This window comes from Felis catus, chromosome A2 (assembly GCF_018350175.1).
Source record: "Felis catus isolate Fca126 chromosome A2, F.catus_Fca126_mat1.0, whole genome shotgun sequence".
Classification (NCBI taxonomy): Eukaryota; Metazoa; Chordata; class Mammalia; order Carnivora; family Felidae; genus Felis; species Felis catus.
The window spans coordinates 115,862,249-115,988,512 of record NC_058369.1 but is presented as its reverse complement, the minus strand read 5'-3'; the positions used below and the strand labels follow the sequence as shown (position 1 = coordinate 115,988,512).

Below are 126,264 nucleotides of genomic sequence, written 5' to 3'. Positions count from 1 at the left end.
TTCTGTGGGCATGCAGCTATGACAGAAAGGCTAACTACAGATGGCTATGCTGACTGTTAACCTCACCTACGAATGAGCCTGTAGCAGCTTTCACCAAACCATTCAACAATACAGAGATCAAACGATGCCCGATGCACCTACAGCAGGCAAAGCAGGTCACTGAAGCAAGCTGGGCTAAAAACAATCATGGCTTAGATACAACAGGAGGGTGTAAAGAGCCCACACAGGGGACATCCAGTTCTGGTGACTGGCAGGTGTTGCACTATAGGGTTCCACAAGACCTCTTCTACATAAGACCACTACTTTCAAGACCAGGAAATGTAGCTTACGTACCTAATACATAAAACAAACAGAGAGTTAGATAAACCAAGGAGACAAATATGTCCTAAATGAAAGAACAAGACAAAATCAACAGTAAAAGAGCTAAATGAAATGGAGATACATATGCATGATATAAAATTCACAGTAATGGTCATAGAGATACACACTGGATTTAAGACTGGATGAACTCGATGAGAACTTCAACAAGGAGACAGAAAATTAAAAAGAAAAATAGAAATAGTCAGAACTGAAGAAGTCAATAACTGCAAAGAAAAATACACTAGAGGGGCGTGTGGGTGGCTCATTCAGTTAAGTGTCGACTTCAGCTCAGGTCATGATCTCTCAGTCTGTGAGTTTGAGCCCTGCATCCGGCTCTGTACTGACAGCTCAGAGCCTGGAGCTGCTTCGGATTCTGCATCTCCCTCTCTCTCTGCCCCTCCCCTACTCACAGTCTCTCAAAAAAAAATGAATAAATGTTAAAAAATGTAAAAGAAAAAACACTAGAGGGATTCAAAAGCAGGGTGGAGGATGCAGAACAGATCAATGATGTGGAAGAGAGGATAATGGAAAGCAAGAAAGCTGAGCAGCAAAAAGAAAAATAATAAAAGATGAGAAGGGTTTGAGAGAAATCTGTAGCATCATTGAGAATAATAACATTCACATTATAGGGATCTCAGAAGGAGAAGAGAAAAGGGAAGAAATAATAGCTGAAGACTTCTCTAGCTGGAGGGGGGGTTGGGGGTTGCCAGGGAGCACAGAGAATGCCAAACAAGATGAACTCAAAGAAATCCATATCAAGACACATAATAATTAAAATGGCAAAGATTAAAGATAAAGAAAGAATTGTAAAAGTAGCAAGAGAAAAACAACTAGTTACATACAAAGGAAACCCCATAAGGCTATAACCTGATTTTTCAGCAGAAACTTTGCAGGCCAGAAGGGAGTGGCTTAATATATTCAAAGTGCTGAAAGAAAAGAACCTACAACGAAGAATACTCTATCCAGCAAGATTATCATTCAAATTAGGAAAGATAAAGAGTTTCTCAAATAAACAAGTGTTAAAGGAATTAATCACCACTGAAACAGCCTTATAAAAATGTTAAAGAGAATATTTTTCTTTTTTTTTTTAACTTGTACTGATAATGCTTTATTTTATTTTTTCAGTTGAGAGGTAAGTATACACATAATCATTATGTTTGGTTTTAGGGGGTTTTTTTGCATCTTTGCATACTTGAAAAACAATTTTTTAACTGAAAACATTAAAAACCCAGCTGAACATCTATAATACAAAATATTCTTATAATAATTTTTTTAACATTTATTTAATTTTTAGGGAGACAGAGACAGAGCATGAGCAAGGGAGGGGCAGAGGGAGAGGGACAGAGCCTGATGTAGGGCTCGACTCACAGACCACAAGATCATGATCTGAGCTGAAGTCAGATGCTTAACCAACTGAGCCACTCAGGAACCCCCAGATAGATAATATTCTTAAGCTCTTTCTCTCCAGGAAGCACCCCCAGAGGCAGATAAGCTCCCTCCTTTGGACTGTGGTCCTTCTCCATATTATATGTTTAAAGTCACAAGAAGTCCTTCTCATGTTGCCATCTGGAACATATAAGGTTAAGTACCATATGTCACATTATTTTTCCTCATGTCATGAGGCACACTGCAGAACACAGATTCCTTTGATGTTTTGTTGGCTTGCACCCTGAAGCTTTCTTCACAACCCATGTAATCCAGGAGTACAGTGAAGATTCTACTATTTATTTGTCCCATGTTTTATTTCTCCTGGACCTCCCGTGAGATACCTCAGCAGTAGAGCAGACAATCAAACATTTAATCTATGAAGCAGGAAAACTAATAGTGTTTATCCCTCAAGTCAAATGACCAACTAAGCTACTGGGACTAAACAGAATTCTTTAAATTAAAAGAAAAGGGTATAACTAGAAAAAATTATAAAAGGAATAAATGTCATGCATAAAAGCAAACATGGTAAAGGTACGAGATCAATCACTTATAAAGCTACTATGAAGGTTAAAAGAAGTAGTAAAATCAATTATATTTATGAATTCACAAAATTTAAAAATGTAAAATATAACAATATATATAAAACATGGAAGGAAAATTAAAAATATAGTGCTTTTAGAATGTGTTCAAACTTAAGCAACCATCAATTTAATATAGACTGCTATAGGATGTTACATATGAACCTCACAGTAATCACAAAACCTATAATAGATACATAAAAAATAAAGAGTTAAAAAGCTAAGCATAACACTCAAGAAAGCCATCAAACTTTGGGGAAGAGAATAAGATAAGAAAGGAAGAAAGAACTACAAAACAACCAGAAAACAATTAACAAAATGGCAATAAGTACATACCTGTGCATAATCACTTTAAATGTAAATGGACTAAATGCTCTAATAAAAAAACCACAGGGTGGTAGAATGCTTTAAAAAACAAGACCCATCTATATGCTGCCTGCAAGAATCTTACTTCAGACCTAGGGACACATACAGACTGAAAGTGAAAGAATGAAAAAACATAAAACAGGATAGCAATACTTATCAGAGAAAATAGACTTTTTTTTTTAAAAAGTGGGCTCCATGCCCAACATGGGGCCTGAACTCACAACCCTGAGATCAAGAGTCACATGCTCCAATGACTGGGCCAGCCAGGCACCCTGACAAAATAGACTTCAAAACAAAGACTGTAGCAAGAGACAAAGGATATTACATAATGATAAAGGGATCAATCCAATAAGAGGAGATAACAATTGTCAAGATTTACATACCCAACATAGAAGCACCTAAATACTTAAAAGTGAATATTAATAGACATAAAAGGAGAAATTGACAGTAATACAATAGTAGGAAATTTTAACACTCCACATACATCAATGGATAGATCACCCACACAGAAAATCAATAAGGAAAGAGTGTTTTTAAACAACACATTAGACCAAATAGACTAACAGATAAATAAAGAACATTCTATCCAAAAAAAGAATACATATTTGTTTCAAATGCACATGAAACATTCTCCAAGATAGGTCATGTTAGGTTGCAAAACAACCCTCAATAAATTTAAGAAAATTGAAATCATATCAAGCATCTTTCCAACCACAACACGATGAAACTGGAAATCAATTACAAGGAAAAAACTGAAACCTCTTCTTTAAATGTTTGGTCAATTCACCATGAAGTGATCTTAGCCTGACGTTTCCTTTGTAAGAATTTTATAATTACTAATTCTCTCTCTTTCCTCATTACCTATTCAGATTTTCTGCTTCTTCTAGTGTCAGTTTCACAGGTCTAGGAATTTGTCCATTTCAGTTATGTTATCTAATTTGTTGGCATACAGTTGTTAATAGTACTCCCTTATAATCCTTTTTAATTCTGTAAGGTCTATAGTGAAATTTTTTTCACTTCTGATTTTAATAACTGGAGTCTTCTTTTTCTCGGTCAGTTTAGCTGAAGTTTTGTCAATTTTGTTGACGTTTACTAAGTACCAACTTTTGGTTTCACGAATTTTCTTTATTGTTTTTCTATTCTTTATTTTGGTTCTCATTTCCTTTCTTCGGCTTGTTTTGGCTTTATTTTGCTCATCTCCTTCTAGTTGTTAACTAGATAGAAACTAAGATTAGATTAGGTTAGTTTTTGATTGACCTCTTACTTCTTTTTTAAGTAACCTGCTGTCCATTAGGTCTCAGGCCTCCACGGTGTTGCTCAGCAAGCAGATATCCCACTACACTCTGGTCACATTGCCTCCTGGCATCAAGGCTGGATGGTTGTTGAAACTAGCTGGAAACCAATCTACAAACTGAACAGAGTTCCTTGACTTCATGGCTGTAATTGCAGCATTCACATCCTTAGGGACCATATCCCCTCTGTATAGTAAGCAGCAGGCCATATACTTGCCAAGTTGAAAATCACACTTGACTGGTTGGCTAGAGAACTTAAAGAAAATAGTGGTATGACTGACACAGAGATCTACTTGCAGTAGGTTTTGTCAGCAGAGATGATGAGGGCAAAGGCTGTCATGGGGAAATGTATTCTCAGATAAGGTACAGTGTTAGTCTGGAACTCAATTAGGTCTACATTCAAGGACCCTTCAAACCAGAGGGAAACAGTAATGGAAGATCTATCAGCCTATTTATGCAGTAATAAGACAGGTGTTCTACCCCAACTACATGATGGCACATGTCATAGATGGTCATGGGTGGTGAGGATAGAGCTGTAAGGCTCTACTGCAGCAGTGGGGATCCTGAGGGCTGGATACACAAAGAACTCCCAACTTAATCTTCCTGCTATGTTCTATCAAAAGCCACACTATTAAGAGAGATGTGAATCCTAATTCAACACCTCCTCCAAAGCTTAAGAAAATTAAAAATCCCTTTCCCCTAAGTCCTCTAGTGTTCTGCCAGCTTTTGGATCATCTCTAGTTCAAGACTGACAATCTCTGACCCCACAGAGTTGTGAACCCAGGCGTGGCTGTTTGTAGCATCTTCCCTCCGTTATGCTAAGAAGCTGCCCTAGGTGGAAGAGTGAATGGTACTTCCCTGTAAGAATTCCATCTACAACAGTTGGTTCTTGATCTGGGAGGGGTTCCTTGGGCACACACTTCCCAGCTCTTGCCTCACAAAAAAAGGTATCAAAAGGCACTCATAGTATCCATTTTAATTTTTCCAACTGATGCTTTTTATTGTCAAGAATGATGTCGCCTCATCCGGATGGCCAACAGGCACATGAAAAGATGTTCAGCGTCGCTCCTTATCAGGGAAATACAAATCAAAACCACACTCAGGTATCACCTCACGCCAGTCAGAGTGGCCAAAATGAACAAATCAGGAGACTCTAGATGCTGGAGAGGATGTGGAGAAACGGGAACCCTCTTGCACTGTTGGTGGGAATGCAAATTGGTGCAGCCGCTCTGGAAAGCAGTGTGGAGGTTCCTCAGAAAATTAAAAATAGACCTACCCTATGACCCAGCAATAGCACTGCTAGGAATTTATCCAAGGGATACAGGAGTACTGATGCATAGGGGCACTTGTACCCCAATGTTCATAGCAGCACTCTCAATAATAGCCAAATTATGGAAAGAGCCTAAATGTCCATCAACTGATGAATGGATAAAGAAATTGTGGTTTATATACACAATGGAATATTACGTGGCAATGAGAAAAAATGAAATATGGCCTTTTGTAGCAACGTGGATGGAACTGGAGAGTGTGATGCTAAGTGAAATAAGCCATACAGAGAAAGACAGATACCATATGGTTTCACTCTTATGTGGACCCTGAGAAATTAACAGGAACCCATGGGGGAGGGGAAGGAAAAAAAAAAAAAACAGGTTAGAGTGGGAGAGAGCCAAAGCATAAGAGACTCTTAAAAACTGAGAACAAACTGAGGGTTGATGGGGGGTGGGAGGGAGGAGAGGGTGGGTGATGGGTATTGAGGAGGGCACCTTTTGGGATGAGCACTGGGTGTTGTATGGAAACTAATTTGTCAATAAATTTCATATAAAAATAAATAAATAAAATAAAATAAAATATTTAAAATAAAAAAAAAAAAAAAAAAAAGAATGATGTCGCCTGGCTGGATTCCATATTCCAGGTAACTGTGTTCCCAGAAAGTGCCCCCAATCTGAATACCAACTTCGCCAATGTTAACAGAAGGGCATTTCCTCTTCTTGATCTGAAGGTGTCAACACTGCCCTGTGATAGTGATTCTAAATTGTCTCCTAAAGACAGCACATAATCTGATATTTTTACATATACTTTTCCAGTTTGTATCTTTTGATTAGAAAGCTTAATATACTTTATATACCATAAAATACATTTTATGTATCATTTTATGTACAATAAAATGTATTAAGCTTTCTCTTAATTTTTCTATTGTCTTCTTTAGTGTTCGATATTTCTAATATACCATTCCCTTGTTTCCCCTTTACATTTTTTATTTACTTAATGGTTTCCCCAGTAATTACAATTAAAACTTTACTTAAAACAATCTAGTTTGCTAGCTTTAATTTCAATAGAAAACAGAAACTTTACCCCAATATATTTCCATTTGCTCCCCTCTCCTTTGTGCTATAATTGTCATGCAATTTGTATCTTTACACATTTTAAGCCCCTTCAGTTTTATAATTAATGCTTTATGTAGTTGTCTTTTAAATCAGACAGAAGAATTACAAACAAAAATATTGTCATTTGTATTTACCTATGTAGTTACCTTTACCAGTGTCTGTATTTTTGCGTATGGATTGAAGTTACTATCTAGTGTGCCTTTACTTTGGCCTGTATTTTTTTTGTAGGGCAGGTATTCTCTCAATTTTTGTGTATGTAACAATGTCTTAATGTTATAATGTCTTAATAACACCTTCATTTTTGCTAGATATAAAATTTTGGTTGAGAGGGTTCTCTTCTAACACTTTGAATATGTCATCCAAATGAATTCTAGCCTCTATTTTTTTTAAGGTTATTTGTTTTGAGTGAGTGAGAGAGAGAGAGTGCACATGTGTGCACACACAAGAGTGGGGCAGGGGCAGACAGAGAGGGAGAGAGAGAGAATCCCAAGCAGGCTCCACACTGTCAGCACAGAGTATGATGTGGGGCTCAAACCCACGAACCATGAGATCATGACCTGAGCTGAAATCAAGAGTGGGAGGTTTAACTGACTGAGCCACCCAGGCAGCCCTAGCCTCTGTTATTTCTGATGAAAAATCAGCTGTTACTCTTATTGAGGATACCTTGTACTCAATTAGTCATTTCTCTTGCAACTTTCAAGATTCCCACTTTAGCTTAGCTTTTAATAGCTTATGATATGTTTGGTGGTAGATCTCTTCAAGTTTATCTTACGTGGAGTTTTCTAAACTTGAATATGCAGATTCATAATTTTCATGAAATTTGGAAAATTTTCAGCCATTTCTTCAAATATTCTTTCCATCTCTTTCCCTCCTTTCTGGGACTCCCATTGTGCTGTTGGTATCCTTGAAGGTGGTCCCAAGCCTCAGTCTTTTTTTTTTTTTTTTTTTTTGGTGTCTGTTTTATTTTTTTATTTTTTCTTTTTTCAATATATGAAGTTTATTGTCAAACTGGTTTCCATACAACACCCAATGCTCATCCCAAAAGGTGCCCTCCTCAATACCCATCACCCACCCCCCCCTCCCTCCCACCCCCCATCAACCCTCAGTTTGTTCTCAGTTTTTAAGAGTCTCTTATGCTTTGGCTCTCTCCCACTCTAACCTCTTTTTTTTTTTCCTTCCCCTCCCCCATGGGTTTCTGTTAAGTTTCTCAGGATCCACATAAGAGTGAAAACATATGGTATCTGTCTTTCTCTGTATGGCTTATTTCACTTAGCATCACACTCTCCAGTTCCATCCACGTTGCTACAAAGGGCCATATTTCATTCTTTCTCATTGCCACGTAGTACTCCATTGTGTATATAAACCACAATTTCTTTATCCATTCATCAGTTGATGGACATTTAGGCTCTTTCCATAATTTGGCTATTGTTGAGAGTGCTGCTCTAAACATTGGGGTACAAGTGCCCCTATGCATCAGTACTCCTGTATTCCTTGGGTAAATTCCTAGCAGTGCTATTGAATCCTCAGTCTTTTCAGTTTTCTTCTTTTTCTTTCTGTTCCTCATTCAAGATAATCTCAACTGACTCATCTTTAAATTCACTGATCTTTTGTCAATCCAAATGTGCTCTTGAGCTTCTCTAATGAATTTTTCATTCCAGTTATTATACTTATCAGCTCCCTAATTTCTATTTGATTCTTTCTTATAATTTCTCTTTATTGATATTATTTGGGGAGATATTATTCTCATACGTTCCTTTAATTCTTTATATATGGTTTCCTGTAGTTCTTTGAACATATTTATAATAGATGATCTAAACTCTTTGTGTACTAAGTTCAACATCCAGGCTTGCTTTGGACAGTGTTTCTTGATTGCTTATTCTTTCTTGCACACAGACCATTCTTTCCTGTTTCTTTGTATCGCTCACTTTTGTTGTTTTCAAAACTGGACATTTTAAATATAGCAATTTCCAACTGTGGAATCAGATTTTTTCCCCTCTCAACCCAGAGTTTATTGTCACTACCAGTTTTTATTAACAATGATGATGATGTTTACTTAGTGACTTTCCTGGGCTAATTCTATGAAATGTGTACTCTTTTCATGTTGAGCTTTGTTTAGTGGTCAGTTAATAATTGGACAGACATTTCCTTAAAATGCCTGAAACCAATAAACCTCTGAACCTTTGCTTAGAGGCTATATTTTAGAGCACATTTTCAACACCCTGGCAGTTTACAACTCTGCCTTAGCCTTCACATCCTGTTTTCCAGAACCTCAAGATCAGCCAGTGTGAAAGATCAAAGTCTTTGCAGGACATACACACAGCTTTGAACATGTCCACAGCCTTTAGAAATCCAGGAATTCATTACAGTTTTTCAAAGCAGCCTATTAACATCATTCCCAGATTTTCCTATTAAACTGTTTTCCCTCAACAGGTGTTGAGGTGTTACCACCTCAGGCAGCTGTGATGTTCAACAAATGCCATGACTTTTTTTTCAACAAATGCCCTGGGAAAAGAGTTTTTCCACTGAGCAAACTCTGACTCAGGTCAATAAAGACAAGCCCTGTGCATGGAGCTTTCCAAGAGAGCTGCCATATAGGTCAAATAGTGACAATTCCTGGCAATGGTGCTTTTTGAGAATATTGGTTATTAAGCCATTGGTTTTCACAGCTAACATGACTGTAAGGCTGCTGGTTTAGGAGGCTACTGCAGAGCTGGGGGCAGGGGCATGGGAACAGGACAAGTTAAAACATGACAAAGCTTGTAATTCTTACCAAGATTCAGCTGTTTCTCCTTGAATAAATGTTCTTCAAATTGATGCAAGTCCTTGGTTAATTCCCAGAGTTCTGAAAAAGTTGATTTTGACAATATTCTGCCAGTGTTCTTATTGCTTTTATGGAGGATATTTTCAGAAGTCCTTACTCTGACCAATCCAGAACTGCTTCCACATGTAGTTTTAATAACAGAAGATATGTTATACCAACAACTAAGAAATGATAAAGCATGTCACTTGCTGAGTTAACAGATGTTGACATTTAAATACACCCTGAAATGACTTAGCATTGATACTATGAAATGAACCAGAAGCTTCCCATAAATTTCTTTTCAGAAAAAGTTCATATTCTTAATTCTCTCCTTTTCAGTGCCTTGATCTAATACAGGACATTTTATTTGCCTCAATTACTTTAGTGAAATGTGCCATCCTTGACTCTTTCCTCACATCCATTATTTCCCTGCCCAAATCATCCTGATTAGCTACTTTATTCTAACATAAACTGGACTGTGCAATTCAGCTGCTCACAAGTTTCTAATAGTTTCATCACTTATAGAACTCACAATCCTCTATGATCTATGTGCAAAATACTTTTCCAAGCCCATTCTCAGCTCCCCCATTAATGTCCTATACTCCAGCCAAATTCTTGCCTTTTCCCAAATCTACTCTTTGAGCTCTTTTAATTCCCTTGGCCTGAAATACCATCTCCATTTACAAACAAGTGAAATTCCATTGTTCCTCTAAAATGGTTCAAATGTCTATTCCTCAACCTTATCATTCTTCTCTTGCCTTTCTTTCTTGTAGTGACATACATTATTGCTTTTCTTATAGCTCATTATACTGCATCATTCTCAAACTGCCCACAGGACAGTGAACATATCTACTTGCCTTTGCATTGCCGTTAAACATATATACACATATTTCAAGAAACATATGTAGCATTTGGGGTGCCTGGGTAGCTCAGCTGATTAGGCGTCTGACTTCAGCTCAGGTCATGACCTCGCGGTTTGTGAGTTTGAGCCCCGCGTCAGGCTCTGTGCTGACAGCTCAGAGCCTGGATCCTGCTTCGGATTCTGTCTCTCCTTTCTCTAACTGCCCCTCCCCTATTCTGCCTCTCTCAAAAATGAATAAACTTTTAAAAAAATTTTTTAAATAAACATGTGGCATTAAAGAGATACTTAAGAATTTGTCTCTTTTCATCACACATCATTATTTGCCATTTTAAAACAATAAATAAAAATAAATACTACCTTAGTATGCCACAAAATCTGATTGCCACCCCAGTTTCACAAGAGAAAAGTTGCTAGGCATTATGTGGAAAAAAAAAGGATCTCACCAATTTTGGCATACACTGGGTTAAACAAAACTAAACAGTTTCTTTTCTAGAGATTTTAGAAATGTTACCATCTAATGTGTATAATCAATCTCCAATTTAGCATTCATTATTTTCCAAACAACTAATCACAGAACTCTTTTTGTGCTGAACATCCCAAGGGACTAGTGTTCAGCAAAACACATTTGGAAAATGCCGGTCTAATTCTTTAAACACTGAGTATAAACAAAGTGATCTATTCTTTGTTCTTTTTAATTATCCAAGTTTACTTTAAACCTAACTACTGCATCTTTATAACTGAATCAGCTAAAATTAAGCTCTACTATAAAACAGGAAACCCAAAAAGTAGCAATGGCTTGAATGTGTGGCAATGGTTCTCTTTACTATGCATTAGAATATGACTTAAAGTGCTTGTTAAAACACAGATTTTCAGGCTCTACCCCTGGATTCTCATTTAGTAAGTCTAGAATGGAGCCAAGAATCTGCATTTCTAATAAGTTCTCAGGTGATGCTGAAGCTGCTAGTACAGGGACCACACTTTGACGTAAGGATTTATTCTCTCAAGTAATATGAAAGGTTGAGGCTGGTACAGACGCTCCAGAATATTAAGGACATTAGCCCCTTCTAACTTGCTACTCCATCACTCCAGTCAGGGTTTCATCCTGACTTTCATCAAAGTCACTTCATGATCCAAGGAGGCTGCCTAAATTCTAACCACCATGTTCACTTCTAAGCAATAAAAAAGGGGTAAAGGCAAAAGAGCACATCTCCCAGCTAAGTCAGCTCCTTTTAAGGAGCCTTATTTGCAAGAACTTATGCAAAAGACCTCAACTAATGGTTAGGAAATGGTAAATGTAGTCTTTTAGGCAAATACATTACCATCCCAAATGAAACTGGGACCTATTATTAACAAAGAAAGGAAGGCTGGGTTTTAAATAGGCAACTAGATACTCTACCATACTACTTTAGTCCATATACACTTCAATCACCAAGTTCAACTGGTCTGCCTTCTAATTATTTCATAAATTTGTCCCATGAGTTTCATCACTATCTCTATTTCTCTAGACCTTCTTTTCATCATTTCTCACCTACTTTATTTTAACAGCCTTCTAACCAGTCTCCCTACCTCCTATCCTGGTAGTAAGCAGAAGACGGATTTTGAAGAAGGTAAAGCTATTTAAAATTCTTCAACGACTCCACATTTTCTATAAAATGATTAGGTCTGAGTATTTTACTATTTTTACAAAGCCTTCACCCACCTACTATAGGACTATTCCCTGCCTATACTATTAAACACAACAAACTGTTTCTCCCTTCAGTGCTTTTATAATGTTTTCTCTGCCAATTAAGATACTCTTGCCCCTCCTTCAACTTTATTACTCATTCTTTAACATTTCACTAAGGTACTACCTCTTCCAGAATGCCTTCCATGACATCCCTCTTCCACAGTGTAAGTATCCCTCCTGCGCATTCCCATAAAGCTCTGTACAGAGCTATCACTGGATATTCCACATTGTATGATGAAGATTCATTTGTATCTCTGACTTTCTCAATAGACTGTGTGCTTTATAAGTGTACAGACAATGTTTTAATCACCTTTATATCTCCAGAACTGAGTACAAAACCAATTATCATTTGTTGAATGTATCACCTTTCACCATTAGCTGGCTCATATAACTGAAAATCTGCATATGATTTGTCCAAAAATCTAATAACTTTTCTACTGTAAGTATCATAGTCTAATTATGCAATTTCAAAAAGTAACCACAGACAAAAAATCCTTCCATAACAACTCCAGTTAAATGAAATTTCAAAGTATACAATTTTTTGTATAGCCAAATATCTTTTATTTTTCACAACTGGAATACTAGACACAACCTAACTAGCTCCAGAACACTTCCAGATTTTTTCTGTTTATTTAACTAAACAGTTTTAAAAGGAACATCTGCAACAACAAAAAAATACTAATCTATCAATCAAAGTTGGCTTCACCATTTCTTGTCTTTTCCTTATATTTATTCAAGTTCTCCGTCTTTAATTCTTCTTCCTCTTTATATTGGGTATATTCAGTATCTTTTTCTGGGTTTGGAGGTGATTTCCCCTTTGGCACCAAGAAACATTCAGCATTCCAAACCTGCTCAGCAGTCATTGAACTTCTACAATAGATCAAGCTATAGAGGAGGGATTTGACATTACCATCCTGCAAGGAAAAAGACAGGTTACAAAACAAAAGTAAAATCAAAACAAAAAGACAAACCTCTATAAGGAAGGAGGATCCAATTCAAAAATACTTTTAATCAATAACACAAAGCTAAAATCAATTTTTCCTATTTAGATTTTTTACGATTTCTACAAAATTCAATTAATTTTTATTGGAAAGGAATTATTATTCCTATAATAAAACAATGGCATTGAATTACAAGGAAAAACTGTAATAGGAAAGAGAATCACAGCTGAAATATCTCAAAAACAAGTGAAATTCCAAAAAAGAGTATTTTAAGACTATTCCTTTTCCTTTTTTAGGGCACTGGTCAGAGTTTGACACTATGAAATTATTACACTGAAGCTCTGTCTGGAAGGGTAATCTCCTTTACTGATCAACTGTCTCTGGTTTCAGTTTTGAGGTTATCACCTCTAGGAACTCTTCAACCACCACCACCATTGTCATCATTCTCATTTTTTTTTCAATTTTTATATCATCATCATCATGGGAGCCAGAATTTATTAGGTATCACTATTTCAAAGTTATTTGTATTATCAATTTAAACAACACTATAAAACTGCTCTTCCATTATTTCCACCTGACAAAGCATCTGGGTATGTCTTTTTTTCCTCTCTATGATGACTCCTAACAGAACATATTTCACACTGAATAAAAATCACCTATTTATTGCTACTGTCCTCATTAGACTCTGAGATCCTCAAGATCAGAAATTTTAGTATATCACTTCATCCCCAACACATCCCCTAGCACAGTGGTAGGGATATAGCAGATATTCAGTGAACACCCGCTAAATTTATGATTGACAATGCCCACATTGCACTCTACAGAATGTTTTTTAAAATATTTAAAGACAGAACCTTCAACAGATATAAACAACTAAAAATTACAAAATCTAAATGAGAAAAAATTAGCACATGCTTGTGAAAACCACAAAAGTAGATTTAAAATAAGTAGAAAATCATATCAGGATTTTGGAAAAAGACTCGCATCACAAATGTGTCAATTTTCCCTAAGTTAATTTATAAACCTTATACGATTCTAAAAAAATATAATCATTTTTTTTGGAACTAGACTTAGTTAACTGTAAAGATCTTTTAGAAAAACAATAAGCAAAAAGGGACACGAAAGCTCTAATAAAAAAATAGCAATGAGGAAGAAATTAGCCCTCCCAAGTATTAAAAGGTAAAAATCTGTTAATTAAAAGAATATAACACTGAAATATGAAAAAAACAAACCAATGAAACAAATTAGAAAAACTAAAAATAAACTCCAGCACAAATGAAATTTTAGTATGCAAAACAATGGTATTTGAAGGGAGGATATAACTTTTTAATAAAAGGCATTGGGACAAAGGGATACCCCATGGAAAAAGATCAGATCTATTCCTCACACCAAAGGATAATTCCAAATGTATCAAAAATCTAAATGTAAAAAACAAAATTATATAAGTACTAGGAAAAAACTACTCAACTCCCGAAAATAATGACAAACAAAAAATTCTTCCTTAAGCTTTTCCCTCTCATAGATTACTAAATTTCACTAAATCTTAAAACACAATTAAAGAACAAATACAAAAACCATCTCTCTAAAACTCAAACTTAGGGGCACCTGAGTAGCTCAGTCAGTTAAGATCCAACTTCAGCTCAGGTCATGATCTCATGGTTTGGTTCACAAATTTGAGCCCTGCATCCGTCTCTCTGCTGTAAGCACAGAGCCCTCTTCAGATCCTCTGTCCCCCCTTCTCTTTGCCCTTCCTCTGCTGGTTCTCTCTCTCCCTCTCAAAAATAAAATTAAATAAATAAATAAACAAACAAACAAATAAATAAATAAATAAATGTTTTAAAAAATCAAAACCAAAATTAATTATGTATCTGATGACATAATCATATAGAAAATAATTCAAGTAACTTTAAGACATGTATTTTGACTTTATGATCTTAGTGGGATAAAATTCTAATGAGATTTATCCTAAGAACAAATAGAAAAACCTACCAAGAAATGTTAAAAACTATATTCAAGAACCTTAAGTATTTCTAATAATATCATTGTTATTACTAAACTATTACATTTGTTGTAGAATAAAGCTATTATGTAACTGCTAATATCATAAATATTAAGATAATTAGTGTAAAAGGAAGAGGAGATTTAAATTTAAGTAAAATGTCTATAATCTTGAATTTGACTTGGAAAAACTTATACAATGTATTCATTTTTACTTTTTTTTTTTTTTTAATTTTTTTGATGTTTATTTACTGGTGGGGAGGACAGAAGTGGATGAGACAGAGGATCCAAAGCAGGCTCTGGGCTGTCAGAGCCCAATGTGGGGCTCGAACTCACAAACTATGAGATCATGACCTGAAGCCAAAGTCAGACACTCAACCGAGTCAGGCACCCTCATTTTTATTTTTCTAAAAAAAAATATGCACTGCCTTTTGAAAAGATCCAATAACAATGAGCAACCTTTAAACCCATATCTTTGTCTCCAAATTTCCAACTAAAAGGATTCAGGATTCCTTGGAAAATTGGCCGATCCAGTTATTAGATAAGGATTGTAGAAGATAATTAGGTACATAGTATCATGCAAAAATCAATTTATAAAAGACAGATCTGTGACAAAAGTCACAGGATGCATCTTAAATAACATTCTCCAAAAAATGGGACGTGAGCAAAAAATTGACTTAAAATTAAATGAGACACATGAAACTATGTTTAAATCTATTACGATTTTAAAATATTTAAAACAAAATTTTGAAATCTGACTGATGTCTTCTGGAGGATACAAAGACACCAACTCACTATTGTTAAAATTGCTTTCCCTGAAATTACTGAATGAAGTAAAATTTAGGGTAACCCAATATCTGGTGAGACAAAGTTTATTTTTACAGAAGGATTCCAATTAATAAACACAGATGCAGTAACAGAACTGAAAAATCACCATTCTTCAATAAAACAAAATATCTATACTACAATCATCAATGCTAAAACTATTAGGCAGTAAATGGAAAAATTAATTAATGCATAGATTAGGCTGAATCCATTGATAACTCTTACTATGACACCTGACACCTTATGACACCCCTCACATGATACAACAGATGTGGAAAGCACCACCTATAATACATACTTGGTGTAAAAACTGAATCTGAGGGGCGCCTGGGTGGCTCAATCAATTAAGCGTCCGAGTTCAGCTCAGGTCATGATCTCGCAGTCCCCCCTGTGTCAGGCCCTGTGCTGACAGCTCAGAGCCTGGAGCCTGCTACAGATTCTATGTCTGCCTCTCTCTCTGCCCCTCCCCCACTCACGCTCTGTCTCCCTTACTCTCAAAAAATGAATAAATGTTAAAAAAAAATTTTTTTAACTGAATCTGAATTAACTATGTCTCCATATCTACAAGTTTTTTTTTTTTTTAACTGGAGAAAGGGGAAATATGAATACCATAAAGATGTAATCAATCAATTCCAAAATGTGAAATTAAAGTTTCTTCACCAAATAAATGGCATGTAGAAAAGGATGTGGGTGTGAGGAAACTTTACAGATCACAGGAAATTTAATAGATATATTAACCAAATACAAGTTGATCTTGCTGAGATCTTGATCAGAAAAAATACATATATATAAATATATTTGAGAAAATTAGGAAACTAAAACATGACCTTGAAGAATTATTTCTGGGTGGGGGGAACCTGGGTGTCTCAGTCGGTTGAGTGTCCAACTTCAGGTCAGGTCCGTGATCTCACGGTTCATGGGTTTGAGTCCCACATCAGGCTCTGTGCTAACGACTCAGAGCCTGGAGCCTGTTTCAGATTCTGTATCTCCCTCTCTCTCTGTCCCTCTCCTACTACCACTCTGACTCTGTCTCTCAAAAATAAATAAACATTAAAAGAAATTTTTCTAATAAAAAAAAATAAAAAAACATTGCTGGGAAGGTAAGCTGGTACAGACACTGTGGAAAACAGTATGGAGGTTCCAAAAAAAATTTTAAATAGAACTACTATATGATCCAGAAATTCCACTTCTGGGTATTTATTTGAAGAAAACAAAAACACTAACCCAAAAAGATATACGCTGCAGTATTATTTTATAATAGCCCAGAACTATAATAGCCCAAAACTAAAAACACTAACCCAAAAAGATGTTCACTGCAGTATTATTTTATAATAGCCAAGATATAGAAACAACCTAAGTGTACATCAACAGATGAAGAAGATGTGGTGTAAATTATGGAAGCAGCCCAAGTGTCTACCCATAGATCAATAGATATAGAAAATGTAGGTACGTACACAGACACACACACACACACACACACACACAATAACAACACGAATATTATTCAGCCATAAAAAAGAATGAAATCCTGCCATTTGCAACAACATGGTTGGACCTAGAGAGTATAATGCTAAGTGAAATAAGAAATGCTCAGTCAGAGAAAGACAAATACCATATGATTTCACCCATGTGTGGAATTTAAGAAACAAAACAAACAAGCAGAAGAAAAAGACAAAACAAGAAACGGCCTCTTAACTGTTATTGTGTAACTGACAGAGGTATTAGAGGATAATTAACTCACTAGTTACCATGTAACTGCATAGTGTTGGCACAAGGATCAATAAACAAGCCAAAGAACAGAATAGAGCCCAGGATTCATGAGTACATGGAAATTTGGCACAGAACAGAGTGGCATCATTCGTCAGTGGGGACAGACTGACACTTGAATAAATGGTGCTGGGTCAATTATCTATCCACATATAAAAAGATACAATTAGAACCTTACTGAATATATACAAAAATGGATTCCAGAGAGATTAAAAATACAGAGGGGAAACAGAGGAAAAAGTGAGTCCAAAAAATGGCAGATGAAGAACATTTACCACAATAGAAAAGATTCATTCATTCAAAAAATATTTAATAAGGTCCTACTATACCTCAAACACTGCTATGGACACTAGGGATACAATGATGCACAACACAAAGTCCCTGCCCTTACTGAGCTACAGATTAAATATAATTTTTTAAAAACTTAATGAAACAATAATCTATTTTTATTTTTTTAATGCTTATTTATCTTGAGAGAAAGTGAGCGAGTACAAACAGGAAAAGGGCAGAGAGACAGGGATAGAGAGAATCCCAAGCGGACTCTGTGCCATCAGCACAGAGCCCAACATGGGTCTCGAACTCACAAACTGTGAGCCAGAATCAACAGTCAGATGCTCAACTGACTGAACCACTGAGGCACCCCACAATAATCTATTTTTAAAAGGACAGATACATACATAGACTTTTCTGGGAAGATTCACAATAACAATGGTGCTTCTGGATGGCTGAGGTACATAATGATAGAGATGTGCTTCTTTTCGTAACTTTTGAATATTTTATCATACATACGATATATTAAGGAACTACCTTGAAATCAACATAAGAGCTGTACAACAGAGAATGAACTGCTCTGAACTTAAGCAGAGGCTGAAGGCCATCTGTTGGATCTATTACTGAAGAAATTCTTCTGAGGGCTAGAAACTAGTGAATTAATTACCCTCTAATACCTCTGTCAGTTACATAATTCCATGATTTCTCTCCACTTGTGATATCGCCCCTATAAGGTCTAGACTACAGTTCCCTCATTTGTTTGATAACTATGTGTGACTGCAAAACATAAATAAAGACAGCCCCATTCCCAGCACTAACAGCTGCCTCAGATCACACAAGCAAATACTACACAAGCCAAGTATTCTTCTAATTTGATTTCCACAAGTATCTACCCACATTAAATAAAGACTTCTATTTATTCACCCTTCTTTATGTATACACCTAGCAGAGTGCCTAGCACACAGCTAATGGATTACAACCTGCGGTAGGCAAACTTCTAAGATGTTCCCCAATGATTTCTCCTTCCTGGTATTCATGTCCTTATACAATCCCTTCCTGCTGAGTGTAGGATTGACCTAGTGAGTTGGTTATGAAAAACTGTGACTTCAGTCTAGCTAACAGACTCTGTCTACTACTTTCTCTGCTCATACACTTTGATGAAACAAGCTGCCATGATGGAAATACGGCAAAAATTGAGGGCAACTGCTGGTCAACTAGAGGGGAACTGAAGTCTATCAACAATCATGTGAGCTTAAAAGTAGATCTTCCTCAGCTGAGCATTAAGATGACTACTACAGGGGTGCCTGGGCGGCTCAGTCGGTTAAGCGACCGACTTCGGCTCAGGTCATGATCTCGCAGTCCGTGAGTTCGAGCCCTGCGTCAGGCTCTGTGCTGACAGCTCAGAGCCTGAAGCCTGTTTCAGATTCTGTGTCTCCCTCTCTCTGACCCTCCCCTGTTCATGCTCTGTCTCTCCCTGTCTCAAAAATAAAACGTTAGAAAAAAATTTTTTTTAAAAAGATGACTACTACAGCCTAGCAGATAACTCGATTGCAGCCTGTGAAAGACCCTGAAGCACAGAACCCAAAGAAGCCATGCTCAGATTCCTGACTCACAAACAATAGGACAGTAAATGTGTGTTAAATCACTAAATTTCAGGATAATTTGTTGCAGTGTAATTTTTATATTAAGCCTAAAAGAGGAGTTTCAAGTGTTCACTTTGGGGGAAGCTGTAACCTCTAACGTAGCAGCACGGGTATTTTTCTAATGGCAAGAAATTTGTATCATAGGTTTTTTAAAAGTGTAAGACATTATCAACTTTGTTATCCCATTTCTATACTATAGCCAGTAAGTGTAATAAAATATTTCATAGTCTCCCAAAAATTGTCTCCAATGTTTTTTACTACTATCCAAGAAGTGTGGAAAGCTCCTTAGTAAGCATTTCTAATGATTGTTTTTTAAATGCTAACTTCATGGGATATTAGATGTTACAAAATACAATATTTCTATGGTCAAATAAGTTAAAGGACTACAGAGTTAAATAAAACTGTATGTGTTCCTTCACTGCAGTCCACACGATCAAAATGGCATGAGATCATGTTATCTGGAAGGAAGAAATAAAACTGTTATTGTTCATAGACAGATAACTGTCTGTATTAGAAAATCTGAAAGCACCAGAACTAGTGACTATAGAAATGTTGTCACATATAAAGTTAACATACAAAGGTCAATCACTTTCCTATATACAGCAATGAATAAGTGGAATTTGAATTTAAAAACACAATGCACACGAAAAAAAATATTTACATATAAATCTAACAAAAAAGGTATAAAATCTATATGAGGAAAAGTACAAAACTCTGATGAAAGAAATTAAAGAACTAAATAAATGGAGAGATATTCCATGTTCATGGATAAGAAGACTCAATACTGTCAAGGTATCAATTCTCTCCAACTTGATCTATAGATTCAATGCAATCTCAATCAAATTCCCAGAAAGTTATTTTGTGGATATGAACAAACTGATTCTGAAGCTTACATGGAGAGGCAATAAGACCCAGAATAGCTAACACAATATTGAAGAACAAAGTTGAAGGACTGACATTACCAACTTCAAGACTTACTATAAAGCTACACTAATCAAGAAGACTTTGTGGTATCAGCTAAAGAATAAACAAATAGATCAATGGATAAAAACAGACCTGTTAATTATAGTCAACTAATCTCTGACAAAATAGAAAAGGCAATATAATGAAGACAGTCTTTTCAACAAATGGCACTAAAACTAGACATCCACATGAATCAAGACACAGACCCTACACTCTTCACAAAAAATTAACCCAAAACGGATTACAGATCTAAATGTGAAAGGCAAAACTAAAAACTCCCAATACATAACATAGGAGAAAACCTTGATGAAGTTGGGCTTGGCGATGACTTCTAGACACAAGGCCAAATGCCATGAAAGAAGAAACTGATATACTGGATTTCGTTAAAATTAAAATTAAAAATTTCTGCTCTGCAAAAGACACTGTCAAGAAAATTAGAAGACAAGCCACAAATTATGAGACAATATTTGCAAAAGACATTTCTGATAAAGGACTGTGTTTTAAAATATACAAAGATTTCTTAAAAGTCAACAATAAGAAAACAACATGACTTAAGATGGGCCAAAAACCTTGCCCGACACCTCACCAAAGAAGATATATACAGATGGCAAATTAGCATATGAAAAAAATGTTCCAGATCATGTCTCAGAAAAATGTAAAATAAAAACAAGATACCACCATATATCTAGAATACTAACAATACCAAATGCTAGCAAGGATGTGGAGCAATAGGAATGGTAACGCAAAATGGTACAGCCACCTTAGAAGACAGTTTGGCACTAACAAAACTAAACATTCTTACCATACAATCCAGCAACTGTGCTCCTTGGTACTGACCCAAGGGAATGAAAATTTATGTCCACACAAAACCTGCACATGGATATTTATTCATAACTGTTAAAACCTACACAAAACCCAAATGATCTTCAGTAGGTAAATAGGTAAATAAACTGTGGTACATTCAGAAAATGGAGTATCATTCAGCACTAACAAGAAATGAGCTATTAAGCCATGAAAAGACCTGGAAGAACCTTAAATGCATATTACTAAGTGGGAAAAAGCCAATCTGGAAAGGCTACATACTGTATGATTCCAACTACATGACATTTTAAAAGAAGCAAAACCCTGGAGACAGTAAAAAGATTGATGGTACCAGGGGTTTAGAGCAGGCAAAACACAGGGAATTTTTAGGGCATTGTAAATACTTTGTAGGACACTATAATGGTGAATACATGTCATTATACACTTGTCCAAACCCACAGGGATACACAGTGCCAGAGGGAACCCTAATGTAAACTACAGACGTTAGGTGATAATGGTTTGTCAATGCAGGTTATCAACTATAACAAATTGACCACTCTGGTGGGGGGATGTTAATGGACTGACTATGTATATGTGGGAGGAGGGGGTATATGGGAAATCTGTGTACCTTCCTCTCAATTTTGCTGTAAACCTAAAACTTCTCTTTAATAAAATAAAGTCATAAAAATAGTTGTAAAATATTTTAAATAAGTATTTTTTTAATGACATGAGAAGTGCACCTGGGTGGCTCAGTCAGTTAAGCGTCCAACTCTTGATTTTTTCAGCTCAGGTCATGATCTCACAGCTCATGAATTTGAGCCCCATATCAGGCTCTGTGCTGAGAGCATGGAGATTGCTTAGGATCCTCTTTCTCCCTTCTCTTTCTGCCCCTCCCCTGCTTGTGCTCATTCTGTTCTCTCTCTCAAAATAAATAAACTGTAAATTTTTTAAAAATGGCATAAGAACTTTTAGAGTTTGATTATCATACCTCCATAAACTCATTTACTGTCATATTTATAACCTATTAATATCTAGTCATACTGGACTATTCCCTTTCAAAAGAATTTAATATTTTAATGTCTTAGTGCAGGTTATTATCTTTACCTAAGCTACCATCATCTCATTCTACCTCTTGTAAATTCCTAATTCAATGTTGAAGATTCTCCTCAAATTACTTGGGTGGCATTTTCTACCTACCCCTTCCCTCTCCCTTTCTCAGCAGAATTAAGAATTATCTTTCTCCAAAGTACTTTCTTAGTACCCTTCTTAGGGATCTTGGTTGTTCACTTCTTCACATTTCTAAATTATCCATTTATTCAAGGCTGCAATCCTGGTAATCTAGCATCTAGTTCAATTCCCAGGGTAAAATAGATACTCAAAATACGTTGGCTGAATACAGCATAAATGGCAAAGCAATATGAATGACAAACATATGACAAAGAAAAGATAAAGTTAGATACTTATAAAAAGTAGTAAAACATTAATTTTAATATAATATGATCTAGGGGCGCCCGGGTGGCTCCGTCGGTTAAGCGTCGGACTTCGGCTCAGGTCACGATCTCACGGTCCGTGAGTTCCAGCCCCACATCAGGCTCTGGGCTGATGGCTCAGAGCCTGGAGCCTGCTTCTGATTCTGTGTCTCCCTCTCTCTCTGACCCTCCCCCGTTCATGCTCTGTCTCTCTCTGTCTCAAAAATAAATAAACGTTAAAAAAAAAATTAAAAAAATATAATATGATCTTGAAAGATACCATAAAGACTATTTTTAATTATTACTTATATTATTTATATAATTTGTGTGGAAAATGGACAATCTAGCAGTATTTTCTAGCAATAATTCTCTGGCAGTGGTGTAAGCAAGGCATTTGAATTTTTTCAGTATTTCTTTATTGTGAATGCCGTTTTGCATTCTTACAAAAAAGTAGAGGGCATTTTCAAATATTTACATTTTACATTACTGCTACACCTACAGCATATGTTTCCAACCAATAAATGACAAAAAGACCACATACCAAATGAAACTGATCCACTTTTGGGATTCCATCTTCATTTGTCTCAAATTTCTGATTTTGAACAAAAAGCTGTTAAAGAAAATGAGAACAAATAAATTCCCAATGTAACAAAACATTAATCCTTACAACCCAGTCAAATCTGGAACTCTTCAGATTCTGCAGAAAAAAGAAGGGCTCACTCAAAGGACACACATTAGCTTTTAAAGAATAAAAACACTTTCATGTTAATAACTACTTGTTCACAGATAACTGAACAGTTCCTGGGGCTCCCCAAGTATCAATCAGATTTGATGAATATACTACATGCAATTTCAATACTTCATCACCTTTTGAGTAAATATATTAAAACTCAGCAGTTTATATCATGTTGGTTGTATACATTAAGTACAAATAAATTAAGCATGTTTCTTTCTTCCCTAATACTTAACCTATATAATTCAAGAAATACGTGTTAAACTTTTAAAACTCTTACATATGGAGAATTTCTTTCATACACAAAGTATTCCAAATCCTATGTATTTCACCCAGCACCAACAACCATCAACCAATGATCACTTTTACCCTATGCACAAACCCATATATATTATTTTTGAGGTAAATCCTGTATGTCTCATAATTTCATCTGTAAATATTTTAGTACATATTTCTAAAAGATAAAGTCTTTTATTGTGACACAATATTATCACATTAAAAATCAGTAAATTTTTTTTAGTAATTCTTTAATACAGGCATACCTCAGAGATATTATGGGTTTGGATCTAGACCACTGCAATAAATCAAATATCACAATAAAGCAAGTCAAATGAATCTTTTGCTTTCCCAGTGCATATAAAAGTTACATTTATATCATACTGTAGTTTATTAAGTGTACAATAGCATTATGCCTAAAAGAAAAACTATATATATATATACATATATATATATATAAATTAAAAAATACCTACTGTTAGAAAATGCTAACCATCATCTAAGCTTCAGTGAGTCATAATCACTGATCACAGATCACCATAATGAATTTAATAATAATCAAAAAGCCTTAAATATTATGAAAGTCACCAAAATGTGACACAGACACTACGGAGACAAATGCTGTTGGAAAAACGGCACCAACAAATGCTTGACACAGGGTTCCCACAAACTTTCAATTTGTAAAAAATGCAGCATCTGCAAAATGCGATAAAGTGAAGCACAATGAAACTAGATATGCCTGTATAAAATATCATTTTCAATTTTTTTTAAGGTTTTATTTTTGAGTAATCTCTATACCCAACATGGGGCTCAAACTTAACAACCCCAATCAAGAGTTACATGTTACACCTAATGAGCCAGCCAGGCACCCCTAGTTTTCAAATTTTTACTCATCTCATAAATATCATAAGTTACTTTACTTATATAAAGTTTATTTAAATCCATACCCAAATAAGTTCCACACACTGTAATTTAAAAATGAGCAAAAAGACAGGGTGCCTGGGTGGCTCAGTCAGTTAAGCATCCAACTTTGGCTCAGGTCATGATTTCACAGTTCACAGTTTGGGCCCCACACTGGGCTCTCTGCTGTAAGCATGGATCCTTTGTCCTCCTCTCTCTCTGCCCCTCCCCTGCTTGTTCTCTCTCTCTCTCTCTCTCTCTCTCTCTCTCTCTCTCTCTCTCCCTCCCTCCCTCCCTCCCTCCCTCCCTCCTCTCTCTCTCTCTCAAAAATAAATAAACATTTTTTTTAATGAGCAAAAGGACTTCTGGTTTATTCCTGCTTCTCACCATTAAGTAAAACTATGTTTCAAATAACATAACAACCAAAGGCGATCTCCAAAAGGTCAAAAGAGGAAAATAAACTGATTAGAGACCCTGGGACGGGAGGAGTGAGAGTGACAGGGTGTCTTAAGGCCCCCACATAAAAAAAACAAAAACAAAAAAAATGTGACTCAAATAGGATAAACTCAAATTAATGAAACTTCTGAAAACTAAAAACAAAACAAAATAATCTTGAAAGCACCCAAAGAAAAACATTACCTACTGAGAAATACCAATTTGAATAACAGAGCATTTCTTATGTGAAACCATGGAAACTAGAAGGAAGTGGCACATCTTTCACCTGATAAAAGAACTTTCAACCACAAATTCTATATCCAGCAAAACTATCCATCAGGAAAAAGGGTGAAATCAAAATGCTCTCCGATGAAGGAAAACTAAAAGAATATGTCACCAGAAGACATACTTTTAAAGACTGGCTAAAGGAAGCACTTCAACCAAAAAGGAAATAAATTTTGAAAAGAGTACAGGGTGCAGCACCTGGGTGGCTCAGTTGGTTGAGCATCCAACTCTTGGTTTTGGCTCAGGTCATGATCTCACAGTTCATGGAACTGAGTCCTGCAACACGCTCTGCGATGCACAGCCTGCTTGGGATTCATTCATTCTCTCTCTCTCTCTCTCTCTCAATAAATTAAACATTTAAAAGAAAAATGAATATTGGAGCATCAGGAAGGAATAACAATGGAAAGAACAGAAATATGAGGGAATACCAAAGACTATCCCTCTCACCATAAGTTTCCTAAATCATATACAATGACTGATTGTATTACACTATCTCACATTCAAGACAATGCTGGTTAAAAGTAGGAGGGCAAAGGAACCTAAACAAAAGGCTTCTACACTTCACTCAAAGTGTTGAAACACTGATACCAGTAGAATGTAATAAGACACATACATATAACATCCATACTAACAACTAAGAAAACTATAGAAGGCAATACACTCAAAAACACCATAATAAATCAAGATCAACTCTTAAAAAATATTCAAGTAACCCAAAGGAAGGCAAGAAAAATCAATAAATAAGAAACAGAAGAAAAAAACAAAACAAATAATAAAATGATAGATTTACCCCCAAAGTATCAATAATCACCTTAAGTGTTACAACAACATAAATTGACCTAGAGAGTATTATACTAAAGGAAAGTCAGACAGAGAAAGATAAATACCATATGATTTCACTTCAATGTGGAATCTAAAAAACAAACAAAATAGACGCATAGATACAGAGAATAATCTGGTGATTGTTAAAGGGGTGGAATTTGGGGGAGATGGACAAAAGATGAGACAGGGATTAAAAGACAGAAACTTTCAGTTATAAAATAAACAAGACATTGGGATGCAATGGAAAACATAGGGCATATGGTTAGTAATAATTCAGCAGATGGTGACAGATGGCAACTAGATTCACTTCATAATGTGTATATATAAATGCTGAATCATTATATTGTACACCTGAAACTAATATAATATTGTAAGTCAACTGCATTTCAATTAAAAAAATAATAAAATTTCCTAGTGTTAACTAGAAAATTCCCATGTTTTAAAAATATTTCTTAAATCACCGTAAGTGTCTACTACCTCCATTAAAAAGCAAAGACTTAGCAAATATAAAACACAATGCAATAGTATGTACAACCATATTTACAAGAAATTGACTTCAAATTCAACACAGTTTTAAAATAAATGGATGGTAAAAAAAAAAATACCACACAAAATTAATTTTAAAAACAAAGAGATGGTCATATTAATTATAAGATAAAGTAGATGTCAGAGTAGAGAAAATTAGTACAAAGAAGGATATTACATAGTGATAAAAGGATCAATACACCAGAAAGACATTACAATCCTAATATGTACACACCAAACAATAAGATCTTAAGATATAGGAAGCAGAAATGGTAAAGTTGAAAGGAGAAATACACAAATTCAAATTAGAGTTGCAGGCTTCAGCAGCTCTCTCAATAACTGATGAAACTACTAGATGGAAAAACAATAAGGATAAAAAGATATGAAGAACATAATTAACCAACAAGATGTAATTCACATGCATATGTATAGTAAATTCCACCCAATAACAGAATACATTTTTTTCAAGATCTCAAGAAATATTCACCAACATAGACCATATCCTAGCAATAAAACAAACCTCAACCAATGTTCAAGGATGGTATCACATAGATTACGCTCTTTGGCCACTATTAAATCAAAGTAGAAATAGAGAAATACAGTAAGAAAATGTCTGAATACACGAAAACTAAATACCACAGTTCTAAATAATTCATGGTCAAGAAGAAATCTCAAAGGAAGTTAAAACATACATAAAACAAAATGAAACGGCAGGTAAGGTTTGCTCACTGATTCCTGAGATTCCCAGCAGCGTCCAGACAAACTCTTAAGAACCATGTGGTTCAAGTGCTACACGCTGAAATAGATTACTATTTCCCTTACCTCTGTTATCCTACACCTTCCAACAAAAGCTTCAATTTCCTGTATTAAAACTCTTTAGAAGTAAAATAAGTGTGGCTTCCGTTTTCCTGACTGAACCCTGAGTCCTCAAAACTACATTCTATCCAGCATCAAAGCAAAGAAAATTGCAGATTATAAGAAGTTAATAAAAAGAAAACCACAGGCCCAAAAATGGTATCACTCAAGTTAAGCTCCCAAGTCAGTAAACCAAGACTTATTAATATCTAACTTAACTTCAGTTGCAACCTCCCCCCAGGAATGTAACCTCTAGCCAATCAACATGGGAATTTCCTGGTCAGCACTAGGAAATTTACTGACAAATCCCCTTTGTTCCCCTTAGGAGAATGATCTTGCCTAAAACAATGGATTTTTTGCAAATGATTTCTTTTATTCTACTTCCACTTTACCTTTAAAAACCTTTCCTTTTCTATAGTCCTTTGGAGCTCACTTCTACTTACTAGATGGGATATTGCCAGATCCATGAATTGATTAATAAAGCTAACAGATCTTTAAAATTTATTCAGTTGACATTTTGTTATTTAACAAAGGATTATCTTCTAACAAGCCTCTTACTAAGAAGCTAATTAGCCTCTTATTAGCATGAACTAGCACACTGATCTAAGAGATAATTAGAAAATTTTGAGAATTCATAACAGGTAAAAATGCCAAGGCATGATTAACTAGAAGGCAAAATGAGGGAGATGGAAGAATCAAAGAAGAACACAAGTTGTTGGCTCAGATGACTGGAAAAGGCTATTGGGGGAAAGTTGGGTGAAATGGGATAGTAGTAAACAGTGCACATTCTGGAGACAGACTGGCTGGGTTTGAATCTTGGTTCCACCTCTTAGCAGCCATGGGATCCTAGACAAATCATCTAATTTCTCTTTGCCTCAGTTTCCTCACTTATAAGGCTGTGGGGAATAAGCTTAGGAATTCCCTGAGCTTGCACCGATGGGTCAACAAGCCATAAAGAAATAGAAAGACACAGGATGTACGCATCCAAAATTAGATAAACAAGATTAGGTAAACAGGACAAAGGCCCCCAATATAGGACAAAGGTATAGGAACAGGAAATCTCAGGATGAAAATACCCAAGACTGGGTAAACAAGATTAGGTATTCAGGGAGGAAGCACCCCCCACTTTAGCACAATAGCAGAAAGCTGCTTTCATAGGAAGGAGGGACCAAAATAGGTAAATAGTTAAACAGGGCTATACACAGCAGCAGGGCAAAGCTGCCCAGAGTGGAGCTAATTAGCAAAAGATAGATGCCTTGTTGACCCTGATGTAGCATGCTCTGTCTTATCCCCTAGGCTAGCTAAGATAAACAGATGGGGTACTTCATGCCTGCTGTAAACAACCATCTGCCTGGCATCAGGACTTTGTTTTTTATTGACCCAAACCCCTAATATGTTTTTATTGACCAAAACCCCTAATACCACATATCTTCAAAACCCCCTTTCCCTCACACCTATGAGTTAATGTTCACAGTTTAATTGTCTCTTTGTGCATTCCCATCATGCTTATAAGTCTTCTGATCCTAGTAAAAATGGAGCAAGGACCCTTACTCAGCCCCTTGTCTCCTCCTGGATATTAGCCTCTCTCTCATTTCAATCCTGCAGCCACTCTCTTGCTGGACAAGAGAGAACTCCAGACCCAGAGTCTACTACATAAGGCCACTGCAAGAATTAGGTTGGATAAATACATGCAAAGTAACTGATATATAGTAAGCACTCAATAAGTGTTACCTATTTTTGTTTTTTAAGTATCACGTAACTCGGGACATAGGGTTAGCAATGTAAAATGTTGTCTTTATAAGGGCCTCTAGTCTTATCCCTAAGAATAGCTTGGTAATTAAATGTTGACAATAGTTGAATCTGGTTGAAGAGTATAGAGTTTCATGATTCTTTGTTTCTGAATAAAAATTTCCACAACAAAACAAAAACTAATAGTTGTGCTTGTCCTAACTGGCCCACTTTGATCTTAGGGATAATGGTTTGTATGACAGACTAGATTTCCTTTCTTATAATTGCTAGAAGAAAGATTAGAGCTATCATAGTGGCTTATCCATAGAAAATGTATTCATCAAGGATAGAAAAAAAGGCTTGTTTTTCAATCAGTACTATTCCTTTTGAGTGCTATTTTCAGGTCATATCTGAGCCCAATGAACATGACCATGATCATTTTGCAGTGTCTGCTATAAGAATGGCAACACATGAATTGTGTATCAGCAGTACTAAACAGGTTTCTGTGGTGGATATTTGGTAGTACTCTCATTCATGGTTTGATTTTATGTTCACACCCTCTTTTTCTTTCTTATCTACTTTCAATTTATCATGTCTTGTTCTATTTTAAAGTACTTCTGTGAATGAATTGCCTTGTGTCCTTTCTGGAACAATATAAGGTATCTAGTAAATTAAGATGAAGTTATGCAGCAGGAATGTACACACTACTGGAAACTCTGGCCAGAGAACTGGGTTACTGTCATAAATGTGGGAGCTCTAACAAATAAACGGTACCAGACACTATGAGAGTAAATAAGAAAACCCAAGGAAAGGCTATACAATGAAAATTTTAGTAGAATGTAAGGAAAAATGGTGGGGGCACTAACACTTAACATGCATTAAAGAAGAGTAAAAGAAATGTCCAGTCACAAAGGTAAAAGGAACTCAGAAGATGTGCCACAGAAAACAATGAGTAAAGAAATTACTGTGGGGGCACCTGGGTGGCTCAGTTGGTTAAGCTGCCGATTTCAGCTCAGGTCATATGATCTCACCATTTGGTAGTTGAAGCCCCATGTTGGGCTCTGTACTGACAGCTCAAAGCCTGGAGCCTGCTTCAGATTCGGTGTCTCCCTCTCTCTCTGCCGCTCCCCCACAAACATACTCCCTCCCTCCTCTCTCTCTCTCTCCCTCTCTCTCAAAAATAAACATTAGAAAAAAAAAGAAAGAATTCACACACCCACACAACATCGAGTCTTCAGTCTATGACCATGATGGCTTCGTATCTGTCTTTCTTTGCCGCTGCCCTGCTTGCTCTCTCCCTCTCTCTCAAAATAAACATTAAAATAAATAAATAAATAAATAAATAACTGTGGATTGTTTGTTTTGAAATTTTTTAATGTTTATTTCTGAGAAAGCGAGAACGAGCCTGGGAGGGGCAGAGAGAGAGGGAGACACAGAATCTGAAGCAGGCTCCAGGCTTTGAGCTGTCAGCACAGAGCCTGACATGGGGCTTCAACTCACAAAGTGCAAGTTCATCACCTGAGCTGAAGTCCAACACTTAACTGACTGAGCCACCCAGGCACCCGTTTTGTTTTTGTGATACACCAGACTTAACCATATTTTTAGGCTGACGGAGAAGTACAGAATAAGAAGAAATACACTGAGGCAGTAATTGACATCCAGGTATAATTTATATAAAATACTTTATAAGTCAGTTAAGCACCACCTTTGGCTCAGGTCATGATCTCATGGTTTGTGAGTTTGAGCGCCAAGCTGGGCTCTTTGCTGACAGCTCAGAGCCTGGAGCCTGCTTCAGATTCTGTGTCTCCCTCTCTCTGCCTCTCCCCTGCTCATACTCTGTCTCTCTTTCTCAAATATAAACATCAAAACAATTTTTCAAAAAAAAAAGGCCTAGAAGCGTTTTTGCTGAAATTGTATTGAATCCATAGACTTATTTAAGAATTCACATCCAGGGGTACCTGGGTGGCTCAGTCAGTTGAGTGTCCGACTTTGGCTCAGGTCATGATCTCACAGTCCATGAGTTCAAGCCCCACGTCAGGCTCTGTGCTGACAGCTCAGCCTGGAGCCTGCTTCAGATTCTGTGTTTCCCTCTCTCTCTGCCCCTCTCCCACACACATACACTCTCTCTCTCTCTCAAAAATAAACATTAAAAAAAAAGAATTCACATCCACACAACATTGAGTCTTCAGTCCATGACCATGATGCAACTCTCCATTTATTTACATCTTATTTAATTTTGCTCAACAATATATCATAGTTTTCAGGGTATAGGTCTTACGTATCTTTTGTCATGTTTATCCCTAAAAACTCTGTATTTTTGATACCTATATAAATGATTTTAATTTCAATTTCCTATTGTTGGTTGCTAGTATAGAGAAATACAGTTAATTATTATGATGACTACATCCTGCAACCTTGCTAAACTTGTTAGTCGTAGTAGCTCTTAAGTACATTCCTCAAGACTGTACATAATCAATGTTATTTTTGAATAAAAACAGCTTTACTTCTTCATTTTTAAACTGTATGCATTTTATTTGTTTTTGTAGTCTTATTATACTGGCTAAAACTAGGATCAGCAAACTCTCACTTGCACACCAAACTTATGCCACTGCTTATTTCTTATACAGCCTACATGCCAAGAATGGTTTTCACATTTTTAAATGTTTAATAGAAAATTAGGAGTGTCTGGGTGGCTCAGTTAGTTAAGCACCCAACTCGATTTCAGTTCAGGTCATGATCTCACAGTCATGAGATAAAAACCCACATTAGGCTCTGCACTGACAACACAGAGCCTGCTTGAGATTCTCTCTCTCCTCTCTCTCTCTCTCTCTCTCTCTGCCCCTCCCCTGCCTTCACGCTCTTTCCCTCTCAAAATAAATATTTATTTTATTTATTTTTTTTAATATGAAATTTATTGTCAAATTGGTTTACATACAACACCCAGTGCTCATCCCAACAGGTGCCCTCCTCAGTGCCCATCATCCACCCTCCCTTCCCTCCCACCCCCATCAACCCTCAGTTTATTCTCAGTTTTTAAATAAACATTTAAAAAGTAAAATAAAGGGGCGCCTGGGTGGCACAGTCAGTTAAGCGTCCGACTTCAGCCATGTCACGATCTCGCGGTCCGGGAGTTCGAGCCCCGCGTCAGGCTCTGGGCTGATGGCTCAGAGCCTGGAGCCTGTTTCCGATTCTGTGTCTCCCTCTCTCTCTGCCCCTCCCCCGTTCATGCTCTGTCTCTCTCTGTCCCAAAAATAAATAAACGTTGAAAAAAAAATTTTTTTAAATAAATAAATAAAAATAAAAAGTAAAATAAAGAAAAGAATACTATTTCGAGGCACCTGGGTGGCTCAGTCAGTTAAGCATCCAACTCTTGATTTCAGCTCAGGTCATGATCTCCCAGTTCGTGAGTTCAAGCCCCATGTCGGGCTCCAGGCTGGCAGTGCAGAGCCTGCTTGGGATTCTCTCTCTCTGTCTCTCTCTCTGCCCCAATCCCTGCTCACTCGCTCTCTCTCTCTCAAAAATGAATAAATAAACTTGAAAAAAAAAAAGAATACTATTTCATGACACATTAAAATTATATGAAATTCAAACTTCAATTCCATATAAGGTTTTACTTATTTACTTACTGCAACAGAGCCATTCATTCATTTACATATTTTATGGCTACCTTATAGAGCAGCAGAGACTGTATGACTCACATAGCCTAAAATATTTACCATCTGGCCCTTTATAGAAAATTTTGCTGACCCCTGGGCTAGAACCTCCAGAACAATGTTAAGCAAAAGAAATAAAAACAGAAAAATATAAAAAAAGAAAAACAAAAAAAAGAAGTAAAAACAGATATTCCTCCCTTGTTAATACCAATCCCTCAAAATTCACAGGAAAGAATAGGTTTAAGCCATGGATTAAAAAACAGCTATTTGGTTTATAATGAAAACAGGAACACTTACGCAAGGCTCATTTAACATTTACTTTCCACATATGCAGGAACTGCTTACAGATTAATATAGGACAAAATTATCTTCACTGTTAATATTGTCTTAAAGAAAGGTAAAACAATAGCATAATATGTAAAATATATATCAAGCAAATTGTAGAAAGTATACAATAGGTGACAGGAAGTATATGAATAGTTTTTGAAAAAACTATAAAAAAAAAAAGAAAAAAACAATTTTCTACTAAATTTTTCTAATTCTTCTTCTAAAAATCTACCACTGCTTTTCATCCAGAGCAATATGTTGAGCAAAACCACTATAAAATTATCACTTTATATACTTAAGTACATACAAATATGTTTGTACATATATATATACATATATATATGAAACTAATCTATTACAATAAAAAATTACATACCCATAATAAAAGGCAGCCATAAGCATACAAGTCAGAACTTGGAGAAGCAGGCTTTCCCATTTTCAGTTCAGGTGATATCAAACTCAAGTCACCAACCATCATGTTCACTGAGGCTCGCTGGTTCTACAAAAACAACAGGTTAAAAATTTTAGAGGCAACACAGATGAGTTAAGTCCTCTGCATTTAATTAACACAAAAAAACAAATTCATTTGAAATATTTCATTCTCTCTTGCTTTAAAATATTTTTATTCAATTTTTGCTATTATAAATTGCTCTTGAAATTAGTCTCATACAATTAATAGTGAGACTTTGGTTACATTTCACATTACAGATTGAAGTAGACTAAAAACCAAAAAACACCAATTATTTAAATATTTGGTACTTCTTGTAAAAATAAAGTTCGTTAGGGCAAGAAGGAGTGCTATTTTCTAATTCTGAAAATTCTAAATAACTTTAAAAACTGGAAGTCAACAAAGTACTTTTCTTCCTTACTGATCATTATTTTTTAATTTTTTTTATGTTTGTTTGTTTGTTTATTTATTTATTTATTTATTTATTTTGAGAGACAGAGTGTGAGCGGGAGAGGGGCAGAGAGAGGGAGAGACACAGAATTCAAAGCAGGCTCCAGGCTCTGAGCTGTCAGCACAGAGCCCGACTCCAAGCTTGAACTCAGAAACCATGAGATCATGACCTGAGCCGAAGCTGGACGCTTAACCGACTGAGCTACCCAGGCGCCTCATTTTTTAAAATTGTTTTAATGTCTATTTTTGAGAGAGAACAGGAGCAAGGGAAGGGCAGAGAGAGAGAGGGAGACATAGAATCCGACGCAGGCTCCAGGCTCTGAGCCTCTGAGCTGTCACCACAGAACAGGAAGTGGGGCTCGAACCCATGAACTTGTGACCTGAGCCGAAGTTGGACACTTAACCAATTGAGTGACCCAGGCGCGGTGATCGTTTTTTTTTTTTAAATGTTTTTTTGTTGTTGTTGTTGTTTTGTTTTGTTTTTTACTCTTGAGAGAAAGAGAGACAGAAAGTGACAGGGGAGGAGCAGAGAGAGAGGGAGACACAGAATCTGAAGCACGTTCCAGGCTCGGAGCTGTCAGCACAGAGCCCAACACGGGTCTCAAACTAACAAACCGTGCAAGATCATGACATGAGCCAAAATCAGATGCTTAACTGAGCCACCCAGGCACCCCTGTTTTTTGGGGTTTTTTTGAGGTACCAAACTATTTTACAAAGTGATTCCTCTATCTTTTCACATTCTCATCAGCAATGTTTGAGGATTTCAATTTCTCTGCATTCTTGCAAACATTTTATTGTCTGACCAGTTTTTTTTTTAAGTTTGTTTATTTAGAAAGAGAGAGAAAATCCCAAGCAGGCACCCTGTCAGAGCCAAACCCAATGTGGGTCTTGAACTCAGGAACAGTGAGATAATGACCTGAGCCAAAATGAAGAATCAGATGCTTAACAGAGTGCAACACCCAGGTGCCCCAGAGCAATTCCCTTTTGACTAGTATAAGTCATAACACTTTATACTTCAGTCATCTGCAAATCACAGGGTAATGCCACCTGTGTATATGCAGTCTTAATGGTTTTCATATGGTAGCTCAAAAAGATGAGAAAATGAAAATGTAAAACTATAAAGAAATGCTGGATTATGAAGGATTTATACAATGTATATTTATTGAAATATTTATCATATTAGTTTATCTGAAAATTAAGATAATGTCCTAAGAAAAACAACTAAGTTAGGAGTTTAAAAAGGTTCTCAACTGGTAAGGGTCCTGGTTAACTCACCTTTTGAGCATGCCATTTGCAATATTATACATATCATGATTACTCCAAGAATTATTCTTCCCCCTTTATACTGATTTGTCAACTGTCGTTATCCCCCAAAACATTGTTTTAATTTTCATTTAAAATTATTGACACTGAAATACTGATTAAACTCACCTTTGCTCAACTTTTTCACACTACTTTCAGATTGAAATATTAATCAGGAAGAAAAATTTGAAAGATAGTCTGTTGTCAAGATCACTGCTTTTCAGACTTTACAGTGCATGTGAATCACCTGGGATCTTGTTAATATGCAAATTTTTATTCAGCATTTTTGGGATGGAGATTGTGCATTTCTTCTTTTTTTTTAAGAGGCTCTTTTTTTTTTTAATGTTTATTTATTTTTGAGATGGAGAGACAGAGCATGAACGGGGGAGGGGCAGAGAAAGAGGGAGACACAGAATCTGAAGCAGGCTCCAGGCTCCGAGCCATCAGCCCAGAGCCTGACGCAGGGCTCGAACTCACGGACCGCGAGATCGTGACCTGAGTTAAAGTCGGACGCTTAACCGACTGAGCCACCCGGGCACCCCGTGCATTTCTTAACAAGCTCTCAGGTAATGCTGTAGCTGCTGGTCTTTTGAAAACACTGTGAGAAGCAAGGATAAACATACTGGGAGGAGAAGACATAATTAACAATTAGTGGTATGTGCTAAGTAATTATCATGCTAATTACCTTTACCTTTACAATCACTCTTTAAGGTAGATATTATTCCCATTTTATAGTTGATTTAGCCTCAAAGAGTTTAAAACCCAAGGTCACACAGCAAGTAAGTGGGAGGGTAAGAATTGCAGCCAAGGTCTGTCTGAATCCAGGGTTCATGTTCTTGTTACTGATCATTCTTTGACATTAGAAATCATTGGAAATGGTATATTTGGAAAATGATGGAGAAGAGGGTAGTGGGAAGAGCCCAGATGGCTCAGTGGGTTAAGCATCTGACTTCAGCTCAGGTCATGATCTTGCGGTTTATGAGTTAGAGCCCCCTATCAGGCTCTGTGCTGACAACTCAGAGCCTGGAGCCTGCTTCAGACTCTGTCTCCCTCTCTCTCTGCCCCTCCCCTGCTTGCTATCTCTCTCTCTCTCTCTCTCTCTCTCTCTCTCTCTCTCTCTCTCTCTCTCTCTCTCTCTCTGTTAAAAATAAACATTAAAAGAAAAAATTTTTTAAAAAGGTGGAAGAGTTACTATAGAGCAAAACAAATATATATAGCAAAAAATTCCACTCCCAAGGGAAATGAAAATATATGTCCACACAAAAATTTGTATACTAATGTCCATAGCAGCATTATTCACAATAATCAAAAAGTGGAAACAACCCAAATGTCTATCAAATGATGACTATAAAACCGAAATATGGTATACCCACAGAATAAAATATTACTTGGGCATTTTAAAAAAGGAATGATGTTCAGATGCATGCTATAAGACACATAAACCTTGAAAACATTACACTAAATGAAATAAGCCAATCACAAAAGGCCACATATTGAATGATTCCATTTATAGGAAATGTCTGGAATAGTACATCCACAGAGATGAAATTGAATTAGCGGTTTCCAAAGGGCTAGGTAAAGGAGGAAATGAGGAGTGACTGCAAATTTGTATGGAGTTTCTTTTGGAGGGAGTGTCCTGAAATTAGAAAGGTGATCAATGCACCACTGTGTCAATATACTGAAAAACAGTACTGACTGTACACATTGTAATATGTGAATTATATCTCAATAAAGCTGTTGTTTTAAAAAAGAAACCTGGGGCGACTGGGACGCTCAGTCAGTTGAGTATCCAACTCTTGACTTCAGATGAGGGCATGATGCCAAGGTCATGGGATCAGGCCCTGCATCAGGCTCCATGCTGCACATGGAACCTGCTTAAGATCCTCTCTCTCTCCCTCTGCCACTCTCCCTTGCTCATGTGCACATGCACTCTATCTCTAAAAAAAATAGAATAAAATTTAAAAAACTGCTCCCTTGTGATCATATATATTTTGAGGCCACCTATTCTGCCAAAAAAAAAAAAAAGACCACAATATGCTCTTTCATTGTCTGATATCTCCTATCTCTACAAACTGCTTGTTCTGAGGTTATAAGACAACAATTTAGCAACTAATGTAGTTGAACCAGCACTTAAACTAAATGGAAAAGTCCAGGGATGCCTGGGTGGCTCAGTCAGTTGAGCACCCAACTCTTGATTTCAACTCAGGTCATGATCTCACGGTTCATGGGATCAAGCCCCAGATTCTCTCTCTCCCTCTCTCTGCCCCTCCCCTGCTCACATGTTCTGTATCTGAAAATAAATAAACTTTAAAATAAATACTTTTACATAAACAAACAAAAAAAACCCAGAAAAGTCCAAGGTTCCCAAGTTTCTAAAAATGCCCATTAATCAAAAAATAGCAAAGTACCTATAACTACATTCAATCTACATGGGGGAGAGCACAAGCAGAAGGGGACACAGGAGTTTTCCTTGTATATATCCAAGGAATTAAATATTTCTTGATGATGAAAAAAATAATTAACAAGTAGTGTCATCAATGCCAATGAATATAATGTTAGTCTGCTCCTAATACTTAGGTTTAAAAAATACAATACACAGACTTAGAAACTCTTGTTCTAGCACCTAGCTGGTAACAGTTAATTGTTTATATTACATGCTACATGTCTTAACCAAGGCAAATATCTTATAATAAATTACCATATTATGTAAATGGCTGAACGAATGTCTAATAATATTAAATATTAACCTATTTGTAAAACCACTATATTTTACCACAGATTTGGTGAAGTCAAAATCTCCGACAATTCCTTGTTCACGATTTAAAGCAAATACATTGTTCTGATGAAGTGATCCATGAATTATGTCAGCCTTGTGCAATGTATGCAGGCCCTGGGCAACACCTCTCATGACCTTTAAAGCTTCCTACAGATAAGCACACAAAAAAGAAGTCACGAAGTAGGCAAATCATTTTAACACTGAATCTTTTCTTTAATTAAAAGACTTTTCCAGGAGAGTGCCTCCAAATGATCCTTTAATAAGAATATAGCATAGAGAAGGAATTAAAGACCTGAAGCCCTGATTATGTAACATCATACACATATAACTTAAGACACTACAGCCCCTAAGATTGAGATTACAAATAATGAACATATAAAGCACCTAGAAAGAGAGACTAAATAGTGTTACCAGATAAGAAGAATCAGGGCATCCTGTATTTTTATTACTAATTCAAATTTACAATACAAATTGAAGCTGTTACTTAAGCACTTATAATATCAAATACACTATACTATGCAATTTACATACAGCACAGCTTACAGGTTATAAGCATGGGCTTTGGTACCAAAAGACCTAATTTCAATTCTCATCTTTGCCTCTTGCTGAGGACCCTGTGCAAGTCACTGAATCTCTGTGACCCTCATTTTTCTCATCTGTATATAACAGCATCACAGGGTTGATGTGACAATGAAATAGCCTGATACCAGGCAAAATTTTACATAATATATAAAGCATATAGTATTCCCTCTAACATTAGGTGTTATTTTCTCATTTATTAGAAATAGTGTTTTTTACTCACTTCTGAAGTTAAAGGCACACTGGCTTGAACAGCACTCAGGTTTGCCCGAGGATAGTACGGGACCATCAGATAAGCCATAGGATCAGACTAAAAGCAAAACAGAATGAAACTCAAAGTGAAAAATTCTTCAATGTATTTTCAGTATACAGTGATTATACAAAATAAATTTCTCTTTATGTTAAAAGGAATGAACTACCTTTTTAAAGCTTGGAGTTAAAACTGTAAATAAAATGTTTTCTGTAAGAGATTAGCATAAAAACTTTACCGGGGTACCTGGATGGCTCAGTTGGTTAAGTGTCTGACTTCAGCTCAGGTCATGATATCGCGGATTGTGAGTTCGAGCCCTGTGTCAGGCTCTGTGCTATCAGCGCAAAGCCTGCTTCAGATCCTCTGCCCCCCCGCCTCTCTCTCTGTCCACCCCCATCATGCTCTCTCTCTCAAAAATAAAATAAACATTAAAAAAAAAAAAACTTTACCTTACACAAAAATAGGAATATCAGTGGTAGCAACCCAGAATCTTCTTTAGTTTCTCTCCAAGCTCTGTGATAGGCAGCTGTTCTCTGAATCACCCTGGCTTCTGTGTCCACATCTACAGAATAGCCCTGATACCAGAAAAAGAGGCAATGATAATCCCAACATTAAAAATCCTACTATAGTTATACATCATTCCAACTTAAACATAGTAATTATAAATTAAATTATATCTAATTTTATTTTTTAATTGTATAAGTACCTTTTCTACCTGCTTTGAATATATAAATTTCCTTTATAATTTAGAAAGAACAATTCTACCTATACCTTAATAAATATTCTATAACACACTGCCACAATGGCCAAATTAATTATCCTATTATGATAAACAGTTTCCCAGATCAGTAAAGTAGCCAAAGAGAAGACTGTGTTGGCAAAATAGCTGAGATTTCTAAGAGAAGCATAAGAAAATAAGAACTTTAAAAGGCTAGAATTGGACAGAAAGTAATAAGTTCACCCAAAAAAGAAAACCAAGTATATCCAATTAAAGACATGTGTTATTTAGGGAAATGAGGGAAACTCTGAATTCAAAATTAGGTCTGGCAGCCAAACTGGAAGCATAATCATCAGGCTAGTCAACTCATATTCAAAAAACAAGCAGTGGATTTTCATTTTCCTGAAAGTAATGCCACCACTCCCCTATAATATGTCTGAATCTCCCATAAATCAAAACTTAAACTTACCTTTAAAAGAATTATCTGTCCATTTACCTCAGAACAAACCAAAGGGCGCTTGCCACTAAGTTCCTTCATGGGCTCAGCATCAAGAAGATCCCGTTCCAAACTCATAGTAAGAAGACCACCAGATTTCTAGGCACAAATTTTTGTTACAGTTGAAGAATCCAAACAATTCCACTACTTTTAAATCATCGACATAATTAACTACATGCTATGAGATGGTTTGAACATCATCAACTCTACTAGAGAAACCAATAAAATAAAAATACTGAAAGCTTCCTAGTTTTTTTAGTTCCTAGCTCTTGAAATCCTCTCACCCAAAGTATAATTAACATACATGTAATGGCTGCTACAGTTCCAGAACAAATTCTAAATATAACTGGGTTAATCAGACATGCATCCAAAAAACCCTGATGTTTACTTGGAAAACTTCATGTGTTTCCTAAAAAATATTAAAATGATGACAAATACAAAGAAGGTTGCATAATGAGAATGAGAACTCTAAAGATTATGACCCCTATGAAGTAATTCTAACACCTCTGCCTCTGAAGTGGAATCCTCAAAAGTGAAAATGGCTTTCAAATATTTTAATTCTATTAGATATTTCTGCCACTTTTTAAAAGGAATAAAATTTTTGCACTAAAACCTGACTACCAACATTTTAGATCAAGGTAAATCTTATCGTGGTGTAGTTTTAGTAAGAAGGGTTGCAAAAGTGTTTTCTGGTTTTTATTTTTATGTGTTGTCAATACATTTAAGTAAACCACAAAATATAATCAACCAACAGGGGTTTCCTAGGCATACATCACAGTCAAACAACTTAAAATCAATAAAAGAGTCCATCAGCTATTATTAAAATGTTTTATAATGTTCCATAATGAAGAGATCAGCACATTTTTAAAAACTAACTTCCAAGTCCTACACAGCACCACATACTCACCCACCATGCATCCTACATGAGAGAGTGTCTAAGCTAGAATTAAATAATTATGAGGAAAACACCACATTATTTTAAAGTCTAGCCTGGAAAAATTTGATAGTAATTGCTGTAACAATTTAAGGAGACTTTAATTTTACATATTTACAGTTCATAAGTCTATGTGTACAACCCTTTCTGTACTACATTTAAGCTATTATCATGAGTTTAATGACAATCTTACAGAATAGATATTTCATCGAGTCCCTTATCCTTAGCAGACAATATAAAACACAGAGCTAATAGACTCTGCCCTAAGAGTCAGAGTTTACCAATCCTGCTCTATACCGCCCTTCTATCTAATACATTGATCTCCCAGGCTTTGAATCCTGCCTACCTAGAAAACTATACCCATGTCAACATCTCTACTTAACCAGTTCTCTAGAATTCTTTACTACCTGCTTTAACTTAAAAAATATATTCTGCTTAAATTCCTCATGAGTGGCACTGTCCTGCTTTTATTCTAACTCCTTTAAGTTTATTTATTTTGAGAGAGAGAGAGTGAGGGAAAGAGAGAGCATGTGAATGGAGGAGGGTCAGAGAGAAAGGGAAAGAGAGAATCCCAAAAAGGCTCCAGTTGTCAGCACAGCTGACAGGGGCTCGATCTCACAAACTGTGACATCATGATCTGGGCTGGAATCAGTCACACACTTAACCGATTCAGCCAACCAGGCACCCCTATTCTAACTCTTGAAGCAATAGCTAAAACTGTTTTATCATTTAAGAAAATAAGCATCTGTCATTCAAACAAGTGCCATGCAATGTACTGAATAGACATGAAGAAAAGAGAAAACAGAAACAAACATGCAAATTAATATAAACATTAAAATACAGTATGCCAATACTAAAGACAATCTTGAGGAAAAGTTCTAACATTACCCAGAAACTATTCATCAGGAACATTTTCATAGTAAGGATAAATTTAACACTAACACACGATTGTACCATCACTTTTAACCCTCTCTGCAGAGTAGCAATTTTCAGGGGCAACAAAGCTTACCATGTACTTAAGTAATCCTATTTCAGGAAAAAGGAGAGGCAGCTCAGGAAACCATGTATGTACCAAACTATTCAGCTTCTCCTAAATTTAAAAAATATTTTCATTAAGGATCTATATGTATGTGTATAGGTCATATATATTCAATTGTGACATGTTGGTCTTCAGGAAAAAAAAACATACCAGTAACTCCCTTATTGTATCTCTAACAAGATACATAATCTATTGTATATAGATAGCCTAATAAGATACGTAATCACTGACTTTGCCTTCTACCACAAGAAATATCATCTTGGATCTCAATTACCGAGTCATCTTGGATCTCAATTACCATCTTACTAATAGAAGAAAAACTTAATTACCAATTTTACTCTTGGTATACATAAATAGGCACAATATCTTGCCTAAAATCAAAGTATATAATCACTTCCCAGCTAAAATGAAAATGTGTGTTGATAACATCAATTTGCATCATAGAATTGTCATCATTTCTCAAAATATTAAGAACACACTTAACATTTTAAAATAATAGCTATTTCATTTAGGAGAGAAAAAATCATAAAAGCCTTGAAAGAAGAAACAAATATGCAGCCCTACAAAAGCTACTGTGAAGCAAATGTGAAAACTGAGGATCCTTAGAAAAGTCACTTGTCACATTTATTAAGTAAAATTTTTGGATACTTGTCAAGTCACTGGGAGACAGCTATTTATCCAAGGTTCATAAGGCAAATAATTAAATACACATAAGGAAAATAATTAAATACACAGTCAGATGAGATTACTATAAACTATAACACTTTAAATGTGTATTATTTTCATTGTATTTTTAATGTTCAAAGCAGTGTCTACCTTACTTGTTCCCCATAACATCCATGAAACATAAAATAGTCTTTCCATTTTAAAATGGAAAAGATCCTTCCATTTTAAAAAGAAAATACACTCACAAACTCTCCTAAATATTAGCATAAGAATAGAGACTTAAAGAGGTAATTTCCCCCCAAAAATCAGGTAGTTGCATTCTGTTATATTCTTCAACTAAATTATGCTGCCCCATTAGTGTTTTCATTGCAGCATTACGTTAAAACAGTGTTCATTTAGATTTTAATAAAGGAAAAAATCTTTAGCTTTGTATGAAACAGAAAACATGCAGTATGCAAAAGTATGTTTGTGTTATAATCTTGATTCTTGCAAAAACAGGCAGAAAGTAGACTAAAAGGAAGTTAAGTAAAAAGTTAACAGTGATTACTACTGTTATAACTGTATGGAAAAGTTACAGGTGATTTTTTTCCTCTTTATAATTTTCTGTGATTTCCACATTTGGTACAATGGTTATGAATTATTTTCTCATCAGAAATTAATTTCTAAAGTCACATAAACATTACTATGCAAACATAACTATGCCAATATAATCTCCAGCCTTGTCATTATAGTCTACTTCATAAAATGGATATATGAATTCAATTTCTAGAGTAAAAACTAATTCAAAACTTCAAAGAATTAAATACTTACATATTCCTCCTGCTCACGATAAACTTCCTGAAAGACACTATTGCGCAAGTCAGTTATTTCTTGTTTTATTTTCTCAATTTCAGATCCATCATGGTCATCAGACTTTAACCAAAAAGAAAAAAGTGACCTTATAGGTTTATTAAAGTAGACTCAAAACAACTCTTCCTAGTATACTAGAATATAACTTCTATAACAAATCGCTCTGATTTCTATGTATCCTTCTGTACCTAGCACATAACAGACCCTCATAACACCCGCTGAATTAATATTTATTACTTTATTCTAACACTGATTTTTCCCAAACCTACAAAAAGGATTAAAAACTAAAGACATAAATGAACACAGATTTTTCTGGTCTCTTAATTTGCTATACATTTTCTCCAAGAAGATGACCAACTGCCATCACAAAGTAAATGTCAAGAATAGGAACAAGAATACAATTACATTCCCTGGAATTGTTTTCTACATGAGATTTGGTTTAAAAAAAAAAATGAGTAAATGTATGGTATGTCTATTAAAGGAAAGACAATGTAGGACTCACAAAGACTCCACAAAACTCCAATAATAAATTAGCCACCTTAAAAAGTACATATGTTTTCAACATTGTATTTCTCCAAAAGTTAAAAAATTTCAACTAAAAAAGCCCCCATTCCCCACAGCCCAGAATAGAATAAGAAGCTAGAAAAATCTTTAAACCATTAAATTAGTTTCACTTCAAGCCCAATTAAGTGCTCCAAAGAGGAAGAGAGACAGTTCAAGTTGGATTAAGATATAATGAGGATTCCTTTTGTCTGTAAATCAAATCCTCAAGGGAACCCAAGGAATTACAAATTTATTCAATTTCAAACCTAAAGCAGAAGGTTAGTCCAGATTAGAGTGTCTTAATTCTTCCAGTTCTATTATCATATGAAAACAACTTAGTATATTCACAAGAAATAGTTTGTCCAGCCATTAAAAACAGAGCTAACAAAAAACATCATGATCTTAAAAATACTTTAGGACAAAATTCTACCTTTAGAGGAGTACCTTGCGTTAATAGGTGTATATTATAACAGGTATTGTAACAGTCTAAACCAAAAGAATTTTTAAATTATTCTCAAGGATTTACAGTTACTAAAAACCAAGGCAGCAATATAAAATGTTTCTAAAGAACATTTAATGACATGGTAAAATGTTTACACTATTAATGTAATAATTTTACTTACATACAAAGAAAAAACATGAAATATATAAAACAAAATGTAAATAATGGTTCTCCTATTTTAAAGAATGTATGTACACATTACTTTGACGAAGCAGAGTAAAATGAGGTACACACAGAATTCAGCAAGAACCAAGAGTTTCCTTACTTCTTCCAAATTATTCTTTTCAACCAATTTCCATCTCAGTCGAGCTTTTAAATTTTTCAGTGTCTTTTTAATGGACAGCAAGTGATCCACATTGGGGCTTTTATTTAAATATTCGATAATCTGCCTCTTAAACTAAGTAAGAAAAAAAGTTATTGTATTTTCAAAACATAGACAACAACATTTATTGAAGTCACTTACTGACCATTTATTATATTTCTATTAAAATTCAACTAGTATTGAACTGAGTTCAGAATGAAATAAGAAATTCTACAATTTTCAACAAGACAATTCTACTAACTGATTTCTTAGTTACAACATTTCTTTTCAGAAGAATATCAGACCCAGCAATCAAAGTAGCAAAGGGCAAAGAAATATTTCACGCTGAGACCCACAATGAGACACATTTTGCTAGAGATGATGCAAACTGGGATTTCTAGTGAGGATGTAAACTGAAATTACCTTTCCCCAAAGTAGTTTGACAATATATATCAAGTTTCGTTTTTTTTTAATTTTTTTTAACGTTTATTTATTTTTGAGACAGAGAAAGACAGAGCATGAACAGGGGAGGGGCAGAGAGAGAGGGAGACACAGAATCTGAAACGGGCTCCAGGCTCTGAGCTGTCAGCACAGAGCCCGACGTGGGGCTTGAACTCACGGATCATGAGATCATGACCTGAGCCCAAGTCAGACACTTGACCGACTGAGCCACCCAGGCGCCCCAGTATGTATCAAGTTTTAAGAGTGTTCATTCCTTTTGGGACACCTGGGTGGCTTAGTAGACTAAGTGTACGCTCTTGATTTCAGCTGAGGTCATGATCTCCGATTTCGTGAGATACAGCCTCACATCAGGCTCCTTGACAGCACAGAGCCTGCTTGAGATTCTTTCTTTTTCCCTCTCTCCGTCCCTCCCTCTCCCTCTCTCTCTCTCTCTCATAATAAGCTCTAAAGACAAATGTTCACTCCTTTTGACTTAGTAATTAACAATTTTTGGGAATCTATCTTAAAAACACACAAAATTATGCAAAAGAGTATGTACAGTGTTATTCATGGTTAAAAAAAATTAGAAGTAACCTGAACATCTAACACAGATGAAAGGTTAAATCATGTTATACATCTATGCAAATGATGATGTTATAGTTGCTCAAAATGACAGTATAGAAGAATCATTAATCACATAGGCAATATTCATAATACACCATTAAATGAAGAAACATCTTCAAAACAACTTACAACACAGTGCAATCAATGCACAAGACATATATACATATTATATATATATATTATATATATATATTATATATATATATAATATATATATATATATCTCAGTGTGTGTGTGTATAAGTCACCATCCAAAAAGAAAATACTCTGAAACTGGCACTGATCATTAGGCAAGGGGATTATAATTGATGTTTTTACTTCTCCTTATCTTTCTGTTTTTAGCAAATTTTCTACTGTAAACTTGTATAGGCATAAAGATAACAATGGTTTTTTTTGTTTCGTCTCCATTACACTTAATTTATTTTTTTATTCTTGATTACTTATTCTACACAGACATTTAGAATAGAGCAAGGACTCATCAAGTTTAGTTGAATATTACATACCACCTCTAATTTAGTCCCACAGATGAAACCACACTAAGTTTAAACATAAGTAACATTACCACAAGTAACATTATCCATGTTCTGGATACCCATCACCAGGGAAATGTTAAACCCCAATGATACAGATTTAAACCTCAAAAGTATCATTCTAACTATAAGGTTTTTTGGTTTTGTTTTTGTTTTTTGATTTACCAAATTGGGATCTTCACAGATCCTGGCTCACAGATTTCTTTCTTTTTTGTTTTTAAAAATTTCAAGTTTTTATTTTAATTCTACTTAGTTAACACGGAGTTGTAATATTAGTTTCAGAAATAGAATTTAGTGATTTATCACTTACATAGAACACTCAGGGCTCATCACATAAGTGCTCTCCCAATACCCATCACCCATTTAGCGCATCACCCATCCACCTCCTCGCCAGCAATCCTCAATTTGCTCTCCATAGTTAAGAGTCTCTTATGGTTTGTCTCCCTCTCTTCTTTTTTCTTCCTTTCCCCTACGTTCATCTGTTTTATTTCTTAAATTCCACATGAGTGAAATCGTATGGTATTTGTCTTTCTCTGACTTATTTCACTTAGCATAATACACTGTAGCTCCATCCACACATCCATGTCATTGCAAATGGCAAAATTTCATTATTTTTGATGACTAATATTCCATTGTGTGTCTATGCATATATACACCCCCCACATCTTTACCCAGCAATTGCACTCCTAGGTATTTATACAAAGGATAGAAAAATAGGGATTCAAAGGGGCACATGTACCCTGATGTTTACAGTGGCATTATCAACAATAGTCAAATTATGGAAAGAACCCAAATGTCCAACAACTAACGAATTAATAAAGAAGATGTGGTAAAGGTTAGGTTTTAAAGAATACAAGGAAATCAAAGATTTATAACAATCAAAAAATTCAACATTTTTTATCAACTAAATTGTTGTTTCCACTGTAGGATGAATTTAATTACAAATCAGCTAACAATGGCTACACTGTTTTCCTAGCAATAATAAATAATTACCTACACACTGGATATTAAACTATTTGAAAAAAAACTTAAGTCCTAAAAAATTCAAAGCATCAATATATAAGACCAAAAAAATAAAGCATAATCCAACCTCAATACTGTCCTTGTACTTGGATTGTACTGTAGCGATAAGCCTTTCCTCTAAACGGATCTTTTGTAGTACTTGACTATATGTATTTAAAATGATCTCCTTGTCTGCATCACCTTGCTCCTAAGTGAAATAAATCATACATATGGAATTAATGACAAAAGAGTATCCAAAATAATTTAAACCTACAATAACAATGAATAAACTTTAAAATGTTGCCTTTAAGAAATTTCTATTTCAAAGTATTTATTAAACATGTATATTTTTCTAAGCAAAAGAGAGACTGATGTCAAAGATGTTCATATAGGAAATTTTGCTCCCATTACACTATTATTCCAATACCTTTCTAGAGTAGTATTAAAGGAAATCAGGGATACCACTCCATTAAATGTAGGAACTAAACAGAACTTCAACATTTTAAATTATTTTTAGAAATCATCTATTAAACACTTCTAAAATCAAGTCTGACAAAGAAGTAAGAACTTCCAGTTATAAAATAAATATGTCATGGAGATGAAAAGTACAGCACAGAAAACATAGTCAATAATACTGCAATAATGTTACAAAATAAACATACAGTGACTAAGCTTATCTTGGTGAGCACTGTGTGATGTACAGAATTGTCAAATTACTATGTTGTACACCTGAAACTAATATAATGCTATATGTTAATCATACTTCAACAATAAAATAATAAAAGTAAAGTTTGACTAAACCTTCTAAATACAGACTATTTGAGAATAGGGAAATACAGTAACATAGATGTATTTTTTAACGCTAATCTGAATAAGGTTGCAAGAGGTAAAAAAGAAATAAGTAAAATGAACAACATAACCAATGAAACTTTTGTAAGCAGCCTGAAAAACTGGGAAGGAGTCCCAGTAAGCAATAATAACATAAGGAGTTATACTAATTTCTAACTTGGCACAGCAATAGAGAACATACACAGTACCTAAAGGAAGATACTAATCAGTCTTGTGTATATACTTCGAAAGCTCTCCCAGATTTTATTTCAATTTTTCACAAATTCTAAAGAGTCTTTCTCTTTGAGTATGATAAACCCAAGAATCAAATGACCCAGAAAGCTGATACACTCAGATTAAGAAGAATTTTCCTAGAATTTTTCCTAGAATTAATTTCCTAGGAGTTTTCCTAGAATTAAACATTAGGCTTTATTTTTAATGTGAAAAGTCCTATTAAATGAAAATATTACTCTGTGGTAGAATAAGAGTTTGCATTGTTCTTGGACTAGAACTTGGATTAGAACTTGACAAGGTTAAAAAAAAAAAAAAAGAACTTGACAGTGTTACTATTTTAAATAGGTCTATAAGAAGAAAACTAAGATCAGTCTTCATACTTTCTAAATAGCAAGAGAAACTATATTGCTTCAAAGGAAGCAATAATAAAGACTAACATTACTCACAATCAGAGAGAGCTCCAGCTCTTTGCAGACACTTGACTCAGTCTTCTCTAGGATTTCATCAATAACACCAATTGTGTCTTCAGAAGTTAGTGGTTCTTCCACAGAGAGATCGAAAGCCTCATTTGCAAAAAATTAAAACATGAAATATCTCATTTAATTATTTCAATTAGTATTCTGTCCTTATACCTAGAACAGAGCATTAGCCTATGCACTGCGCAATATGGCGGAAATAAGGATACACAAGAAAGATAAACTACCCTCACAAAACTTACACATCAAAGAAGAAAAGGTAAGGGGCACCAGGGTGGCTCAGTCAGTTAAGCATCTAACTCTTGATTTTGGGTCAGGTCATGATCTCACAGTTCGTGAGACTGAGCCCCCACGCTGGGCTGTGCAGACTGCTTGGGATTCTCTCTCTCCCTGTGTCTCTGCCCCTCCCCTGCTCACATCCACATTCTCACTCTCAAAATAAATAGACATTAAAAAAAAAAAGTACACACATATTACACACTAAATACAGATTTTTTTTTAACATAATCTGTGGTTAAGAGACAGAAGAGGACAATACAGAGGAAAAGTATGAAAAAAAACAAACAGAAATAAGACCAAGATTTGGGGGGAGGGGGGAAAGTAAAAGAAGCAGTCTGACTAAAAGCTGGTAGGAATCTTGGGGCACCTGGGTGGCTCAGTCAGTTAAGTGACCAACTCTCAATTTCAGCTCAGGTCATGATCTTACAGTCCATCTCATGAGATGGAGCCCATCAGGCTCCATGTTGAGGGTGGAGCCTGCTTAAGATTCTCGCTTCCTCTGCCCCTCCCCCAACTGCATGTACACACACGCATGCACACACATGCTTTCACACTATCTAAAACAAAAAACAAAAAACTGGTAGGAACCTTAAGTGCTCAGGTGAAAAGTTAAAAGCTGATAAACAGTAAGCAGACAATGTCAGGCCTTTCAAATAAAAAAGGCCTTTAATTATACCTACTATTTGGTGGTGACCTGCTAAGTATTTAGCAATCTGGAGATTAAAAATTAAAGATTAAACCCAGATGACTTCCATCTCATTAGGAAAACAAAGGTATTTTCTATCAGGAAATAGACTTTATTAAAATAAAGTGTTAAACAGAATAAAATCAAGGGCCCAAATTATAGAATATAAAGGTCATAACTAGTCACTTTGATTTCAGAGATTCAGATATGTGATTATGGAGATATGGATTTGGGATATGGAAATGAAAGAAAAGGGTAAGTGAGAGTTAACCTAAGCAGAGACACAATGCTCATCGATAATATAAGAAGATAAAGAAATAACTTAGTTATACTAATATATCTACTAAGAAGTGCCAAAAATGAAGAGTTCTGGAAGTAGCTGGAGATTAAAGACTTTTTTTTCCAAAACAAAGCTAGAAATGCATGTTTGTAAATCATTCACACAGATAAATGCCACCACGGATATCCCTGCCCTTGCTGAGAAGGTTGTAAAGCAGACAGAAGAACAGAAAAAACAGAGAATCAGTATCAAAATGAGGCTGAAATTTAATTAGGTTTCTGAGTTCATTATACAAAACCATATGCCCCCATAGCTTTTAGAAAATTACATGGTGTTTTTACAGTAATAAATAAGAACTAAAAAGAATGATACACAAAACACCTTTTGTAATATCTAGTATCAACTAAGACTAGTGTTCTTCACTTATTTCAGATATCTTTAAGATATTTAAGATCTCTAGAACGGAAAAGATTTAAACACTGCCAAACAATTCACATATTTTAAGCATGACTAGTCAGTCAACTAATGTTAAAACACGTCTTGCTAAAAAGGAAACTAAACGAAGAGAAAGCTCTACTACCCTCTAAAACACATGTATATACAGTTACACTACAGCTATAGAATATACACTACAACTTGTAATAAATTCCAATAATACTGTCTTATACCCACAACAGCTTACTGAAGCTGTTTTCATATATACTCCTAGAGAATAGAAATATGTAGGTCCCTCACTCCTTCACCCCAGCCCTGTTCTCCTCAATCCCTTTCCTCCTTTTTCCCTCAGAAAAGTAGTAAATTATATTTGAAAAATTATTCCTAAAAAGCCCACATTCCCTGGTTTATGCTGCAACACCAACACCACCACTGGGCAGGAGCTCTTATTACCTTCACAGTGTTCTGGAACCATCCTACAAGACATTGTAGAGAAACCTCTGTTTCACTTCTAACACTGGTGAACTCCTCTCTTTTACCACACTTCCAGTCATAAAATTTCTTAAGTATTTCTTCAGAGTTCACCCCTTCTTTGGCCTTTCCATATACTGCCTCTAAAGAGGTTGACAAATCCTACAGAAAGATATTTCTGTTTATTAAAGTTTAGTAACTTCATATTAGGATTCAAACACTATATTATAATCTATGAGACATAAAAGTAGTATGTTGAATCCCTATCCTTGAGAATCTTATAAATAAAACTTAGAAAAGTTAGGTATGAAAGCATAAAACTACGTAGAAGGTGATTTACTTGGACTATAATAGTGTAAGTTAGACAATTCTATTAAGGAAGAGACTGAACATATACATGTACTTAAAAAGCATTTTTAAAAGGACTAGATGAGACCTTAGAGCCTAGTTGCTCTCTCTAGGAATCAAACTCTAAAAATGTTGCTGAGGGGCACCTGGGTGACTCAGTTAGTTGAGCATCCAACTCTTGATTTCGGCTCAGGTCATGATCTCAGGATCATGAGACTGAGTCCCACCTTGGGCTCCATGCTCAGTGTGGAGCCTGCTTGGGATTTTCTCTCTCTCTCCCTCTGCCCCTTTCCCCACTCATGCTCTGTCTCTTTCTCTCTCTCTCAATTTTTAAAAAAAAAATTTTTTTTAAATTAGAAATGTCACTGAAGCAAGAGGAAAACTTAAAAGGTCCCAGAAATTTTTATCACAAAACTCTTAAGAAACCTTTGGAAAGACAGAAGACAGTTGGTGCTTAGCAAATAATGAATATAATCACTGCAAAGTGGGAAAAAACCTGCACTGCAACAGAAAATAGCATGTAGGAAAAGAAAACCTTCTTCATATGCCCTTCTCTCTCACACCGGAAAGCAGAAGTACAAAACAAGAAGCAATGGGTTTATACAAGTACAGTATAGGAACCTAGATGAGGCAAAAACTGATAACCAGTACAGAAAAGTTGCCCACTCCTAAACACTTTTCTTCTCTTTTCCCATGAATACCTGGTAGCATTTACACCCAAGGGTAGTAGCCCTGGAAAACAGTAGTTAGTGGCTGAGGCAGAGGGACTGGGAGGTCCACTGAACAGTAAGATCCTCTACAAGAAAAGCCAACAGGAAGTATCTGAACCCAGATTGTAACCCTAGAAGCTCTGACAAACTATCCCATCCTATTCCCTAAACCACCCGAAGTCTTTTAAGTTATGGTCCAAACTTTCACCTCTTCCTAGGACCCCTCTACCACCCTATCCCATACCTACAAAATAGCACAAAACTAAGACAGCTTATAGTTTTCAAAGGGAATATAAGATCTTTGAAGGGAGGTTCAGAGGAGGGTGAAATGTGTGAATAAAACAAGAACTCTGAAAGAAATATAACAAATTAAGTCATCTTATAAAAAGGAAAGTCACAAACTCAAAACAAGCATAACAAATACTCTCAACAAAAAGAAATATTGAAAATACAAAGCGAAACCAATTATTTACAAACAAAAACCAACTGAAGTTATTAAGAATAAAAAAATAATCTTTGAAATAAATAACACAATGGGTTGGCTAAGCTGCAAAAAGGATACAGCTAGAGAACCAATTAATGAGCTAGATGGTTAAGTCAAGGATTCCTCAGATACCTCCAAAAAGACACAGAAAAGGATAAAAAAAAAAAAAACAGAAAAAAATGGATTAACAATTAAAATATGTAGAGAACATTCTGTTAGATCTCCATTTAACAGAAGTCTCAGAATGAGAAAAAGTAAATGGGGGGAAAGGAGGAATAGTTATCAAATATTTATCAAATATTTCCTAGAGTTAAAGAAAGATATAAAACCCCAGACTAAATTGACTCAGATTAAATCTAAACTTAAATATGTTTAGTGCAATTTAAGGAACAAAGTCAAGGGCAAATGTTAAAGTTTCCAGTGAGGGAAAAGGTCACAGAACAAAAGGCAGACTGATACCAACAACAATGGAAATAAGAAAACAACGGATTACTGTTGTCAAAAGCTTGAAGGAAAAATGGGCGTTGGACCTAATATTTTATAGCCAACTAAACAAATGTTTAAAGTGCCTAAATGTAAGCAATTATTTTAGTGTTTAAATAAGATATCCTGAGACATTTAATACCTCACAAAAATCAACCACACAAAGACATCTTTGAAAGCACTCTTAGAGAAAATACTTTCATACACAGAGAAAAATCAAAAGATACCAACAATTTATAAAACAAGAATGAGGCGATAACTCTAAAGTTTTTTTATCTGAGTTATCCTATACAATACCCATAACACTCTGTGCCTAAAATCCTAAACAACTGTGGTTGTTCGGTTACCCGATCTGGGAAAGGGAAATTCAGAGGAGGAAGACACACCACAGGCAAGTGAGAATGTTCTAAGATATAGGGGGAGAAGGTAGAAAAGGAGGGAAAAAAAAGAATCCATGATAAAAATACAAAATAATTACAGAAATAAGTTCTATTAAAACAGTAATTACAAATACATAAATCAAGTTACCCATCAAAAGATAATTTTATACATTAGATTCTTTTAAAAAATGATCCATTAGTTGGGGCACCTACATGGCTTAGTCAGTTAAGCCTCCGACCTTTGATTTCAGCTCAGGTCATGACACAGCTCATGCGTTTGAGCCCCACATCAGGTTCTGCACTAACAGTGTGCAGCCTGCTTGGGATTCTCTCTCTCTCCCTCTTTCTCTGCCCCTCCCCGGCTCAAGCGCTCGCGCGCGCGCGCGCGCGCGCTCTCTCTCTCTCTCTCTCTCTCTCTCTCAAAATCAGTAAACTTCAAAAAAAAAAAATGAGCCATTAGCATGTTGTCTAAGAAAGACATTTAATTTAAAACAAAGGATGGGAAAAAGGAAAGATCTACAAAGCAATTATTAACCAAAAAAACAGGTGGAATAGGAATTTTTAAAGGAAACAATATTTTAACACCACAAGGGAAAAACAAAGTTATATAGTGGTTAAAAAGAAAACCAAGTTTAAGGGCATCTGGGTGGCTCAGTTGGCTAAGCATTTGAGTCTGGCTCAGGTCACAATTTCATGGTTTGTGGGTTTGAGCCCAGTGTCAGGCTCTGTGCTGACAGCTTGGAGCCTGGAGCCTGCTTCAGATTCTGTGTCTCCCTCTCTCTCTCTGCCTCTCTCTCTCTCTCTCAAAAACGAATAAGCATTAAAAAAAATTTTTTTAATAAATAAATAAACATCCTGGAGTTAAATGAAGAAATGCTGAGGACTTTCAGAGAAAAATTTTAAACATCATTAAAGGAGACAATAAAAAAAAAAAAAGATCTGAATAAGTGAGGAGAAAAATTATGTTAATAGGTAGAATGATAATACTGTCATGCCCGTTCACTCCAAATTAAAGTCATTGCTAGGATGGAGGGAAAGGGCTGAAGACAAAGTTCCATAACATCCTATAGCTATTATACTCTAGCTCCTAATCCTGGATCTTAAAAGCCCTAAAACTCAAGGATCAGGACTCTTGTAACTCTTGACGTGACCCTACCAGATTTTCTGCTAAAAACAGGGATTCACATGCCTGCTACTGCTTCTGTCTCTATGAGCTTTCCCAGTGAATGCTGCTCTAGCAAGCATGATGTGTCTGACCATTTTACCTTATTTGCAAGATAGACACACGCACATATATATAAATATTAAATAAATAAATGTAAAATTTTAATTCTATTAAAAAAATCAGAATTCATCAAAGAAGACAAGAGAAAATTTAGCAGCCATCAGTACTATCTGAGGTCTCTCGGCTCATTTCACCTCTCAAATGATAAACGTATTTTAATGTATATATAATGTATTTTTGAATTCTAACCTGCAATGTTTTCAAGCGTTTATTAAGAGGTAACTCATCTACTTCCAGAATAAAAACTTCTACTGCCATGTTCAGCTTCTGTTGCACTTCATTTCTTTTGGCAATCAAAATACTCACTTCATTCTGGAAAAAGAAAACAAAGAATAACCGTCATTAATACATCAGGTTTTTTTTTTTTTTTTACATACTGACCTATATTAAAAAAAATGATCTCTTAAAGTGAATAAAATTTAACATTATAGGAGCGCCTGGATGGCTCAGTTGATTAAGCATCCCACTCTTGGTTTTGGCTCAGATCATGATCTCACAGTTTCATGAGTTCAAGCCCCAGGTTGCACTCTGCACTGACAATGCAGAGCCTGCTTGGGATTCTGTCTCCCTCTCTCTCTGCCCATCCTTACTTGCACTGTCTCTGTCTCTCTCAAAATAAATTAATTTTAAGAAATTTAACATTACATTCTTCAAACACAGTAGCCTTTAAGACAAATCTCTCAAAAACAAACAAAAAAAGACAAATATATCTCTCCTGAGATCGCCAAACTCACAGAGTTCTTTCCCTTAATTAGAAATAAGATATTTAACAATCCTAATTTTTCCTGTTATTTGTGCAACAATGAAATTTTTGTTTTTCTTAAGAAAATTATACAAGTTCTATTATTACATACTACCTCCCTCCTACTCCCATTCCACCCTCAATTCCTTCATCTACTTATCCTTCAAGATTCAGTTAATCACCATAGTAAAACCTCCAATTTGCCTAGGTATATAGAGATATCCAAGAACCCCATACATGATTTCTATTATAGTACTTATCAAACTATATTGAAACTATTTGTATATCTATCCCATACCCAAGAAGGATAGAGAAGATCATGTCTTAAACAAATCTGTATCTTTGCTACCTGTAACAATATCTGGCATGAACACTTAAAAGCTTTAGTTTTAGGGGTGCCTGGGTGGTTCAGTCAGTTAAGCATCTGACTTTGGCTCAGGTCATGATCTCATGGTTCATGGGTTCAAACCCCATATTGGTCTCTGTGCTGACAGCTCAGAACCTGGAGCCTGCTTCAGATCTGTGTCTCCCTCTCTCTCTGCCCCTCCCCCACTCGTGCTGTGTTCTCTTTCTCTCTCTCAAAAATAAATAAACATTAAAAAAAAAAATTTTTAAGCTTGAATTTTAGAATATTTTTTGTGTCCACCCAATCAGACCATTTTATAGCTTTATAGACTAAAGAAAAGAATCTCTTCATCAAAAATACAAATACATAAATGAAAATAATGCTAAGACCCAAATTAAGTTCAATAAGGGAAATAAAATGGCAACTTTGAGTGGCAGTTATGACTGTATTTATCCAATAATCCACTCTTCGGCCTATCAAATGAGCTTTAGGGCAATGAAGCCTAAAAGTAAGTCCTGAAAATATTAGCAATAAGTAGAAACAAATATCACTTTTAAAAAAAAATCACATTTGTTCTACTAAAATACTAAGTCCTGGAGCTACATTAGGCCCTCTTCCTTTCTGTCTTGAATCACTCTCCTATGCTCAAACCAGAAAAACAAAAGTTAAAAAACAGTTCTTATTCATCTTATTACATGAAAATACATTATGAAATATTTTAATATTGACGGTACAGTTTAAATGGGGAGAGAATAAATATACTCTGCAGTCAGACATACCTGGGTTGAAATTCTATATTAACACTTAGAGCTAAGTAATCTTCAGCAATTTCCTTAAGCTACGTGGGCCTCAATTTCCTCATTTATAAATAAGAGCAAAAATGTCCTTTCAAAAGTAAGTGTAAGAAAAAGTTTATAAAGTACCTATTAACATTACCTGTGTTTCATAGAGATTCAAAACTTCTTGCTTCTGTCACTTTTTTTTCTTCTATCATCAGAATTAATCAGTTAGGGTCAAATATGTAAAATGACACAAATATAATCGCTTCTCCAAATTAAACATCCCCGACATTTCCAAAGGCCTAGTGATTCTGTTCACTTCTCAACTGAGAGCCAGCTAGGCTGCCAACTGGGAAGACGACTTTCAGAGTACAATCCCCAGAGGCAGAAATCACCAATACTTACAACAGGGCAACTCCAGACACAAGTATAGAGCTTACAGGTACTTTGGAAAGCTATGACTGTGGTGAATTATCTTTACATGAAAAACAAGGGGTTCTGTTCAGCTCAATATGATAAACTAAAGAAAACTGTGAGAGGAAATTAATATACTTGTACCTATGCTAATGAAGAATTCATAGGAAATAATCCATTCTCCATACCCCTCCCCTACCCACAAATAATCACCTCTAAACAAGGGGTGCTTTAATAGCATTTAATAGTAAGGCAGAGTTGAATACTGAAGCTTAAAACACACCAATCAGACCCAAAAACAAGATACGTTAGCAAGTGTCAAAGTCACCCTGGCTTACAAGCTTCACTCCCCTCAAAAGCCACCATCTTTTATAGGCATAGCTTCCAAGATCCCTCAAGGATGGTATGCCCAGTTGCAAAAGCCTCCACCAATTCTTTGTACTTTATAGCTCCTCAAGTCCAGATATAAATTACCAACTAGGAAGTTTTATTTATCTAAACTAGTAACATGACTGAATTATCATTTTATCAAATTACCAAGGGAACAGAAAGAGAATTATCCGCAGTCACCATTATCTATCCTATTTTTTTTTTAATTTTTTTTTTTTTAACATTTATTTATTTTTGAGACAGAGAGAGACAGAGCATGAATGGGGGAGGGGCAGAGAGAGAAGGAGACACAGAATCCGAAGCAGGCTCCAGGCTCTGAGCCATCAGCCCAGAGCCTGACGCGGGGCTCGAACTCACAGACCGCGAGATCGTGACCTGGCTGAAGTCGTACGCTTAACCGACTGCGCCACCCAGGTGCCCCTATCCTATTTTTTTAATAAGGCAATAAAAGATATCAAATTAACATGAAGATGCTATAAAAATTAAAGATTTCATACAAAGTAGCACTACAGTATCTACAATCCTTCTTCTTTTTCAAAAGATATCTCCTTATGTTCAACAAATAAAACCATAACAGAAAAAAATTCTTGACCTACCACATTTTCACAAATTTGTATGTTCTCCTGAGCAAGACTGTATTCTGCCCAAATTCTCTCTAATTCAGTCAAAGAAGCTGGGTTAGTAAAGCACTCTTCCTCTAACACTTGCAAAGCATCTGAAAGGTCATTTCCAAAACGAACATTGATGTTGACACGTCTATTCAAAAACAAAAGTAAAAAGGAAAAGATCAAAACATTTTTAAGTTCGGGACACCTGGGCGGCTCAATCAGTTAAGCATCTGACTTCAGGTTAGGTAATGATCTCGCCATTGGTTGAGTTCGAGCCCCAGGTGAGGCTCCAAGCCTAGAGTCTGCTTCAGATTCTGTGTCTCCCTCTTTCTCCTCCCCTCCCCTGCTCATGCTCTGTCTCTCTCTCAAAAATAAACATTAAAAAAAAAATTTTTTTTAATGGATGTGGGAAGAAGTTACACTTAAATAGTAATGGTCTAAAGTAACTACGTACAACATTAACGTGAAGAGGTACTTTTTAAAACCTTACGTAAAATCATAAATAATTGGTATAACTTATAATTAAACATACATTTGATTGAGGGGCATGTGGGTAGTTCAGTCAGTTAAGCATATGACTCTTGATTCTGGCTCAGGTCATGACATCACTGTTCAGTTCATGAGATCAAGCCCCACATCAGGCTCTGTGCTGACAGTGTGGAGCCTGCTTGGGATTCTCTCTCTCTCCCTCTCTCTCCCCTCCTCCTCTGTTCACATGCATGTGCTCTCTCTCTCAAAATAACCATTAAAAACTTAAAAATATTTGATTGAGAAAAAGAGCAAATAAAACTTGTTAAAAAACCTTTACATAAAGGACAACTTTGGAAGTCTGCAGAACTTTAAATGATATCAAACAGACCTTAAATTTTGGTCTACAATTAGATTTCTGAATACTTCCTTAAAAATGTTAGACTTGGCCAATCTTGCTTACCAAGACTACAGCCACATAGTCCTTGTACCTTAATAAGCAGATTAGCATTTGTGGAATTGAAAAAAGAAAAAACAAAAAAACATTTGGAGAAGCAGGCCAGTTAGCAAAACCAATGAGGACCATCCATATTCTTTTCTCTAGTTTCCAACTAGACTGCCACCATTCTAACAGTACATTATTTCCTCAAAGATGGATTAAAATTATTGGGTTATTTTGGTCCTAAGTCTGACTCACAGCTGTGCCAGTGTAGCCACTTAATTTTTGGTAGTGCATCAAAAGTTGATTAGGTTCTAGAAGGACAAAATTACTCAAACTACCTAAAGGCTTATAAACCAGATGACAACTGATGGATTTATACTGGAGTATATAAATTTCTACTGGACAAAACACCCACACACAGTATTAATTCAGGTCACCAACTTCTTAGTGTTTGAAAGTACGAGAAAATGAATTACTGATTTAAGTTCTTTGTGTAGATTGGAAAGGGAACTAAGTTGTCTTGAGAACTATTTTTTTCCACATTCCAGAACAGGGTGACAAATTATCACTAACCAACAATAAAGCTATTCTCTATTAATATAAAATACCTACATAAATCATATATGGAGTCTAAGAAAAGCCAAATAAACTGTGTACAAGACTTGCTTACCAATTTCTTCTTCTTCTGACTCTAGGAAGACTACTTTTCTGACTGTATGAAAACCACTTTTTTCTTTCTTTAGATAGAGTACTATTAAGTATTTAAATTACCAAAATCTATGGGGTACCTGGGTGGCTCAGTCAGGTAAGTGCCCAACTTCAGCTTGGGTAATGATCTCGTAGTCCATGAGTTCAAGCCCCACATCAGGCTCTGAGCTGTCAGCACCTGGTGAGTCTGGACCCTGGTTCAGATTCTATGTTTCCCTCTCTCTGTGCCCCGCCCCCACTTGCAGTCTGTCTGTCTGTCTGTCTGTCTGTCTCTCTCTCTCTCTCTCTCGAAAATAAATAAAACATTAAAAAATAAAATGAAATAAATTACTGAAATCTTTAGTTTCAGTATAAGCCTGAAAATAACACTAAGAACTCCAACTGGACTTCGTAGTTTCCCTTCAAACTACCACTTAGAATTTGTGTTAATTTTTACATTTCACTCTCATAGATGACTTTAGAATATAACTACATGTGGGGGCGCCAAGGTGGCTCAGTTGGTTAAGGGTCTGACTTCGGCTCAGGTCATGATCTCATGGTTGGTGATTTCGAGATCCGCGTCGAACTCTGTGCTCACAGCTCCAAGCCTGGAGCCTCCTTCGGATTCTCTCTGGCTCTCTCTGCCCCTTCCCTGCTCGTGCTCTGTCTCTCTCTCTCTCTCCCTCTCAAAAAATATATAATAAACATTCAAAAAAAAATTTTTTTAAGAATATAACTACATGTAATGACAAAGGAATGCTGACAAAAATACTATAAAATTTATCTCAGGAGTTTTAGTTTTTCTCTTTGAGGCATAAAAATATAAAGATTAAGTCTCAAAGCAAAAACGTGGGCATACAATTTAAATAAAGTACTAACAAATTAGCAATTATTTTAAATTGTCCTTCTTAAAAAACCTACCTAATTTCTTTCAGTATTTCAACCTTAGCTGCCAGATTTTTCATTCTGGTACCTACACGAGTCTTCAGAGTGCTTTCTAAATGTTTAGTCAAATCCATGGTAGTTGCTTTCTCTTGCTGCAACAAAAAATAAGCACATCTTAGTGAGTCTCAAACAGGAAACTGTATTTCTACTGTCACTTACATGATTTTAAGGCATAACAAAATTTTAAAGGTTAAAAAATTTGGGGGCACCTGGCTGGCTCAGTCAGTGGAGCATGCAACTCTTCATCTTGGGGTCATGGGTTTGAGCCCCACTTTGGGCACTGAAATTACTTTTAAAAAAATTTTTTAATGGTAAGCCAGAGGACAACTGACTTCCCTATAAATTGGGATCTGAAAAAGATAATATATTCCAGGCTTCTGCCTTCACACAGATTAGGGACTCATTCATTGAGTCAGATTAGGATTCATCCTAATAAGCCAAACAGAAACAAATTTCATATAATACATGTCTTAATACTTAAATTTTAAAAAGATAAGTAAAAGATCCCCATAGAAACCCAATGATTCTCAATGACAATTTATTTTCTGACAAAGTCTTATGTCATTCTACATTACAAAAGAATCAAAAACATTATTTACTTGACCCAAACTAGATTAAACTCCCTGATTCTGAGTGGTATCTCAAATACATGTCTACCATAATCATCCAAAATAACATACAGAGCAATAATATAAAGATCTGGCAGTTTTATTCCAGGTATACTACAAACCAGATATTATACAGTTAAACATAGAAATACTACTCAGTATTTGAACAACATGCTCTTCAGTTAAATAAAAAGAGAGAGGGGGCGCCTGGGTGGCTCTGTCAGTAAAGCGACCAACTTCAGCTCAGGCCATGATCTCACAGCTTGTGGGTTCAAGCCCCACGTCGAGCTCTGTACTGACAGCTCAGAGCCAGGAGCCTGCTTCAAATTCTGTGTCTCCCTCTCTCTCTGCCCCTCCCCTACTCACACTGTGTCTCTCTTCCTCAAGAATAAAATAAAACATTTAAAAAACTGAAGAAAAAAAAAGAGAGAGAGAACCAGCATATACTGAATGTTTATTACTAATATGCTACACTCAGGTATGCTCATGCCCTTCTGCTCTCATTTGTTGAGCAGGAGACCATGAAGAATCAGTTATGTTTGTTCTTAACTCTGTTTACAACTACTGGAATTGTTCTTATAATTACTCCAAAATTGCATAAACATAAGAAATAGAAGTGGGAAAATAAAAAGTTGTTAAATCTTTGAAAAAGTGCTTACTGATTTACAAAGACTACATTAAAACAAATCTTTAACACAAGCTGCTAATGAATTATATGTGGAAGAGAACTATAAAATATGAGGGAAAGAATCATTCAGATCTAAAAAAACTGTGAAATTAAACTCAAATATCTTGAATTTATTATTAATCCACTTATAAAAAATAGAACTCAGATAAAAACAGTATGGTTTTTAAGACAAAGAACAAGTAAGACAAACAGAAAATATGTCAAATTTAAACCCAACCACATCAATAATCACATTAAATGAAAATTAGCTAAACATTCCAATTAAAAGATAGGAGATTATCAATCTGGATAAAAAAGCTTACATTCCACAATATGCTAAGACACACTAATCAGACACAAAAAGATAAAAATTAAAGGATGGAAAAGATATACCATGCAAACATGGCTATATTAATATCAGGCAATGTGGACTTTAACACAGGAAACATTCCCAGGGATACTGCATAAAGAAGAGTCAATTCATCAGGAGGACACAGTAATCCTAAATGTGTATGCAATTAATAACAAAGTTTCAAATTCACACAGTAAAACTTAACAAAAAAGGAGAAAACAGACAAAACCACAATAATATTTGGAGATTTCAACACTCCTCCCTGGATATGGATCAGACAAATAGACAGAAAATCAGTCAGGATACAAAAGACTTCAACAACACTATCAACTGATTCGAACTACCTAACATTTATAAAACACTCTACCCAACAACTATAGAATACACACAACTTTTTAAAGTACAAGGAGCATTTCCAAAGACAAACCATATGCTGGGTAATAAAGCAAATACAATAAATTTTAAAGAACTGAAATCATAGAGTATGCTCTCTGATACCAAATAATTAACTATTTCCCCCAAATTAATTGGGGGGAAATCTCCAAATATGTTAAAATTAGGCAGCATAATTCATAATTCAAAAAAATCACAAAATAATTTTAAAAACATGTTTAGGGGAACCTGGGTGGCTCAGTTGGTTGAGTGTCAAACTTCAGCTCACGTCATGATCTTACAGCTTGTGAGTTCAAACACTGGGTCAGGCTCTGTGCTGACAGTTCAGAGTATGGAGCCTGCTTTGGATTCTGTGTCTCCCTCTCTCTCTGCCCCTCCCCTGCTCAGACACTGTCTCTCTGTCTCTCAAATAAATAAACATTAAAAAAAAATTTTTTTAATCACACAGCTAGTAAAATAAATTAAATAAATTAAAAAATAAAAATGTTTAATTAATAAAACACAAAATATCAAAATCTGTGGGCTACAAATAAAGTGATGATTAAAAGGAAGTATCTTTCGGGGCACCTGGGTGGCTCAGTCAATTAAATGTCCGACTTTGGTTCAGGTCATGATCTCGCTCAGGTCGTGATCTCGCAGTTCACAAGTTCAAGCCCAGCATCAGACTCTGTGCTGACAGCTCAGAGCCTGGAGCCTGCTTCGGATTCTGTGTCTCCCTCTCTCTCTGTTCCTCCCCTACTTGCACTCTGTCTATGTATCTCAAAAATAAAGATGAAAAAAATTTTTTTAAATTTTTTTAAAAGTACTTTAAATGTTATAAAAGAACAAAAGATTTTAAAAAATGATATCAATTTCCATCTAAAGAAACTAGAGGGGGAAATTAAAGAGGAAGAAAGGCAATCATAAAGCAAAGAAATCAATACAAAAGAAACAATAAATTAAAAAACCAAGAGATCTAGGATGCCTGGGTAGCTCAGTCAGTTAAGTGTCCAACTTCAGCTCAGGTCATGATCTCGTGATCTCGTCGTTCATGGGTTCAAGCCCCACATAGGACTCTGTACTGACAGCTCAGAGCCTGGAGCCTGCTTCAGATTCTATGTCTCCCTCTCTCTGTCTGCCCCTCCTCTGCTTCCACTATCTCTCTCTCAAAAATAAAAATAAACATTAAAAAAATGTTTTTAACCAAAAGATCCAAAAATCAGTTCTTTGAAAACATTAAAAACTTCACATTTCTGGTCCAGCATGTAAAAAGCCTAGAAATCACCACACCATCTTAACAAGTAAAAAAACTAAATAAACAGAAACAGCAACAAGTCTTGAAACTTTACATGAGGTGAGGTCACAGGGCAAAACTGCTACCCCCAAAACTAGAGAGACAGGCAAATAAAAGCCATCCACAACTTAACTAGAGCAGAAACTTCTGAGGGAAGCAGTCTGGTATAGGTACACCTCAACTTTAACTGACAAATGCTGAAGGCTCAAGGTGAACAACTTGGAGTTAGAAACTCCAGGCAGACTGTCATCAGGATGTCCATCTGTTTTGTGAATCTCTACCAGGTTCTCATAATATAAATATAAAAAAGTCCCCTCAAGCTCCCAGGGAAAGGGGAAAAGGAACCATTTTGAAATATGCCAGAGTATTCTATTCTTAACAAGATCTGCCCTCATGGAAACTATGTAAACCAAGCCTAACTTGCTGGGGTTTTATCAGAGACTAACCTGAGGGAAGGAAAATACCCAACTCTAGCCCACTCTAGCCACCCTGTCCTACCTAAAAGGGGTGAGTGGTGGGGGGAAGCTTGTGTGAAATTCAAAGTCCAGAGACAGAGGACTATAAAATGATCCTTCCTCCCCCACACCTTATCACCACATTACTAAAGGCTTGATTACAGCAAATCCCTTTACCCAGGACATTATGCCCAACTACCAATAAAAAATTACAATATATAGTAAAAGACAAAAAAACACAGTTGGAAAAAATAAAGCAAGAATCAGAATCAGACTCAGACATGGCATGGGTAGATACTCAAACTGTCAGGCCAGAAATTTTAAACATGGTATTATTAATATGCTATGGGCTCTAACATATAAAGTAGACAGCATGCAAGAACAGACAGCCACTATAAACAGAGAGATGGAAATTCTAAGAAACATACAAAAAGAAATGCTAGAGATCAAAAACACTATAGCAGAAATGAACCATTTTGATGCACTTATCAGTAGACTGGACACGGCTGAGGAAAGAATCTTTGTAATCCAAAATATGTGAATTCATATGTCCACAAAAAGAGGTGTACAAAAGTAAGTACACAGTGGTTTCATTCATAACAACTAAAACCAGAAACAAACAACCTAAATACAAACTGTGGTATATTGCTACAATGGAATACTACTCTGCAATAAAAAATGAACAAACTTCTAATACACACGACATAGATAAATCTCACAAACAATATGTTGAGTTAATGAAACCAGACACAACAGAGTATGTATCAGAAGATTCCATTTATATAAAGTACAAGACTAAAACTAAACTATGGTGATATAAATCAGAATAGTGGTTGCCTTGGGTAGGAGGAAGAGAACAGACTATAAGGAGGCACCAAGGAACTTTATGAAGTTGAACTAAACATTTTTAATGTTGAGTAGGTAAAGTAAATGGCCTTTAATCCATTTACAGTCTTCATGGAAAAGGACAGAGGAACACACTCAGAGAAAAGAAAAGGCAGGTGATTAATCTCCTTGTCAATTAGACTTCTAAAGAAAACAGACTATTTTCTAAGAGAAAGAGTTCTTATCTCTGAAATGCCCTTAGGAGGATGTCCCTAGATAAATGAATAGTATTTATAATAGTTAGAACCCAAGATTTATGGATTTATGAGGCAGAGCTCCCTATGGATATGGGTTTATGGATTTAACGGCTGAAAATTCAGTTCAGTTACCAATCTTGACCATTGATTTATTGAGCCTAACGAAACCCTGATTAAAACAAAAAACAAACAAAAAAAAATCCAGGGATGCCTGGTGGCTCACTCGGTTAAGCGTCTGACTCTTGGTTTCAGCTCAGGTCACAATCTCACGGTTCATGGGATCAAGCCCCACTCTGTTCAGAATCCCAAGGATTCTCTTTCCCACTCTCTCTCTGCCCGTCTCCCCTCAATAAATAAACTTTAAAATAATAATAATTAGATTTTAGGGAACTTCCAGATTAGTGAACAAACCAACGTACTGGGAGAGTGGCAAGCTAAAATAAAATACCCTTGCTCCCCTACCCCACCTCCACCCTCATCATAACATCCTCAGTGCATCTCTTCCTTTTATTTGGTTGTTCCTGCATTATATTCTTTATAATAAAACTGTAATCATAAGTATAGCACCTTCCTGAATTCTGTGAGTTTCAGTGAATTATTGAACAAAGAGAGTAGGGATCATAGGAACCCTCAATTTATAGGCAGAAGTGGGGTAGCTGGGGGACATGATTATGGCTGGTATCTGAAACAGAAGTCTTATGGGACTGAGTCCTTAACTTGTGGGTCTGTGCCAACTCCTGGTATTTAGTGTCACAAACGAAATGCAGGACATCCAGGTGGTGATATGAACTGTAGAAACAGTGTTGGAATAGTACATTTAGTGTACATTTATTCTAATGTACATTAGAAAAAATGTACACATTTAAAAAATACACAGTATTCTTAGGGGAAAAAATGCCCTGAATCTAAGCAAACCTTGAGACCCAACTACCATAAAAGGAAATAGATGGAGATAAAGGAGCCTCTTAAGCAACGCAAGGATACAGATTAAGCAATTTAAAGAGACTTATCATCCAAAATGCAATGCATAGGCCTGACTGAGATCCTGAGTGGAAGAAACTAAAGAGCATTCATAGAAATCCAAGAAATCTGAACATTGGATATTAAAAGATATTACAGAATGACAGTTAATTTGTAAGTGTGAACAGTATAATGGTTGTCTTTTTTGAAATTATTTTCAACTAGAGATACACACTAAAACATATACAGTAGAATATTATGAATGGGATTTGTTTTAAAATAACTCAGGAGGAAGTAACTAGGTGGCTCAGGCCCAACAGTGCAGAGCCTGCTTGGGATTTTCTCTCTCCCCCTCTATCTCTGCTCGTTCCTTGCTTGTGCTTTCTCTCTCTCTCTCAAAGGAAATAAACTTAAATAAAATAACTCAGGAAGTACAGATTTTTTTTTAAAAGATTGCCCATGTGTTTAATAATTGTAAAATTAAGTGATGAGTACACAGGATCAATTATTCAATTCTCTCTCTCCTTCTGGAATGTTTGCAATATCTCATAGTTAAGTTTTTTTTTTAAAAAACATAAAAGGAAATGTAAATGAGAAATTATTAATTAGTCCTTCAAACATTCAATGAAATCCAAAGATGATTAGTTTGGAGTATAAGACAAAATTTCATCTGTAAACAAATATAAAGAAAGGACAGAGTGAGAGAAGGGAGAGAGAAAAGGAAGACAACACAAAGTAACAGAAAATTAAACAAAGAAGAGCAGAGGAGTACACAGATTTCCTAGCTGGTCATTCTTTACCTTATACCAGTGAACATACCATACCTGCAGCTCCTGGATGGTCTGTTCTACTTTGGATTCTAAAGTTTTATAACTTTCAAGAAGAACCTCTTTTTCTGCTTTAAGCCTTTCATTTTCTTCAATCAGTTTCTGGTCCTGCTTAATTTTTGCCAGGCTGACATTAGACCCTAGATTCAAGTCTCCAACAGCCAAACTGTCCCTATTAAAAGCAAATTCACTCATTTTAAAAACCAAGTTGTGTAAGGCTGACAGAGATCACAAACTAAATCATCCTAGACTTTTTATACCACACTATACCTTAATTTTGAAAACTAATTTAAAACCTTTATCTAGTTTGGGGCACATAAGTGGCTCAGTCAGTCAAGCATCTGACTTCAGCCCAGGTCATGATCCTCTGCTTTGTGGGTTCAAACCCTGCGTGGGGCTCAGTGCTGACAGCTTGGAGCCTGGAGCCTGCTTCAGATTCTGTGTCTCCCTCTCTCTCTGCCCCTCCCCTGCTTGCACTCTGTCTCTCTGTCTTCCCAAAATAAATAAACATTAAAAAAAAATTTTTTAACCTTTATCTAGTTCAACATTATAAAATATTTTAATGCAAACTAGGTTTTATAACTAAGGTCACACTTCAAAAACAATGCTACCAACACTCAAATATATTCCAACTGTCTTGTAGCAATATCAACTCAGGCAAATACAGTAAAGTGCATTCTATATCAGATTCTTCCAATTCCTCCTCCCCATCAACCCCACTCCAGTTGTTGGATCATTACACAGAAGTATACAAATGGTGTGATACTTACAAACATTAAACCTGGCTTTCTGCTTCAAGTTTATAATTCAAAAAGTTTAAAATTCACTAAAAAGTGAATTCCCTTTATAATAATCAAATTTTACCACAGTAAGTTATCACAGGAAGAACAAAGAGTTTCTCTTTTGTTAAAAAGGAAAGGCAATTCCCTGAAATCCATTAAAATATTCTTAAAGCCATAGGAAAACTTCAAAGTTTAACTGAAATTCTGGCCCTGCCCAAATAATTCAGATTTAGGGACAGATTTTTATTTTTGATAAACATATTCAAAAGAATTAGTATGAGGAGTTGGTATGTGAACTTTAAACAACTGAGAAATGACTTTTCTTTCAAAGTGGCTTTTAATGAAAATATTCCTGCTAAAACAGAGAGGAATACATGTTTGAGAAAAATAGAAATGAGTATCATCCCTCAAAATCACTGACATGTAGATGAGGACTCCAAAACATAAGCCTTCCTTCTACTATGACAAGAGCTTCTTCCATGAATTAGAAACTAGGTTAAGACTAAAATCCCCACAACAGTCTTACTTTGGAAACGTCACATGATTTCCTGCATCATTTTCATTCTTCGAGTCCAGAATCATCCTCCCACTTAAACGCCCCTTTGGTCGGCTAAAGGCTGACTGGTTTGATCTGTGTCCCCATGTAGGAATGGGGCTTTTGAGGTTCCTGAGGACAAGCTGACCAGGATCTGATTTTTTTTCCTCACAGATGTTAGTGCTGGAAGTAAGTCTGCATTTTTCCGCAAATCCTTTCTTAGCCACCTCTTCCCCTATATCCACACTGCCATACTCAGCCTGAGCAATAACTGTTCCATCTTGATAAGTTGCTTTAATTCTCATTTTTATTTCCTTTTCAAAAATCAAGCTCCCCAGAAAGGTTCTTCCCTAAGAAAGATGAGGAGGAAAAAAAGAGGTAAACCAACTACACCAACATGTTTATTTTGTTTCTACCCAGTTTTTCAAACAACCATACTTCTTTCATGCTGAAATCTCTATAAAAGTAGTCTTACCTTGTTGTTGACTGTACACAAATATATTTCTGTATGTGTATGCATATATTCCAATTACACACTTAATAAAATCTTCCTTTCCAGAAGTAGAACTAGCACCTGTATAGGCAGCCATATTTATAAATTTTAAATTTTTAAATGTGTACCAATTAAATATCCTAGAATAGTTGTTTTAAAGCAAGCAGACTGTGTTGACCATTTTGGCCCCAATGAAATGAAATGGCGTCCTGAGGAGTACAGCACATAAAAATGAATTCTGGTATCTAGTTAAGGGGCTCAAATTCAACAAAACTTTAAAAATAGTTTTAGAATCAGAATTAGGTACTCTGGTTAGGGGTGCATGGCTAGCTCAGTGGGTGGAGCATGTGTCTCTTGATCTTGGGGTAGTGGGTTTGAGCCCCACCTTTGGTGTAGAGATTACTTAAAAATTAAATCTAAAAAAAAAAAAAAAAAAAAAAAAAAAAAAAGAATTAGGTACTCTGGTTTTAAAGTAAGACAACAGGAGAGAAAAAAAAAAAAAAAAAAAAAAGGAAATCATACCAGTGATAATCCAGGTAACAAGAGTATAAAGACCAAACTAAAAACTAGAAAATATGAGGTGGCTACATTTAAATAAAAAAGGAGGGGGCAGGAGAGGGGGAGGAGGGAGGGAAAAGAAAAAATTTCAAGGTCCAAGGAGGAAGAGGAGCTACAGAAAGAAAAAAAATGTCAAGAAACTAAATAACATTGGTAGGAAGTAACTATCTTCTCTTTTTTAACTATACAATATTACTGAAGAGTAGAAAAGTGTATGTAAAGAGTAAAAGTGAAACCTGTGTAGAAGTTCTTAACCTTTTCTGTGCCATGGGCTCCTTTATCAGGCTGATGGAACTTTTGGAATACCCCTCAGAAAAATGTTTTTAAATGAAGAGAAAACTATTTCACTGTGATACATTTTAACCCCCAGTTAAGAAACCCTGTACCTAGAATATATCTGAAAGGGCACAGGAAGGCAAACCATATATGCTCAAGGATCATCAAGCATCCACAAACCAAATTACAAAGTATATTAAGCTTATAAAAACACAGTTTTTATCAATTTTTCAAACCACAAAATGTTTAAATACACACATCCTGAGAGGCTTGAATTTACCAAGAATACCAATATAGATAGCAAAGGTAGTTCAGTAGGCATCCCCAACAAATGAGGGATACCTAGGTGGCTCAGTTGGTTGGGTGTCCGACTCTTGATTTCTGCTCCAGTCATGATCTCAAAGTTCATGGGATCAAGCCCCAAGTCTGGCCCTGTGCTGACAGTGCAGAGCCTGCTTGGGATTCTCTCTCTGCCCCTCCCCTGCTCTCTCTCTCTTTCAAAATAAACATTAAAAAAAAAAGCCATCACCAATAAATGAGATGAAACAAGCAAAGCTAACAAACTCAAAATACAACTCATAGAAACATATCAGATTAAGATTTTGATCAATCAGAACACAGTTTTGGATTAACCTCTTTCATACAAAACCCCTTGGTTTCAACCCTTTATGCTGAAAGTTTATCTAAAATCAAGTACAACTGAGGCACCTGCATGGCTCAGTCAGTTAAGCATCTGACTTCAGCTCGGGTCATGATCTTGCAATTTGTGAGTTCAAGCCCTGAATCAGGCTCTGTGCTGACAGCTCAGAGCCTGGGGCCTGCTTCAGATTCTCTGTCTCCATCTTTCTCTGCCCCTCCCCAGCTTGTGCTCTGTCTCTCTCAAAAATAAACATTAAAAAAAGATTTTAATAAAAACAAAATAAAATCAAGTACAACTTCCACTCCCAACCAATATTAATGGAAGTGACAGTGTCTGAAAATTATTACTGGAATATGTAGAATTCTTAATATCAAGTAACTCTGTCTTTCGGCAACATATGGATTTAAATGGAAATAATCTACTTTGTACAAAAGTTCCAATTACCTGAAGCTGAATGCTCCAAAGGTATACTACTCCTTGCTTAGAATATTTTATGCAAAAATCTGATTTTAGACTTTTCTCTGAAGTCAAATTCCTTTTAGTTATGACCACCAATAACAATTAGTTGTTCAACAAAATTCTCCCTGAATCATTTATAATCACAAAGAAAGAACCCTAAATTTGGAATAAAATCTAAGTTCTCCTAAATTCTAACTAACAGAAAGAATGACCCAGTAGATGATACATGGGTATTTTAATATTATAACTTACCATAAATATATTTTCTACATATTCTTTTTTAAATGTCAAATAGTTAATTTTTATAGTGAGAAATGTGTTACAGTTCTCATTAAATCTTGCATGCTGGAAAGAGATATATTTATTTTCAAAACATATTTAGGCATTTAAAAGGCATAAGATTTACCTGTTAAATAAATCTGGTCATTGTTTTAGAACACAGAGCTTTCAATGATTAAAAAGATGATGTCATTTTTCTAAGACATATTTCATTCTGTTCCCAAACTGGTAAGCTTTATTCAGAAACAAGAAAGCATAACTTTCTTTCTACTTTAGTCTACCTAATCTTGTCTGGATATATTAGAAAACAGGCAAAAAGGCCTTTAATCTGTTATACCCAAATTCTAATCTCTACCTCTCATTCCCTGATACTATGTAAATTTTTTAAAACAAGGGAGGCATTTAGGGCATAAATCTTCTGAGCATCAGCATTTGTAACCACCATTCTGAGTATCAATTTCAACTGTGTTATAACATGGGTATAAAAGTACTGATTTAAAATGTATTGAAGTTATTTTAGGGCCAAGGTCACCCTCTGGAAGTCTCTCTCTTTTTAACTAAATCTCTACTATTCATTTGTTCAAATGTTAGATAAATTGGATGGTGATCTAACACGTAACAGGCAAGAGCAGGGAGATCAGGCATACAAAAATAAATAAAATACTTTTCTCTACTAAGACAGTCTTATCTCTACAAGCTCACTATCTTGTGGAGCAAGAAAAAGACCACAACTCTGTATGCCTTATACACTGAGTGACTAAAACAGCTGCAGGGGAATGGATGGTGGGTATTAGCAAAGACATTATACAGGAAATTTTATTTGAGCCTTAAACTGAAAACTAATGGCTAGACATGGGATTCTTGAGCAGAGACACTCAAGAATAACTATTTTTTTCCAGAAAACATTCAGTTTGCTAATTAGCTGAACTCCAATCAACAGTCTTTTTATTGAACTTAAATATACAAACACAAATAGTACCACCTGTAAAGAACCTATGAAGCATACAAAACATTACCAATAACTAATGTTTATTCCTCAGTTCCAAAACCAACTTTTAAAAATGACCTTTTATTCTTATTCATGTTTGTTTCAATTAACATAAAGTTTATATCATCTTACTATGAGAACAGAACAGACTTGAGTTCCAGCCTTAGCTCAGCCATAATTAGCCTATGACTTTAAATAAGTCATCTAATTGTTCTAGAGCCAATTTCTTTATTTGTAAAGTAATGAGGTGAGAGCAGATGAATTCTAAGGTCAATAAATTTCTAGGCTTGCAAGAAATTCAAGACGAGCCTCTACCTTGGTCAAAACATCTACATTAAAGGGAAACATAATAAACTTCAGATTTTAAACCAGAAACTTAGGGCTATCAATTTATAATAATATCTATGCTTTACTCTGTATTTCTGAAAGTCTTAAGTTCCAAGTACAGAAATGTTTCTTCAAAGTAACTATAGTGCAGACAAAATTACATCCAACAACCTACAAGGTTCTCAAATTAAAGAAAAAAGGAGGCAAATAGGTTTCTGAATTTTACTATTCCTCATGGTATTGATTAAATCATTTTTAACATGTTATTTGAGCTACTAAATTAAAAAATATAAATCTGATTACTTAGCAGTATAGTATCTCCTCAACAACAGTAACACCCACCAAAAGAACATCATTACTGCACAGATTTAAAAAGAGGTAGAATTTAAGACTACCCCTGAAACTATGAAATATCGGCCAGAATTAGGCTACTAATCCAAAATTTAATGGAATGAATACAAACTAGAATCTAGATAGTAGAACATCACTGCCAACTGCTATACCAAACAGAATGAACCCTTGCCAAAATGATAAAATCTGATTAATTCACAACTCCACTTTTTGTGGTATTTATGGCCAGGGCTAGGTTAAAGATCACTCTTATTTAATACTCTCTCAAAAGCAAAAGATAACAATAAGTATATTATCATTTTCTCCATCATAAGAGACTCTTAAATTTTCACATGAGAAGAAACTATTTACACTTATTATGTAAATATATATACACATACATATCACTCTGATCATCACAAATGTTTACATGGCAAAGATGAGCACAAATAGTTGTTTTTGAATCGTTCTATAATTCATATTTTTCACTAATTCATACAGCCTTTTATATTAAAGAATTAGAAGAATTTAACTACATTTATATTTTGTTTCAAGCACACAGCTTTACCTCTATTAACAAAAATATTAAAAATCTGTGACTTGCCTGATCAAACTGGGTAACTTCTTGGCCAGAAGGAATCTGTAGTCCCCAAAGTCTATACTTTTTGGCAACACTAGAAAACTGCAGATCCAAAGGAATCTCAACTATATCAGATCGATTTAGAATTTCAGTATTTCCATAGTCAATGTATCTCACCAGACACTGAGAAAAAATTAGACAAATACTAACACAAGGGAACTTAGATTAAACATCTCCAAAGAAACCACCAATTTGCTGCTTTCTGTTAATTACCTGTAAATCAAGACAGCCTTTCACCTCAAATTGACAAAATGTATTCAGAAACAAGAGCTCAAACAATACCCCCAAAGTAAAGAAAATCCATCCATAGTTCATGAGATTCCAGTGATTTCTGTTTGGTTGTAAGTTAACTAGCTATACTAGTATCAACCAGTACTATCAAACTAGTTATACTAGTAACAAACAGTACTACTATCAGACAGTACCCCTGATTTCAGTTTAGGTCTTAATCCCAGGGTTGTGAGATTGAGCCCCGCATCAGGCTCCATGCTGAGTGTGGAACCTGCTTAAGATATTCTCTCTCTCCCTTTCTCTCTCTCTGTCTCTTCCTCCCTCTCTCCTCCTCTGCCCCTCTCCCCCACTCATGCTCTCTTTCTCTAAAATTAAAAAATAATAATAATAAATAAAAAGGTAAAGAAACAGCTAGTATTTAAATAAACAAATCTATGAAGCTTATGGCCTCCCCTATCTCAAATGTTAAAATCAATCAACACTTCTAAATCCAAGTTGGAAACAGTAACACCTGAAAAGAAAAGCAAAATTCTCAAACTTCCTTTGGTAAAATTAAGCTCATCCCAGGTGTTAGACGTAGGATATGAATTAAATTCACCCTCACATCCAGCTCTATTTAGAAAGTAAAAAAGAAAATGAGTTTATCATGAGGTCAAAGCCATCTTGCCCCTTAATTTTAAAAAGTTACAGCCAAAGCAAAAGCAAACACAATATATCATCTCCAGGTGTCAAATTGTGGGGAAAACATCTAATTAGAAAGATCTATTTCACCAAGATAAACCATTACCTGTGATGGTAATAAATCATGAGATTTTTTTTTAAGTTACTCTGAGCATTACTTGTTTTATCTTATCATATCCTTTTACACCAAGAAAAATATTTTATAAAACATATACATTTAAGAAAATATTTTAGGGGCGCCTGGGTGGCTCAGTCGGTTAAGCGGTCGACTTCGGCTCAGGTCATGATCTCACGGTCCGTGAGTTGGAGCCCCGGTCCGTGAGTTGGAGCCCCATGTCGGGCTCTGTGCTGACAGCTCGGAGCCTGGAGCCTGCTTCAGATTCTGTGTCTCCCTCTCTCTGACCCTCCCCCGTTCATGCTCTGTCTCTGTCTCAAAAATAAATAAACGTTAAAAAAAAAAAAATATTTTAACTCCAGTAAAGCAGATACAAGAAAAAAAACAGTAAAGGAAAGCCTACAGAGATGCTTTTACACAGCCTGTAATGTGAAACTGCCATCAAACAGCCATTCAGAATCTCATCTCCACAAATCCCCTTAAAATCTCCCTCAAGTTCAGTTTAAAAAAATCAAATAGCTAAACACAAAGAAAATTCATCACATTTAACCAAAGCATGAAAAAGCAGTAAGCCAATCTTCATTAACAATATGCAAATCAACCAAGCAAAAGATAAAGAGAACTTCTTTTGGGTAGATCAAATGTTCTTTTCCTACTCAATCTTAATAGAATGAACTTTTAAAGTTACTTAGCAAGAACCAAACATGACGATTAAGAACCGAGTCACAAAGAGCCCACTGGTCAGCAAAAATCATTCACAAATTATGTAATCTATCCTAGGACAATGTGCAGTGATTATATGACAACTTAAATTCAGAAGGATATTCCTGAATCTAACCTGGATTTTTTTTAAGCAATTCACTCCTTTGTGTTCACTAGGTTAAAAAAAAAAAAAAATGTTTTAATCAATTTATAAGTTCATTTGAACCAGATCTTCAGATCTTATTACTACTATATATAAGGAATGAAGGGCTAAATAAGCATCGAATTTTGGAACCAAAATAATTGTCACTCGGGGCAAAAAAAAACCGAAACACTTGCTCCTGCCTTTTCATCACTGATGATTTTCAGTACTTTGCATCTGTACCAACATTTATCTTCAGAAAATAATCCACCATAAATCTATAAAGAGAAAAAGAAAGTAAAATTATTTGGCACTTTAATGATTCAAAGCATGCTACGTAGATCAGAATGGCTAGCATTTATTAAGCACTTACTAAATGGCAATAAGCACCTTATATATAATAACTTATTTTATTCTCACAATAACTGTAAAAGGCAGATACTTTCTGTTCACCATTATATCCCCAAACTCATAAGCTACAATTCAAAGTCAGGCAATCTGATTTCAGAGTCCGTAATTCAATTTTGCTTCTCAAAAAAAAAAAAAAAAAAAGACATAAAAAACAAAATTCAAAAAAAAGCATATGCATCAAAGACTTAAAATCATGCTATTTTAATGTCTGAAGACATAACTGGTATAATTGTTCTTAAAATATAAAGATGCCAAGTACATACCATAAATCTCAACCATGTGGGATCCATACATCCTACCAGCCAAGAAAGATTCTTATACTTTTTACTTTATATGTAAGGACTCTAGTGTTATTAAATGGATAAAATTAAATTAGATAATATTCTTAATACTGAATTTTATTTTAAATTTATATTTTAATTTAATTATGTTAAATATAAAAACAAAGGAGGGGCGCCTGGGTGGCTCAGTCGGTTGAGCATCTGACTTCAGCTCAGGTCATGATCTCGCGTTCATGAGTTTGAGCCCCACGTCAGGCTCTGTGCTACCAGCTCAGAGCCTGAAGCCTGCTTCTTATTCTGTGTCTCCCTCTCTCTCTGCACCTCCCTTGCTCACTCACACTCTGTCTCTCTCACTTGCTCACTCTCAAAAATAGACATTTAAAAAAATTTTTTAAAAAACAAAGGAAAATTTACATACTTTATGTCAATTTTTCAACCTTAGCACTACTGACATTTTCAAACAGGATAATTCCTTGGCAGGAAGATGGGGCAGGGGCTCATTCCCGTCTTGTGCACTGTAGGATAGTTAGCAGCATCCTCCTTAGCCTCCACCTACAATGCCAAGAAGCACCCTCTCCGGTGTGGCAACCAAAAATGTCTCGAGACACTGCCAAATTATCACCTGGGGGTGAGGGTGGGGGATACAAAATCACCCTAGGTTGATAATGACTTTCTTTTTTTCTTTTTTTTTTTAGTTTATTTGAAATCAAGAGAAAGACAGCGAGAGAGCACATATGAGCGGGGGAGAGGCAGAGACAGAGGGAGAGAAAGAATCCCAAACAGGCTCCATGCTGTCAGTGCAGAGCCCAACATGGGCTTCATTCAATGAACCATGAGATTGTGACCTGAGCAAAAACCAAGAGTGGGATGCTCAACCGACTGAGCCACACAGCCATTTTAAATCATTCATTTTAATCATACATTCTCAACAGGGTAAATACTATTCTCAAGGGAGTGAAAACTGGTTTGGAAGAGAGGAGTGTCTTCAATATTACAATTGCTTGTAGCCCTCCAAAGTTCTAAACCTATCTGACAGCATAAACAGATAAATAGTGTATCTATGGTGTTAATATGTCTTGAGGTGAGGAGACTCATTAGAGAAAAAATACCTTAAAAGGGCATATGAAAGGTTGGAACACTGCCTTAAGTGAAGTGTAAAATTAATTTTAAGGGTGCCTGGGTGGCTCAGTCAGTTAAGCATCCGACTTTGGCTCAGGTCATGATTTTGCAGTTCGTGAGTTCAAGCCCTGCATTGGGCTCTCTGCTGTCAACACAAAGCCCACTTCGTGGGACAGATCCTCTGTCTCCCAATCTCTCTGCCCCTCCCCTGCTCAGGCATGCGCATGCTCGCTCGCTCTCTCTCTCTCTCTCTCTCAAAAATAAACATTTAAATTAAAAATACTAATTTTAAGTGTATCACTCTGAAGTAAGACAAATTCACAGATTTTGAAGCAAAGATATATACAGTATGAAATACAAAAATCCTCAACTTTCCAAAGCAACAAAGTACAAATCAATTCAGAAACACAATGGATATCTAACAAAGCAAATATTACAAAGGATAGGTATGAAATTAGCACTTAACTCTGTTTCCCTCAGCTAACATTCAAAAACTGGAGAGCAACAGAGAGCACAAATGGCAGGGCACATTCTCCCAACCATCTTACTTCATTTTTCAGCAAGCAAAAAGGTTTAGTAGCAAAAATAGCTCCTATCCAATTTCAAACTCTGCAAAAGGTCACATTAACCTTTAGTTAAGACTTTGTAATAATATGCTAATATAATTAAAAATTCAATATTAAGTAAGTGACATAAATGGAGCATCACTGCAACCCAGTGTACATAGAGGTGTGGATACTTGTATCCAAGAATAGAGCTGGGACCCAACAAAGCTGAGGAATCTGAAGTTTTTGACTCTGTTAGTGTGAATAATCACAAAAACCAGCACAAATACAACTCTATCTTGAGGAAATTTCAACACTTTCATAACTTTCAAACACTATCATAACTACACATGCACTCCCATTGTGCCGGGTACCAATCTTCTCCTCTCACAGCTCCACTATTTATAGCCCATGACCCATCTACAGGATGAGAGGCAGATACTCATTCACTTCGGAAAATTTACAAAGTATAATCCATTCATAAGTAACCAGAGTGGCTGAGTAATCATTTATAATAGGAAATCTATTATTGAAACTAGTTTGAGTATTTTGTAAAGCAAGTAATTTATTTTGCATTCAACAGAGGAAAAGTGGGTATATTTTAATTTATAACACTAGTAAACACAGTCCTAGGCTACAAGGATGCTTAAAAAAAACCTAGAAGTTCACAAATTCTAGTTAACCATTCTAATGTTCAGCTCCAACCTACATTCTTTCCTTCTAATCTCTTCTTTTTACACATTTTTATATATGCCATTGGGGTTGTAATTATTTTAAAATAAAAGTAATAGAGGCACATTATTAAAAGACAATCAAAGCACATCAAAAAAAGACTTCCTTACCAACACTCTTCAACATACACCTCCTAAAAATAATTTTACACTTACACTAATTTTACATATATGCTAGGATATGTTTATTTACACAAATGTGCTCATTTTACATCCACTATTTTATATACCTAATTCCATATTAAAATATAGAGATCTTAAATAAGAGATCTTATTTACAAACAGAGCTTAGAGTTGGGTGAGGCAAACAAGGCACCCATGGCCAAAATTTAAAGAGGCACTCACTCTGAGGTGTACATTAGAGTGCCTCCTTAAATTTTAATTTAAATGTAAGTGCCTCCTTAAAATTTCCATTTACTTTACCATAGTATCAGCATCTGAAATAACTAAGTATTCCAAAATAAGGATCTACCACAATTCATTAATTATTCCAGCATCAGATTAACATCTAAGGGGGTGGGCTCTCTGAGTTTGAATACTTGATCCATTATAAACTAGTGGGTGACTTTCATAAAGTTATCATAGCCATGCTTCAATTTTCAAAAACACATATAAAATAACAGCATCTGCTTCATAGGGATGCTATGAGGACTAAATGAGCTAATACGTGTAAAGTGCTTAGAACACTGTTTCACAAAGGATAAGATTCAATAAATGCCAGCCACCATTATTACTACTACTACTACTACTACTAGTAGTAGATATTTAGTTAATCTCCATTTTACCTATTACAAATAATACTGCAATTAATCATAAAACACCTTTCTTTGTGTACTTATAAAAATGTCCAAAGGGTAAATTTTTGACAGAGAAATTGATGTATCCAAGAATATAAGCATTTATTATTTCAAAAACACTCATTTACAATCACCTGGTTGAAAACAAAAATTCCAGTACAACTCAATAAAGAAAGGATGACTGTTTTGATAAGTGATGCTGGCATAACTGGATAACCATATGGGAAAAAAAATAAATTTGACTTCTACTTCACATCATAACCAAAATTTTCCTGGAGGTAAACCACAGCCCCAAATGCAAAAGATAAAAGCTTGAGGGGTTGGGAGGAAACATAGAATGTATTCATGACCTTGGGTTAAGTAAAGGGGTCTTAGATAGGAAACAAAAAGTATATACCAAAAAAAAAAATTATAAATTAGACTACAAATGACATAAAGAAAGTGAGTAGGGAAGACACAGATAAGGAGCACATACTAACAATACACATGTAAGACAAAGGACTCATATCCAAATTATGTAATGAATATATATAGAACTTCCTACATATCAATTAAGACAACCTTGAAAATGGGGAAAAGATGTAAAAAGGCACTTCACAAAAGAGGATATTCAAAAGGCTAATAAAACTATGAAAATAGTGGGGCGCCTGGGTGGCTCAGTTGGTTAAGCATCCGACTCTTGATTTCAGTTCAGGTCATGACCTCAGGGTCAGCTGTAAGATAGAGTCCCACATCAGGCTCTGTGCTGGACATGGGGGCCTGCTTGAGATTCATTCTCTCTCTCCCTCTGCCACACCCCTATGTGCACTTTCTCTCTCAAAAAAAAAAAAGAAAAAAAAAAACCTATGAAAAACTACAACTATGGAAAATATGGTGAAGCTCTGTACTCAGGAAAATAAAATCAGAACACCACACTACACCCACCAAATGACTAAAATTTAAAAGAATGACAATGCAAAGGATTGATGAGGACAGTGAGGAACTAGAATCCTCATACTTTGCTGGTAAGAATAAAAATTGGTTCAATACTTTTGCCAAACTGTGGCCAGTACCTACCAAAGTGAAACATGCCTACCCCATGATTTAGCAATTCTACTCCTAGGTATGCAGTCAAAATTAAAAAGTTAATACATCCAACAAAAAACTGTGTAAGTATTTCATAGTAGCATAATTCACAGTAGCCAAAAACTGCAAACAATCCAAACGGCCATCAAAGGAGAACAAACATATCAACTGTGGTGTATTTATACAAGTACTGCATAGCTTGAAAAAGAACAACTACCAACACCAATACACACAATAATATGGAAGAATCTCAGAAATTCTGCTGAATGAAAGAAGCCAGACATACACAAAAGAGTACACACTGTATGATTTAAGAACAGGTAAGTGAATTTTCAGTGACAGAAATCAGAATAATTACATCTTGTTAGAAGGACTACTGACAAAGAATTGACTGAGAAAGGGTCTGCAGGAATTTTCCAGGAAGAGGGAACCATATCTTGATCTGAGTGATTTCTATATCTTGATCTGCATAAAAATTCTTTAAGCTGTACAGCTATGACTTGTATGCATTACTGTATGTAAATTATACCTCAATTTTTAAAAAAAAGAAAAAAAAATCATCAAAATTTTCTCCATAAAGATAACTTTTACAGATTTTTTTTGTCAATCAGTGTCGAAGACAAGGATTGTGTTTTGTTCACCATTGTATACTCAATGCTAACCACTGTAAGAGCACACAGTCCATAGTATTTTTGAAAGAATAAATTTATTATGACTATAGTTTATATCACTTCTAAAAATTTGCCTTTTTCAAATACATCAAAACTTCCAACAATTATAAAATCTAAGACATAAGAAAGCCATCAGGAGAGAGGGAATAATTATACCCGAGAATATGGCTCACCTTCTTTGGATCAAGATTCCCAAAAACTGAATTGGCATGGGGACAAACTTCAGACAGTGAGCAACCAATCTTCATAATATCCTTATTTCTACTGATACTCTAGAAGGAAGAATAGCTATAGTGTAAAATTCAATAAATTATTTGACAGTGCTATACAACTGAGAGTTCTACTAAGTATTACTTAAAAGATTTTGGAGTATTCAAGGTGCATCTACATCGCTCAGTTGGCTAAGCGTTGGGACTCTTGATTTCGGCTCAGGGCATGATCTCTCGGTTCAGGATATCAAGCCCCATGCTAACAGCACAGATGCCGCTTGGAATTCTCGCTCCCTCCCTCTCTGCCCCTCCCTCACTCATGCACTCTCTCAAAACATAGTAAACATTAAAAAAAGATTCTGGAGCATTAGAGATTAAATCAAATTCTTACAGTAACATTTTTTCATAATTCAAATGAGTTCTTTATTAAGAAGTGGTACTATGCTTTAGAAAATCTTTACTTTGCAGTGAGTTCAAATTACTTGGAATTCAAACTAAGAAAGCAAAAACTATTAAATCCTAAAATGTAATATAAGCAATTGTGTCTGGATTTTACTATACATCTAATGGCTCAAAATGGGTAGCATATTTTGGTCAAATGATGAGTCTTCTCATATATTTGTTGTTGGATAAAACAGATGTTAAAAAAAAGTTAAATGTATATAATCCTCTATACACAAATACTGCAATCTAGTTAGTAAATTCATTTGTCATGGGTATGGGCTAACAATTTTGAAGTGTATACTAGGATCGAACAAATAAGTAAATATACCACAGACAATGAGAGCAGGAAAGAAGTTACAAAAAAAAGAAAGAAGGCTAAAATGAACCTGCAATGTCAGATTAGAATTGGAAGATATTCATATGAACTCATAGTATGTATGTGTATATATACACATTTGTGTGCATATACATGCATATATGAAAGATACAAAAATATAGATATGAACATGTGTAAGTTTTTATACACATATTTTTTCCAGCTCTGTCTGCTGACAGGGCCTAAAAGCAATGACACCATCAGCAAAAAGCACACCTAGTGCCCAGATCTTGATATCTAAACACCATTCTCCAATAAAAGGAACCAGGGTTCTGGAGAGTGGTGGATTCCAGGATGAAGATAGGGAAAAAAAGATGATCCTGGAATTTTTGGTCATGCCAGAAAGTAAAGAAATGCTCAAAAAAGAAATGGGGATATGTTTTAAAAGGCACAACAGCCTATGTGAATAATCTCCTGATGCCCAAAGCTGCAACAATGTAAACAACAAAGTAAGTAGTGATAGTGCTGTATTATAGCCCATGGAATAAATACCCATGAGTCCATATTAACCTAAATAATTGAGTAAATAAATGACTGGAGAAGATACAGCGCTTCCTCACAGAAGAATTCCAATTAATACATGCAGAAAGCACATGAAAAATTTAAAAAATCATCATTAGACAATGACTACAGTAATAAATAATAAAATTTGTGGGTGAAAAGTTGAAGAGAAACACAACTAGACAATCTTAATGTATCTCCCTCTAAAACATTTATTTACTTATTTATTTATTTATTTTCGGGGCGGGGGGGGAGAGAGAGAGAGAGGGAGGGAGGGAGAGGGAGGAGGGCACAAGTGGGGGAGGGGCAGAGCGGGGGGGGGGGGAGAGAGAATCTCAAGCAGGCTCCACACTGTCAGTGCAGAGCCCAATACAGTGCTCAAACTCATAAACCATAAGACCATGATCTGAGCCAAAGCTGGACGTTTAACTGACTGAGCCACCCAGGCACCCCTAAAACACTTATTAATTACAAAAGGAAAAACAGTAACCTTAAAGTGAAGAAACCCAGCAGATAGCACCTTAACCAAGTGGATAAAGGTTAACATTATCAATAATGGTTTATCAATATCATGAATCCCCAAGATAATGCACTAGAAAGGACAAAGTATCATTTCTGCAGTATTACAGCCAATCTATTTATGAAAAACCATCAAACAAACCTCAACTGAGAGATGTTGTATAAAATAAATGACCAGTACTCATCAAAACTGTAAACTGAGAAATAGTCTGTAAGTGACCAGTACTCATCAAAAATGTCAAAATCAATAAAGACAAGGATAAATAAAAGAACAAAGTTAGAAGAAACTAAAAAAACATGACAACTAAATACAATGAGGGATCCTAGACTAGAAAAAAAGATGGGAGCACCTGGGTAGCTCAATTGTGTTAGGCATCCGATTCTTGATTTTGGCTCAGGTCATGATCTCACAAGGTTCGTGAGATCCAGCCCTGAGTCAAGCTCCTTGCTCACAGTGCAGAGCCTGCTTGGGATTCTCTCTCTTCCTCTCTCTCTCTGCCCCTCTCCCACTCACGGATGCATGCGCTCACACTCTCTCAAAATAAATAAACATTTTTTTAATTTAAAAAAATGGAAAAAAGACAATGAAAAAACTGTTGAAAGTTGAGTACAGGCTGCAGCTAATTATCTGGCTTTGTTTAACTGTATTATGGTTATGTAAAATGTTAGCAGTATTGGAAGCTACATGAAGGGTATAAAGAAAGACTGTACTAATTTTACGACCTTCCCATAAATCTAAAGTTATTTCAAAATAATTAAATGTACATATATGTTCTTAATATATCAACAAAATATTTTGTAGCTATATGACTAAAATAAGGAAATATCTTTCTTTCAAAAAAAGGTGAAGGCCACTTATGATTCCTTCAGCTGCTACTCATTCCACTTGGCCTACCAAAAATTCTCATATAAGTGGCCTATATGGCAGAAATCCATGGAGTCAGAAAAACAGAGAATAGGTGAGAAGAACTTCATCTTGATCAGCCTCCACATATTTGTGAATATTTATTCTTTATTTATATCCCATTCCAACTCCAGTCAAATTTTATAACTTGCTTCTTGAAATAATCATTCAATTCATATGAATGCCATTAGTAGCTTTAACTCTTAATCTTTTCATACATTTACGACATGTTTCATAACTTCTTAAAATGTTTAAATTTCTACAAGGCCTCCAATTCATGGTTGATATCAGAGGTTGGCAAATTTTGGCCTCCACCACTTGCTTTGGTAAATAAAGTTTTAATGGATCATAGCCACATCTATGTACTGTCTTCGTAAGCCTTTGCACTACAACAGCAGAGCTGACAGAGTTGAATAGTTACTATAGACTATATGGCCCACTATCACTAAAATATTTACAATCTAATCTTTTACAGGAATAGTTTGCTGACTCCTGGTTTAAATAATAACTCCAAATTCGGATGCCTGGTTGGCTCAATCGGTTAAGCATTCAACTTCGGCTCAGGTCATGATCTCACAGTTCGTGGGTTCAAGCTCCGCATCAGGCTCTCCATTGTCAGCGTGGAGCCTGCTTCGGATCCTCTGTCTCCCTCTCTCTCTGCCCCCCCTTGTTGGTTCTCTCTCTCAAAATAAATAAATAAATTTTAAAAATTAAAAAATAATAACTCCAAATTCAATCAACAGCTTCACAAAAAGGTCAGTTGAAATCAAAGTCTACAGCTGCACTGATCAATAGGCAATACCCTCCTGAAATGTAGCTAGTCTGATTTGAGATAGAGTATACTGTAAATCTAAAATACACATCAGATTTCAAAACTTAATATGAAAAGGAAAATAAAATACTTGTAAATATATCTGTGTTAACTGCATTTTGAAATATTTTGGATATATTGAGTATATTAAAATTTATTTCACCCTTTCTTTTTAGGTTTTCATGAGTCTGCTAAATTTTAAATTACTTATGTGGCTCACACATTTCTACTGGACAGTGCTGGTCTAGAAAATCTTATTTAAGCTATGAGCTTAAACATATCGATCATCTAATCTGGGACATTGTTGAGTGACACAGTTGCTATTAATACAGAGACAACACGCATAGAACATTTGGGTAGAATATATTTGCATAAGCAGAAAATATTTGCATAAGCAGAAATACAAATTTACCACAAGTTTTCTAGGAATATCACCCTTCCACAATGTTTTCTATATAGATATAAGAACAGTGGTTAATCGAATTCTTCTACAATTTTTCTTCTCGTAAATTCTATTTCCCATATTGCCAATTCGCTCCACCACCACAAAAGAGTTCTCATACTGCAGTTCTTACAGAAAAATGCCATACCTTTCCCTCCCATATTATGTGTAGTTCACAAAATTAAAAACTAGTGAGTAATTGTGTAATTAGAGGAATTCACCTTTTTAAATTCTAGAACACAAGCACTTTGGTACTTTGCTTTATATTTAAACCTAAGGAAACTTATCTGACTTGAAGTCCGTAGAAAACTATAAATGTTCCACTAGTGCTTCCAACTTCATGATGAAAAAGAGATTATATGTCAAATTCAAAGTTAAAGTATTAAAAAAAATTACATTAAAAAGGTAATATCTTTCAAGAAACAATCTTATAAAAGACCCCTAGATGGGGCTATAACTTCACAAATATAAGTTTCTTAGCACATTCAGTAATTTATGCAGCCTAGATTGTTGGTGTTAAATTGAGTGTAATTCTGAAACCACAACTATAATCTTGCTGCTTTCTTTCTTTTTTAACTCAGTGCATTATAAGCATACTACTCATAACTCAGGTAGTAAGTCCCAGCTGTAACCAGTGCGCTTCCAAAAATGGCTTGTGTTAAATGTTCAATAATTAGGCACTGAGAATGACAAGGATATCTATATTCTGGGGTTTTTGTTTTTGTTTCTGTTGAGCAGGACCTGGGTTGGTGGAGGAAAGGGATGGGGAAAGAAATCAACCAGGCTATTTACCTGGGCCCAAAATGTTACTGCATCTTCCACATGACTTCCAACCACATCTTCAACTAAAACCAAATCAAAATGCAAAGAAAATTAGAAATTAATCAAGATTATCTAGCTCTTACATCCAAAAATAATTTTTAGTGTCAGTACCTTTATTGTAATGTGTATCTTCATCCATTTGGGCAATTCCTGAAAAACTAAAACAATTCAATACCTTAAATTAAGTTCTAATAATCTGTCCATTCACAGTGAATCAAGAAAGCCTAAACTATATAATGTTCAAATTCCTGCAAGTATGTTTTGTTCCTAAATAAAGTTACCAAAATTCAACCTCTATAACAAACATGACCTGAGAGATTTTCTCCAATAATTCTTGTCTTGAGTATACTGCACTCTGCAATTTCATCATATACAATCTCTATCTTTTGAAATTATCTCTTTTAGCCAAGATTTTACAAATTTACACTGAAGTAGATATCTAGACATATTCTAGTCAGTTACATAAATCAATACTTCAGAACAATATGCATATTCTTTCAAAAAAATTGATGCCCTCCCAAAAGGAGAGCAGGACTTCTACAATTCAAACAAAAAGAAACAGTACAAATATATAGAGACCAAACGCTTCAGACTGGTAATCAATTTTATTTAAAAGGTACAGTGATTTCTATTTTTGAAGAGATATTTCAATTAAAGACTGCAAAATCAAATCAAATTTTGCCTATTACTACAAAACTAATTTTCATTACACAGTATTATACTTTCTAACTCCAAAATATTTCAAAATAAATGTCTACTCGTTTATAACTTTATCTTTAATATACTAGAATACTGCCCTTTACATAAATGTTAGTTCTTGGAAGGAAACAGAAAACAGACTTTTTAAGAGCTTTAAAAGTTACCGAAGAACTGTGTTACACCAGAGTTTCAAATGCTCCCTCAAGTACTTACAGAAAGAGAAAAATTGTCCCAGGTTAAAAAAAAAAAAGTCAAAAATTTTAAACTTTTATTCTTCTGGTTTTTGTTATACCTTATATAGTTTTTTCACATACATTAAGCTGCATGAAAAGGTGTTCAAAATACGTATCCTACCTCCACTACTGGTCAAAATTTTTTTTTTAATTGAGCAAAAAGTCGTAAAACCAAGATGAAATGTTTAGAGAGACTGTATTTCTCTGTAAGCCATTGGCTTAGATTTAGTAAAACTGAAAATATCTGGAAATGCCGAGAAGCTGTATGGTTCATCATAAAATCTGATTTTAAAAGGGGTCAAAAAGACTTTCCCGCGATGATTATGAAGAAACCGACGCTGTACCCGCTTCCAGCAAAAGTGGATTACCAGATGGCACTTCCAAATCTCCAATTCGTGGCAAAATTCGGAATAAGTGAGTCCAGGTTGCCCCTTGACACCTATTTTATGAGGGATTTTGAAGTTTAAATGGCACAGAATTTGCGGGAAAAGAGAACTCCACCCCACAACAGGCCTGCAAGACCCCATCTCCACAGAGACTACGTAGGCCCAAGTTATTTGGAAACAGGTTTCGCCTCGCAGCCCTGCACTCAAAACCGGGGGTGCCCGGCACCCTCAGAAATAGGTGGGCGGCTCCAAGGCGAAGGAAGGCCAGGAAATGGGCCTTACCCCATACTTGGGAGACCTAAAAGGCAAGCAGAGGTGAAAAGACGGTCCTTGCGGCGGCTACAACCGCACCTACCAAAAAGACTACCACTGACCTCACACTTTCCACCACAGAAGCTCCAGAAAAGTGCCCCTGACCCCACATGCTGGGCCCTCGGCCCTCCACCGGCCGCCACCGCGGCTTGCCGTCAGCCCGCCGTCGCGCACGTGCAGAGAGACTTACCACGCGTGCCTAGGTCGCTCGGGCCCCGCACTGCGCTTGCGCCCACGTTGCTGCGCCATCACCGTGGCTTTTCGGGAGCCGCTGCTTGGTTCACGTGGCCGCCAAAGCCTGGCCTGGGGCACGGCGTGCTGGGCGGGGCCACGCACGGGGAAAGCTGCGCACAGAGGCTGCAAGTGCGGGGGTTCCTGAGCTTCCGGGCTCCACGCGCGATGGCAGGTGGGAGGTTAATTTTACAAGGCTTCAAATAATGACGGAAGAGAGTGGTTTGGATTCCACAGTCTACTAATTTGCTCATATTGATTTAAATTTTAAAACAACCGAAATAGAAGAATCCCAACATTTGTTATACAAGTTGGAAAATAAGTAAATGAAATGTGACTTTTAAATCTGTAGCTTTACAAGCACTTCCCAGCCAAACCTTGGCATCAGATCTTTCTCTTGTTGCGGCCTTTTTTCAGAACAGTAAGGAACAAAAATTAGTAGAGCTTAGCTGTTATATGCACCTATTTGTGGCAAACTTTGCACAACAGTTGAAAGTTATCTCTGTTGGGCGCCTAGGTGGCTCAGTGGGTTGAGCTGGGTTGAGCCCTGGTCTCTTGATTTCGGCTCATGTCACGTGAATTTAGCATGAGCTCATTTAACATTCTCATTCTCTCTCTCTCTCTCTCTCTCTCTCTCTCTCTCTCTCTCTCTCTGTCTCTCTCTCTCTCTCTCTTCCTCTCTCTTCCTCTAAGAATGGAGCCCATCTCTGGGCTTGATCTCACAAACTGTGAGATCATGACCTGAGCCAAAATCAAGAGTTGGAGGCTTAATCCACTGAACCACCCAAACACCCCATCCCTGTTAATTTTTAACAGCTTTACTGTTATGATTAACATCCAGTAAACTGCAGTTATTAAAAGTATGCAATTTTATAGGTGAACATATGTATACAACTGTTGAAATCATCCTCACAAGGTAACAAACATTTCCTTCACCACCTTCAAAAGTATCCTCATGCCCCAGAAAAATACTTGGCTTCCCCCACACACACACTCAAAGTGACAGGTTCTACTTTCTGTCACCATACATTAGTTTGCATTTTCTGGAATTTGATGTTAATGAAATCATGCACTATGTATATTCTGTCTGGTTTCTTTCACTCAACATAATTATTTTCAGATTCATCCATTTTGTCATGTGTATAAACAGTTTATTGCCCATTATTGCTGAGTACTATTCCATTACATGAATATAACACAATTTATCTACCTTTTAATATTTAGATTGTTTCCAGTTTGGGATTGTTTCTTTTTTTTAAATTTTTTTTTCAACGTTTATTTATTTTTGGGACAGAGAGAGACAGAGCATGAACGGGGGAGGGGCAGAGAGAGAGGGAGACAAAGAATCGGAAACAGGCTCCAGGCTCTGAGCCATCAGCCCAGAGCCTGACGCGGGGCTCGAACTCACGGACCGCGAGATCGTGACCTGGCTGAAGTCGGACGCTTAACCGACTGCGCCACCCAGGCGCCTGGGATTGTTTCAAATAAAGTTGCTATGAACATTCATGTGCAAGTTTTTGTATGGGCATATGCCTTCATTTCTCCCAGGTTAATACCTAGGAGTAGAATGTTTGGGTCATATTATTGCATGTGTTTAAATTTTTAAGAAACTCCTAGACTATTTTCACAAAATAGTTTTACTATTTTATATTCCCACACCAGTGTTTAAGAGTTCTAGTTGCCCCGTATCCTCATCATCATCTTATATGGTCTGTGTTGTTGTTATTTTTAATGTTTATTTTTGAAAGAGAGAGAGAGAGCATGGAGGAGGGGCAGAGAAAGAGTGAGACACAGAATCTGAAGCAGGCCCCAGGTTCTGAGCTGTCAGCACAGAGCCTGACTCTGGGCTCGAACTCATGAACCATGAAATCATGACCTGAGCTGAAGTTGGACACACGACCGGCTGAGCCACTCACGTGCCCCATATATAGATTTATTTTTCTTTTTCTGTATTTTTATTTTTATTTTTTTAAGTTTACTTACTTATTTTGAGAGGGGGGGAGAAAGCAGGGGAGGGGCAGAGAGAGAGAGGGAAAGAGAGAATCCCAAGCAGGGTCCACACCAGCAAGGCAGAGCCCCAGTCAGGGCTCAAACTCACAAAGGATGAGATCATGACCTGAGCCAAAATCAAGAGTAAGTTGCAAAAAAAAAAAAAAAAAAAAAAGAGGATGTTTAACCGACTATATATGGTCCATGTTTTTAAGTTTAGACATTTATGTACAATAGCATCTCCTTGTAGTTTTAATTTCCATTTCTCTATTGACTAAAAATGTTGAGCATCTTTTCATGTTTATTTCCCAACCATACAACTTCTTAGGTAAAGTGTCTGTTCAGACTTGTTCCCATTTTTTAACTGAATTCTTTCCTTATTGAGCTTTGCAGTTTGTTACATACTGTGGATATAACTCCTTCAAAATTGCAAATATTTTCTCGCAGTTTGTGGCTTATTTTTTCATTCTCTAAAAAGAGTATTTCAAACAGCAGAAGTTCTTGATTTTGATGAAGTCCAATTTATAAGTTTTGTCTTTTATGGATCATGCTTTTGTGTTGTATCTAAGAAATCAGTGGCTAACCCAGTTCACAAAAGCTTCCTATATTTTCTACTAGAAATTTTACATGTTTAGGCTTTGTTTAGATCTATAATTCTTTTTGAGTTCATTTTTGTATAAGATGCAAAGCATGAATCAAAGTTTATACTTTTGCATTTGGATGTCCAGTTTTTCCACCACCATTTGTTGAAAATGCTATTATTTTTTCCATTGAAGTGCCTTAACATCACTGTCAACAATCAACTGACCAGGGGTCCCTGGCTGGCTCAGTCAGTTGTCTGACTTTGGTTTTGGCTCAGGTCACAATTTCACAGTTTATGGTTTTAAGCCCCGCATTGGGCTCTGGGCTAATGGCGTGGAGCCTGTTTGGGATTCTCTCTTGTGCGCGTTCTCTCCCCCTCGTCCCCCCGCCCTGCTCACTCTCTATCTCAAAAATAAATAAACATTTAAAAAAAATCAATTGACCATATATGTATAGGACTATTTCTGAATTCTCTATTCTGTTACACTAATATATTTGCTTTAGTCTAAAAACACACCATCTTGATTATTGTAGTTTTATAATAAGTCTTTAAGACTTATTATAGACAGATACTTATTATAAGGCAGGTACTGTAAGCCTTCCAATATTGTTCTCTTTCAAAATTGTTTTAGCATTGCAGTTCTGTGTGAATTTTAGAATTACCTTGTCAATGTCTACACACACAACACATACACAAAATCTGCTGAGATTTTTATTGGAATTACATTTAATCTATACACTGAGAATTGACATCTTAACAATATTGAGTCTTCTGATCTATGAACACTGTGTATATATCCCCATTTTTTATATATTACTTTATTTCTCTGAGCAATATTTTGTATTTTTCAATGTTTTTTCAATGAACAAATTTTTCAATGTACAAAAGGTTTTGTACATCTTTGTCTAATTTATCCCTAAGAATTCTTTATGCTATTGTAAATGTTATTATTTTTTTGACTCCAATTTCTAGTTGTTTTGTTGATAGTATATAGAAATATAATTTTTGTATATTGATCTTATTTTCTGCATCCTTGCTAAATTCACTTATTTCCGGTGAGGTTTTTTTAGTGTATTTAATAGAATTATCTGCATATAAGTCACATGCAAATGAAGACTTTTACTTTTTCCTTTCCAATCTGAGTATCTTTTCTTTTATCTTTCCTTATAGCAATGGCTAGAACCTCCAGTATGTTGAATGCAAGTGCCAAGAGCAGCCATCCTTGCCATGTTCCTCATCTGAGGAGGAAAGCGTTTGCCTTTCAGCATTAACTATGATGTTAACAGTGGCTTTTTAGTAAATACCCATTATCAGATTGAAGAAATTGCCTTAATTCTTAGTTTGCTGAGAGTTTTTGTCTTGAATGTGTGTTGAATTTTGTCAAGTACTCCTACATCTATTAAGATGGTCATGTGGTTCTTTTTTAGTTTGTTAATCTGATGAATTATATTAATTTTCATGTTAAGCCAACCTTCCATTCGTTGGAAAACACCCATTCAATCATGAAATATTATCCATTTTACATATTCTTAGATTTGCCAAAATTGTTAAGAATTTTTGTATCTATGTTTGAGAGGAATTAGTCTGAAACTTTCTTTTCTTGTGATGTCTTTGTCTGGTTTTCATATCGGAGTAATGCTGGCCATATAGATTAAATTGTAAAGAATTCCCAACTTTAATTTGCTGGAAAAGGCTATATAGAATTAGTCATCTTTGCTCCTTAAATGTTTGGTAAAATTCACAGTACAGCCATTTGGGCCTGGAATTTTCTTTGTGGGAAGATTTTTAAGTATAAATCAGTTCTTTAATTGATATATGAGCTAACAGCATACAATAAAGGGCTAAACAGGTTATCTATTTATTATTGAATGAGCTTCAGTTTTTATATTTCAAGGAATTTATCTATTTCAGTCTAAGTTGTCAAATTCATTGGCATAAAGTTGTTTATCACATTCCCTTATTATCCTTCTAATAGAACATATAGTGATTTCATAACTCTCATTCCTAATATTGGTGATTTGTGTGTTCTCTTTCTTTCTAGCCTTTGCTGATCAGTCTGGTTATAGAGGTTTATCAATTTTATTGGTCTTCTCAAACAAACTGTTTTGTTTTATTCATTTTCTCTATTGCATTCTGTTTTATATTTCTGCTTTGGTCTTTATTATTTCCTTTTTCTTATTTTAGTTTTCATTTTCTCTTCTTTCTCCAGTTCCTTAAGCTGAAACTGATTTGAAATCTTTCTTCTTTTCTGATATAGGCATTTGATGCTATAAATTTTCCTCTAAATACTGTTTTAGCTAAATCCCACAAATAGTTTTCATTTTCATTCAGTTAAAAGTACTTTGATTCCTTTTACTTTTTTCCTCTACCCATGGATTATTTAGATATTATATAACTTAGAAATTTTTGGAGATTTCCCAGATATATTTGTTACTGATTTCTAATTTAATTCCATTATGATCAGAAGACATCATGACCTGAATTATCTTAAAAGTATTGAGACTTGTTTTGCGACCTAGAGTGTGGTCAATCTTAGTAAATGTTTCATGTGCATTAAAAAAAAATGTGGGTTGAGTGTTCTGTAAATGTCAATTACATAAAGTTGGTTAATAGTTGTTCAAGTCTTCTATATCCTTACTGACTTTGTGCCTATATAATGCTTTGGTCAAGGGAGGCCCCTGGGTCATTAACTCTGACCCAAACCTACAGCATCTGAACAGTATCTGGGGCATGAAGCAAGTGTTATCAATGTAGGCTCAAGGACTCTATCAGCTTCTAAGTAGAGTATATCTGTTCCAATTATATATATTTAGGTACTTTAGAAAGAAACAAAAAGTGGGGCCAGATACATTATACTCACTGGGACAGACTTTGGTTAGGACTCCATTTATCACTGGGTTGCATACAACCAGAGGACCACAATGGTGTTTTGGGTTCTTTGGGATCCATATGAGCTCAGATGCTATATCCAAAAGTCCTTGGTTGAAAAATCTGAGTATTCCTCTTTCTCCACTGCATAGTTACACTAATGGGTGCCCCTCTGGGGCAAGTATATACATGATGTTTATCATATATACTGGAGGACCCCTCCTCAAAGGAATCTGAGCTCTCCCTTCTATGAGTGGGCTCTAGATCTGACCTACCTGAAGTCTGAAAACTAGGTGAAGAATCCAGTAGTTACACAAGTGGATTTACAAATCAAGTAGCAACCTAATCAGCTGTCCTTCTATCTTGCCCCTTGGAACACCACGATTTTAAACTCCTTCACAGATCCATGCCTTGGTATCCATTAATTATGTCCACTGGGCATCTGACAGTTCAGTTCCACAACCTGGCCTTCAACTGCATCCCATCAGCTGCATTGATATCAAGGAGCCCAAGATCATGGCAGCATCTTCTACCATCAATTCTAGCCTATAGATGTCAGCCACAGCCAATCTTCTCAAAATTGCCAGTATACTCTTCACCATTACATTTTTTATTGCCTTAATTGTGAGTGTCATCTGAGCCTTCACAGGGAAAACGCTCAAGTGGTAGCTTCTGAAGTTTCAAACAACACATCCATTCTAACATTGTGACTTCGTTGAGTTTTGTGACCCCTTCCTCAATACCATGCCAGATAGATTCTAGCATTTCCACCATATCTTCCAGATGCCACCCTAGCAGTGTTAGGACCAACTCCAGATATCTAACGCATTAAAACCCAAGTTAGGAGTTTAAGTGCTACCATGTTACTCTCTCCTATCAAGCCATATATTCCATCCCCCTCCAACACCTTCGAGACCTACTCCCAGGCATATTTCCCAGGTTCCTGCCAATACATTTTAAGAAGAACCTGCAGTTCATTCAGTTGTAACTTATCCTCCTATAGGAAGGACTGTATTTCCCCACTTAGGGTATGCTGAGACCTGATCCTAGTTATCAGTTTGGAGTAAGGAGAGGTAGCAGGGGTGGGTCTTGAGGAGGGCAAGTATCATCTTACAATGCAAGTGCCCCCAATAAATTCTATGCAGGATCTCCAAACAAGTGTACACTGATCTCCATCAGCAAAGTGGAGGAGAAGAGTCTGCTTCTGTGGCTCAGAGAACCAAGGGAACATCAGAGTTCAAGTTTCTCGGGCTCACCAACACAAATATTCCCATTCTATGATCCAAGGTTCTAATCTTTTCCTGTCAGCATGCTGACTTTGCTGGAGGAGATGATTGAGGCTGTGCATTCAGTTTCCTTTGTGGCCTGGCCACCTTTACTATTTGGGCTGGATCATCAGCACAGATTGCCAGCGTCTGCAGATGAGATTTTTCCTTAAGGGTGCTATGGAGGCAGCACTCTGGCTTTCACAGCATCCCTTGACTTAAATAGCTAACATGAACCTATGCCATTTTATTTTTTCAAGCTTGTTAAAACAGTTAACAATAGCTAACCAACATCTCCAGCTTTATAATTTCCATTAGTCTCATTTCACTGTAATGCCACAGCTACTGTGTAACCTAACACTTCACCTTCCACCTACACCCTACCCAAATCCAATTCAGAAACTATGACGCATCCACGTGACAGAAGTTATCACTACACCACTTACCACTAGCTATTGGGTCTTTGTTATCATCAGTCCAGTAAATGATCCAGTCACAGAATCCAAACCAGAGGGTTTGCTTTTTGAGGCCATTCCTGGTACCCATCTTGGCCTGGGTTTACCAGCCACCCAAAAGCAAAGCCTAAGACAAATACTCACATACAGGTATTTATTTGAGAAGTAATCTGAGGGAACCAGAGAGAAGGATCAGAAAGGGAGAAGTTAGAGAAAGCTAACATAACAATATATTATGGAGTTGGTCACAGCTATGGGTGACTGGTGCTCAATCCCACAGGATTTTCTGAGGAAGCTTATAAAAGGCATCTCAGAACTATCTTCCTAGGAGATGGAAGAGAGCATTTACCCATTAGTCAAGGGTGGTCCTGAGGTCATTAATTCCCCCATATATTTCATACATCTATGATGCATCCCAAGTCACAGTGTCAGAAGATCCCTGGAGAAAAAAGCGAGAGAGTCATGAAATGCTCCCAAGATGAAATGCCACCAAATGAAATTTGTACTTTTGTCCATAAGAAGCTGTCAGAGTCTGCCTCAAACTGTTTCACAGCAGTAATGGAGTGAGAGGTGGGGCCAAGAGGATTTGAAGTAGCACACAAGAAGTGTCAATACAGTTATATACAACCCATAGTTAACAAAACAACTTAAAAAATCAGTAGACACCACTAGAAAATGATTATATAATTTTAAAATATAGCTTTTTATTTAAAAACATAAATCAAGATTACAAAGCTTGAAAAATAAAAAATCAAGATTTTAACTTACTCATTTTAAGCAGTGGTCAAAACCCTCAATAACATATTTAATTTTCTAAATAGCCTTAAAAAGATAATGTATGACAGACTAAAAACAGTTACTGTATTTTCTCATTTTGACTAATATGAAAATAACCTCATTTGTTAAGAGAGACAAAAAGTATATACAAGATATGAAATCATGACTTTTGACAGAAGTAATATAAAGTATTCTCACTTGTTTAAATAAATTAAGAAAACAACAATGGGGCACCTGGGTGGCTCAGTCAGTTGAGCGTCCGACTTCGGCTCAGGTCATGATCTCACAGTTCGTGGGTTCGAGCCCCGCGTCAGGCTCTGTGCTGACGGCTCAGAGTCTGGAGCCCGCTTCAAGTTCTGTGTCTCCCTCTCTCTCTGCCCCTCCTCCACTCACACTCTGTCTCTCTCTCTCTCTCTTGATCTCTCAAAAATAAATATTTAAAAAATTTTTTTTAAAAATTAAGGAAACAACCAAAATGACATTTTTACATAGTAAAAGAAGTAAATAATTTGGGAGAAAATAAACTATTATTGTATTTAAATAAACACAAACAAAACCTATTTGGATGATGGTTTTAATTTGATAGTCTTCATGAAGGTTTTGTACTTGACGGCAACGGTGCTTTTCCTTTCTGCTTAGCAACCTTTTCCATTTTTATCTGTAAAATTAAAATATTTGTTGATACAATAATGTGTAAAACATCCTAAAGAAAAAAAGGTTGTACACACCTTATTTGGATTCATGTCTCATTTATCACAGCCATTTCACACAGTTACTTAGCAATTCTTAAGCTGCTAAATTCTAAAACCAAAATCTAATAGTTAAAGGGACCTAACTGCATTTTTAAACTGTGGTTTGATTTCAACTTTACAGAAGCATTTTAATAAAAATAACATAGTGAATATTGCTTTGGAGAAAATTACTAAGTGTATTTTAACTTCCACTTAAAAACTGTCTTACAAAAGCTTAAATACCTAACCATACATCCAGCCTATGCATATTCCCTACAGAATATACCTAATGCAGCTGAATTATCTCTGGCACATGGGCTACTGTAAGGACAGTGTCCTCTAATTGTGGTTTTCACATTTCCACAGTGACATCCCTGAAGGCTCCACTATAACTGAAGCAAAGCAGCAGCTTGCATTCCTTACTAGTGGCTTTCTGACCTTTTGGAAACATTTAAACCCCTTCCATGGGAAAAAAGGTCCCAGAGAACAGAGAGCCCACTTGCCTCTTACAATTCCCAGAGGCAACACCACTGCCTTCTCTCTGCAAGAGAAAGGGGGACAAAATATGGGGCATGATAGGTGGAGGCAGGGCCTCCTACCTTCTAAGGTGATAGGAATAATATCAAGAAACCAGAAGGGACCTAGTACCCAATCTTATCAAATTGTAAATCATAACATCCCAATAATAAAATGTTTATATCTTACATTTGTCTCATCCCCATTTTTTCCCCTCTCTCTCCTCTCTGAGTTGGTTAGGACCTGATTCAGAAATCATACATTCAGGGGTGCCTGGGTGGCTCAGTTGGTTAAGCATCTGACTTTGGTTCAGGTCACAAACTCATGGTTCGTGGGTTCGAGCCACGCATTGGGCTCTGTGCTGACAGTACAGAGCCTGCCTGGGATTCTCTCTCTCTCTCTCTCTCTCTCTCTCTCTCTCTCTCTCTTTCTCTCTCTCTCTCTCTGCCCCTCCCCCACTTCCTCTCCCTCCCTCTGTCTCAAAAATAAATAAATAAGCTTTAAAGGAAAAAAACAAGAAATCATACATTCATATCACTCTTATACACTGGATCAGTCAGCAGGTCATCTGAAGGACCTCTAAAAAATACCCTATATTAAGGCAAAGATTATAGGCAAAGATTATAAAAGCATATTTGAATCTTTACCATTTATTAACTATTTGAGACAAGCTACATAACCAATAATTTTCTCATTTGTAAAAAAAAAAAAGGTCATAATAATAGGTGGTTCTCAGGGTTGTTCTAAAGGTGTAAATAAGATCGTATATATAAAGATCTAGGTACTCAATAAGCAGACAACAAATCCTTTCCCCTCATTTAGGGCCAAGTGTTAGCTTTATGTAATATCAAAAAAGAGAGAAAATGCTAAACAACCAAACAAAGCTAAAGCAGGGTTTCCTCATTTAAAATAGTACTTAGCAAATACATCCACCTAGTCTAGTGTCTGAAGAGCAAAGATATCTCCCCCTTCCTTTTTTCTTTTTCAATTTCCTGGCACTAACAGCAATAGCACCTTGCACCTAGTTGGCCTTTGATAACTGTTTCCTTAATAAAATTCTCCTTTCTTGGGGATAGGAGACCAAGGGTCATCCACAATGGAAGAAATAACTTGACCTAAGATATAAAAGCAATGAAGCAACTCTTCAATAATATCTAAAAGTAGTTAGTAAACCATGTTACCACAAAGGCATCAACTATCAAAGCCAACTCATATTTATCATAGATCCTTCCCCACACTAAATGTTACCAATGATTAGCAAAGGATACAAGCAAAAACCAGATACAGACATCGCATTGCTTTCTAAAGGGGCCCTGACCTATCAGATTGAGCTTCCTAGTTATCCCTTTTCCCTCAACAGTGCATGGAGTAAAATGCAAGTACTAATAATGTCTATAGTACATGTCAGCTCAGAAGAAGTTGTTTAGCTTTGAACTTCTTAGTTTTTATACTCCATTAATCACACAGGCTGGCGAGTTTATAAGCTGTGTCTCATAAATCCACAAATCACACAAGCTGGAGAGTTATAAACTACATCTCATAAATCCATAAATTCTAGGTCTATTTATAATAAGTAGCCTGGATTGGCCAGGTATATCCTCTAAAACAATCATAGATAAGAACTCCCCCCATTATCTTCCCACAGGCAAACACCAACTGGCATGTTTTCAAGGTAGTCAATACTACCCAGGCTTCTGGAGGAAGGAAGGAAGGAGTTCTAGAACACTGTTCCTCATGAGCCTAGGACAAAAAACTAAAATTCAGCTGTGCACCTGTGTATTCCAAGAATGGAGACTGATTTAATTCAAAAAGTCTATCCTTAATGATACTGTAAAAATAGCCTTTTCTTTCTTCACTCTGGCCATTTAATCTCCCTTCCAGAGATCCTACCACCACCTTTTACCTTTAGATGAGTACTTTCTAGTTAAGGTAGCCACTAGCCATACGTGGCCTACTGAGCAATTGAAATGTGGCTGGTGTGACTGAGGAAAATAATTTTAAGTTTCAGTTGATTTAAATTTAGATTTATAGAGCTACATATAATGAATAGCTACAGCACAGGTATAGAACATTTGCATCACTGCAAAAAGTTCTAGTTCTTTCTCTGCCTTAAATCATATCTAGGACACTCCCCCTCTGCTTCAAAATTCTTCATCAGGAAAACCAAGCTGATCTCTGCCCCCTACACCCTTCCTCTCCTCTTGGAAGGTGAATTTATTTAATGGTCTCCTTTTACCACCCTTCAGTTACTCAATAAGCTACAACAAAAAGTGACAAGAGTGTCTTTACTTTCTTATCACTTATTACCCAGTTGGAGAGATAATAAATAGCCACTGAACAACTATAAAATAATCCTAAGAAAAGCACTTTGGGTAATGTACCATATGGATGGATACCATTCCCCATACCTCATCAAACCAACACACTTTCATCTGGCAATAACCAAAAATAAAGCTATCAAATATGAACACTGCCAGGAAATGCATCAAATGTGTAACTTTATGAGATGTATGAAAGTGATGATCAATGTGTTTACTTGTTCAATTTTCCATAAATATTTATTGAAAAGTTATTATGTGCAATGCACTGTAGTTAATTCTGAAGAAAATATAAAAAGGAACCAAATACTGTTTATCCCTAAGGAGTTTATAGTGTGGTGGAGAACTGATGAAAATTATCACTAGCGAAAGCTGGGAAAACATCAATACTACAGTTGCTGAGCTCTCAGGATCGCTAACATACATTTAGGTTTTGTGTTCTATTTCTTAAAGACTAATGGGTAATTTTAATTTGAGTCTAGATATACCTTGAATGCACTGAGAAGAAGAAATATTACATATTAAAATTTCAAGATTAAAAAAAGAATTCAAGATACACGTAATTTACAAATCTGCTGATAGTTGGTGTTTATTATTGACGATTTTATTTGTACATTTAATCAATATTTATGACCTTCATAAATTAGCATATTAGATATCATATTATTCATTCATCCTGTTTCTCTCTGAATCATTCTAAATAAGCCTCAAGTCCTAATACAGCTATAAGTAGAGACTTTATAAATTATTTTCAATGATGATCCACAATCAATATGTAATTCTACTGTGTCTTTGTCACAAGTAAATGCTTAAAGTAAGCAGATTTCCCCACAGACTTACCCTTTCTTGGTATCGTCTTTCAAAGAAAGCCATATCATCCTCTTCAGGTCTCTTTAAGGAAGAAACTTGACCACTTGTACCTACTAATAAAGAAAAAAAATTCTATGTGATATATTTACATCATTATAAATTCTCCTGAAATTAAAAAAAAAAGAAAGAAAACTTTACTGTTACCAATGATGAATTCTTATTTTTCAAACCAGAATGGTCTAAATGGTAATTAATCCTACCACCTAATTATTTTTTAGAGTTCAGAGCATTGTAAGTCAAAGTAATTTTTATTGGCAAACATTCTGCTAATGTCCAACTGGTTCATATTAAATAACACCATATAGCTACTTCACATAAGAGCACACTTTGCTTTCTTCAATGACATTTTAAATTTTATAGTGAAACTAGAAATTCATGTAACACCATAACCAATAACACACAGAAGTAATTACAGAAGGTCTATGCTATGGTCTGAATGTTTGTGTTCTCCTCAAATTCATCTGTTGAAATCATAATGCCTAGTGAGATGGTCTTAAGAGGTGGGGTCTTTGGGAGGTGTTAGGTCATGAGTGTGGAATCCTCACAAATGGGACTCGTGCTCTTACAGAGATCCCTCAACTCTTCCACTATATGAGGACACAATGAGAAGGGACCAGCTATGAACCAAGAAGAGGACCTTCACCGGAACACAACCATGCTGGTGCCCTGATCTTGGATTTCCCTACCTCCAGAACCATGAGAAATAAATTTTTGTTTATAAGCTACACAGTCTATGGTATTTTGTTATAGCTGTCCGAATGGACTATGGCAGTGTGTATAAGCAACCAAGATACTACCTGCTTTGAAACTTTTCAAAACTAAAATAATTTTAACCATTTTCCATGGTATTCCTTTTTTTTTTTTTTTTTTTTTTTTTTGAGAGAGAAAGAGAGCAGGGGAGAGGGGCAGAGGGAGAGACAGAATCTTAAGTGGGCTCCATGCTCAGCACAGAGCCCGATGCAGGGCTAGATCCCACAACCCTGGATCATGACCTGAGCCAAAATCAAAGAGTCAGATGCTCAACCAAGTGAGCCACCCAGGCTCCCCTTTGGTATTCACTTTTTAAAGCTAAACAAGCAATAGTTTATGTTGTAAAAGGAATTTAAAATTGCTCTAGGAAGGAAAATCGGGATTTCATGAAGAAAACACTAAGGACACTAAGAGCCTTGTTCCATGAAAAGTTCACCTTCATTTCAGGTGAATGTGCTGCTTGGGTCCTTTCATATCCAAAAAAGAATATCAACGTGAATACATGTTCTAGTTTTCAAAGCATATAAATTCACCACAACCAGCAACACAAAAATCACCTAACTACAGACAATCAGCACAGAGTATAACCACACTCTGTCAACTATGTAACAAAAGCCTACTGAGAAAAGTAAGAAAAAATGCTTAGAATATGTGCTGCCTATCCATCTCAAAACTACGGGTCTTTCTCTGGATCATGTTGGACCATTTGAGCTAAGTCACTTGTAGAATCACCTTCATTGAGTTGCATTTTAATGATATGCTACCATTTATCCGGTAAAACAGTATTTCACCACTTTTATCAAGGTGACTATCAGAAATGAGCAACCACATGCTGCATTTGCTGAAAAAAGTTTTCAAGGACCTTGGGCCACTGCATCATTGAGGTTCACACTATAGACACATCTTTAAAATCTACCACTGGTAGGGTGCCTGGGTGGCTCAGTTGGTTGAGCATCCGACTTCAGCTCAGGTTGTGGTCTCGCAGTTAGTGAGTTCGAGCCCTGCATTGGGCCATGTGCTAACAAACAGCTCAGAACCTAGAACCTGCTTCAGATTCTGTATCTCTCTCTCTCCCTCCCCCGCTCATGCTCTGCCTCTCTCTCTCAGCAATAAATGTTAAAAAATAATAATTATAAAATAGAATAGAACAGAATAGAATAATAAAATAAAATAAAATAAAATAAAATAAAATAAAATAAAATAAAATAAAATAAAATAAAATAAAATAAAATCCAGCACCAGTATACCTTTCATTAACACTGTGGAACTCACAATAATATGATGAGTCTTTCTAATAATGAAAAGTATTTGGCTGATCACACCTTTCTCTGTGCCTTGGATGCCACTACACTCAGTCAAAACTAAAGCTTAATTACATCATCAGCAATTACATCAACCTGGAAAGTTGATATAATTGTATCCTTTTTCTTGGTTTACATTTCTTACTTCTATCTATATTTTATCATTACTTTGTTGTGTGTTGTTTTTGTAAGTATGTAAGTAGCCCTAAAATCCCTTGTGGAGAAAGTCAGGGTACATGAAAAGATTATATGAAATTATTTTTTAAAATTCTCATTTAAAAATACTTGCAAATATTAAATACCTAATGCACCATAAAAATTCCTTCTTCAGGGGCACCTAGGTGGCTCAGTCGGTTAAAGCGTCCGACTTCGGCTCAGGTCATGATCTCATGGTTTGTGAGTTCAAACCCCGTATTGGGCTCTGTGCTGACAGTTCAAGCCTGGAAACTACTTCAGATTCTGTATCTTCCTCTTTCTTTCTGCCCTCCCCTGCTCGTGCCCTGTCTGTCTGTCTGTCTCTCTCTCTCTCAAAAATAAACACTAAAAAAAAAATTCCTTCTTCAATGTTTTGTCTTAATAAAGGAAATAGAATACAAGTGCTTAAAAATTAATAAAACTCATGTATATGTATAATGTATAATTTATATGTATATGCATCATTTATAAATGACAAAACCTTGCTAATTTATACTTACCACTGGATTACATCCTGATTGGGAGAGCCTGAAGGATCAAGGCAGTCCACTAGAGGGCTCTCTTACTCAGACATCAAAACAATCACATGCAAAAATAAGGTTTTAAAATTTTAAATTATTGAATTATTAGAATACTCGTAATGCTCCTGTTTAGAAATTTTGCCCACCAAAAGAAGTTTCTTGCTTTTTTCTCAGTGCATGGTTAAAAAGTAAAATGATAACCAAATTGTGGTAATACTGAAGAAAAAAAGATCTAAAAAATGAAATCAATCTACATTCTTATTTACCACATCCAAAAATATTTGTCAATTTATTTTCATTACCATCTGTTAGTGTTTCTGGAGAAGAACTAGATGATGCTTGAAACGCTTTCAGAAATGGGTGGTCCATGGCTGAAACTGGAGAGTCTAAAAATTCCATTGAAGGTGCACCTGATAACAAAATGCATGAAGAATGAAAATTAAATCTCTCTGTTAAAATACAAAAAAGTTATTTCCATGCAAAATAAATTAGAACCTCAGCAGAATAATTAGAAAAGTCCTTTCTATAAAAAAGAAATTTTTAGTTAAATTTTTATCTGCCATGTAAAGGGAATTAGGTAAAAGTATTTTTTTATTTCTCAGAGATCTTCTTCACAGAAAAAAAATTATGCATGAATAAAACCTTAATATAGTCACAAAAACACTATCAAAAGCAAGTCATTTATGGGGCCTGGGTGGCTTAGTCAGTTAAGCATCCAACTTCAGCTCAGGCCATGATCTTGGAATTCATGGGTTCGGGCCCCACATCAGGCTCTGTACTGACAGCTCAGAGCCTGGAGCCTGCTTCAGATTCTGTGTCTCCCTCTCTCTCTGCCCCTCCCCTGCTTATGTGCATGCTCTCTCTCTCAAAAATACATAAACATTTTTTTTAAAATTTAAAAAGCAAGACATTCGTGACAAAGAACCTCTAATTGAAGAGGGCAGTATAAGTGTGTTTTTACTCTGTTCCTCTCTAGGAAACCATCTCAAAACGAAGTATGAAAAATAAAGAAAAATTCAATTAAATAAAGATTCATCCACAAATTATGAATACCCATTGCTAACTACATTGACTTTTAAATCAAAAGTAAGGAAGCTGGGGGCACAGTCGGTTAAGTGTCTGACTCTTGATTTTGGCTCATGTCATGATCTCACAGTCCGTTAAGATCAAACCCCGCATGGGCTCTGAATTGACAGTACAGAGACTGCTTGGGATTCACTCTCTCTCCCTCTCTCTCTGACCCTCCCCCTTTCATGCTCATTTGCATGCGCGCTCTCTCTCTCTCTCTCTCAAAATAAATAAACCTAAAAAACAATCTTAAAAAAATAAAATAAAATTGAGTACTTCCTTATAACCTAAACCTAAACAATTGCTCATTTTTTCAGATTCCTGTCTGTTCCTTCTCTAGCTCCTGTCTCCTGTGGCTTGTAGGAATATAAGACAAGGGACTGACATCCACTCAGGTCCTTGTGCTGTCCTCTGGCTGCTGAATGCACTACTTATCTCAAATGCTCAAGGCTGGTAAGTGGTAATTTAGACCCACAGCTTGGTAGGTCCTAACGCGTGTTCTCACTAAAAGTCAGACTCCTCAATGCCTACAACTTCCTCTATTGAATCCCCCAGAGCTCAGGGTACCCACCTTTAGCTCTGCTCGGTGTCCCCTTGCTATGATAAATGTCAGAGCATGTCCCACGGCCTAACAGCTCAACTGCCTGCCAACCACCCACTAGGAGTTGGAAATGATGGACTCCTTCTGCGTCATAAAGGAACCAAATTCCAGCAAGATACCATCTCTGTCCAGGACTCTACATAGCTAACAGAGCAGATGTCCCTCTGCCCCAGGCTCCCCTACATCTGATATCAAGACAAAAACAACTTATTTCCTCTCTTCACTCTCACCTTTCTTCACCCCACCTTCCCCTGGGGGCAAAAAAGGGAGAGATTTTCTTTCCTTACATTATAAAGATGCTTAAGTGATAAAATACCAGAAGTCACAAGAAGGCAAGTATGCCAGCTCTTCCCACTATTCCCTAGCACTGTTCTGCAAGTACCAGCCATTGTAACTAGTCAAGAGTAAGAGCCAGAAATATTGGAAAAGGCAAAAATACCATTATTTACAACATCAACCAAACATTTATTTTAAACTCTTAAGATTAAGTAATAATGACTGGTAACAGAAGCAATCTTTTTTTTTTTTTAAATTTTAAGTAGGCTTCCACAACCAATGTGTGACTTGAACCCATAACCCCCAAGATCAAGAGTCACATGCCCTACTGAGTGAGCCAGCCAACATTTGCTTTTTTATAAACAAATAATAACCAGCTAGAAAATTTAAAGGAAGGAAAAAAAAAAAAAAAACCCACGTATGATAGCTATTTAAAAAAAAAAAAAGAAATACCTAGAAATAGAATTAAGAAAATTAAGAAATAGAGGACTTTCATGAAGATAACTTCAGAATTCCACCCTACATAGAAAAAGACAAATGAAGATACTCAATATTTTAAAATATCAATTCTTCCTGGGGCACCTGGGTGGCTCAGTCAGTTGAACGGCTGACTCTTGATTCCAGCTCAGGTCATGATCCCAGGGTTGTTGAGCTCCATGCTGAGCGTGGTGGAGCCTGCTTAAGACTCTCTCTCTCTCTCTCTCTCTCTCTCTCTCTCTCTCTCTCTCTCTCTCTCTTTCTCTCTCTCTCTCTCTCTCTCAACCAGGGCACCTGGGTGGTTCAGTTTGTTAAGCACCTGACTCTTGGTTTTGCCAGGTCATGATCTCATGGTTTGTGGGTTCAAGCCCCACATCAGGCTCTGTGCTGACAGTGCAGAGCCTGCTTGGGGTTCTCTCCCTCTCTCTCTGACCCTCCCCTGCTCGCTTTCCCTCTCTCAAAATAAATAAATAAACTTTAAAAATTCAGGGTGCCTGGGTGGCTCAGTCAGTTGAGCATCTGACTTCAGCTCAGGTCATGATCTCGCGGTCTGTGAGTTCGAGCCCCGTGTCAGGCTCTGTGCTGACAGCTCAGAGCCTGGAGCCTGCTTCAGATTCTGTGTCTCCCTCTCTCTCTGCCCCTCCCCTGCTCATGCTCTCTCTCTCTGTCAGAAATAAATAAACATTTAAAAAAATGAAAAAAAAAAAAGATTCTCTAACTCTGCCCTTCTCCCCTGCTTATGCTCTCTCTCTTAAAAAAATAATAAATATAAAAAAATAAAAAATAAAATATCAATTCTTCCTACATTAATGTACACATTCAATGTGTTATCAACTAAATAATAAAATATTTTGTAATAATAGAATGTTTTCAAAAAATAATGCCAAAGTTCTGAAAAAATTAGAGAATAAGAATAGTCAGGAAAATTCTTTTTTGTTAATGTTTTTACTTATTTTTGAGAGAGAGAGAGAGAGAGATACAGCACGAGCAGGGGAGGGGCAAAGAGAGGAGACAGAATTTGAAGCATGCTCCAGGTTCTGAGCTGTCAGCACAGAACCCGACATGGGGCTCAAACTTGTGAACCACGAGATCATGACCTGAACCAAAGTCAGATGCTCAACCAACTGAGCCACCCAGATGCCACAAGAAAATTCTTAAGTAACAAAATGAAATCATAAATATTAATTTATTATAAAGTTATAGTATTGAAAACAGTATGGTTGTTGCACAGAAAGAGGCAACAATGAGGCACACTGACAAGCCCAGAACAATTTCTGAGTTGGAACCAAACCTACCGCTTACTAGCCGAATAACAAAGAACAAGATATTGCACTTTTCTGTGCTGAGTTTCCTTATCTGCAAAATAAAAGTAATAATAGTACCTAACTCAAAGTTATAGGGAGGACTAAATGAGCTAATAGATGTAAAGAGGCTAGAAAGACTCCTGGCAGTACAAAGCTGCAATCATCATCAACAACATCATTATTTTTTCTGTCACTTATAACTGGATCTTCTGTTAACTATTTCATGAGTTTAATACGATCATGCACCCAAGAAAACTGAAAAATGATTTACTTATGGAATTTAACAAGCTGGTTGTAAAATTACCTAGAAGAGAAAATGCAAAGATATATCAAGGAATCTTGAAACACACACACACGCACACACACACACACACACACACACACACACACATACACACACAAACAGGAGGAATTTACCATACCAAACATCAAAACACTCTATGAGGAATAATAATTAAATGTATGTAATATTGGCACAAGATAGACAAATAGTCCAATGCCACAAAACAGTGAGTATGACAGAATGTGAGAAAGATAAACTTTCAAATAACTAGGGAAAGAACTGTGTTTGGATAACTTGCCACCAATTTGGACAAAACCTGAAGTTATACATAACTCACACTTTCCCAAAAAATATATTCCAAATACATGAAAAAACAAAAAAATTAAGTATTAAAGTAAAATGAAGGTGAACATAGTTATAAAAATTGCCTCCAAAATTTAAAAACTGTATTAAACAAACACAAACCAAGGGGCACCTGAGTGGCTCAGTCGGTTAAGTATCCGACTTCGGCTCAGGTCATGATCTCACGGTTCATGAGTTCAAGCCCTGCATCAGGCTCTGTGCTGACAGCTTGGAGCCTGGAGCTTGGAGCCTGCTTTGGATTCTGTGTCTCCCTCTCTCTCTGCCTCTCCCCTGCTTCTCCTCTCTCTCTTTCAAAAATAAATATGTAAACATTAAAAAAAAAAAAAAAAAAGCCAAGACAACAAATGACAGATTGGAAGAAAATATCTGCAAAGTAAATGACAAAAGATCAGTAGACAGAATATAGAAGACTTCCAATAAATAAATGAGAAAAGTTAAAAGCATAAAAGTGAGCAAAGTATATGAACAGATAAGTATAGAAAGTAAAATGGCCAATAACTACGAGAAGACTCTTATCCCACTAATAACTAGGGAAATCAAACTGAAACAATAACATTTCACAGGTCAGACTGGACAAAAAATTGGGTTTAATGATATCAATGATCAGCATAAATGTGAGAAACAGGGAAGCTAAAAAATCATTAGAGGAAGCATAAACAAGTGAGGCATTGTTGGAAGGCAATTTGACAGCATGTATTAAATCTCACACACTTCAACCCAACAATTATTCTACTTCTCTGTATCTACCTTAGGCTCAAATTTATGTAGTATACAAGGAAGCAAGTTCAAGGATGTTTTCGGCAGGACTGTATGTAAAGGCAAAAAACAAAAAGGAAACCATCTAAATTTCATGAACAAGGTTTAGAAAAATCCCACAAAGCACCATGATCAAAGGGGGCCTGGCCAGTGGGCAGGGCTGAGAAGGCAAGATCAGCCCCATGCACTTGCATTTTACAAGGAAACGCTCCCAAGAACTGTAAATATGTACATTTGTCTGACTGTGCACCTTTAGTGCAGCATTGTTGATTTATTAAAAGCAACAAGTCTCAGGGAAAAAAAAGAAAAAAAACCACAGAAATGGTTTAGAAAACCTGATAAATCTATAGTGTGAAATATTATGCAGCAGTTTAAAAGAATTAAATAGATTTGTGTGTCCTGATATGACAGGCCTTCAAATTTTTTCCAAGATAAAAACTATAAAAATGTATGCTAAAAAGAAAAATAAATATCAATTGTTGACAGCAAATTACTCTCTGAAAAGAATCTCGGGTAAAGAGAAGTGTTTAAGGGGTCCTTGCAGTACTTCATTTTTCTTTTTTTTTCAGTTTATTTATTTATTTGGGGTGGAAGGAGAGGTGCAGAGAGAGAGGGACAAAAGAATCCCAAGCAGGCTCTGTGCTATTAGCATGGAGCCCTACAGGGAACTCAAACTCACAAACCACGAAATCATGACCTGAGCTGAAATCAAGAGTCCAGCACTTAGCCAACTGAGCCACCAGTTGGCTTCATTTCTATTGTTTGAATCTTTATAACAAGAAAATGTTTGTTCATCTTTATATAATTTTTGTAATGAAAAAATGAAAGAAAAAAAAAGAATACAAAAAAGTTCCTACACAAAGTATTTAAAGTAGATAGGAACCTGGGCCCCTAGGTGGCTCAGTTGGTTAAGCCACCAACTCTGGATTTCAGCTCAGGTCATGATCTCATGGTTGGTAAGTTCAAGCCCTGCATGGGGCTCCACACTGTGAGCATGGAACCTGCTCGGGATTCTCTCTTTCTCTCCACCCTTCCCTTTCCTTACTCCACTCGTGCTCTCGCATGTGCAGTTTCTCTGTCTCAAAATAAATAAACTTTAAGAAATTTTTAAAAAATAGGGGCACCTGGATGGATCAGTTAGGCAACCCACTCTGGGTCAGGTCTTTGGCTCAGGTCATGATCTCACAGTTCATGGGTTTGAGCCCCGCATCAGGCTCTATGCTGATAGCTCGGAGCCTGGAGCCGGCTTGGGATTCTGTCTCCCTCTCTCTCTGCCCCTCTCCCGCTCATGCTCTGTCTCTCCTTCAAAAATAAATAAACATTAAAAATAAATAAATAAATAAATAAATAAATAAATAAATAAACGGGAACCATATTCTCCCCAATCCTAGTCAACTCAGAAGGATCAAAAAAAGAAGAATCCAGCTACCTTCAATAGTTCAAGACACATCCAACAGAACTTTTCCCTATATTACTTAACTTTCATGTATGCAAGCAGTGTGTGCATACATTATCATGTGATAACATGTACACACATGCATAGACATACACACACATAGACATAAGGCTGTTTCCAAAATGAGATGGCTATAATGGCAAAAACATGCATACAACAGGGTAACAGTTAGGTAAACTCTATCATATCAAATAAAAGAAATATTCAGCTATTACAAACAGGGTTGGGTTGGGATTTGGGTATTGGGGTAGGCGTGATCTTTTATTCTTGTGTTTTCTAAATTTTCTGTAATAACCATATATTTTATAGTGGCATTAAACCTTTATAAAAAATAAAAATAAAATGAGAGACTTTTTCTGGAAAAAAACAAAGAATATAAAGTATAAAACAAATATAGGGCTACACTATTGTCAGCACACATAAAACAGTATAACAAACTCACATTCCATAGATTGTCACTTACCAATCCCACTGTCATCTAATCGCATGTAGCCTTCTGCCAGTGAGCTGAAGCCAGTCAAACCTCCCATTGCTGCATAAGGGACATCCTGTCCCACTGGTTTTCCCTGAGCAAGTCTTTCTTGCTTAGTTTCCACTACTGTGTCATGAGCATATGCAGGCTGACCACAAGCACAAGTGAAGCAACTATGGAATCCTGAACACTTGGAACCTGAATCAAGATGTAAAGGGAGTTAAATGTCTTTAAATACAGGGACTAAGCTGTGTGCCCTCAAAATGCTTAGCTTGGCCACAATCACCTGAATCCAGATCCCTCTATGCTGTCCTCTGGCCTCTGTAACTCTAATCTCCAGCCCTAGAATTCCCTCCCGGCCACTGCTCTTACTTCTGTAAGGTACTGACATGAATAAGGCAAGGTAAGGCATGTAGCAGAAAAATAAAATAAAATAAAATACTAGAAAAACCAGCTAGGACCAAAAGAAATTGGGCTAATACCGGAGAGCTAGGAAATGTCTGCCCAGTGGTAGGATCAGGTGAAGAGAAAATGTGGAAACCTCCCTATGGATTAATGCCCCATAAAAGCCACATAGGAAAGCCAACCCACAGACATAAAAAGGACACAATGGAATACTGTTTAACAATAAAAAGGAAAGAAGTACTGATACATGCTACAAAATGGATGACTCACACAAACATCATGCTAAGTGAAAGAAGCCAGTTACAAAAGGCTACATATTCATTTATATGAAATGTCTACAATATGCAAGTCCATACAGACAGTTGGTTGCCTAGGGGTGGGGGAGAAGAAGGAATAAGAAATGACTACTAATGGATATGGAGTTTCTTTTGGGGGTGATGAAAATGTTCTAAAATCGACTGTGGTGATGGTCACACAACTCTATGAGTATATTAAAAACCATTAAACTATACTCTTGAAATGGATCAGTTATATAGTATTTGAATTATGTCTTAATAAAATTGCTATATATTAAAAAAAAAAAAACCCAAGCCATACTGAAATGGAAGCCAAAATACACCATTAACAAAATTTTACATGCTCACACTTCCAAAAAGTGTGTACATAATAAACAATAAATAAGTTTTATTTGACTACTTCCATAGCCAATGAAACATTTATTCCTGCCACTGTCATTAAAAATGTTTTATAACGTATTTCAATTCCAACTGCTATGAAAACTGGAATAACTCTCTCCTGAATAAATTACTGAACTAATGTCCTACCTATTTCAAGGGGTTTTTTAAAAGGATGATCAAGTAAAAGGGCCTAAAGGATCGGGGCTGGGATTTGGGTACAGCTATTGAGGTAAGAGCGCTATCACAAATAAAGTGTTAAAATTATTATGTTACATATTGCTTTTCCCATCAGCCTACGCTTTAGGCAATAACGTAATAATCTACCAGCAAAGCATAACATTTTTTTCAACTTATCAAATCCTTTTTAAAAGCCTGTAAATACAATTTAGTTGATAAAATCCCCACTCAAAAATTTAAATCACATCACATCTAGGTATTCTTTAAAATCTATCACTATCATTTAACTTATTTTAATTACATGAGGTTAAGGCTTAGGATTGCAAAGCATACAAATAACTCCAAGTTTTTCCACAAAAATAACATGTTAGAGTAGCTGTCCATCAAATTTTTCTGTGTTGTTTAATACTGACAACACAGCTGAATAAAACTGCCACAAAGACACATTAAATATTCAATAAAGAAGTACAAACATTCTGTTGGGTGTGTTTGTAATAACGTTAACTCACAGGCATTGCACATAAAGCCAGGCGCAGCCCTGTGCTGATCGGCAAAGTGCTTGCACCTGCAGCGAATGGGCTGCGCACCATTGAGAGGGACATAAAGGTAAGCCCTGCACTGGCAGCCAGTCGCTCGGCAAGGGAGACTAATAGGGCGCTGCTGTGGAATCGTTTCAAAGTCAGTTTTATGTTGTTTATACCTAAAAAAATAAAAGGGAAGAAGTAAAAACAATACAAGTATTGCTGGAAATTAGAATTGGTCTATTCTGTTAAATGCACAACTATTCTTTTTAATTTTGCTTTTCTTGCTAGTAAGGTAAAAATCAACTCCCTTGCAGTATTTCTGTCAACTATGTCAGAAATTGGTCAGAAAAATCTTTCACTCTTTTATATTTTTATTTTTAGTTATTTAAGAACAATTTTCACAGCAATATACAAAGAAATAGAATCCGCTTAAAATACTTACCACTACAGATTCTTTAATATGGACAACCTAAGAGTGTGAAAAAGGTTCTTTATAAAAATTCTTTTTATCAAAGTGCATTACTTAAATTTATTTTCACAGGTGTGCTACTTAAAACTGATATGAGTTCAATAATGTAATTTATTTTAATATAATTTAATTTTTAACTTTTAATTTCAAAATAAATTGTCAACATTTTTAGAAGCAAAAGCTCTTTGTTAATTAAAACACTGTAATTTTCTTAAATAGGCTAGTCGCTTCCTGCTCTTAAGGTGACACTCAATAAAAAAATATTAAATTTATTATTCTCAATATTAAGCTAAGTAGTACAAGTTAAAATAACAATGAGATATCATTTTTCACTTAGCAGAGAGAACCAACATTTTTTATACTATACGTAATTCACAATGCTGTCAGGAGTGTTACAAAAGAAACAATCTCATTTACTGTTTCAAGAAACTTAAAAAGATCCATCATTTCCATAGTGTATATAATTTCAAATATAGCATTTCCTAATATATATAATAGTTGAATCACTGTTATACACCTGAAACTAACATAATATATCAACTACACTTCAATAAAAATAAAAATAAAATCATCAAATTTAATAGAAAAAAATCCTTTAACCTGACAGTTCATTTTTTAAAAATATACCCTAACAAAATAATTCTGTGTATAAAGAGTTTTGTGCATAGATAATATCAGCAATAGTATTTACAATAGCAACATACACACATAAATACATACACAACATATTAATAAAGGAATGAATAAGTAAACCACTAGACAACAGTTTTTAAAATTTTTAGCAGTGAAACCCTTTTTCAAATAAAAACTTTTACAGAACCATAATATATAAAGCAGATAAAAGCAGAATTGGTTAAAGCAAGGGAAAGAGCCAGAACTAGAGTCTGTCCTTCCCCTAACCTCCCCTTCTACCTGGTACACCCCTGAGACTTCCTCCAAGGCTCTGGGGAACATACAATGAACACCACTGGACTAGCTAGAATATTGAGCAGGTATTAAAAACCTTGTTTAAGGCGAGCCTGGCTGGCTTAGCCAGGTGAGCATCCAACTCTCAATTTCAGCTCAGATCATGATCCCAGGGTTGTGGGATTGAGCTCACTTGGGATTGATTCTCTTTCTCCCTCTGCCCCTCTCCCTGGCTCACACTCTCCCTCTCTCTCTAAAATTAAAAACAAAAAATTTTTTTCAAATTAAAAAAAAAAAATCTTGTTTGTGATTACTACATAACAATGGGGAAACATTTCTCTGAATCTGTCATTAAAAACTTAGTATTTGTGAGCACACATAATTAACAACTAAATGAACTGTGAAGAAAAAATACATGAATATAGTAAAATGTATTGATAGCAGCTGGCTTTGGGTGATGAGTCTTCTTTCTACTTTTCTGGATATTCTTCATTTACCTTAATAATTATTATAGTATTTATAGGGGGGGCCCGGTGGCTCAGTCAGTTAAGCATCTGACTTTTATTTCAGCTCTGGTCATGATATCATGGTTTGTTAGATCGAATCTGACTTTTATTTCAGCTCTGGTCATGATATCATGGTTTGTTAGATCGAATTCCGCATGAGCCTCTGCACTGAAAATGCAAAGCCTGCTTGGGATTCTCGCTCTTCCTCTCTCTCTGCTCCCACCCCCCCCACTTTATACTCTCTCTAAACTTAAAAAATAATAATAATAAATAAGGATGCCTGAGTGGCTCAGTCAGTTAAGCATCCGACTTCGGCTCAGGTCATGATCTCATGGTTTGTGAGTTTGAGCCCCACGCAGGGCTCTGCACTGACAGTGCAGAGACCTGCCTGGGTTTCTCCCTCTCTGCCCCTCCCCCACTCAAATTATTTTGATTTATTAATCAAAAATAATAAATAAACTTAAAATATAAAAATAAAAATCTTTTAAAAATAATAATTACTATAATATTTATAATAGGGAAAAATAATAGTTTAGACAGAAATCTCACTGAGTGCTCAACTGATACTAAAGAACTTAATGATGAAAGTTGGGTTGGGTCAATTTTGAAGGTTAATTCCATGCTACGTAATTACACATATATGAGACTAGCAGTAAATTTATACAAGGATAAATGATAAAACCAACACAAATTTACCAAACTCCTCTTCAATTCTGAAAGATATCAACATAACCCTCATCCTCCATTCCTCCGTGGTGGTTTTCATCGGGTTGCTAAATACGTTTCAAGTAGATCTATACACAACATTACTCATCCTAGCAACCGCTTAACAACCTTTGGCAGACAGCAAGTCTGTAAATAGCAACTCTACAAAGAGTCTCTCACGAGAGCGCCCCAGAAACTATCAGAACAGGGCAGCTCTCCTTCCACAGTTTCTTTGAACAGAAAGTTAAAAGTTGTTACCTGAAAACACATAATAGGTTCAGCGATTTTTTTTTTCATGATGCAGCTTTGTCCTTTTGGGTTTTACAACTGTGACCTGTGACAGTAGTAAAATTTAAAGTAGGACACAACAAACACAGCTAAATGCAAACCTCAGGTATTGGCAATACGCATCAATGACTGGAGCCTCCTGTATTTTCTTTCCTCCCTGTGCTTTACTTGGAAAAAGACCATTTGCAATAAAAAGCTGTGTGCTTGTATTTTTGTTTGTTTAAAGAAAGGTATCAACACAACATGTTTCTTAAAATACAAAGGGAGATTAGTAAATTTGAGGAGAAAAGCTTCTATTTGTAGGTTGTAACCTGTTCACTATGGGTCAACTCAAGCAACTCTTAAGGCAGTTTTGCATTCTGATGACCTGTCCTCTGGTACCTCATCCAATAGTGGGTGAAGTAGACCCCTGGCAAAGCTGCAGGGGTACCAATCTCGTTTAACCAACTGCAAGAGAAAAGATACTTAGGGTGATGGACTCCATAATGAGTTCTAATAAGATATACTGGAAATTTTTTAATTATAGCAAAAAAAAAAAACTTTTGACAGTGTCTGGGTTATTATATAAAGCCTATTTTTAATGTTTCTCAATTATCACAAGTAATGTTATTTATCAAAGGAAGTACACTCTTCTATAGTTTTATATTTTCTAATCTTACCTATGTGTACAAAAACACAGTGTCTCTGGACCCACAAGTTTACAATCCATTCCAGTTGGTGATCGCCAGCTCACAAATAATCTGTTTTGTAAGCGCATCGGTAATACTTTTTTTTTGTATTCTTCATATTCTTCAGGAGTAAAATGTTTCCCTCCATCGTCCTCACCAACAATTCTACAAGAACAAAAAAGTCTCTTAAGCCTTGATTATTTATTTTCCAGATTATAAATAGCAAACTCTAAAACTAAACTATACTTGTACAGTCAAAGGAAATGCGGCTTCCGCTTTGATTTTTTACTTCAGGCTTATGTTAATAGCAAAATTAGACACAATGGTAATAAAACGTTTGCTTCCCATGTAAAAGAGGATTATAAATAAAGAAGACAATGAACTCATAACATCTGACTTTACCGATCCAGGTTTATCACTGGAGAATTACCACAAATCCATCACAATTTTTCCTTTGATCCTGAAGCAAACATGCTCATTCTTTTCATTAAACGCTGGAGCCTAATCTCCTAAAAATTCTAATATTTTCCTCCTTTAAAAACAGTACTCCCCTCAAAAAAAAAAAAACAATAGTACAAAAAACATCAGTGCAGAAGACAACATGGGTAATGGAAACCCAAATCCTGGCTGGGAGTTTAAACCCACAAATACCCTTGGATCTGCACAAGCTCAAACCCACATCTGTATTGGGTAATCATTGTTGAATTCCAAAACTACAACCTCAAAAGCTTATGGAAAAAATCAAGCCGCCACTATTTCAAACGGTAGTTACATAATAACCAAGGGATCTAGTTCAAATGCATATTCAGATTAATAGGTTTGGAATGGGCCTGAGAGTGTGCATTTCCAACAAGTTCCCAGGTGATGCCCATACCACTGGTCCATGACTGTTACACCTTGAGTAGCAAGGCTCTAACTTTTACAGCGAACTGTTCCAGGTTATTCATGTTTACAAAAATAATTTTCCACCAGGCCTTAATATCTGAACCAGGCAAGGGGCGCCTGGGTGGCACAGTCGGTTAAGCGTCCGACTTTAGCCAGGTCACGATCTCGCGGTCCATGAGTTCGAGACCCGCGTCAGGCTCTGGGCTGATGGCTCAGAGCCTGGAGCCTGTTTCCGATTCTGTGTCTCCCTCTCTCTCTGCCCCTCCCCCGTTCATGCTCTGTCTCTCTCTGTCCCAAAAATAAATAAACGTTGAAAAAAAAAAAATATCTGAACCAGGCAAAAGACCATATATGAAGGCACACATCCACACACCTAAACATCTAAATCTCTAATAAGTTATCAATCAACAGCAAGGCCCACAACTGCCTCACAGGGAAAAGCGCTGAAGACTTGGAGGCTAAAGGAGCCGGCTCTGCCCGCGGTGAGGGGTGGATGCAAGCTGTTCTGGGCACAGGACTCATGGCCTTACCTGGACCCACCTGAACTGGAGATAAGGCCTGACCCATCGAGCTACTCATTCTTACTTGTCTGACTCAGAATTACCATTTCTACTTGTTATCAAAAACTATACCACCTAGACAGCCAGAAGGAGTGAAGATCAGCTAAGGAATCCGTTTCCCCCAACGCCCCTGGGTGATTTGGAGCGACCACCTTTAAGCAGGGCAGCCCCTCTCGCTTTCCAGGCGGAGCGGCAAAGTGCCTCACGCCGGTTTACACACACACATTCTCCTCCCCGCAACCCCCCACCCCCGCCCCGGGGCCAATCCGCCCCCCCCCTTTCCACACCCCCACCACCCACCCCCGCCGCCGCCCTCAACCGCACATCCTCCAGCCTGTCCCTCTCCAGGAATTCCCACTCACCCAGTCTCCCAACTGCCAAAAATGTTTCTTGGGAGACCGGAAAAAATAACACGTCTCCGCAGGTGCATCAGCTTTCCTCAGGGCCCAGGGCAGTGAGTCGTGTCCTCAAACCAAAGCGGTGGCTCTGTTTCCATTTCCGTGATAGTTTCTCCAGAACCACCGAAACTACACCAGTAGTGTCTTTCTCCTAAAAACAGCACCTCGGGGTTGGGAGCACGTTTGGAAGTTCACGACATACCCTATTAACTAAACTAACATGCAAACGATGTCTGTTACTCCTTATAACGCCAGAGCACTCAATGTGTAACTCCTCAGTGGCCATTTAGATAAAAACACTTGGACCTCGGCATAAATAGAAGAGTTAAAAATTCTTCCTGGAAGGGGTCAAATAGGGAGACCTCTTAAACACTCTTGGAAGAGACTTATTAGAATAGAACTGCATGTCATTACAATATTTAATTACAAAAAGACGAAACTTATATCAATGTAAGTAAGCCTCCCCAACAACCCGGGAACTGATTCCCGGAGCCCCGGCGGGCGGCGCCCCGCCCCTGTCCGCGCCACCAGCGCTCCTCCGGCGACGGGGACGCGGCCCGCCCGGGTTTTCCTCGCCCCGCCAAACCGCAGCCTCACCTTCGGTACTCCAAGTACTCGTCCACGACCGCCTTGCCGCCGGAAGGCAACGTCAGCCTCTCCATGGCCGGGGGAATCGAGAGACGCCCGGCCGCGCGCTCGGAGCCGGAGCAGCTAGGAAGCCGGCCTCTGAGGAGCCGGGCCGGCTCCGCCCCCACCGGCCGCGCCCCCTCCCGCCCGAGTCCTGATTGGCCGGACCGAAGCCGCAGCGAAGGCCCATGGGCGTGCGCTTCCACCTGGCGGCAGCTCCTGGCGCAGGAAACCTTCCGTCTCCAAGCACAGCCCATCCGGCTTGGAATGCTGTTTACTGCAAGCACAAACCTGGTGCCTGTTGCCTCTCCCTAACCCCTGGTCTTGCAGGTCTCCTTGTAAGATAACAAGTGACAAGGGAGTGCAGTGCTTTGCATATAACGGATGCCCAGAACGTGGCTTATTTCTTCATACAGAGCTTCCCGCTGATTTTGAAAAGGTTCTGGGTCGTTGGAGGCCCAGCTCCCCAGATTCCCCCAGTCGTGTTTTCAAAATTGGCATTTAAAAACCTAGGATATAGGGAGGGGCCTGGGTAGCTCACTGGGTTAAGCATCAGACTCTTCTTGATATTGGCTCAGGTCGTGAGTTCACAGTTTGGTTTGTGAGATGGACCCCGGTCAGACTCTATGCTGAGAGTAAGGAGTCTGCTTAGGAGTCTCTCTCTTTCTCTCTCTCTCTCTCTCTCTCTCTCTCTCTCTCTCTCTCTCTCTCTTTCTCTCTCTCTCTCTCCCCCCTCCCCCCAGCTTGCATGTGTGCTTGATCTTTCTCTCTCAAAATAAATATTTAAAAATTTTTAAAGTAAATAAAAATAAAATTTAAAACTGTGATGTAGGGACACCTGGGTGGCTCCTTTAAGCATCTGATTCTTTTTTTTATGTTATTTTTATTTACTTATTTATTTTTGAGAGAGAGAGAGAGAGAGAGAGAGAGAGAGCTTGGGGGGGGAGGGGAGGGCAGAGAGAGAGGAAGACATGGAATCCGAAGCAGGCTCCAGGCTGGGAGCTGTCAGCACAGAACTGTCAGCACAGAGACTGACTCAGAGTTCCAGCTCATGAATCGTGAGATCATGGGTCAGAGGCTTAACAGACTGAGCCACGCAGGCGCCCCTAAGTATCTGATTCTTGATCCCAGCTCAGGTCTTGATCTCAGGTTTCTGAGTTTAAGCACCATATTTGGCTCCCCGCTGAGCATGCAGCCTACTTAAAAAAACAAAACAAAACACAAACACCCTGTGGTGTTAAATCAATAGTCCCAGTCTGTGGGACTGGGTGTCTGTGTCCAGTTTGGGTGTCACTAAACCACCGTGTTCTTCCAAGGTAGTGAAAGGTGGTTTAAGAGAAAACAAATAAAAACAATATAGTCAAGATTTTTTTACACCTTTGAAAATATTCTCCACAAAAAATTTTTTTAAGATTCTGTTTTTAAGTAATCTCTACACCCAGTGTGGAGCTCAAACTCACAACCCAGAGAACAAGAGTCCTAAGCTCCACCAACTGAGCCAGCCAGGTGCTCCTGCACAAAGTCTTTTTTAAAGCTGAATTACAATGCAGAACATTTAGCAGCCCAGAAAAAGAATAGGAAATCAATCATTACTCAAGGAGTCCTTAAACTCTGAGGCTCCTTACAGATCACCTTTAGCGCCCTCTATAAATTATCTGGGAGGAATAATTGGCAAACAGAAAAATAATTGGCTGAACTGCAATACTTTATTTCAAAAGTACTTTCCTGACTCTTTCCCATCTTGCAAGTTGGCGGACGAAAAAGCTGAGAAGCCGATACTAAGGAGAAGACACCTGAAGCCAAGAAGGCTGATGCTGGTGGCAAGGTTAAGAAGGATAACCTCAAGGCTAAAGAAGAAGCCCCACTGCAGCCGAAACCCTGTCCTAGTCAAAGAAATTGGCAGGTATTCCCAATCAGCTATGTATTCGAGAAAGGCTATGTACAGGAGGAAGAATTCAGCAGCTAAATCCAGGACTGAAAAGAAAAAGGAGAAGGTACTTGCTACTGTCACAAAACCAGTTGGTGTGACAAGAATGGTGGTACCCGAGTGTTAAACTTTACAAAATGCCTAGGTATTATCCTGCTGAAGATGTGCCTCGAAAGCTGTTGAGCCACAGCAAAAAACCTTTCAGTCAACATGTGAGGAAACTGCTAGCTATCATCGCCCCTAGGACCATTTCCATCATCCTCACTGGGCGCCACAGAGGCAAGAGGGTGGTTTTCTTGAAGCAACTGAGCAGTGGCTTGCTACTTGTGACCAGACCTCTTTCCTCAATCGAGTTCCTCTGCGTAGAACACACCAGAAATTTGTCTTTGCCACCTCCACCAAAATTGATATCAATAGTGTGAAAATCCCCAAACACCTCAAAGATGCTTACTTTAAGAAGAAGCTGCGTAAACCTAGACACCAGGAAGATGAGATCTTCAACAGGGAGAAAGAGAAATATGAGATTACACAGCAGTGCAAGATTGATCAGAAAGCTGTGGACTCGCAAATTCCACCAAAAATCAAAGCTGTTCCTCAGCTACAGGGCTACCTCCCTCCACTCTGTGCTTTCTCTCATGAATGGAGTTTACCCTCACAAATTGGTGTTCTAAATTTCTTACAAAAACCTAATTAAATAACTGATCTATAAAAAAAAAAAAAAAAGTACTTTCCTGAACACTGTATTTCGGGTCCCAAAGACAAGATGTTATGTAGAAATATTGTTTAGATGCCCCTCCCTCTTTCCTTTTCGGTGCCCCTTTTCTCCTTTCCAAAGGCTGTCTGCCTGCTCAGGCAGGTCCCAGTCCCACTTTGACATCCTCACTACTTTTTGTTAATTACTCTCCACCAGAATCTTATCTCATAACTCGGCTTAGCCAATGAACTTCAGAGACTCCCAAATACATTAGAATTTTATAGAGACAGTTTAAGGTTAAAAACTTTTCAACAGCCAGATAGAAGAGTAATCCCAAAATGGGATTTTAGGAGAAAGAACGCTGCTCTCCAATCACACCTGGTGGGCTGCTTGCTGTTGCCCGTTTTATCTCTTTATGAGCACCAACCTCTGCTTTTAGGCAGCAGCTAAACTAGCAAATATAAATGGCAGAAAGTGCCAGGCTGTGTGACCTTATAGAAAGTGGCAGGGGAGTGTCTATGTAGGCAGGTACAAGTTAATGAGTCCAGAAAGAAATAATTAAAATAGACTTAGTGCAATTGTAGACTCTTCTAGGAAGATGCTGGAGCAATAAACTCTGACCAAAAAAGTCAATAAAAATATAAGGCATGACAAATAAGACAATGGAACAAAATTGAAAATGTTATTCTAACCTTTTATGAAACTGACACCTTTGCTAATAAAATATATGGTTTTGACCTCTGCTTTAAAAAAAAAAGTATCGTGGGACTATAATTTCCTCTAAAAGTTGTCTTAAGTGATCTAGGAAATAGATGGACAGATGGAAATGAAAAAGGGACATTTGCCTTGGTAAGTGTTAGATATTTTACATATACAGTGTTGTGTTTTTTTCTGCAAATAACAGAATAAATCAACTAACAGTGGCTTAATTAAACATAGGGTTTTCCTCATCTTTGTTGTTATTCTAAAATGTTGGGAGGTACCTGGATGGCTCAGTCAGTCAAGCTCTGAGACTTCGGCTCAGGTCATGATCTCACAGTTCGTGAGTTCGAGTCCAGTCAGGCTCTGTGCTGACAGCTCAGAGCCTGGAACCTGCTTCAGATTCTCTGTCTCCCTCTCCTTTGCTCAGCCTCTGTTTCTCTCTCTCAAAAATAAATAAGCATTAAAAAAAATGTTTTAAAGAAATGTTGGTGTAGATGGTTGCTGGCATTGGTTCAGGGCATTTTCCCCATGGCTGCAAGATTTCTTGAAATGCTTTCCAAATTCAAGAAAGAAAGAAGGGAGACAACCAATGTCAGCTATTCCTCTTTATCAAGTAAGAAAGTTTTCCCAGAAGCCACTCCAAAACCTTTTCATTTACGTGTGATTGACCCAAACTATGTCATATGGCCACCCCTAGTTGCATAAAGGAGACTTGGAAAAGAAGCATAGTACTTACATTTCCCAGGCTTTGTGAGAGGTCAAAGAGAGGGTTAAAAACATGGACTTGCTTAGTCAGACCATAAGGTCTGCCACAGCTCACCCCTTGAGTTGCTTAATACCCATGCACACCTTTCTTCGCATGCAGACATTTTACACTGCATGCATTCATCAGATCCCTAAGGAAAGCAACCCCAGAGTTTCTATTGCATTCACCTGGAAGACTGGAATCTTGGCAGTCTGCTCTGCCATCTACTCTTAATGGTTTGGCAGTTGATAGCTAAAAGACAAGACAGTTGTGGTGCCTGGGTGGCTCAGTTGTTTAAGCGGCCGACTTCAGCTCAGGTCATGATCTCAAGGTCTGTGAGGGCTGTTGAGTTCGAGCTCCGCGTCGGGCTCTGGGCTGATAGCTCAGAGCCTGGAGCCTGTTTCAGATTCTGTGTCTCCCTCTCTCTGACCCTCCCCTGTTCATGCTCTGTCTCTCTCTGTCTCAAAAATAAATAAATGTTAAAAAAAATTTTTAAAAAGACAAGACAGTTGTTTACCCCCCTCACCTTCCCCAAATACCCAATATTACAGTGATGAGGGTAGAATAGGATAATTACAATAAAAAATTCTCATTAAGGGGGCACCTGGGTGGCTCAGACAGTTAAGCATACGACTGTGGCTCAGGTCATGATCTCATGGTTCATCCAGCTCTCTGCTGTCAGCACAAAGTCTGCTTGAGATCCTCTGTCTTCCTCTCTCTCTGCCTTTCCCTTGCTCTCTCTCTCTCTCTCTCTCTCTCTCAAAAATAAGTAAAACATTTAAAAAGATTCTCATTCAGAAAAAGGGAGAATGGGAAATACACAGAAAACACTAGTCCATGGCAAATACCAAATTCTGCCAGGCAGGAATAATAATGACTCCAAGTTCCAACAGTGGAGAAAGTTCCTTGAATGACCCATCAGACCAGGCAGACTCTGATTTTGCTCTCTAGAAGGATGTCCCTTATTCATCCCCTCCCAATTCCTGGTATGCCTCCTTGGAAGATATTCTAAAGCCATCTATGGCAGCATCTGATGTGGGCACTGGGGAAAGTGACTTTTCTGGGGGAAATGCACAACTTTCACAATCCATGCAAATGCAGGATCCAGGGGATGGTGAGGGTGGAAGAATCTTGAGTTATCCAAGCAAGCTTGAGAATTTGAGGGCAGTATAGTTTCCTCAAAAATTTAGCAGGCTTCAAGTGTTTTTCTTTTTTCTGATCAACTATATGTATGGGTGACCACAGCCAAACACCTGTTTAGACAAAATCAATTTTTCTTATTTTTATTTCAACTCTATTATACTTACAAAAGCACATATAAAATATATATGCACAGTTCAGTTTTTTTAATATAGTATGAACATCCAAGTAGTAGCTTCAGCTTAAGAAATAACCAATACCAGTAAATTTTTTTTGCTAATATTTCCTTTTTTTCTTATAGAAAATCCATCCCTAAGTCATGGTTAATTTTGCATGCTTTTGAACTTTATATGATTTGTTCTTTTGAAAATTGTTGAGGTTCACAACGCTGATGTCTGCATTAAATATCCTGTTTGTTTCTGAACAGTAATCAAGTAATTATGTAAAATTTACTTATGCATTCTACTGTAATGGACATTAGATTGTTTCCAGTTTTTGTTATTATAAACATTGCTATTATGAATGTCCAATGTACATCTCTCTTGGTGCAAGTGTTTTTCTAGGGCATGTTTGAAACAATTTTATGATATGTAATTATATCCCCATAAACCTGTAAAAAGTATACATGACTTTGAACAAGTTTCTCTAGGACAACTGTTCTTGAAATTTAATGTATGTTAAAGTCATTTAGCGAGCTTGTTAAAACATATTGTTGGCCACATCCTCAGAGCTTCTGATTTAGAAGGTCTGGGGTGATACTGAGAATTTTTATTCCTATTGCTTCTTCTGGTGGCTGGAGACTCTTCTAGGGAACGTACAGAGGTGTAGAATTGCTCAGTTGTATGATAAATGAATGTTCTCCTTTCTATAGAAAGTCAAATTGTTTTCCAAAGTATGCACCCAGCATCAGTGTAAAACATATCATCACCAACATTTGAAATTGTCCACTTTAAAAAAGATTTTATTTTTGAGTAATGTCTGCACCCAACATGTGTCTTGAACCCACAACCCCAAGATCAAGAGTCACAAGCTCCACCAACTGAGCCAGCCAGGGACCATCTGGAATTGTCCACTTTTCATGCTTACCAACATTGCTGTTCAATTTGTATCTCTCTAACAATTAATGACACTGCACACCTCTTCATTTTTATTGAGCATCCCTATTCTCTCTTCTGTGAAATGCCTGTTCACAAATTTCTCCCATTTTGAGTGCTTCATTCACTGATTTATGGGAGTTCTTTACATGTTTTGTATATTTTTTTGTTGTTGGTTGTATGTGCTATAAGTATCTTCTCCAGATGGCAGCATAAGTTAACAAAAATTATTTAATGTTGTCAGACTAATCTATCTTTTTGTTTCCAGTTTGTGCTTTCTTTTTTTTTTTTTTAATGTTTATTTATTTTGAAGAGAGAAAGAGAGAGAGAGAGAGAGAGAGAGCACAAGCAGGGGAGGGGCATAAAGAGGGAGACACAGAATATGAAACAGGATCCAGGCTCCAAGCTGTCAGCACAGAGCCCAACACGGGGCTTGAACTCCAGAACCGTGAGATCATGACATAAGCCAAATCCGGATGCCCAACCAAATGAGCCACCCAGGTGCCCCTGTGCTTTCTATGTCCTCTTTCAGAAATCATTTCCTAACCAAAGGTCATAAGTATATATACTATATATTTTGTTTTCTGCCATTTGTTTCTGCAATCTGTATCTATATTGTTTTTGAAAAGGTTTACATTTAGAATGTTAATCTGGCTAGAGTTGACTTTTGTGTATGGCCTAAAGTTAAGGACCTAATTTATGTGTTTTCAGTTTTAATATTCAACTGCCCTGGGACTAGTCATCAAAAACTTTCCTTTTTCTACTAATATATCAAGTGTCCAAATATGTATGTACCTCATTATAGACGCCTTATTATATACCATGGTCTATTTGTCTACACTTTACCAAAATCCCTCTGTATTACTGCAGCTTCAAAGTAAGTATTAATATATGGTAGTCTAAATACCACAAATTTTTTAATTTGATATTCCATAATTTAGGAATTACTGTTAATTGAGCTCTTATAATGGCACTATGGTTACACAAAACAATGTTCTAATTCTCAGGAGACGCATGCTAAAGTATGCTTAGGGTGAGGTGTCATGATGTCAAGCAATTTACTTTTAAATGACTCAACTGCCATTGAATCTAATTTGTGAGTATTCAGGTCTTAATTTTGCTATAAAGTCTCTGTGTGTTTGAAATGATATGATCATGATATGGTAATATGATCCAGGAAAATAATGTTAGGATGGTAATATCCTTCAACCTGACAAGCTTACTGCTTTTAGGATGATGGTTTTGTTTTTTTGAAAATATTAGGGGTGCCTGGATGGCTCAGTTGGTTAAGCGTCCGACTCTTGATTTTGGCTCAGGTCATCATTTCATGGTTCATAAGTTTAAGCCCCACATAGGATTCCATGCTGACAGTGAGGAGCCTGCTTGGGATCTTCTCTCTCCTCCCTCTCTCTCTGCCTTTCCTCCTCCTCCTCTCTCTCTCTCCCTAAAAAATAGAAGAAAGAAAGAAAGAAAGAAAGAAAGAAAGAAAGAAAGAAAGAAAGAAAGAAAGAGGAGGAGGAAGGAAGGAAGTGGGAAGGGAGGAAGGGAGGGAGGGAAGGAGGAAGGAAGGAAAGAAAAAAGGAAGAAAAAAAGAAAAAAGAATATAGGTATGCACCCCAATGTTTATAGTAGCACTACCAACAATAGCCAAAGGATGGAAAGAGCCCAAATGTCCATCAATGGGTGAATGGATAAAGAAGATGTGGTAATACTCCACACAATGGAGTATTACTCAGCAATCAAAAAGAATGAAATCTTGTCATTTGCAACTACGTGCATAGAACTGGAGGGTATTATGCTAAATGAAATTAGTCAGTCAGAGAAAGACGAATATCATATGACTTCACTCATATGAGGACTTTAAGACACAGAACAGATGAACATAAGAGAAGGGAAGCAAAAATAATATAAAAACAGGGAGGAGGACAAAACCTAAGGGACTCTTAAATAGGGAGAAAAAACAGGTTACTGGAGGGGTTGTGGGAGGGGGGATGGGCTAAATGGGTA

General features: G+C 36.4%; 2 protein-coding genes and 1 pseudogene across 8 annotated transcripts; 1 reads left to right on the top strand and 2 right to left on the bottom strand.

Moving 5' to 3' along the window:
- Positions 1-12,333: 12,333 nt before the first annotated feature.
- Positions 12,334-88,060, bottom strand: STK31 (serine/threonine kinase 31). Of its 5 annotated transcripts, none has more exons than XM_006929245.5 (24): positions 87,925-88,058; positions 86,216-86,262; positions 86,075-86,127; positions 81,250-81,348; positions 75,660-75,734; positions 73,550-73,708; positions 68,587-68,945; positions 67,276-67,450; positions 60,638-60,753; positions 58,108-58,267; positions 55,030-55,152; positions 51,133-51,312; positions 48,971-49,087; positions 47,551-47,670; positions 44,830-44,961; positions 43,481-43,582; positions 41,975-42,055; positions 40,005-40,130; positions 39,267-39,392; positions 38,791-38,877; positions 37,986-38,135; positions 33,389-33,511; positions 23,015-23,083; positions 12,334-12,710 (listed from the first exon to the last, which is right to left on the bottom strand). In XM_006929245.5, exons 1-24 carry the CDS (start codon positions 87,981-87,983, stop codon positions 12,483-12,485), a joined length of 3,066 nt encoding a protein of 1,021 aa, XP_006929307.3. In that variant the 5' UTR covers positions 87,984-88,058; the 3' UTR covers positions 12,334-12,482. The 5 variants fall into 5 exon arrangements, with proteins under 5 accessions (XP_006929307.3, XP_011278736.1, XP_011278737.1 ...); XM_011280434.4 differs by lacking the exon at positions 87,925-88,058 and adding an exon at positions 87,797-87,917; XM_011280435.4 differs by lacking the exon at positions 87,925-88,058 and adding an exon at positions 87,797-87,883 and having other exon boundaries at positions 86,216-86,254.
- Positions 88,061-96,460: 8,400 nt separating this feature from the next.
- Positions 96,461-118,080, bottom strand: FAM221A (family with sequence similarity 221 member A). 3 transcript variants are annotated; one of them, XM_045052505.1, is made up of 8 exons: positions 117,926-118,059; positions 117,293-117,479; positions 115,477-115,650; positions 111,929-112,119; positions 110,152-110,358; positions 103,407-103,514; positions 100,308-100,390; positions 96,461-96,560 (listed from the first exon to the last, which is right to left on the bottom strand). In XM_045052505.1, exons 2-8 carry the CDS (start codon positions 117,358-117,360, stop codon positions 96,492-96,494), a joined length of 900 nt encoding a protein of 299 aa, XP_044908440.1. In that variant the 5' UTR covers positions 117,361-117,479; positions 117,926-118,059; the 3' UTR covers positions 96,461-96,491. The 3 variants fall into 3 exon arrangements, with proteins under 3 accessions (XP_044908440.1, XP_044908441.1, XP_044908442.1); XM_045052506.1 differs by lacking the exon at positions 117,293-117,479 and having other exon boundaries at positions 117,926-118,080; XM_045052507.1 differs by lacking the exons at positions 96,461-96,560; positions 117,926-118,059 and adding an exon at positions 103,084-103,144 and having other exon boundaries at positions 117,293-117,448.
- A 1,458-nt stretch (positions 118,081-119,538) lies between these two features.
- Positions 119,539-120,760, top strand: LOC101096218 (annotated as a pseudogene).
- Positions 120,761-126,264: the final 5,504 nt, after the last annotated feature.

Excerpts from the sequence above, each read along its gene's own strand:
- STK31 (XM_006929245.5), bottom strand. The coding sequence starts at position 87,983 with ATGGCGCAGCAACGTGGGCGCAAGCGCAGTGCGGGGCCCGAGCGACCT. Across the intron at positions 86,263-87,924 it reads GAGCGACCTAGGCACGCGTG|TTTTTCAGGAATTGCCCAAA; the intron begins GTAAGTCTCTCT and ends GAATTGTTTTAG. Across the intron at positions 43,583-44,829 it reads AAAAGAATAATTTGGAAGAA|TCTGATGACCATGATGGATC; the intron begins GTAAGGAAACTC and ends TTTTGGTTAAAG.
- FAM221A (XM_045052505.1), bottom strand. The coding sequence starts at position 117,360 with ATGCACCTGCGGAGACGTGTTATTTTTTCCGGTCTCCCAAGAAACATT. Across the intron at positions 115,651-117,292 it reads TTTGGCAGTTGGGAGACTGG|AATTGTTGGTGAGGACGATG; the intron begins GTGAGTGGGAAT and ends TTGTTCTTGTAG. Across the intron at positions 103,515-110,151 it reads ATTAGATGACAGTGGGATTG|GTGCACCTTCAATGGAATTT; the intron begins GTAAGTGACAAT and ends TTTTGTTATCAG.